This window comes from Macaca fascicularis, chromosome 16, assembly GCF_037993035.2.
Source record: "Macaca fascicularis isolate 582-1 chromosome 16, T2T-MFA8v1.1".
Taxonomy (NCBI): domain Eukaryota; kingdom Metazoa; phylum Chordata; class Mammalia; order Primates; family Cercopithecidae; genus Macaca; species Macaca fascicularis.
In genome coordinates, this window is record NC_088390.1 from 53,185,386 (window position 1) to 53,329,564 (window position 144,179).

At 36.2% G+C, this 144,179-nt stretch overlaps 1 pseudogene; it reads right to left on the minus strand.

Moving 5' to 3' along the window:
• Nucleotides 1-35,019: 35,019 nt before the first annotated feature.
• LOC102119420 (phosphatidylinositol 4-kinase type 2-alpha pseudogene) lies at nucleotides 35,020-36,691 on the minus strand (annotated as a pseudogene).
• Between the last annotated feature and the right edge of the window lie 107,488 nt (nucleotides 36,692-144,179).

Consider the following 144,179-nt stretch of genomic DNA (forward strand, 5'->3'; position numbering starts at 1 on the left):
TGCCTTGAGATTGGACTCTCCAGCATCCAGAACTGCGAGAAATAAATCTTCTTTAAGCCAATGACTCTATATTTCTGTTATAGCAGCTCAAACTGACTAAGACAGTAGGAATAAACATTGGTGGAGCCATTTGAAAGGAAAAGAAATAAAGTAGTATCAAATTTTAAAATGCACATGTCCTTTGACATAGAAACTCCATTGTTAGGAATGCACTATAAAATAATATTGCAAAAAGCTGGCAAAATACATACACGAGGATATTGATATCATTGCTTATGGTGTGATAAAAAACTGAATAGTCTAAATATCTACCAAGATGAAACTAGAAAAACACATTATGAATACATCATAAAAAATGTTTGAGTTGCACGCATCAACCCATTCCACTAAATATATGGTATGTGTGTGTATGTGTGTGTATGTGTGTGTGTGCACGCACACGTGCATGCATGTGTTTGCATGTTTTGTAGGGGAAGTTGTCCATAAGAGTTCCCTCAGGAAACAGATGGCACCTTCAAAATAGGATAATTTGAAGAGTATTCGATAAAAGGACCTTTTCAAGGAGTGAGCACAGTATCTGGACACAAAGAATAGTGCATACTCTGGGGCCAGTTTCTGTGGAGCCCTTTTGATTACTAGGCCTGATGCAAGGCAGCAGGCAGCACTAACCAGAACCCAGACATGGAGAGACTAATGGAGAGATTTGTTCTGAGAGAGTATTCATAGAGAAACACAACCTGCTTCAGGTAAACCAAGAAGGATGGGACTAGAGAAATAAATATTCAGCCCTCTCATCCCTCCACCTTCCTTTCAGAGTTTTCAATTGTTCCAATCTAACTAGAAGCTAGAGGCCAAGGACACCTATTGAGATCAGACTTTCAGGGCAGAGTAAGGATTTGGAGAAAGACACACAGAGAAGATGTCCATGGTAGCATATGTACACATACACATGGACACACATGTGCACACACATTCACACACAAGAAAAAAAGATATCGGCCTGTCTCTCTTAAATGTATCAAAATGTTAACTATGGTCATCTAGTAAAGTGAGATTTGAAATGAATTTTACTTGATTATTTTCATAGTTTGTTTTTGTTATTGCAATGCATATACCTTTTTTAATTTAGAAAAGGCAATAAAGATATTTTCTTTGTAAAAACAACAAAATAAAATTGCTGGTAGTCCACAAGACAAAGATAGTTGAAAGAAGACATAATCCAAAGCTGGGAGCCGTTTTTTCTCAACCCCATTTAAGCCTACTTGATTCTCAGTACCTCATGCAGTCTCTGTCTAGCACTTTGTAGCAAAAGAAACCAAACAAAGGAAAAGCTGAGCATTAAGAAGGACGTTCCTCCAATGCTGCAGAATCAGAAGGGATGAGAATTAAACACTCAAAAGCTATTTCCACTTAACCTCAAGTTGTGAGTCAGAATAAACAGTACATTGGAACTCTGTTTTCTCCAAATGGATAGAGATGATTCACTACCATGATTTGTAGAAAGTTCATGGATCCCTGGACAACACAGGGCTGGTAAGAGGGTCAGGGATAGAAAAATTACATTTGTATTAAAAATGCTCAATATGAGTTGCATCTAAATAAAGGCTGATATAAATTTCAGATTTGTTTTCCAAGAAAAAATGTATTGTATGTGTATGCAGCAACCAGTGATAAAGCAGGGATGTGAAGAGTTTAAATCTCAGCTCAAATACCTACTGATATCCATGACCTTGAAAGTCCATCACATATCTGTAGAACAGTATAACCACCAGCATGAGAAATAGTACAGTCAGATAAGGTGAACACTCTGCAGGAGATGAAGCTTTTGATTTTTTTCAGGTGTTATAAATGAATTGCTAACCTGGTTTTCTTTAACATAATTTTAAGAATATCTTAGAGAGATTCAGTATAGAGTACTTGTAGGTCTCACACACCCTTTTCTCCTTATGTGAGCATGTGTGCTCAGCATTACATAAGGGGAAGGCAGGGCACTATCAAGGTTAGGGTTATGGGAAGGCTTTCTTGTAGAATGATATCTAAGTTGACAATCAAAGAATGTGGCAGTATGGCATACTGGTTTAGCAATTAAAGGATTCTAAAACCATACAGCATAGGGTTGACTGCCTACTCTGAGATATATTATTAGCTTTGTGACTTTGGACTAGTTACTTAGGTTTTCTGTACCACTGTATCTTCTTCCATAAAATAAAAATAATGATATCTGCTAAATGGAGCTATTGAGAGGATTAATAGAGGTAATACACATCAAGTAATCATAACAGTGTCACTATAAGTGTTAGTTATTTTTAAATAGGTGTAAAGTGGAATGAAGCGTCTTTTAAGGAGTGGGAAAAACAGTGTGCGGGAGGGCTCTGAGAAAAGAGAGGGCTTGGAGCTTTTGAAGATCTGAAAGACAGGTCATGGGAAGACCAGATACCTATATGGATAGTAAGTAGGGTTAGCTCAGGGAGGACCTTTTTAGGTTAGGTAAGGGTTTGGAATATTGTCCAAATGGCAGTCGCAAGGCATTAAAAATACTTATCAAGAAAGTTAAAAAAATCAGATTTGAATTGTAAAATGGTCATTTTCACCATAACTGCAAGGCCTGTTTGGACTAAGTCTGTGGGGATTTGAGTGAGGACCCCTGTAATGACGTTTTTGTGATAGCCCGGGCTAGACCTCGTGATAGGTTGGACTATGGTATGGTAGATGAGACGGATATTAGTAGAAATATCTTGTTCAGCTTACTAAAATCAATTAAATCAATGTCTTGTTTTTTGTTTTTTTTTTTAGTTTTCTTTTTAAAATTAAAAAAAATTTACTCATCTTATCCTTAAACTATAACTGAATTTATAGATCTGCCTGGAATTGTATTCATAAATTCCACCACTCCACATAGTTAAGTCACCTAGAATATGAAAACCAACCTTACACTTCCCCACCATATCACAATCCAACTTTCATGTCACATTATGTTATAAGGCCATTGATGGCTGTAACTATTATGTATTTCTCTAACTCCCGTAGTCAGTACAGTGCCTATACAGCTTCCCTTTTCCCCCAAACAATCAAAATTTGCTGGTGTGTTCATTTTCTATTGCTGCTATAACAAATCACCATAACTTAGTGATTCAAAACAAAAAATAATTATTATCTTACAGTTAGAAGGTCAGAGGTCCAAAATGGGTCTGTAGCATTTATGGAGGTTGTAAGGGAGAATCTTTTATCTTGTCTCTCCAGCCCCTATAGGCTGCCTGCACTGCTTGGCTCCAGGCCACATCATTCCAAACTCCGCTTCCATTATCACATGTCTGAATCTGACCCTCTTGCTTCTATCTTAGAAGAACCCTTGTGTAATTACAATGGACCTGTCTGGATGATCCAAGATAATCTTCCCCCTCAAGATCTTTAACTAAATCACATCTGCAAAGTCCTGGTTGCAATGCAAGGTAACATGTCATAGATTTTAGCGTTTAGCACACGGTCATGTAGGGCAGGAAGTGTTATTCTAACTCCCTCAGGAGGAATTAGCATTGAAGCAGAACTTACCAGAGTAACTCTGATAAATAATCTGCCTTTAGTATTAGAATATTATCACACTATAAATTATCAAAAATATTTACTAAGTGAATTAATTTAATAAATCCTACCTCATTAACTTGCATTAAATTCTATTGATATGAATATCACTCACTTTGTTCGATAATTCATGTAGCTACCCTTGTTTTTTGTTTCTAAATTCAGGTCCTTATTTTATATCTCATTTATATAATCTCTGCCTCTATCCTGACCACTGCACATATCCATCCCAAATCCTTTCTAAGAACGTCTAAATGCTCATTAAATTGAGATCTTTCTTGTTTTTTCTTATTTTTCTTCCCGAAGGACTAAAACACTTTTTTGCCTATTTAATAAATAAATACTACCTTTTCCCAAATGTTTTTGAAACAAAATACCTGCCTGACTGTCTTTCTGCCTAACATTTGCTTACAATCTTCCCATCACATGCTGTGTGCATCTGCCAGAATTGCTAATTTTCATCTTCATTTTCTGCTTAGCAGAAATTTATTTTTTAAAAACCGCAACATTTAAAAGATGTTGTTTAATTTAATTTTCTATCTCATGACTGTCCACCAAGCTGCCTTTTTTTTTTTTTTATATGGAGTCTCACTCTGTCACCCAAGCTGGAGTGCAATGGGGTGGTCTCGGCTCACTGCAACTTCCACCTCCCGGGTTCAAGCTATTCTCCTGTCTCAGCCTCTCAAGTAGCTGGGACAGACTACAAGTGCATGCCACTATGCTTGACTAATTTTTGTATTTTTAGCAGAGACGGGGTTTCACTATATTGGCCTGGCTGGTCTCAAACTCCTGACCTTGTGATCTGCCCGCCTCGGCCTCCCAAAGTGCTGGGATTACAGATGTGAGCCACTGCACCTGGCCCAAGCTGCCTTTCAAAGGGTAAGCTGCATGCTTATTGTTGTCATAAAAGCTGTTAAAATTTTCAGAATAACTTCTGGAGCACTTTCATGACACCAGCTAATTGCTGGCATTAACATCTGGCCTGTTTCCACCCTGAACAGCAGCATGTGTACTGATGAAAGGCGGATCTCTAGAGCTAAAATGTATGGCTCTAACATCCAGCCCCACATTACTAACTTCTGTGTGCTGGTGGGTTTTATGGTAACACAAATTTGGTTAAGTCAACACATGTAAAGAACACATTGGCCCTGGTTAATCAAAGCATTGAAATAGTAATGTTATTTTTGGTACACCCTATGGTGATGCTTGTACCCATTGCTTTAATTTCTACCAATGTACTTGGGTTTACCTGGAAGTGACTGAAATTGATCCCATGAGTGTAGTAGTTGTTTGTAGGTGTCATGTTCTTCACATGTCACCTTTCTAACCACCTGCGAAGGCTGTCCTCACATTTTGTAATGCTTTTCGTATTAGCTGACAGTATTTACTGCAAATCACTCAATCATAGAAACACGATATAAAAAAATACATCTACACAACTCATCATTAATATTTTTCTTACTCTTATTGCTATGAACTATTTTTATTGCCTATGATAGAGCCAGGCCTTGTAATAAGAGCTTCATGTATCTTGTTTAGTCAAAATGTATTTAATCATAACGTCTAATGTATGTTTATCACCAGCTTCCGAAGATTTGTTATTAGTGCTTCTCACTACGGGTCTTTTAACTATTTTCAATTTAAGGCTAAGGAATGGCTTTCAATCTGGCTTGCTTCGGCAACTTTTGTTATCAAAACATTTTTCCGGAGTCAGCATTTATGAATTACTTTTCACTGTGTTCAGTGATCAAGAGCCTTTTAAATAGAACAGTTGGCATAATCATTTTAGTAAAAGGCACATTTCTGGGTAATAAGTGACCCTAAAACATTTGCAAGTTAAAGAGACTCTCATGCAGGAAGAGACAATCTAATGCAGTTTTTTAATACAATCAAGGAGAAACTGTTCTATATTATTGCAGCCTGGATGTCCTCAGGCCTCCTCAATGTAGGGCTGAAAAATGTGGCTGCTGAGAGACAAATGTTGCCTTCACCTATCTATAAACACCAGTTCCCTACAAGGTTTCTCGTCATCCCCTTTTTGTTCAAATCCCTACTCACAGCCCCTTGAGGGTCATCTTGGCAAGTGCATTTTTAACTCCTCTGAACAATCTTCCCATGAGAACAGCAGGAAGATCTTGTAAATTCTGCTATCTGTAGATTCTGCTAAGCTCTGCCTTGCTATTAGCTATGGCCATTTTACTAGGCAGCATGGACCCTTCTAGTAGGTGTTTTAACTCCCCACGGAGCACCCTTGACTTTGCTAGATATTCACAAAGTACTTCTTCTTTGGGGACTGTATTATTTTCCCAGGGCTGCCATAATAAAGCCCTATGTACTAGGTGCCTTAATAAAACAGAAACATATTCTCTTATAGTTCTGGAGACTAGAAATCTGAAATGCGAGTGTTGGCAGGATTGTGCTCTCTCTGAGTAGTCCAGGAAGAATCATTCCACATGTCTTCCTAGCTTTTCACCATTGCTGGCAATCTTAGGCATCCCTTGCTTGTAGAAGGACATGTCACTGCAATGTTCACCTTCATTGCCACTGTTTATTGCCACTTCATTGCCACTGTATATGCCATTCACCTTCCTTCCTCTGTTTATGCATCTAGATCCAAATCTCCTTCTTTTTTTTCTCTTGTTTTTTTTTTTTTTTTTTTCTTTTTTTTGACTGAGTCTTGCTCTGTCACCCAGGCTGGAGTGCAGTGGCACAATCTCTGCTTACTGCAAGCCAAACCTCCTTTTAAAGACACCAGTCATTGAATTAGGGTCCACCCTAACCCAGTGACTTAATCTTAACTTGACTATATCAGCAACACTGTACTTAAAAAATATTACATTCCAATTACTGATGCTTCGTAATTATAGTAATCTTTTTTAGGGACAAAATTGAACCCAATACAGAAACCAGGAAATCTTAAATAAGTATTTCTTGAGAGCTTACTATGTGCCTGGCAGTCTTAGCTCTCCAACTGGGCATTGTCACTGCCACTCCTATTCCTGTCTACCTCTCTCCCTACCAAGCACCACAGCCCCTCTGCCATCTTCTTGGGGAGCAGCTAGACCACTAGTACATGGGTGCCTTTCAGATTCCGGGGATACATGGGGTCAACAGGAAAAGTACAAAACTATGTCTCTCTCTCTTTTGTAATCGGTTCAGTAAAGAAAGTAGAGAAGCAGTGCTGTTTGTGCCTAAGAATCTTACAGAATCTTTCATCACCTAGCTACTTCCTTTCTTACCTCTAGTCTTCATTCACTCGAGGGCGTAAATGTGATTGAATGGGTGGGACCCGGGGCAAGGACAAAGTTAAATGAAACACTTAGGATATATTCAGGGATGAAAACAAATAAAAAGGCAGCAACAAAAAAGCATTCTCTGACCCTGCGGTTTTAAAACTGGCTTGAAATTGTTTTCCCAGTGTCTTCTCTTGGGAAAGAGTCTCAGGCTCTCTTTTCAATGGACTCTTCCTGTGCTGTGCCTGTATTCAGTTTGTACTCACTATTTCTGTAGTTAGTAACCTTCAGCCTTCTGGACAATCAGCTTCACCTCAGACTATCAGCACTATCTCTCCTGTGAGACGGCCCAGTGGATTTCAATATTGAGCAAATGCCTAATACCATATTTTGAAACTGCAAGCCCCAATGAAGACAGCACTCAATTTTAACATAACAGCTTCTAAAAAAGGACTGAAAATGGTAATGATTATTGAGAGCTAACTGCTTGCTAGATGCTAGAATTAGTTATATATGTACATTATCTGATTAGATCCTCATGAATATATATAAATATATATATATAGAGAGAGAGAGAGAGAGTTCTTATGTCCAATGCACAGCTTAGGAAACTGATGTTAACTTCCATGAAAATCTGATATAACTTACATGGAAAAAGGCTAGATAGGCCTAGCGCTCACGCCTGTAATCCCAGCAATTTGGGAGGCCGAGGCAGGTGGATCACGAGGTCAGGAGATCGAGACCATTCTGACTAACACAGTAAAAACCTGTGTCTACTAAAAATACAAAAAATTAGCCAGACGTGGTGGCAAGCACCTCTAGTCCCAGCTGCTTGGGAGGCTGAGGCAGGAGAATCACTTGAACCCAGGAGGGGTTCAGTGAGCTGAGACCTCGCCTCTGTACTCCAGCCTGGGCGACAGAGCGAGACTCCATCACAAAAAAAAAAAAAAAAAAAAAAAAAAAAAGTTAGATAAATGTCCAAGGTCACATAGCTAGATTACTGACCTATCTTACTGGTTCTTAACACGTTTTGCATTTTGCTTTCATCATTATCATTCAAGTAACACAGTCTATAGGGTGCTTAAAACTTTATACTATAAATACCTTGTAAGATATTTATTTTTAAAGTTGATTAACAACTACTAAATAAAATATACCTTTGATTCCTTAAGGTGCTATATGTGGAAATGAACCAGATGTGGAAACTTGTGCTGGCGAACAGCAAGAGTTCTATATTCATGTTTACTGCTGAATTTAAAGGCACATCATCCTAGAATGTGTCGCTTTCATAATCAGCAGTTGAATTGTTTTACACACAAATTGCATCTCCCAATGTAATGTATACATTGTTATCCTCACAACTAAGGTTCATGCTCTGTTGACTTCTCCATCTGGAGATGTACGCAAATAGTTTTTACATGCACACATAGATTTTCCAAACTCAGATGCAATTTATTGGTATTAGCATGTATTTTCATCCTCCAATATGCTGAAAGAGACAATTAATGCTGGATAGTTTGTAAAAAGAGAATTAGATGGAGATTCAGAACTAGAAATGCCTCTGTGGGTTAATGTATTTCCTCATTCTGCCTCTTCTTTTTTCCTTTTTAATTTTTGGAAAATGGTCAAATAAGGCTAAAGCATAACACTGGGCAGCTTTATTTGTTTGACATAATTACTAATTTGTTAGCAATCTCTTATTTATGAGGTACTTTTTTCTCTATTTTCTTTTTTCTTTTGTTTTTTCCCATTTTGAAGTAACATCATTTATCTTAGGCAGCATCTAAAAGAAAGTGCATGCCCTCAGTTTCCAAACTGATGACCCTCCCCACCAGTTAAGCAGCTCTGCCTTCAACAACTACATCATGATGTGACAATGATTCATAGCAGTTCTTTTGAATAGTTTTTATTATAATGCATTCATTCAACACTCAACTACACCTTCAGCACTGGGCATTGATTATGTGTCAAGCACTCTGGCAAATATTAGGTGATATTTAGGTGATTCAAAATCATTCAGACCTGTGGAGTTTCCAGTTCTTACTGTGTAACTGAGACTTGAACTCTATGAGAATAGAGATAGTCCTAAGTTTGAGATTAATTACAGGGCAAGAGATACATGTTTGTCTCAAATAATATGAGTATTTGACAGTGGACAAGCCATTCCCCTTGGTCCTTTGGGACCCATTTTCTTCATTTGTAAAATAAGATTGAGACTTGATCTCAGAAGCTCCTTCTAAATCTGGCATTATGTGATTCAAATGAATCAATAGTTCATACAATTTCACCAATCTGTTTATGTTTTTAACTTCCTATGTAAAGTTTTTTTTAAAAGTAACAAAACACAGTCAAATTACTGGTTATTCGGAAAATTTTAGTTACTACCAATGATTACAAAAAGTGAAACCAGCAGTTACCAATAATAGTACATTCCAGAGAAGGTTAGTCAACAATTCAGTCTTTTTCCTTCACCCCCTGTTTTGTAATTTTATGAGAAATAAAATTTAATAAGAAATATTTATAATAAAATAACAGAATACTTTTTTTTGGCTGTACTAATATCTCTGTCTGGCCCTCAAGTTTGTGTAGTGGTTTTTAATTTTTTTTTTTCTGCATTTCTCTAGAAGTCCATGGCATCCTTTCAGGTTCTGCCTTTGGGTGAAAAGAGTAGAAGGAAAAACATAAGCTGTCAGATCATAGAGTGAATGAGATCTTCCCACCAGATTCGAGGGAGATCTGGAATACAGGGTTATGTGAGTAATAAACGCAATACTGAGAGATAATCAAGATTAATTCCATGACTACTATCTGGGCATCTTTATGAAAAGACCATTTAACAGTCCGGGATGAGAAAATTGACAGGAAATATCTTGGGAAAAAAGATTCTTCTTGAGCTCATTTGAACACTTACTGATTTTGGCTGTCTGAGTTGATCAGGAGTCAGGGAAGCACCATTTACTCAACAGTGACTTCTAGGAAAATGACTCACAATGAAAATAAATGAAGGTCTGTGTTCAGGCCAAGAGAAACAGTTGCTCAGTTGGAAAGTCCGTCAGGTAGAATATGTGCCTGCTCACCTCAGAATTCTCTGCTCTCATCATCATGTATTTAATTATATGATAACAGAGGGTATGTTGTTGCATACCCAGCTTTGGTACAACTTTGTAATTTTTAAACCTTCCCTTAACTAGGAAAACTCTTCCCGCTTTTGGTGAGTACTCTTTTCTCAATTTTCTGAAATGTTACTGCTTTGTATTTCCATTTTATTTTATGTTGTTGTGTTTTGTTCCCATTTTGTCTTAAAGACAGGGTCTTGCTCTGTTGCCCAGGCTGTAATGCGGTGGTGTGATCTCAGCTCACAGCAGACTCAACCTCATAGGCTCAAGTTATCCTGCCATCTCAGCTTCCCAAGTAGCTGGAACTGCAGGCATGCACCACCATGTCTCGCAACATTTCTTTTAATTTTCATAGAGACAGGGTCTCACTATGTTGCCTAGGCTGGTCTCAAACTCCTGGCCTCAACTGAACCTCTCACCTCTTCCTGTCAAAGTGCTGTGATTAAAGGTGTGAGCCACTGTACCAGGACTATTTTTATTGTTTTTAACTTGCCCTTCCTTTGCCATCATCCATGAACAAAATATAAGTGTAAAGTATATATAGACAGGCATTCTCTTTAAGAAAGGTAAATAATAGTCATGGAGGATGTTTTGAGGGATGCAGAGGGACAGATTACTCCTTAGAAACTATTCTTTTGGCTTTTCCTTCTGGCAAAAAGAAAATGCTGCCACATTTTTATATCAATCCAGATGTTTTAGAACTGCCATTAGATATTGATAAGAGTACTGTCTCTCTCTGTTTGCGTATGTGTGTGTGTGTGTATGTGTGCGCGTGTGTGTGTCTTGACCTAAGAAACTCTGTATCTATAAGAAACATTTTTCAGTTCCTATAAATGGTTGAATACAAATCATTCCTCTTAAGAATTAAAATAAAATAAAATAAAGAATAACACACTGCCCATAGTATTTGACGATACTTAAAATCATTCCCTCTCCAAACCACTTTTACTAGGCTTCATCCTCCACCACTCCATTGAAGCTTTCTTTTAAAAGGTGCAAAAGTCTCTTTTCTATCCTCAGCCTGCTACACTTCTTTGCAACATTTGAAATTGATGATGACTTCCTTCTTCTTTAAGCACTCTTCCCTCAAGTTCTAAAAGTTGATCCCTTCCATGCTTCCTCTTATCTGTCAGGAAGTTTCTTATTCTCTCGCTTTCCCTTTCTACAACCACACCATTTAACGAATTTTTGTGGCAGATGGAGCATTGTCAAGAAAATTGCATGGTCATAACATCAACTCAAGAATTTCAGAAGGATAAGTCAGTATTTATATAAGCAAAGTTTTTAACGATAGTGAATAAACAACTCTGAACTCTTCACCAAAATGTAATTACATTTCATGGTAAAAATCTAATTGTATTCTACAATATATTCTAAAGCTTCAGAAGAATTGAAGATTCCTCATGACTCTGCCCCTAGACCTGTTTTCTTCTCACTCTATATTATCTCCTCAATTAACATCATGGATTCAACTAGAAGTTCTCTGATTTTGATTCAAAAATCTGGAGATTTTTTTCTTAACTTTAAATTCTCTGTATTTCATGGACTCATTTTAGGTATTTTTATTTTTATCTATTAACTTATAAATGTATGTATTTATTTACTTCTGAGACAGGGTCTCACTGTATCACCCAGTGGCATGACCATGGCTCACCGCAGCCCCCACCTCCTGGGCTCAAGTGATCTTCCCATGTCAGCCTTCCAAGCAATTAAGACTAAAAGTGCATGCCACCATGCCTAACTAATAATGTCTTGTTTGTAGTGACATAGTCTCACTATGTTGCCCAGGCTGGTCTTAAATTCCTAAGTTCAAGCAATCCTCTTGCCTGGGCCTCCTAAAGTGCTGAGACTACAAGTGTGAGGAACTGTGTCCAGCCTCAGGTGCTCATTTTAAAATACTGGTTGACTTTCCTCTAATATCTGGAACAAGACAAGGGTGTCCACTTTCACCAGTTATTCAACATAGTACTAGAAGTCCTAGTTAATGCAGTCAGATAAGAGAAAGCAATAAAGGACATCCAGATTGGAAAGGAAGAAGTCAAATTATCCTTGTTTGCAGATGGTATGACCTAATATTTGGAAAAACCTAAAAACTCCACCATGAAACTATTAGAATTGATAAACACATTCAGGAAAGTTGCAGTATACAAAATCAACCTGTAAAAATCGGTGGCATTCCTATACTCCAACACTGAACAATCTGAAAAACAAATAAAAAATAGTAATCCTGTTTACAGTAGTTACAAGTGAAATTAGATACCCAGGGATTAACTTAACTAAGGAAGTAAAAGCTCTTTACAATGAAAACTATAAAACATTAATGAAAGAAATTAAAGAGGACACAAAAAAGTAGACTAATATTCCATGTTAACTAATTGGAAGAATCAATATTGTTAAGATGTCCATACTACCCAATGCAATCTACAAATCAAATGCATGCCTATCAAAATACCAGTAATATTCCTCACAAAAATAGAAGAAAAAAAAAAAAAAACCTTAAAATGTGTATGGAACTGCAAAAGACTCGGAATAGCCAAAGCTATCCTGAGCCAAAAGAACAAAACTGAAGGAATCACATTACCTGACTTCAAATTATGCTACGGAGCTATAGTAATCAAAACAGCATGGTCCTGGCATAAAAGTAGACACATAGCCCAATGGAATGGAATAGAGAACCTAAAAACAAATCCATATACCTACAGTGACTTTTTTTTTTTTTGACCAAGGTACCAAGAACATACTTTAGGAAAAACACAGTCTCTTCAATAAATGGTGCCAAAAAAACTGGATATGTATATGCAACAGAATGAAGCTAGACCCCTATCTCTTGCCATACACACAAAAACATCAAATCAAAATGGATTAAAGACTTAATTCTAAGACCTCACACTATAAAACTACCATAAGAAAATGTTGAGGAAGCTCTCCAGCACACTGATCTGGGCAAAAATTTCTTAAGTAATACGTCACAGGCAACCAAAGCAAAAATTTACAAATGTGATCACATGAAGTTAAAAAAAACTTCTGTACAACAAAGAAAACAATCAACAAAGTGAAGAGATGACTTACAGAATGGGAGAAAATATTTTCAAACTACGCATCTGTATTAGTTCATTTTCACATTGTTATGAAGTAATACCTAAGACTGAGTAATTTACAAAGAAAGAAGTTTAATTGATTCACAGTTTTAAAGGGCTCAGGAGGCCTCAGAAAAACTTGCAATCATGGTAGAAGGGGAAGCAAACATATCCTTCTTCACGTGGTGGCAGGACAGAGAAAAATGAGAGAAGTGCAAAGAAAAGGGGATGAAAAGCTTCTCACAAAACCATCAGGTATCACGAGACCTCATTCACTATTATGAAAACAGCACAAGGAACTGCCCTCATGATTCAATCACCTCTCACAAGATCTCTCCCCCAACATGCGGGGATTACAATTTGGATTACAATTCAAGATGAGATTTTCGTGAGGACAAAGAGCCAGACTATATTCTTTCACCCCCGGCCCCTCCTAGATCTCATGCCCTCCCATTTCAAAACTCAATCATGCCCTTTTAACAGTTCCCCAAAGTCTTAATGTATTCCAGCATTAACCCAAAAATCCAAGTTCAAAGTCTCATGTGAGGCAAAGCAAGTCTCTTCTGCCTATGAGCCTGTAAAATCAAAAGCAAGTCAGTTACTTCCTAGATATTACTTCCTAGATACAATAGGGATACAGGCATTAGGTAAGTACATCCAATCCAGATTCGAGAAATTGGCCAAAACAAAGGGGTAACAGGCCCCATGTAAGTCCAAAATCAATACAGTAGTCATTAAACCTTAAAGTTGCACAATGATCTCACATCCAGGTCACGCTGATGCGAGAGGTAGGCCCTGATGGCTTGGGCAGCTCCACCCCAGCTCTCATGGCTATCTTTGAGTGTCTGTGACTTTTCCAGGTGCACGGTACAAACTGTCAGCAGATCTACTGCTCTGAGGTCTGGAGGACTATGGTCCTCTTCTCACAGCTCCACTAGGCAGTGCCCCAGTGGGGACCCTGTGTGGGGGCTGTGACCCCACATTTTCTTTCTGCACTGCCTTAGCAGAGGTCCTCCATGAAGGCACTGCCCCTGCAGCTGACTTCTGCGTGGACATCCAGGCATTTCCATACATCCTCTAAAATCTAGACGGAGTTTCCCAAACCTCAATTCTTATATTCTGTGCACCCGTAGGGCCAATGCCACATGGAAGCTGTCAAGGCTAGGGGCTTGCAGCTTCTGAAACAACATCCTGAGCTACACCTTGGCCCCTTTTAGCAATGGCTAGAGCAGCAGAGACCAGACTGCCCGGGAAACTATTTTTCTCTCCTAGGCCTCTGGGCCTGTGATGGGAGAGAATGCTGTGGAGGTCTCTGACATGCCCTGGAGACATTTTCCCATTGTCTTGGTGATTAACATTTGGCTCCTTGTTAAGTATGCAAATGTCTGTGGCTGACTTGAATTTCTCCCCAGAAAATGACTTTTTCTTTTCTGTGGCATTATCAGGCTTCATATTTTCTAAGATTTTATGGTTTGCATCTTCTAAACACTTTGCTGCTTAGAATTTTCTTCTGCCAGATACCCCAAAGCATCTCGCTCAAGTTCAAAGTTCCACAAATCTCTAGGGCAGGAACAAAAAGCCACCAGTCTCTTTGCTAAAGCATAGCAAAAGTCACCTTTGCTCCAGGTCTCAACAAATTCCTCATCTCCGTCTAAGGCCACCTTGGCCTAGATTTCATTGTCCATTTCACTATGAGGATTTTGGTCAAAGTCATTCAATAAGTCTCTAGGAAGTTCCAAACTTTCCCACATTCTCCTGTCTTCTGAGCCCTCCAAGTCTCTAGGAAGTTCCAAAATTTCGCACATTTTCCCGTCTTTTTCTAAATCCTCTAAACTGTTCCAAAGTTGCTTCCACGTTTTGGGGTATCCTTATATCAGCACCCCACTCTACCAGTAACAACTTACTGTATTAGTTCATTCTCATGCTGCTATGAAGAAATATCCGAGACTAGGTGATTAATAAAGGAAAGAGGTTTTATTGACTCACAGTTCTGCAGGACAGGGAGGCCTCGGAAATCTTACAATCATCATGGAAGGGGAAGCAAACAGGTCCTTCTTCACATGGCAGTAAGAAGGAGATGAATGAGAGAAGTGCAGAGCAAAGTGGGGATAAACCCCTCACAAAACCATCAGATCTCATGAGAACTCACTATTACAAGAACTGCACAGGTGATTCAATCACCTCCCACAAGGTCCCTCCCTCAACATGTGGGGATTAGAATTCGGATTACAATTCAAGAAGAGATTTGAGTAGGGGCACAGGGCCGGAAAAATGGATAGATGTGATTATATCAAGTTAAAAAAATTCTGCACAGCAAAGGAAACAATTAACAAAATGAAGAGACAACTCACAGAATGGGAAAAATATTTTCAAACTACTACCATCTTACAGGGGGTTAAGAACCAGCACAAACTCTACAGGAAAAATTTTAAAGGTCTGGTTAAAAGGTAGGCAAAAGTGCCAGGCTTCATGGCTTATGCCCGTATTTCCAGCACTTTGGGAGGCCAAAATAGGCAGATCACTTGAGGTCAAAAGTTTGAGAGCAAGGCAGGCAGATCACTTGAGGCCAAAAGTTTGAGACAAGCCTGGCCAACATGGAGAAACCCTGTCTCTACTAAAGATACAAAAGGTAGCTGGACATGGTGGTACAAGTCTAACCCCAGCTACTCTGGAGGCTGAGGCACAAGAATCTCTTGAACCCAGGAGGCGGAGGTTGCAGTGAGCCGAGATCATGCTACTGCACTCCAGCCTGGGTAATAGAGTGAGAGTCAGATTCTGTCTCAAGAAAATAAAAAGTAGGTGAAATATTTGAGTAGCCCTTTCTTAAAAAATATATAATTGGCAAACAGGTATTTGAAAAGGTGCTCAACATAATTGATCATCACAGATATGCAAATCAAGACCACAATGAGATATTGTCTTACTCCAGTTAAAATGGCTTTTATTCAAAAGACAGGCAATAGCAAATGTGGAAAGGGAATCTATGTACGCTGTTGATGGAAATGTAAATCAACTATGAAGAACAAGTTGAAGGTTTCTCAAAACACGAAAAATTGAGCTACCATATGATTCAGCAATCCTACTGCTGGGTATATGCCCCAAATAAAGGAAGTCATTATATTGAAGAGATTTGCACTGCCATGTTTATTGCAGCACTATTCACAACAGCCAAGATTTGGAAGCAGTCTTAGTGTCCATCAACAGATAACTGGCTAAAGAAAATGTGGTACCTTCAGTACCATAAGACAGAGTGAGAAATAAATAAAAAAAAGTTTAAACTGAACATGTGCTACTTCTACACAATGAAGTACTATTTAGCCATAAAAAATAATGAAATACTACCATTTACAACAATATAGATGCAACCGGAGGTCATTATGTTAAGTGCAGTAAGTCAGGTACTGAAAGACAAACTTATGCTTTCACTTATTTATGAGAGCTAAAAATTAAAACAATTGTACTCATGGAGATAGAGAGTAGAAAGATAGTCATCAGAGACTGGGAAGAGTAGTGGGGAAGTTGAGGGGAGGTGTAAATGGTTAATGAGTACAAAGGAAAAAGAAATAATAAGTAATACTTAGTAGTTGATGGGGCAACAGGGTGATTACAGTCAATAATTATTTAATTGTACATTTAAAAATAACCAAAAGAGTATAATTAGATGATTTGTAACACAAATGATAAATGCTTGGTGGAATGGATATCTAGTTTTCCATGATGTGATTATTACACTTTACACACCTATACCAAAATATCTCGTGTACCTCATAAATATTTGTACCTATTACATATCCACAAAAATTAAAAATAAAAATTGAATTAGAATAAAATCAACTAAAATACTTGCTGTGTTCCATTTTCACTGCATCCACATCAACATCTATTATTTTTTTATTTTTGTATTATGGCCATTCTTGCAGGAGTAAGGTGGTATCACATTGTGGTTTTGATTTGCATTTCCCTGGTCATTAGTAATGTTGAGCATTTTTTCATATGATTGTTGGCCACTTGCATATCTTCTTCTGAAAACTGTCTATTCATATCCTTAGCCCACTATTTGATTGGGTTATTTGTCTTTTTCTTGCTAATTTGTTCGTGTTCCTTGTAGATTCTGGACATTAGTTCTTTGGTGAATGTATAGATTGTGAAGATTTTCTCCCCCTCTGCGGGTTGTCTGTTTACTCTTCTGACTATTCCTTTTGCCGTGCAAAAGCTCTTTCTTTTAATTAAGTCCCACCTATTTATTGTTGTTTTTGTTGCATTTGCTCTTGGGTTCTTGGTCATGAAATCTTCGCCTAAGCCAATGTCTAGAAAGATTTTTCTGATGTTAACTGCTAGAATTTTTATAGTTTCAAGTCATAGATTTAACTCCATGATCCATTTTGAGTTGATTTTTTATAAGGCAAGAGATGAGGATATAGTTTCGTTCTCCTATATATGGCTTGCTAATTATCCCAGCACCATTTGTTGAATAGGGTGTCCTTTCCCTACTTTATGTTTTTGTTTGCCTTGTCAAAGATAAGTTGGTTGTAAGTGTTTGAGTTTAATTCTGGGTTCTCTATTCTATTCGATTGGTGTGTATGCTGTGCTGCCTCCAGATTTGTTCTTTTTCCTTATTCTTGCTTTGGCTATGCTGGCTCTTTTTTGGTTTCATAAGAATTTTAGGATTTTGTTTTCTAGTTCTGTGAAGAATGATGCTGGTATTTTGATGGGAATTGCCTTGAATTTGTAGATCGCTTTGGTAGTATGGTCAGTTTTGAACACTTCTACACTGTTGTTGGGAATGTAAACTAGTACAACCTGTATGAAATCAGTGTGGAAATTCCTTAAAGAACTAAAAGTAGAACTACCATTTGATCCAGTAATCCCACTACTGGGTATCTACGCAGAGCAAAATAAGTCATTATATGAAAATGATACTTACACATGCATGTTTATAACAGCATAATTCACAATTGCAGAAATATGGAACCAGCCCAAATGCCCATCAATCAACAAGTGGATAAAGAAATTGTGGCATATATATATATATATATAATTACTCAGCAATAAAAGGAACTTGGATGGGATTGGAGACTATTATTCTATGTGAAGCAACTCGGGAATGGAAAACCAAACATTGTATGTTCTCACTTATAAGTGGGAGCTAAGCTGTCAGGATGCAAAGGAATAAGAATGGATTTTGGGGACTCTGGGAGAAAGAGTGGGAAGGGGGTGAGAGATAAAAGGCTACAAATTAGGTTCAGTGTATACTACTTGGGTGATGGGTACACTGAAATCTCACAAATCACCACAAAAGAAATTATTCATGTAACCAAATATCTCCTGTTCCTCAAAAACCTATGGAAATAAACATTTTAAAAAGTTATGCACAATTGATAAATAAAAGAAAAATAAAATACTTGCTGTGTATGTGATGAGTATGAGTACATGACTGTTTCATTAGTAGAACAGAATCCCTCTGTAGAAAATGAATCTATATTACTTCTTAGGTTTATGTAATGAATGCAAGAGATGATACCTCTAATACACAAAGAACAATGTCAGACACCTGCCATTAGTATGTCACTAACAGTATTCATGATTAATTAATTCTGGACTGGTTATTTTCTAGGTTCTTCATACGTAGTCAGCCATCTTCTTAGAAACAATTGGAAATAAGCGGAGAATGCTTTTATTTTATTCCACTTTAAGTGCCCTTATTTTCCTAGGGAGTCCATCACCAGAAATAGCCTTAGCTACACTCGAAAATACTCTTGGGAGCCTAGTATATATAAAACAAGTCTCTGGTCTGTAACTCCTCCCCTAGTGCCCTTTGTTTGCCCTCTGTTTCTATCAAGCCCTTGTTACTAAATGTCTCACACCAGTTTACAAATTATTAGGTCTTGTCATCTCGTAATTTATGGAGCAGACGGAATTTTTATCTTCCCCAAAATAGGGCCCAGTTGGGACCTCTGGTCGATTCATTACTGATCAAAACAGTGTTGAACACTCTTTTTACCTGACTTTTATATGACAATTACGCTCTTCAATCGTTCTCGATCTTAGTATAATTCCTATTTTATTTAAGGTCATCCGGCTTATTTACAATTCCTTGCATTCATCTTTCCCAAATTTTACTGAACAAAATACTTGAGTATACTTTATAGACACATATATACTTATTTACTATAATAAATATTATCCTGCTATTATTATACTCACCCAATTTCATCCAACAGATACCCTTTCCATTTTCCTTGTTTGACCCTTTCCTCCCAATTACATGGTTTTGAAATATTTGCTTTCGTTGCAGATTCCAATGCCCTATCATGACCTAAATGTCATTGTAACATCAACTTCTTTCTCAAGCCATTTTCTGAGAGCAAATCCTCATCATCTCTTTTCTTGATTTGTGAAATAATGGCTGGAATGTTTCTCACAATTCCTTTTTCTCCTGTCATTTATAAAGTTACCAGAGTTACCACTCTCTAATATGAAGATAATTTATATGTAATTATGTAATGGGTATTGAGAGGCTTTTCTTAGATCTTGATTACCTGCAGAAAAGTATCAGATTTGCAAGGTTTCCAAAAGCCTCCACAATCTTCCTAACTATAGTTACAGCCACATCTAACCCTACATCTTTTTGTAGTAACTGTTTTATTCATATTCCATACTTCTACCAATTCTATTCCCTCTGCTTAGGCTATTCTTTACAAGTTCTCAGTTATCCTTCAAGGTCTAGTTCAAAGATGATTTTTTTTTTCCTTATGTTGTTCTGCATGATTAAAACAGAGCAGAATTCATATTTTTCTTACATTTCCTCAGGTAGCCCCACACCTATGTCTCTATTATGGCAATTTTGTATAGAAAGGCAAGTAAATAAAGGGCTTCCTAAACAGATTGCGAGAAACTTAATTGTTGCACCCTCCAGAGTGCCTAGTGTAGTGTTATGTCTATAGAAGTACACAGTAAATATCTGCAGAATTCATTAAATGAAATTACTTGCATCATGCTCTTTTAAGTCATACAAATAATTAATCCACATTACACCGACTTATTCTTTATCTTCCTAGGGATTTCCTAGTTGTGTAATAAGGCAAGGTAAATTCTATATTCCTTGTTCTTGGGGTTGTTTCTCATACTCATTAGTGAATCTAGAAGCATGAACTCCCTTTCTTATTCTCATTTATAAAATGGGGATATATTGGTACCTACCTGATAGGGTTATTGTAAAGATTCATTAAGTCAACATCTGTAAAATACATTGTCTGGCACACAGTACACCATATGTATTAGATATCATTGCTTATACATGTTACAATCTAAATATAAAATACTTGGTAACAACATCAAAGTTAGTTTTCTAACTTACTTATTAGATAAGAGTATACTAACTGAGATTAACAGATCAATATTAGCTATTTCATGGGACAGCAATGTAAATACTGAAACATAGATTAAACTGTAACTTTTTGAAAAACCTCACAATGCAAAATATATATTGAAAATAATAATAATAGACGTACCAGGAATTTTATATGTGCCTTCTCATTGCCCTGAAAACAAACCATAATAAAAATGTCATTATTGTATCAATTTCTGCAAATGAGTAGAGTAAATAATTGATCCAGCATCATACAGCTTGTAAATTGAGAAAGGATATTGAATCTTGATCCAACAGGCTCAACAAGGTATTTATTTAACCATGAGTGATGTATTTCCATAGAGTGCTCTGACTTTGAAAATGTCTTTGCTCTTACTATTCACTCTCTGTAGTATATTTTCTTCTGCTCACCACGTATCAACATAATACTTATTTGAAGGCCACAGTAAATGAGACTCAGTGTACGAAACCTCCTGTAGTCCTCTACAAAAGTAACTTTTTCCATCTCAGAAATTAAATACTAGTTTACCTTTACCTTTTAGAGCACTTATAATTTTCAACCTTAGGTTATTATTATTAATACATGTATTTTTTCTTGTCCATCTAATCTCTTAGATTGCTTGAGAAAAAAAGTCTATATTCTGTGAAGTCTAAAATACCTAAAAATACTTAGCACAGTTCATTGCACACAGTAAGTGTATAACTTTGAGGTTTTGTTTTTGTTTCTCATGTCCATTTTATTAAGACACGTGCCTAATATCAATTTTCTTAGTTTATTGGGGAGGCAAAGGGAGTGTCCTGAGCAGTTGTTTTCATTATATAGCTGTGTACATATAGATCTGATCAGAAGGCTAAATGTTTTTGAAGGCAGTTAAACACTAAACAGTTTTTGGACTAATCCCATTTTCTTTTGATGTGCATGACTATCCTAATGCTAGTGCTAAGAAATAAAATTTGGTTTCCAGAAATTTTGGTTCCAGCAAATTGAGAATTTACTGTTGTGGATGCTACTAGGAAATGAGTTTTAATTCCTGGTGGAAACGATGCAATTTTTCTATTTTAGAGTTGTATAAATTCTAAATACACATTGAAAGGCAATCATTAAGTGTTAAATTATTTTATCATTGGCCTGATTTTCTGGACCAACACTTCTTAAACACACAACATTAAACCAACAAATTGAATTAGCAAACTCAAAAAGTATCAATGGTCCCCTAGAGTTGTACCCTATATCCACTGATTTCTTCTGAACTTATAACTCGTAAAGTTTAAATAATCTGTTTGACAGTTTTCTTCAGCAATTCAAATAACTTTCAAAGTTCCCGAGTATAACAGATCTGTAAAGAGCACTTTCTATATGCCCAAACACATTTCTTCTTGATGGCTGCAAACTAGGAACCCGTTTTCAGGAGTGGTTGCTTAAAAATGGAAACACAATGCTCACAAATCTCTCATGGTATTGGCTGTTCAAATGTGCTTTAGTTAGAAGTCTTTTAAGCTACATATTTCTTATAAGATAATACCCTGCTTTTAAAATTAGGGAAAAGTTCTTGCAGAATTCTTAATTAATAACTCCACTTCTACAGTTTAAGCAAAACACCAAAAAACAATTTCACTCCAGATATGACATCATTGTACAACCCTCTGATTTGTCTCTTTGTGCTACTCATTGTAGTCATTTCATGTTCTATTGTAACATTTTTTTTATCTGTAAAAATGTTGGTCTTAAACCAAATGTCTTGAGCTAACAGATATACACTTTAATGAAGGAGCATCTAGACTTGTTTAAAACGCGAAAATAGTATAATAAATCGTTCCTACTAATTATAGCACCATCAATTATTATTATTATTATTACTTTTTTTTTTTTTTTTTTTTTTGAGACGGAGTCTCACTCTGTCGCCCGGACTGGAGTGCAGTGGCGCGATCTCGGCTCACTGCAAGCTCCGCCTCCCGGGTTCACGCCATTCTTCTGCCTCAGCCTCCCGAGTAGCTGGGACTACAGGCACCCGCCACCTCACCCGGCTAGTTTTTTGTATTTTTTTAGTGGAGACGGGGTTTCACCGTGTTAGCCAGGATGGTCTCGATCGCCTGACCTCGTGACCGCCCGTCTCGGCCTCCCAAAGTGCTGGGATTACAGGCTTCACCCAACGCGCCCGGCCCATCAATTATTTAATCACTGATGTTGTAAACATTGTGATATGCTTACATATAAAAGAATTAATGTATTTCAGTTGGTAAACTCTTTATGGTAAATTATAATCCTTTCAATCAGTATAATTACTAATTGTGCAAATTAATCTAGAATCTGAAAATAGAAGACAAAGTGCAAATTTAGTCTGGGGCGGTTTTATGATACCATCTTCCACATGGAAAAGCTCCTATTCTATGGAACTGTATGTAGGCAGTTTTGCCAGCAGTTTCATATTGTACCATACAGCGTTGTCAACATTTCAGATATTCTTGGTTATTTTAAAGGTAATAACTAGAATGCACAAAACCCTAACGGGCAAGCAAATCTTGTAAAAATGCTATTTGTAATGTAATATAAATTCAGTGCATTAGTAATAATAATTGAGAAAGTTTTCTTTCATTTTTAATTGCTATCTGCTCATCATTATTATCATGACCCAAGAATAAATGAAGTCTGCTGTGTATTATTTTCAGCCGAAAATGGTAGTAAAGAGACAAATTCAAGAAGCTTAACTTAATATAAGTGAATAGAATTTCATGCATACAAAGGCATAAATGCAGCCAAAATCACAGATAGAGATGAGATATATTTTTTGAGAAGCTTACTGAGCTATTTGATTGAAAATAAGAGTTGTTTTAGAAGAGGTTTCTTTTCAATAACTTCCTTAATTTTTCAGTTTTGGATTGCAGAAACCATTTATCTATTTTTTGTCATGCTTCCTATCTTTCATAGGTACTAATTCAGTTACTTTAAGGTTAGAAAAAATTTAGTTAATTTAATAACTTTTGATCAGTGTGGTACGTTTTCTTTCTAAAGTTCTTTACATTCTTTAGCAGAAATCAAGATGAATCAAAGGTTAATACTTTTCAGGACTTGAGATTTGGAACACATCAGTGTGCAAATAACTGATATATTGATGTGTCTGTCTAAGTTAAAACCAGGAAAGATTTATATAGGAACACTAACCATGCATCAATTAATTACTAAATTTAAGTATAAATTTTTAACCTCTGATTATTTTATAAAGTATATTTGAATTAGCTTTAATTAATTGCAGCCACTAACAAATCTATTCAAGAAGTTGATTTACAGCTTTTAGGCTTAACAATGTAGTTACAATAAAAACTAAATGAGTGATAAATCAAGTTTATGTTTCCCAAATTCAATTGTTACGAACACTGAGATGTTCTATTTGTCTCCTTACCATGCAAACATATGCTTTTTCCTTCTCATTAAATTCAGTGGGTTGAAAGTATATATTCATATATCATATTCCTGAAGTCTGAAGTTACCCCTTAACCAGTCAGTTTCCTGTAATCTCAGCTCTTCCACTTAGCCAAACCTGCTGTTACAGTCATCCCTGGCCTCTAATCACTTGGGCTCTTCTTAGTCTATTAGAATATGGAACCTATCTGACTTTATTTCCCTCCCAGGCCATCCTGGACCAATCTCATGGTTAATCATCTCAGTGACTTTCTCCCTACTACTTTCCATCTATTCAGTCCCCTTCACCTTCTGCTGATGACCTCTCCTCGGCAGTGCCAAAATGTTGACCAATCTAATCATCTCACTTCTCCCTGGGCTGAGAAGTGCTGCTGGAAAAACCTCATGTTCTCTTTAATTATATCTATTATACATTTACGATAGCAGCTCTGCTTAAGCACTGAAGCAACTCAGCAATTTTTCTGTTTGACCTTTCTTTCTCAGCCCCCTTCCTTATCCACGTAGCAGCTGTTTTAAACTTTCAAAACTAACTTCGAATCTTCAACCGTATCTTCAACCCAGGTAAGTCTCTCTCACAGCACACAATATAATCTATTTTCCTGAGACAATAATGGTCAGCCAAGACGGACTTTTTAGAACCTATAGGACTTTCATTACAAGCAGTGAAACTTAATGTATGGAATTTAAAAATATATGCAGGAGCTTAGTGTAATCCCAGGATGGAATGTTGACTGACAAAATGATCTAACTATACTACAAATTTATGAAACAATCTCACTGAAGGAGGTGGAGGGAAAAGGTGCTGACCTAAATAGCTTTGTAAATCGGAGGAGTCTAAAAGGCCAGAAACAAAAGAAACTGTACGTAGACACTGTAATATACTTGATAAAATAGCTTGCCATAGATTTACATAAGTCTGTTACTGCTATACATATATATAGAATATGAACAATTAATCAAATTAATGATAGATTGCAGGAGATACGCATCTCACTATTTGAGTGGAAGGTTACAGATAAGAGAGAGAAGGGTAGAATGAACTATGAGGTAATGTATTGCAGATTGAGATATCACTGTGAGCTTATGTCTAGCTTAATCTAGATATAGAGGGTTACATAGAAATTAAATATACATATGTGTGTATACAAATACATACACATGCATACAAGTGTATATATACGCACACATATAAGTATATATATACACATGCATACACATATATACAAACACACACACACATATACATATATCAAGGACACATATATTCTTCACTCCATTTTCCTCTGAGTTTTGATATGAGTAAAACTTTCCTAGGAAGAACAATAGGAGGAGCATATTCTAGACAGAAAGAACTAATATTATTGAATATTGACATCATAATTTTCCTTTATTCACCTCCCATCATCTCATCAAACTGCCATAATCTAATTTCTAGAAACACTGTTCTAATAAGCATTTTCTTTCAACGATCACTTATTATTTAGTCATTACCAGATTTCATGAATTATTGTTGGTCCTAAATCTACCTAACCTCTTAACTTCATTTGGCAGTACTGATTATCCCTGTGTGTAAATCCTAGTTTATCCATTGTTAACAATTTTGCTTATTTTTCTTTGCTGTAAATAAGAATGTTTACAAAATTTTGAGCATATATTCTCCTTGAAAAATAATATCTCATTGTCTGGACTTGAAAAATCACCCACTTTCTTATCATTTCCTATTTAGGTGGACAAAGTTCTTATGGTGAGAGAGGGTTTTCTAATTTTTCCAAATTTAGGGAGACTTTTTCTTTAATCAACAAATTATCAAATATATTAAATAAAATCAGAATGTCAAGTTATAAAAGAGCTGGTGTAACTTTGTTATAGTGTGATAATTTTAATATGAGCAGAAATCATATATTTGAATTATCAGATTTTTATTGGCATTGGCTAACATAATTTGGAAGAATTAGTATATCAAATAAGGTGTAGAGGGATGCTATCCCACTCTCAACAATGTCATAACAGCACTCATTTAACTTCATAAAAAAGAAGGTCCATTTGCCCTCTCTTTACAACTATCTAACAAGATGAGCCCGATATTAAGTTCTCTATTTTGCTCTTTTGTAGACTAGAAATTATTGCACAGAAATATGGCATACTTTCTCTGTATCCCTGAACTAATCAATGCAAATAATTTTCTCAATGACCGTAGGCTGATGGGATTACATACTTACTTTCTTTGCCATAAGTGTGTCCTGTACTCTTTCTGGAATGATAAAACCTGAAACCCTTAATCTCCATTAGATTATTCCTACTCTTCCTCACCATCACTAGACACGATGGGAAAAGAAAGGCTGTTACCAGTGCTTTCATTTTAATTCTATCTGGTGAGTTGTTATCCTTTGTGTAGTGTCTATTTGGTTGGAATAAAAACAATATGTTGATTTTTCCTTCTAAATTAAGAAAACAGTCTTTAGGGAGATAAATATTTCTATCTATCCTTCTATTCATTTTTTTTGCATACCTCTCCTGATTATTTTATCTTTTCTCCTAATATTAAATATAATGTCTTCTTTCATTTTGTTATATAGCACTTGCAAACTCAATATGTCTAAACCATATATTTTATTTCTATTCTTCCCACCCCAGCAAAACAAAACTGAACCATACAAAACACTCTTTTGTCTCATCTCTTCCTATTACATCTAATTGCTACACCATGTTGAGCAAATTTGTTGCTTTGATATAAGATCTGTTTAAGGACAGGGTATGGTACTGAGTCGCCACTTAGCAAACATGACCCTTCTGGGTTTATGGGTGTAATAAGTGAAAACAGACACTGAGTATCACAGAGAATATTATATAAGCCTTGAAAGGCACTTAATGTCTCGGGAATAGGAGGTGCAATGTTTTAAATATAGTTCACAGGAGTAAGTTTTTCTTTTCTTTTCTTTCTTTTTTTTTTTTTTTTTTTTAGAGACAGGGTCCCACTATGTTGACCAGGCTGGTCTGGAACTTCAGGACTCAAGCGATGCTCTCATCTCAGCCTCCCAAAGTACTGGAATTATGGGCATGAGCCACCATGCCTGGCCCACAGGAGTAAGTTATAACAAAAATCTATACATTTCCAATTCTCTGCACATTGCTACATCATTGACAATCATGACTCATTCAAAACCATCTCCTATTACTATAGTATCCTGTGTAGTACTGTGGTACCTCGATTATCATTTTGATTATTCTTGCCTTCTCTAAGTGATCTTCCAGTGCCTTGTAATAAAGTGGGTTAAGTCTATATCCCTATCCCCATTAACTCTGAGCTTGAGCTAAACAATATAATAAATAGTAGCAGATATTATATGAACAGAGTCTCCACATGTGTGTGCATAGTTTGTGCTGACTTCTTGGATATCTACCACCTCTGAGGAGAATAGCATGACTGGGTAACTGCTAGTCCAAGGAAAATGAAGATGCATTGAAAAACCCTGAATCCAACTCAGCTTGCAGCTCAACCCCACTACCTCATAAGCCTGAAGCAGAAATGCCCCAGATAAACTGCAAATCTGTGGACATTATATGTGTGTGTATATATATATGCTATATTACTTTATTTTTCTGAAAGTTTTACATAATTGGGGGAAAAATGATTGATACTATTGATGCTATGATATATATTGATAATATACTATGCTATATTATATATATATATAACATATATGAGCTACATTATTACTTTTCTGAATTTTTCACATAACTCTCAAACTTTATTCAATGTTTAATTCTAATTGAAATTTTTCTGTTTACCATGCATATACAGGAAATTGAGCAAAGCTAAAGTGTCCAGATACAATTTTCATAAAGTGAACATATCCATGTAGCTCTGTAATTGAAATTTAACATAAGAACATGAGGGAAAATAAGTCTGTATGTGCACGATTCTTAAAGATTCTCAAGTTTCTTAAGGTCTGAGCCTGGAAATGAACAGATTGTCATTTCTAACATGTTTTAACCTTTCTGTTAATTTCAGGGGTACATGTGGCGGTTTGTTATATAGGTAAATTGCCTGTCGTGGAGGTTTTGTGTACAGATTATTTCATCACCCAGGTAATTAGCATAGTACCCAATAGGTAATTTTTCAATATTCAGTTTCCTTCCATCCTTCACCCTCAAGTAGGCTCCAGTGTCTATGGTTGGCTTCTGCTGTATTTGGTTTTTTGCTCTTGTGTTAGTTCACTTAGGATAATGTCCTGTGGCTCCATCCATGTTGCTGCAAAGGTCATGATCACTTCATTTTTTACGGTTGTGTAGTATTCCATGGTCTTATATGCACTCTATTTTCTTTATCTAGTCTACCATTGATGGGCATTTAGGTTGATTCCATGTCTTTGTTATTGTGAATAGTGCTGTGATTAAAATACATGTGCATGTGATCATAGCAAAGCAATATATATGCCTCTGTGTATATACCCAATTATGAGATTTCTGGGTCGAATGGGAGTTCTGTTTTAAGTTCTTTGAGAAATCACCAAACTGCTTTCCACAGTGGCTGAACTAATTTCCATTTCCACCAGCAGTATATAAACATTCTTTTTCTCAGCAATCCTCCAGTATATGTTATTTTTGACATTTTAATAACATTCATTCTGAATGACGTAGTTTTGATTTCCATTTCTCTAAAAATTAGTGATGTTGAGAAGTTTTTCATAAGTTATTGGTGCATGAAAAAATAAAGACATAAAAAAATGATTGATACTATGTATAGAAAATAACTTTGGGTGTGCAGATAAGCAGTTGGGACTGATTGGAAGAAAACAGACTAGTCTGTATGTCTTTTGAAAAGTGTCCATTCTTGTCTTTTGCCCACTATTTAATAGGATTTTTGTTATTGTTGTTAATTTGTTTAAATTTTTTTTAGATTCTGAATATTAGGCCTTTGTTAGATGTACAGGTTGCAAATATTTTCTGCCATTCTGTAGGCTATTTACTCTGTTGATAGTTGATTTTGCTGTGGAGAAGCTCTTTAGTTTAATTAGTCCCACTTGTTTTTGTTGCAATTGCATCTGGCATCTTTGTCATGAAATATTTGCCAAGACTTGTGTCCAGAATGGTATTTTCCTAGGTTTTCTTCAAGGGTTTTTATCCTCTTCTATTTTACATTTAACTCTTTAATTCAGCTTGAGTTGATTTTTGTATATGATGTAAGGAAGGGGCCCAGTTTCAATCTTCTGCATATGACAAGCCAGTTATGCTGGCACCATTTACTGAATAGGGAGTCGTTTCCCCATTGCATGTTTTTGTTGACTTTGTTGAAGATAAGATGGTTGTGTATATGCAGTTGTTTTTGTTTTTGTTTTTCTGGTCTTTCTAATCTGTTGCATTTGTCTACATGTCAGTTTTTGTACCAGTACCATCCATGTTGTTTTGGTTATTATAGCCTTGTAGTATAGTTTGAAGTCAAGTCATGTATTGCCTCCAAGGTTTTTTTTGTTTGTTTGTTTGTTTTTGCTTAGGATTGCTTTGGCTATTTAGGCTCTTTTTTGGTTCCATATAAGTTTTAGAATTTTTTTTTCTAATTCTGTGAAGAATGTCATTGGTAGTTTGTTAGAAATAGCATTGAAATTGCTTTGGACAGTATGACCATTTTAGCAATATTGATTCTTCCTATCCATGAACATAGAATGTTTTTTCCGTTTGTCTATATCATCTCTGATTTCTTTCAGCAATGTTTTGTAATTCTCATTGTAGAGATCTTTCACCTCCCCAGTTAACTGTATTCCTAGGTATTTTATTTTTGTTGTGGCTATTGTGAGTGGGATTGCGTTCTTGATTTGGTATTCAGCTTGGATGTTGTTAGTGTATAGAAATGCTACTGATTTTTGTGCATTTACTTTGTATCCTGAAACCTTGCTGAAGTTGTTTATCAGATCTAGGCTTTTGGGCAGAGACTATGGAGTTTTCTAGGTATAAAATCATGTTACCTGCAAACAGGCATAATTTGACTTCCTCTCTTCCTATTTGGATACCTTTTATTTTTTGGTCCTACCTGATTGCTCTGGCTAGAACTTCCAGTACTATGTTAAATAGGAGTGATAACAGTGGACATCCCTGCTTTGTTTGGGTTGTCAAGGGGAATGCTTCCCGCTTTAGCCTATTCATACGATTGGCTGTGGGTTTGTCGTAGATGGCTCTCATTAATTTTAGGCATATTCCTTCAATGCCTAGTTTGTTGAGGGGTTTTAACACAAAGGGATGTTGAATTTCATCAAAGCCCTTTTCTGCATCTATTGATTTGATCAAGATTTTTTGTTTGTTTTTTTCTTCAGTCAGTTCTGTTTATGTGATGAGTCACAGTTATTGGTTTGCATACATTGTACCAACATTCCATAATAATATTTTGTCAATGTGAACCAAAAGCCTCTCTTCAAAATGAATGATTTAACACATGAATGAATGAACAAAAGAAACAAACAAAAAACTTCCATGTTCTGTGTGATGGTTAATACTGAGTGTCAACTTGATTGGACTGAAGGATACAAAGTATTGATCCTGGGTGTGTCTGTGAGGGTGTTGCCAAAAAAGATTCACATGAGTCAGTGAGCTGGGGAAGGCAGATCCACCCTTAATCTGGTGGTCACAATCTAATCAGCTGCCAGCGAATATAAAGCAGGCAGAAAAATGTGAAAAAGAGAGGTCAGCCTTGCCTCCCAGTTGGCATCTTTCTCCCATTCTGGATGCTTCCTGCCGTCAAACGTCAGGCTCCAAGTTCTTCCGTTCTGGGACTTGGACAGGCTCTCCTTGCTCCTCAGCTTGCAGATAGCCTATTATGGGACCTTGTGATCATGTAAGCTAATACTTAATAAACTTCCCTTCATTATATATGTGTGTGTGTGTGTGTGTGTGTGTGTGTGTATACATATACATACAAATATCTCCTATTAGTTTTGTCTCTCTAAGAGAACCCTGACTAATACATTCTGTAATGTATTAGGTTTGTTCTTATAAACATGTGCGTGTAGCCCTCTCCCAAGGTGTGCATACTCCCTATGCCAACTTTCGATATGGTCATTAAGGTCAATGGTCACAGAAAATCCTCTCAGTGGATGGAGCATAAAGCAAAGAGAAAAGTAAATTAGACAAAGACATGCCTGTTAGCATAATTAAGGTCTATTAATGAAATATCTTCAACCCAGGGTAGAAGATAATCACAATAAATGGCCAGTACAATTTGATTGCCAGCGACTCCACTATAGCTTCCTCTTTCGATTTTCCAAATATTTAAATATTCAGAGTTCTTGTCATAATAAGTTGACCCTGCCCACAACAATTGTGTGTGTGTGTATGGTGAGGGGGAATGGGTGTGTGTGTGGTGACAGGGGATGGGGTGTGTGTGTGGTGACAGGGGATGGGGTGTGTGTGGGGTGGGGGAGAGAGTGTTTGTGTTTTGGTATGGTGCAGAAAGATATTGTATTTCCTTCCAAAACAACAATTTATTATTAATTAAGTCCTTATCATGTATCAGAAACCATGTTAAATTGGAAATAAAATGATAGAAGAGATGCCATATCTAGTCTTGGCATGGTGGCTCATGCCTGTAATCCCAGCACTTTGAGACACTGAGGTAGGAGGACTGTTTAAGATCGAAAGTTTGAGATCAACCTGTGCAAAATTGCAAGGCCCCATCTCTAAAAAAGAATAAATAAATAAAATTAAAAGATTACCCAGGTTTGGTGGTACATCTATAGTCTTAGCTACTTGGGAAGCTGAAGTGGAAGGATCACTTGATCCCAGGTTTTTTGGTCTGTAGTGAGATATAATTGTGCCACTGCACTCTAGCCTGGACAGCAGAGTGAGACTTTGTCTCAAAACAAAAAAGGATGCAAATTTTGAGAGAAGTAAAGGAGCAATTGAAGATGACATGTGCAGCTTTTCCTGATATCTCTTTGAACTCCTCATCAAATTCCTTCTCTTATAAGCAACATTCTAGAATCACTAGATTTAAGAAGTGTTTTGTTTTTTCTTTAGTAGTGCTTTAATCTTCCATGAATATCATTTTCTTCATCCTCTGCTATGTGTATCAGTGGAAGAGGGTTGAAACTCATGAAACTTGGTAGTGTACTACTCAGAGTGCTTAAATAACGCTTGGTTACCAATATTCTTGGTGATGAAGTATGCTGGAGACTGATAACTTGATTATGTAGCAGATCAGTTCTAAGTGGCTACTGTTCTTTATTTGTATACTCAAGATCTGCTCATTTACTCCCTTTGTGTTCATCTGTGGGTGGAAACCAGCTGCAGGAGTTAGGGAGCAGTGGGTATGTGGGTCACACACTACTACCTTGTTTGTTGCATCAAAGACCTGGGCAAGCTCAGGCAGATAAAGGCCTGGAACTCCTGTTATACCTGTTGGTGAGAGCAGCAGGTCATGCACTAGCAAAAAGAAAGGGAACTGTAACTCATTTGCTACCATCTTGTGGAGTCAAATAAATAAAGGCATGTTTACTAATAGCTTAGCAAGAAAGTGAAAGGATAGAGTAATACCACTCATTGTGGCTGATATAAAATGGTTGGCATCCCTGCACATTGGTGTGGTCAGTTTGGGTTTAAGAGGCAGAGGTCACACAGAACCTTGTGGGAAGACTGTATAATAGGTCTCATCTGAGTTCTATAGGTAAATAAAGAGGGTGGCCTTGGAAACCCTGATCATAGTACTGAATACTTCGCTTGATGAAACCACTCTGAATGTGTTTATGATGTGTTCATAACTCTCTTCATAAATCTTGCTAATAAGTAAGGTACTGCATTGTAGCTGGTGTCCCTGGACTGAGCCTGACTCTGTGTTCCCACCCAAATCTCATCTCAAATTGTAATCCCAACATGTAGGGGAAGGGGCTTGATTAGAGGTGACTGGATCACGGGGACGATTTTCCCCGTGCAGTTCTCCTGATAGTGAGAGGGTTCTCACTAGATCTGATGGTTTTAAAATAGAGTTTCCCCTGCACTCTTTCTCTCTCCTGCCACTATGTGAAGAAGACCCTTGCTTTACCGTCCAACATGACTGTAAGTTTCCTGAGGTTTCCCCAGCCAAGCAGAACTGTGAGTTAATTAAACCTCTTTTCTCTTTATAAATTACCTGGTCTCAGATAGTATCTTTATAGCAGTGTGAAAATGGACTAATACATACATGCTGTCAGCTTTCCATTTTCTTGATTGTTTTCTTTCCATTCCAGGATAATCATTATTAAAAATTTCTTTTTTTTTTTGTTTCAGAATTGGATTTGTTATTCATATGTTTTCATTGATTTAAACATATTTTGTGCAATTTCTACACAACAACACAGAGGGCAGTAGCACTCTCACAGTCCAACCTCCATTCCCTGATGCTGGGGGCAGGACCTATATAACTGGCAGAGGTACTATGCCATTCCATGAAGTGCCACCCAGAAGCCTTCTGTGGCACTCTGGACCACTGGCTTTTCCAGAGTCCACATTCAATGCAACATGAGCACAGGCTTCTAAGAAGAATGGAAACAAGCCAAGAAAAGACACCCCACATTCTTTTGCCTGCAAGGCCCAGGGCCCAATTTCTTACATAGGGCCCAAGTTCCTTCTGATCACAGAGTTGGTCTTGATTAAGACAAGGTGCAGATCTGGCATGGAGGATGTGGCCAGGTAAGGCAGCCAGGTTCCCTGTTAGATCCCCAGGCTCTCCTGAGCACTAAGTGGGGATCATTACCAACAGGTTTGTGTAAAGATGTCTACAGAGAGCTATGTGCACCTGGATTCCCCTGGCTCCTATAGTCAGGGCACAGATATTCTTTCAAACATTGTTCCCAAGGCCAGGGTCTAAGTCAGCTGCATGGGATTGTCAAAGCTGAGGAAGGCAGGTGAACTGTGCCTTTGTCCACAGGGCATGGACAGAAACTCTTCTTGTCTGCTGGGTGGCACTCATGGAATGGCCATCTCTCTGCCAGTCATCTCAGTAATCACAGATGACAAGCAGACTCCTGGTGGCTGGACTGGAAGGAGACCAGCCTGGACCAGCTGACACATCTCTGTTCCAAAGCTGGGTAAGCAGAATATACACAGCCCTGGTCCTCACTCCCTTTCTTTGGTTGTTCTTCAAACCTTCAAGATAGATTCTTTTTAAGTTGGTTAACCAATCTCAAGGTGCCAGAACTGTTAAGTGTTCAGTAGCACAGGACATACGAACACAGCTGCGCCTCATCCCCAGATGGCACCCTTTTTACTTCCTCCTCAGGCCGTTCTTTGCTTTGGTGTAGAAAGGACTCAAACACCTGGCAAGGGGGATTGGGTAGCAGGGGAAAAACTTACAAGGAAGCAAGAAGATGTGCACTGGGCTGGGCGGGAACTGGGGGACAGTTTGAAGACTTCTCTCCTTTGGGACCTGTCTTTCTTAAGAAGCCATGAAGACACTGGCCTGAGACAAGTCAGGGAGTAAAGGGAAACTGCCAATTAGGAGGTAGAATACAAGTCTCGTTACTTCCACCAATCAGCAGTGGTAGCATAGAAATAAATCCAATAACTAATATCCTATCCTCTTGTAAACCAAGACTCACCCCAGAACCCTCACAGACACCCACTCAGAAGATAAACTCAACTCCTAAGTCAAAAGAGTTGGGTGAAAGCAATTAAAATAAAAGGAACACATTGGCTGGTTGGGACCAAGGACTCAGGAAACAAAGCTGGTAAGTTCACCCATAGAGCACTTACAGCTCCCAGCATACACTTAAGCCATGTGGATCACTTTTTAATAAGAGTCAACTTCTTATTAAAATATAAATGCTAAGACTAGCTCTTCCTGCCTTTGCTTGAGAGACAGACACGCTGCAGCATGGCAGGGAGCAGAGAGGTTCCCCGGGATTGTGCGCAGAACTGCTGGGAGGTGTAGAGCAAAAACCTCCCTCCTGGGAGAACTGTTTGGAGGTTTGCAGCCACCCTACAGCACTGGTGGGAGACGAGGAAGAAGGCTTGGCAAAAACCCAAAGGAAAGGTGTGGCTTCTGTCTGTTCCAGCACTGTGAGCCATCCAGTTGCCCTCTAGCACAGTCTTGGCTCCTGGGAGTAAGCAACAGCAAGGCAGCTGAGTGTCTGGGTCTATGCTAATTCAGGCCTGGATTAAAGGTTTCTGGCATGAGGGGATCTGGGGCTCTGCTACAAGGATTGGATTTCTTGTTTGTTTGCTTTTTCTGATGCAGAATAGGGAATTACAATAGAGCAAGGTGTCAGGGAAGGAAGGGACTGTCCAATCCTGCCACCAGCAGATGCTGGAAGGGAGATGCTCCTTCCCAGGCCTCCCTGGCATTAAGAAGGTCCGAGGGGCACTCACTCTTCCTGACTGTGCTTCTCCTTGTGGGTAGGAGAGATCCCAGGGCGGTGGCAAGCAGAAAGGGAGGGATCTTAAAGGTGCTGCTCTCCACTGGCTTCTCTAGCTTTTCCTGCACCCCACTGCCCAGGTTTCCTCCCACAAGTCTCAGACAGTGCCTCGTTTGACTGCCTCTGACTTTTGAAGCTCTGAAAGCTCTGTGTGTAGGACTCGCTAGAAAGCCGCTGGTGGGAATGGGCCATCTCATCTCAACAACCTTAGGTGGCATCTGGACAAGGTGCAGGGGACTCTGGTCTTTCAAGACCTGAGTCAGATTTAGGATCAGACCCAGCATGACAGTAATCTGCTTATCAAACTGGTCTTTGTCAAAACTAGAATTTTTTTTTTTTGAGATAAGGTCTCGCTCTATTGCCCAGGCTAGAGTGCAGTTGCCTGATCTTGGCTCACTGTAACCTCCACTTCCTGGGCTCAGGCAATCCTCCCTCCTCAGCCTCCCAAGTAGCTGGGATTACAGGCATGAATCATGATACCGGGATAATTTTTACTTTTGGTTTGTTTGTTTGTTTTTGTAGAGACAGGGTTTCCCCATTTGCCCAGGTTCGTCTCCAACTCCTGAGCTCAAATGATCTGCTTCTCGAAGTGCTAGGATTACAGGCATGAGCTACCACACCCAACCCAGGAGCTTTCCTGAATAGTTCACATGGGTCCTCTTCCAAGTCCTTGAAGTTAGGGTTGGATCTCTTTGGAATGATCAGATCTTTGAATTCCTAAGAGAAGGGGACTTTTGTCTGGGACAGCCAGGCCCAGTGCAAAGGATATTCCCTTCAGGAGTCAGGGTGCTTTGGAGGGAAGGCCAGCCCATTGTCTATGGCAGCCACCTTGATAACAGGCTCCTTCACAACCACCCAGTCTGTGTGCTGAGAGCCAGAGCTATCCTTTGGACAGTCACATTTACCAGTTGTCATTGCCTCTGTCAGTGTCGCAGATGATGTGATCCAGCACCACCAGTGGCTGGAACTGCAGTAGTAGTTGCTGTTTGATATTCTCAGGGAGCGGTTCTGCTTCAATACGCCACAGCCAATAGTCTGCATCTTTGTAGCCTTCAACAAAGAGCTGGAAAGAGCCAACCTTTGGTGGGTTGCCCGATGGGGTTAAACCACTGCCCAACGTTTGACACTTTCTCTAGCACAAGCTGCTTGCCCCTGGACATCACTTTGTCAATGGCACTATAGTTGAATGTCTTACTGGCCAGGTATACCACCTTTGTGAGGAGTACAATCTTGCATTCTAGTTTTCGGTCCACCAGGTCACCCTCTGCCTCTGAGAGATAACCCTGGCTGAGGACAAGGTATGCACCACGGCCAAAACAGCAAGGACGGCACAGCTTCTGCAACCACTTGGTCCACTTAGGATTAAGTTGCCCATAGGGGCTCTTCATTCTTGGGTTTGAAGACAACAGTGATCTTTTATTTACTGGCAAAAAAAAAAAAAAAAAAAAAAAAAAAAAGCAAAATGCATATATTCATATTGTTAAGTCTTCAGAATTATTTTCTTATCCAAAGCGGCTAGCAAGAGGCCTCAGTTACTGGTCTTCTCTGTCTCTGCTCCCCTGGAACTCCAACCTCTGAACAACAAAGAAGCAATAGCAACAGGCTCACAACTCATGAGTTCATTGTAACCCTCCAGACACCTGTGAGGGTCCTTGACAAGTAGCTTCTGCTGGGGCCCTGGTAGATGGGGCTTGGGAAAGATGCCGCGCTTAATGGCCAGTTCTGCCTGCCACACCGCAGCCTCGAACTCAAGGTCCTCCAAGAATTCATTCAGCTCCTGGTGGGCCTGAGCATTGTGCGCTGCCTTGGCAAACCCTGGACCTGCGCCACCATGGTTTGGAAATGGAAAAATTCTTCCTGCAGAAATACTGCTCATGTTTTTGGCCACTGATGACATTATTTTTTTCTTGCAACAATCCATTTTGTACTACAGTACCACGTTAAAACAAAATGAGTCCACATGTACACAGGTATAACACATCCTTTATGACATTAATATAACATTTATCCTGTTGTTGTTCGTAAATTCAAAAATTCTCTGAAGGCTTTTAAGCTATTTTAAGTTCCCTGTTATTAATGCTGTGTCCCTATTTTCTTCTCCAGTGGTTTTCTGTAATAAAGATATTATTTTTTTCAATTGGATGAAATTAATTTCCCTCCAGTAACTTTTTAATTTAAGTTTTTTGGGTTAGAAAATACTAATTTTTATTGTTAACAATTGCATTTTAGGTTGAAAAACAATTACTAAGTAAGAAGACCTAAAAGATTGTTAGGGAGAAGATGAAAAACGTATCTTATTAAGAAATAAACGAAATTACAAATAGTCATTTCAGTACTAACAATATCAAGTACAAAGTATTCTTATTCATCAATGAAAACAAATTTAAAAATTCTCATGATGGTACTTTAGCATAATCAGTTATTGTTTCTCTTTCAGCATAATGAATGGTTAAACAAACTTCACAAATTCAAAGTTCTATTTTCCCCATTGTTTTAAATAATGCCATTACTCTGTACGTAAAATTATTTTGGAATTTTAAATAAATCCTAGAAGAATATGCAATAATAGTCCAAAAGACACCCAAGTTTAATTAACGTGGGGAAAATTTGATATGTAAGCAAACCCAATATGTACATAAAACTAATAGTTTTCAAAATGTGCTGTATTGAAACTTCAACAGAATGCATTTTTTAAACTTTCATTAAAGATCCATGTGTTCATAGTATGAAGCATTTTTATTTCAGTAGGCACAACCACTAGGTATTTTTTGTTTCCTCCAGTATTTTTATTTTCTTTGGACACTAATGCTATTTACCAGAGTCTTTTAAAACACCAAGAAAGTGGAGAAAATTTAGTACGCATACACATAGAATTTTATAAAATTGGTTAAAAAGCTTGAAAAGCTTTAGGTTAAAATGCTTTCTGTATGAAGCTATGCAGTGTATCATATAGACTCTGTGCTATTGATCTTTGTTGTTAAATACTGTAGCATAGATGGTTTCCTTCAGCTCTACAGAAATTCATGAAGACTGTGAAGCAGTGTTGTACCACACCTCCAGCTCTCCATCTACCTCTTCCCTATTAAAAGACAAAAACACGCTGACATTTTATTCATGACTAGACCATTATACTAAACACTTTTTGTACATATAACTTAAATCAGATACCTAATAATGAAAACAATACATTATTTTCTATCTCTTTATGTCAGTTTCTAGTGGAGAAGATGTCACTCTAAGGAGAAGTCTGAACTTAGATTACGAGAGCATCTCTGCTAAGCCAGGATGGTATGTCTAAAGCATTTGATGAGGAGTATAACAGGGCTTGCTCATATCAAAAGTGCAATTCAGAAATAAAATGCTTTCTTTTTCTACGTATCTTTAGGACTGTTTGGATTGTGGAAAGAAAATAGATAAAGGTTTAAGAAAGGAGACATCGTGATGGTTTGGCAACAAAAACCATAGAAAGACCGACAACTTTAATATAACAAAATATTCCATCAATTAGTATACACTTTTTGCAGATGAATACAAATTATTTGTGAATGAATTGAAAAGAAGCAAGCTGCGTGTGTGTAACTATTGCAGTTCTAGACTCTTACTTTGATAACTGACAACTATTTTTCACCATGGTGAGATTAGGAATCTACTGTGATGCTTGAATATCTTAATTGGTATAAAAGGGATTGCCAAGCTTTTCAAAATTTCTTTGAGAAATGCTTTTTTTTTTTTTGTAGAAAAAATGATTCTTCAATCTTCTTCTTGGCTTCATCCATATAAGATGCAAAATAAGTATAGTGAATATGAAGCTTTTTCAGAACCTGGCAAGAAAATAAAATGTCACCTACCCTTTCTAGGGTAAATTAAAACGGACTCAGAACTCCTGATCATCAATGTAATCAACAGTGTCAATCTCTGTGGAAACCTTCCCTTTCCCTAAGTTCACATGAGAAACCTAGAATCACCAGGTTCGAAAAACTTGGGGGAGAAATGTCTGTTTTTTATCCATGATGGGAATTCGCTCTACCATTACTATTACCAGGAGATGACTTTCGCTTTCTTTTTTTTTTTTATTTTATTATTTTTTAATTTATTTATTATTATTATTATACTTTAAGTTCTAGGGTACATGTGCATAACGTGCAGGTTTGTTACATATATATACTTGTGCCATGTTGCTGTGCTGCACCCATCAACTCGTCAGCACCCATCAACTCGTCATTTACATCAGGTATAACTCCCAATGCAATCCCTTGCCCCTCCCCCCTCCCCATGATAGGCCCCGGTGTGTGATGTTCCCCTTCCCGAGTCCAAGTGATCTCATTGTTCAGTTCCCACCTATGAGTGAGAACATGTGGTGTTTGGTTTTCTGTTCTTGTGATAGTTTGCTAAGAATGATGGCATGGGCAAGGACTTCATGTCTAAAACACCAAAAGCAACAGCAGCAAAAGCCAAAATTGACAAATGGGATCTCATTAAACTAAAGAGCTTCTGCACAGCAAAAGAAACTACCATCAGAGTGAACAGGCAACCTACAGAATGGGAGAAAATTTTTGCAATCTACTCATCTGACAAAGGGCTAATATCCAGAACCTATAAAGAACTCAAACAAATTTACAAGAAAAAAACAAACAACCCCATCAAAAAGTGAGCAAAGGATATGAACAGACATTTCTCAAAAGAAGACATTCATACAGCCAACAGACACATGAAAAAATGCTCATCATCACTGGCCATCAGAGAAATGCAAATCAAAACCACAATGAGATACCATCTCACACCAGTTAGAATGGCAATCATTAAAAAGTCAGGAAACAACAGGTGCTGGAGAGGATGTGGAGAAATAGGAACACTTTTACACTGTTGGTGGGATTGTAAACTAGTTCAACCATTACAGAAAACAGTATGGCGATTCCTTAAGGATCTAGAACTAGATGTACCATATGACCCAGCCATCCCATTACTGGGTATATACCCAAAGGATTATAAATTATGCTGCTATAAAGACACATGCACACGTATGTTTATTGCGGCACTATTCACAATAGCAAAGACTTGGAATCAACCCAAATGTCCATCAGTGACAGATTGGATTAAGAAAATGTGGCACATATACACCATGGAATACTATGCAGCCATAAAAAAGGATGAGTTTGTGTCCTTTGTAGGGACATGGATGCAGCTGGACTTTCACTTTCTAATGAAACACAACACTTTCCAGAGGCTCAGAGATGTCTTTCATGGAATCATTCTCCACTCAGATTCTGATTTTTTACATTGAGATATAAGGAATCTCATGAAACCTCAAGTCCACAGCATTAGTGTTCAGCCTTCTCAAGCAGGCCACAGGCATCGCTTGATCCATCTGTAAATTGTGAGCAATCTGTTTACAGTTCTTCATCAGTTTCAGAAACTCATAAACTAAAATTCCCTTTCATCATTAAGTTAGGTTTTTTTTTTTTTAAATTTATTTCATCTTCATATATTTGCATTTCCTCTGATGTTTGAGTTCTCCTTAAAGATCCTCTAGATCTTGCTTAAAGCTAATGGATCTTGACTGCCATATATACCCTGGATGGAACATGTGCTCAAGTACTTCAAAACTTCTGTTTATAGCCTTGAAACTTACAAATTGTCAGAAAACACCTTCAGCAAAGGAAACCAGGTCCCACACCTCTGAAACTTAGCTGTCTTATCTGTAAGGGTCTGTGTAATAGTGAAGAAAATCATCCTGTGTGGTGAAAACAAGACATAAGTTAAGAGACCTGATAATTACACTGTCTTATAAGTATTGTAAAATCCACAGGATGTATACCAGGAAAAATGAAACATGTTTAATGCAGACAAGATAACTGCTATTGCTCTTTCATTTTTTTCAGTTTTAATGCAATATATTATTATTGATGTAAACCTGAGTTAATTACAAATCAGCTAGATTTGTCTTCTAAGATTGTAGCACCCGATTTCTCTGAATAACATACAAGCTGTCTTATTAAATGTAAATGAATTGTTTGTTCATGATATGAAATTATTACAGAGTATTTTTGTTTCGATGCATATCAATAGAGGTTTTTATAGAGTTGCTATGCAGAGGTTGAACAATTACACAGATGTTCTGCAATCAGAGTGGCAAAGACTATGCATTATGGAAATGTCTGTTTTCCTTTTCCTGTTTTTCCACCTCTTTCTCCTTTATTTATTTATACTCCTCATTATCTCTTTAGCCCTCCTTCTAAACTGGTATTACTGACTACCTTCAACAAACTAAATTATCTGATGGAAAAGACAATATAAAGAAGACATGCTAACAAACAATCCATCACTTTAACACAAATATACAAGTGCAACTAAGTGCTAAAGTTAAAGTAACTATAGCATGCTATGATAAATCCATTGCAGTATCCATTTCAAGCTATTCGTTGTAAAAAAAAAAAAAAACAGGCACACACAAACACACAAAACAACTAATTTTTATATTAAGGCAAATGTTTATATAATATCAGATTAATATAATTTGAAATACTAAGAGGAATGTAATGACAACTTTAGTCTTTCTATTTGATCCGTCTACCCTGTCAGTGTACTTTGATGTTGAGAGAATTGTGTTAAGAAATACTTGGGAAACATTGATGTAAGATTTTCTAAAAGATAAGGTTAGAATTCTATGAGAGGCATTCAGTCTTATTAGGGACATGAAAAAGCACAGGATAATTGTGTAACAGGCACAGAGTCAAGAAGCATAGAGAAAATGGGCAAAAAGAAATAGAAAACATAGTTTGATATAGATGTGCAAATAAATATGTGCAATTAAATACTGGTACATAAATGAAGGTAAGATAAATAAAAACCATGGCACCTGACGAGTAATGGCCAAAATTCAAGTTGACAATCTATCTAAAAAGAACCATCAAAAATAAGAAAATAAATATAAATCCTTCCATCTCACCATTGAAGAGATCCTGATCATAACTCCCACTTCAATCAGAGCAGTGAGAGCATTACTGTAAGAATCAACTCCATGGGCATTTTGGCACCATGATACTAAAAAAGTATTAACGCCAGAGTAGTAGGAGGAAATAATTAAAGCTTTGCTTTCAACATCCTGTTTGCTCTCTGAATTCTCTCATGATAACTTCCTTCTTTGGGATATCATTCTCTATTTATTCAAAAAGTCAAAGTGGAGTGGATAAAACTAGATATATTCTCAGCCTTAAGAGGAAACCATTTTACTTTCTTTCATTTTTCTCTTAATATGCTTCCTTTAGTTTTAACTTTCTTTGCTTTTGTCCCTCCTCCCTGACCAAAAAACAAACTTGAAGTATGGGTCGTAAAGACAAAGAATCAAGTATACTTTGGGTAAATCTTCAGACAGGTTCACTTAAGTTTTTGTGATGCATATTTTGCCTTATTTAGCTCACTGGGAGACAATATTGGGGTTATACCAAAGCCTCAGCTAGTATTAGTCTGTTCTCACATTGCTGTAAAGGAATGCCTGAGACTGGGTAAATTATAAGAAAAGAGGTTTAATTGGCCCATGGTTCTGCAGGCTGTACAGGAAACATAGTGGCTGCTGCTTCTGGGGAAGCCTTGGGAAACTTACAGTCATGATAGAAGGTGAAGGAGAAGCAGCCATGTCTTACATGGCTGGAGCAGTAGCAAGAGAGAGAGGGGAGAGGTGTTATACACTTTCAAACAACCAGATCTCAGGATAACTCACTCACTCACTATCGTGAGAACAAAACTGAGGGCATGGTGCTAACTCATTCGTGAGAACTCCAGCCCCATCATCCAATCACCTTCCACCAGGCCCCACCTCCAACTTTTGGGATTACAATTAAACCTGAGATTTGGGGGGGGGACACATTTCCAAACCATATTATTCCACCCTGGGACCTTCCAAATTTTATGTCCTCCTCACATTTCAAAACATAATCATGCTTTCCCAATAGTCTCCCAAAGTTTTAACTCATTTCAACATTAACTCAAAAGTCCAAAGTCCAAAGTCTCATCTGAGACAGCACAAGTCCCTTCCACCTATGAGCCTGTAAAATCAAAAGCAAGTTAGTTATTCCCAAGATATACGGGGGGTATAGGCATTGGGTAAATACTCCCATTCTGAAAGGGATAAATAGCCCAAAGGAAAGAGGCTACAGCCCCGTGCAAGTCTAAAACCCAGCAGGGAAGTTATTCAATCTTAAAGCTCCAAAATAATCTCCCTTGACTCTTTGTCTCACATACAGGGCACACTAGTGCAAGGGGTGGACTCCCAAATCCAAAGGCAGCTCTGCCTTTGTGGCTCTCCAGGTTTCAGCCCCTGCAATTGCTCTCAATGGCTGGGGTTGAGTTCATGCAGCTATTCCAGGTGCAAGGTGCAAGCTGCTGCTGTATCTACTATTCCAGGGTCTGGAATATGGTGGCCTTCTTCTCGTAGCTCCACTAGGAAGTGCCCCAGTGGAGACTCTGTGTAGGGGCTCTAATCTCACCTTCTTCCTTTGCTCTGCCCTAGTATAGGTTCTCCATGAGGGCTCCCTCCTTCATCAAACTTCTTCCTGGACAGCCAGGCTTTTCCAAACATTCTCTGAAATCTAGGCAGAGGATCCCAAGCCTCAACTCTTGTACTTTGTGTACCTGCAGGCCTTATCCACATGAAAGCTGCCAAGACGTATGACTTACACTCTCTGAAGCAGTAGCATGAGCTATATATGGTTCCCTTTGAGCTACAACTGGATCTGGAGCAGCTGGGATATGGGGAGCAGTGTCCTGAGGTGTGTAGAGCAGCAGGCCCTAGGCATGGCCCATGAAACCATACTTTCCACCTAGGCCTTTAGGCCTGTGATGGGAGAGGGTGCAAGGAACTTCTCTAAAATGCCATCTGGGCCTTTTTTTCATTGTCTTTGCTATTAGTGCTTACCTTCCTTTTAGTTATGCAAATTTCTGCAGCTTGCTTGAATTCCTTCCAAGAAAATAGGCTTTTCTTTACTATCATATACCCAGGCTGAGATTTTTTTAATGTAAGTTCCCGTTTAAGGTCATTTCTTTGTTCACACACATGAGCATTTGCTGTTAGAAGCAGTGGGGCTGAATCTTGAATGTTTTGCTGCGGAGAAATTTTCTCTACCATGTACCTAAATCATCATTCTCAAGTTCAATGTTCCACAGACCTGACGGGCAGAGGCACAATCTAACCCAGCTCTATGCTAAAGCATAGTAAAGGTGACCAAATCAGCCATTTCTGTAACCACTTCCATTTTTCTTTCATCACTTTCCTTTTTCTGTCCATAAATAATCTTCTACTATGTAGCTTCAGGGTAGCCTCTCTGAACCTCTTCTGGTTCAGAGGCTGCCTGATTTACCAAATGTTCTTTGCTCAGCTAAACTCAGTTAAATTAGATTTGTCTAAGGCTTTTCTTTTAACAAGAATTACAGCTAGTATAGTCAAAAAAAAAAAAAAACAAAACAAAAAAAACAAAAAACCAGCATTGGTCTTTCTTTCGTGTTGTTTAAGAGAAAAAGGAACACAATCAGGTATTTTAACCCCTAGTACAGAGAATTCAGGTCACCAGATTAAATGCCCCTTACTGGAAACATTTTCTCATATTTCTAGAGGTTTCTGTCATTTATTTTATTTTGTTTATCCTCAGTGGCTTTTCCAGTTTTAAATGAAGAACCAAATACATAGTGAGGGAGAAGATTTTGAAGGTGTTATGCTTTGTATTTATAAGAAATGTATTGTAGAATCAACATCTCCCACTTTCAAATCAACTGTGTTAGAATTAAGGATTTCAAGGCCCTATGAGCTTTACCTAGATGGCTTGCACAGTTTGCTTTCAGTTCTTCAGTACTTACTGTAGCAAATTATTTAAAGTTCTACCAAATCAATTGCATTTTTATTCTAAATAGGGCTGCATATCAAATGTAAAGAACTGTTTTCTCATCTCTGACTTGTGTAGTCTCTCTTACTAATGATTTCACTATAAATAACCATCTGACTGGCTTTTTAACCCAAGCTATTTGAAAGTCTTTCCATATGTCCTGTGAACTATGACTATGCTTCTTAATCATTTTAAGGACTATTTACTTCCTGGAGTTATCTATGCTTTAAATCTGGGAAGCTCATTCCTTAATCCTCTTGACCATTTGCTATCCAAATCTGATGGTCTCCTATAGAACTCCCGTCTCTATCAAAACCACAATGATGCTTTTTAAAATACCGTAATTATGCTTTCGGTACTCTAGTCTCTGTTCCTCCTCACCAGGTGTTTCAGTTCTTATGCAACTAACTCTATGCCAGCTATTTTTCTGTGTATTTCCCCTTCCTTCTCCTATATTACTATAAGAAATCTTGGTCTATTTCAGGGATTCCTAAACTGATGCACATTAGAATCACCTGGAATGAACTTGTGAAACAAACTTGCTTGGGACTCATCCAAGACATATTTAATCTGAGATGAGGCAAGATTAAGCAACGGTAAATTCAAAAGCTTTCCCATGTGGGAGGGGTGGAGGTGGGGGTGAGGAGGATTTGGAATGCACAGATATGATGGAGAATCACCGCTTGATAACTGCTTCCACTCTCATCTGCTTACTTTTATATTTATCACCTGAGGTCCAAGGAAATCTTAGGAAAAAAATTAAAATGTCTGATCTTTGTAAAATCTATAACAGCATGAGACATTAAAAGTGTGATTCATGATAGAATTAAGGATTTCAGTGATATTTAAATTGAAATAGAGTAATAGTGAAATATATGTCTAATATGTAGATTCAGTTTTGTTTTATGTTACATGAATAAGTTACAGAGCACAAAATGGATATTATACTAAGGTGTCTAATTAAAAAGAGCTGCATGCAAATTTTAAAAATCTTTAAGGAAGTATAAAAATTATAATAAATTATTTTGTGTATCTACAAACTAGAGCAAGGTCAGGGCTTTGGGATTAGATGCTACAAAGTTGTTGTGAACCAATTAAAGGCCGGGAAAATTCTTCTCTTTTTATTCTCCTTAGCCAAAAAGGAATCTTGAATCTGCTTTGTCAAAGAAAGCATTTCCTGGATGATTCTTCTATTCAGTGTCTTTCTGAGAAGGTCTTTGCCTGCATCCGCATTTTATTAAAAGTGATTGACTGAGCAAAGATGGAAAAGAGGCACATTTTAAGGATGTTTCATATTAGGCAGAGATAAAGTTCTATGTTTCCTTAAAATTGGGAAACTAGGCTTGGAAATAGAAATCAGATTCAAATATCAAAAGACTAAGCATTACTTTTTAAGAATAATCCTGTTCTCTAATAGGAGGCATAAAATAACAGAAAATCACTAGGTACAAATTTTGGTATACAAATTATATAAAGCTTATTACTAATAAAAAGGAAAGAGTATAGACATACAGGCAATTTCACGAATTGCTTCATATTTGTGGAATCTGAAACTGACTAATAACATGGGCTGTGCCAATGACAGCACCTTTTAATGACTCCCAGAAATTTTAGCTTAATAAATCTGGGATGGAGAGTGGATATGGCTTACAAAATAAAAATAAAAACCCTTTCTGTGATTCTAATGTAAAACAAGAGTTGAGAACCTCAGGGCTCAAAGAATATAATGTAAGAAATAATATTGAATATTTGTGTTTTAAGCTTAGAGGGCAAAATACCTGGTTTTATCTTACATGTGTCTTATAATTTCAGTACTGTTTTCTGGTACCTGTTTGGAGACTATTTTTACAATGTATCTCTCATGATTCTCAAAATAATCACACATTGAAATAACAATTATCTAGGCCATCACCATGCCACCTTATTCTTAAAATAACCTAATTAGGATGCGTTATAATGACTATTATTCAATTAGGTAACTTTCCCAAGGTCACTCAATTACCATGAGAACAGAGTCTGGTGGTTTTTAGAGTCAGCATGTAAAAACTTTAAAACAATATTTATACTAAGAAACTATCTTTACATCAGAAGTCAACCACTAAAAGCAATATTGGGTATTTGCATTTCATTGTCCTTATAAGCACTTTAAATTCAATGTATTCATATCAGAATTAATGTAATATTTTCATAACCCTACTTTTCCTATTGACTTTATTCCATTGAAATTGGTTAATGACATGTACACACATTAACACCTCAACTAAAAATCATAGAATCATCTTCAGCTTAGTATTCTTCAACACCTCTTTCCCAATATCAAATAATATGTCAGAACCTTCCCAGTGTGGTTAATAAATATGCTTTGATCATCGCTGACTCTCAACCATCACTGAATTTGCCTTTGTTCCAGCCTTTAAACACCAAGACCATGTTGTTGTTGTTGTTTTTTTAACTACATGACAATTCATTTTATTTCTTTGTTAAGCCTCTTAGGGTTGTGAGAACTAAATAATTAATATACATAAAGGGCTAAGAATGAGTCCATATGCTAAATAAATGTAAGCTATTATTTCATTAAAGGGATTTCATATAAATATAAGAAGTTGAAGGATATGTGAGGAAGTTAGAAAAGTTTTTCCTTATTGCCTGGGAGAGTACACTCTACTAGGAAGCTGAATCTTTTGTGGTTTGTTTCCTCTAGTTCTGGTTACAGTTACTGAAGGTCTGATTCTGTGAAGTGCTGTGCTCGTGGAAATGTTCCCCGTCACCTCTGGCTTCTTACCATAGTTAAGTATTTAAGCCTCATCTCCCCCTGTTGGGAATGGGCCCCCCAAAATATGGCCATAAACTGGCCCCAAACCTGGCCATAAACAAAATCTCTGCAGCACTGTGACATGTTCATGATGGCCATAACACCCACACTGGAAGGTTGTAGGTTTACTAGAATGAGGCAAGTAACACTTGGTCCACCTAGGACGGAAAACCACTTAAAGGTGTTCTTAAATCACAAACAATAGCATGAGCCATCTGTGCCTTAAGGACATGCTCCTGCTGCAGATAACTAGCCCAACCCATCCCTTTATTTCAGCCCATCCCTTGGTTTCCCATAAGGGATACTTTTTGTTAATCTAATATCTATAGAAACAATGCTAATGACTGGCTTGCTGTTAATAAATATGTGGGTAAATCTTTGTTCGAGGCTCTCAGTGCTGAAGGCTGTGAGACCCCTGACTTCCCACTTCACACCTCTATATTTCAGTGCGTGTGTCTTTAATTCTTCTAGTGCCACTGGGTTAGGGTCTCCCCGACCGAGCTGGTCTCAGCATCCCCTCACAATTCTTGGAGCTGTTTCTGCCCCTCTTCATTATTTTTTCTCTGTCTGTATACGTCAAAACATAATTTCCCTCTTCTCTTATCTAGAAACTGCCCTTTATATTTGGGGCTAGTGTCTTATATTTGGGAATACATAATCTATTTCAGTGAGCCTTGTTCCTCCCTTATGCTTCAATTCTTACCCCAGATTATTCCCATTATTCCCACTCCACTCTACAAAAGAAATGGCAAGGCATTTTCATGCTGATTGATTTTTACAGGTGGCTATGGAAGACATAAAGATCATAATATCATCAGCAGCATGATCAAAGTAAGTTAATACATATTAAGCATTTACTGAATGTCCAGCAATGTCCTTAGTATTTATTGAAAAACATCACACTCAAGCCTCATAAGAATATTAAAATATGGGCAGGCTTGTTGGCTCATTTTATAGTTCAAGAAACTGAAGCTCCACAATGTTAATTTACCTAAACCCACACATATAAGATGATAGAATGGATGGCTAACCAGAGCACAGAACTAGCAAAAATCAGGATCTATTTGAGGTTGAAGGGCATCTCCTGGAGAGCAGTGGTTAGAGATTCAAATGAATGGACCAGATGTTTTATTTTAGCCTTAACTAGATGATAATGCACTTAAGAGCACAGATGTGACTTTTGCCTATAGTGATCAGAGATGAAGTGAGTAGGGGATAGTAGTGAGCAGTAGTGCTGAGTTCAGTGAGTTGTACAGTGAATGCACCATGTCGGTAGGGCTGCAGCAACTCAATTTTATTTCAAAAAGCGACGTCTTCTGTCTTCTAATTTTCTAAAAGAGAGCTAGAAGTTCAGATGCACTTTTAAATCTAAAAATGTTAAAAATAGGAAACTGATTTAAACATTTAAGATCAGTTAGATTAAAACTACAGAGATTCATAGATAGGCCTGACTCACTCACTTGTCAGCACATAACTTCTGGTGTAGACAGAAATAGAAAATGTAGAATGGGCCCATTTTTCGTTGATGTGAATTCTTGAAAAATAAATTTTTGAGTTAATTTTCTTTATTGGTAGGATCCTCTTGACTTGTTCGTTGATGTATTTTTGCCTTTGTTTTACTTCGTGTGAGCCTATTGCTAACAGAAAAAGTGAAAAATGAACACATTCAAGAGAGATTGAGAGGACGCTGTCATCAGGATTGAGGTGTTAAAAGAATGGTTGCAGTGAGGATTTAACAGTAGCTGTCATTCATTCATATGTTCATTCGACAGAGCTTTATAGAGCACCTGCTGTATTCCGTGTGATAAAAAAGGATGTTTTGATCTTAATCCCTGTCCTCAAGGAGCTTAAAGTTTAATAACTGAGCTCTCTTAATATGAATGATATTTTCATAATATGGTGCTTATAGGATGTTTTAATTAATTCCCCAGACAAAATAATCTGCATTTAACTCCCCAAAATATGGCTTTATCTAATATTTCATCAATACTCTTCTTCATGCTTAGTACAGTATTAGTCACAAATGGGCATTTGATCAATTTTTGTTCAACATTTTGAATATAGATTGTTTTCATGAGCCTTGGCTTTGAAATGTGAGACTTCCCAAAGATATAAAAGGAACTCAGATAGTGCAAAAACCTGGATCTTGAATTGTGTTAGCCTGGAGCTTTGAGATAGTCTAACTCTGAATAAGGTTACTCCTCTGTAAAGTAGGTAAATTGGTGTCTACCTTGGGGCATAGTTTGCATAAATGTATGTAATTAACGGATTGATAAGTTAATATTATAAAGAAAAGGTAATGTTGTCATCATTCATTATCATCATTATAATCTTCATCCTTGTGTGCTCATCATCTACCATTAACAGGACACAGAGAAAACACACTCAAAATAGGATCAGAAACACATAAAACTGTATTTAAATTTAAAAATATACATTACTCCTAATGTATACTGCCAACATTCAGAAGAGAAGTCTAAATTACGCAAAGCTCTTTAAAAGAGGATCTGTGAACCTATTACTCACACTACTTGATATTCTAAAAGTAAATGACCCTTACGGTTGGTCTCTGCTAACTTTAAACCTATGTGTATTTAATAGCTCTCATTGTTCCCCAAGGTTTCTGATGGAAGGTACCAATCACAGACAGACTTTGGCTAAAATTGAGCCAGCTTTGTGCTTCAAGGGTGGGTAGCGGTTGACCTTGGGCATATTTATTGGGGTAATCTTGGTATTAACTTGAGTCTATGGTTATGTATTAGGTACTCTATGGCTGCAGTGTGGAAAGTGACACTTCAGTTACCATTTCTGACCATTGGTGAAGAAAACTAATCAAAAACAAATGAATTTTTTGTTTAAAAAAAGCACTTTTGAATAAGGCCTACTACTAATAGAGAGGGTGAAACATTGTGTGCAATTGTGCAAATCAAAATGAATGAAAATGTAGTACCATTTTGAAAGGCATTTGTCAGGCATTTGGGTTTGGAAATAAAATTGATATGAGAAAGGATGGAGAAATGCAGCAGAACAGCTTTTCAAATAGCTGGCTGCAGTTCCTTATTGCTCTTACCTAAAGTCAGAGGCACCAGGCCAAGTTTTAAAATGACCCTACACTTTTTTTTTCATTTGAGGTGGGCAATTTGTCAAAACTTAATGTATACATGAACCAGGCTCAGCACATGATTTATATGCAAGGATTTTGCATACATTGTATGTTTTTAAACTTTTAAGTTTATGCTTTTAAGAAGTCGGGTTGGTAGTCAGCATGCTCTAATATAGCAGTCACCAACCATTTTGGCACCAGGGGCTGACCAGTTTTGTGGAAGACCATTTTTTTCCACAGACTGGGGGAGGGTGGGATGGTTTTGAAACGATTCAAGTGCATTACAATTATTGTACACTTTATTTCTATTATTGTTATATTGTAATATATAATGAAATAATTATGCAACTCACCATGGTGTAGAATCAGTGGGAACCCTGGGTTTGTTTTCCTGAATTAGATGGTCCTATCTGGGGTGATGGGAGACAGCGACAGCTGAAGAATGTGCTTATGACTAGTCTACTCCATAACGTCATTCTGGTTGCTGTCACTGCAGAAAACCCTAATTTACAAAGATAGGTTGTTGGAAATGGAAGCAGGCTTTTCAGTGCTTTTCTGGCAATCTCAGAATATTGCACCTTTTCTTTAGTCCAGAATGCATGGATATTTGAAGTTGTCACAAACATATTTTTAAAGCCACCATCATTTGTGATCTCATGCAGGTGATCCTCTTCTAGCATGGACACAGTTGACTCACCTGCCTTATTCACAAATAGGTCCTGGATCCATTCCTTCCCAATTTGGGGATCTTTTGTGGTTGGGAAGTAATTTGAAAGCTGAGACGGGCGATCATGCACCAGCTGGAAGACAGAAGGCCCTGGCTCAGTCTCTTTCAAAATCTCTGCTAATGTTTGAAACATGTCAGAAATCCCAGTGTTCACTCGTCACCCCTTATAATTTCAGTTTGGCTTTGAATGAAGCCACTTTATCTGCCAACTTGAAAACAGCTGTCATTCTTCCCTGAAGTGATAGTTTGAGTTTGTTAAGCAGGTTGAATATGTCATACAGGTAAGGAAGTTTTGCAATCCATTTTGTGTCACTGGAATGTGAGGCCAGTGGTGACTGTTTTTCTGAAAGAAATCTCTGAGATGTTTCCTGTAACTCAAAAACTCTGACCAGAGATCCACCTTCAGAAAACCATCTCACTTCTGTGCATAAGAGAGGATGTGTTCTGTGTCCATCTCTTCACAGAGCTGCGTGAATGGACATAAGTTAAGGGCATGCACTTTAATGTGTTTGATAATTTTAGTTACATCCTGCAAAATGTTATGACGTTCCAATGACATTTTTCGGCTAGCCAGCATTTCTCTGTGGATGACACAGTGGGTAGACTCCCATCCAGAAGTGACCTTTTGACCTGCGCAGTGAAGCCAAAAAGCCATCCAGTCATGGCAGCTGCTCCATCCGTGCGTATACCAACAAAAAGTGACCAATCAGTTTTCCTTACAAGTAATAATGCAAAGACTTGAATAGTTCTGCAGCTGTGGTGTTGGTTGGCAACAAAAGCAGACTTAACATATACTCATGCACATTTTCCTGAAAAGCATACTGCACAAAAGCAAGCATTGTTGTCTTGTTGTAAAGATTGGTAGACTCATTGACCTGGATTGTGTACCACGGTGACTCATTAATCCTCTCTAACAATTATGGCTCAATATCTTCTGCCATTTCATCAATTAGTTTAGTTATGGTGCTAGCCAAAAGACGTACCATCTTTTGAACTGCAGCCTCTCCTAAAAGTTCATGACAAATATCCTTAGTAGCAGGCAGGATTAACTCTTCACCAGTAGTAGTGGGCGACTTAGCTTTAGCAATGCAGTTAGCCACTAAGAATGATGCTCTCAGTGCAGACGTATTTGATGCTGTGGTGACCTTCAATAATTGCTTTTGTTCTTCGTGTTCACATTTGTTTTCTTTTGAAAAACTCCAAAGGTTTGTTTTTTAATGCAGGATACTTGGTCTCCACGTGGCAAAGCTGTTTTGAAGGTTTCATGGCTTTGGTGGATAGCCTGTTGCCACATATTATACAAGACGGACTTGGAGAATGTGAATCCCTTAATGCAATGAACCCATAATTTAAACAGAACTTTTGGTATTTTCTTTTAAATGCAGCTTTAATTTTGTTGGCTGTCTCGGAGTTTTCTGCTATCTCATCACTGTGTCTTTCCCCCTTTTCAAAGAAGCTATCCAAGGACTTTTGTTTTTTTCTCATTTTGGCTAGGGTTAGCTTGTGAGCTAAACCATAACTGTGACTGAGACAAATGCACAGCATGGGAAAGAGGCACAAGTGGCAGTGGTAAATAAAATAATGGGCGAGCCATGCGTGGACTAAAATATGTGTCAGATTCTGACTTAAACCCTGCTACCAGATGCAGCTGTACAATTGAAGTACATCAACTCACTTGCCACCATAAAGCCTATGACCAGATGCAGCTTGTCACTTGCCACTCATTGATAGGGTTTTGATATGAGTCTACAAGCAATTGATTTATTATGGCCTGTGTGCAGTCAAACCTCTCTGCTAATGTTAATCTATAATTACAGCTGCTCCCCAGCTCACCGCCTCAGCTCCTCCTCAGATCATCAGGCATTAGATTCTCATAAGGAATGCATAACTTAGATTCTTCGCATGTGCCATTCACAGTAGGATTCTCACTCCTATGAAAATCTAATGCCATCACTGATTTGCCAAGAGGCAGAGCTCAGGCCATAATGCAAGTAATGGGCAGCAGTTATAAATATGCATGAAGCTTTGCTCACTTTTTCTGCACTCATTTGCTGCTGTGCAGCCTGATCTCTAACAGGCCACAGACCTGTACCGGTCCACAGCCTAAGAGTTAGGAAACCCTATCTAATAAATTTTAAAAATGTATTTTTGGCCAGGCGCAGTGGTTCACCCTGTAATCCCAGCATGTTGGGAGGCCGAGGTGGGCAGATCACAAGATCAGGAGTTCAAGACCAGCCTGGTCAACATGGTGAAACCCCGTCTCTACTCAAAATAGAAAAATTAGCCAGGCGTGGTGGCATGTGCCTGTAGCCCCAGCTACTCGGGAGGCCAAGGCAGGAGAATCACTTGAACTCAGGAGGCGGACGTTGCAGTAAGCCAAGATCACACCATTGCACCCTGGATTGGGCTACAGAGAGAGACTACGTCTCAAAAAAAAAAAAAATTATTGTTAAAAAGTGTTAAATATATAGGGGTTTATAAGAAGAAAAAGTAAATAAAGATATGTTTCATGTTGGCTAATAGTTTCTTAAACCCACTGATAATATAGAAATGTAAAAATTAGTAACAGAAATGTGTATTATGATAATTGTCTGTTTATACCTGCACTAGTTGGACCATTTTACAAACTTAAGTAGACCTCCCCTGTTTTTATTTTAAATACTTAACATTACCATTTAAGAATTTTATCAGTCAAATAGCTGCATGCAAGTTCATGTTGAATTCAGTAATTGTGCGTGTACTAAGTAAAACGTATAAGAAACAAAATAGCTTTCATAATTTTTAAACCTTTTTTTTATTAGAGAGAAGGTGTCTTAGTAGTTATTTACTTTTCAAGATGTACTACTGTAAGTCACAGTGATGAAAAGAAACAAGGCTCTGTAGTCCCAGCTACTCGGGAGGCTGAGGCAGGAGAATGGCGTGAACCCGGGAGGCGGAGCTTGCAATGAGCTGAGATCCGGCCACTGCACTCCAGCCTGGGCGACAGAGCAAGACTCCGTCTCAAAAAAAAAAAAAAAAAAAAAAAAAAAAAGAAAAGAAACAAGGCTCTATAAAAAGCATTAAGGGGGGATCAATTCTCTGCCAGAACATCTTGGATGCTGGCTAGTTCACTATGTCAATAAAAATATAACTACATCTCAAAGGATTTTCTTTTGTTACCATGGTCCACAAATGTATGTGAAAGGCTTACACAGAGACCAGAAAACATGCCTGCTGTGTTTCTGTATTACCAATCTGTGAGCTCTATAAATGCTTTTTACTTTAATTACTGTAGAACAATAGGCAGTGTTGGGCTTAAGTTTAACTTCTACAAGTGTGATTTTCATTGTTATTTTGACCTTGAAATGTCCATTATGCCATGTGGACATAGATTTGAGAGAATGAGGACTTTACAGCTCTAGGGTGCCTAATCTTTAAACCTTCTCTCTTCATCCTTTTTATTGCTGTTGTAAATTCACATTCCATGGCTATAACTGATTTCACAGCATTTGAAAAGAGAAAAGTGCTCATATGAGATGCCAGTTTGATTCTCCCCCAATCTGGGCTGGGGATAATAAGACTTGTTTAAATACACGTTGAGAGACCCTAAGAGGTATAAGCAACAGTAATGGAAAAAGCTGTTTTGAGTTTATACCAATAGCTAAATTTTGTTCTGTCAGACTTTTAAGAGAAACTCGGCCATTGAATTCACTGACACAGACTCACAGAAAAAGAAAGGGAGCACCATGAGAGGGTTAGATATGTAGTCAAGAGACTACATGAGAAACTGTGTGTGTACAGCATATCTTGAATAAATTACCATATCCCAGAATCTCATTTTATTTCTCAGATGTAAAATGAGGAATGACTATTCTGACTACCCAGTTCATCTCAGGTTTGTAGAAAGCATCAACTTTTTAAAAAAATTCAAACTAGATTTATTATTGCTGATCTTCAAATACTACCTGTGTTTCTGTTGTCAGAATTATGCCTCAGGGAAAATACCTTCACAAATTTTGTGGGATGATAAAAATTCCCTCTTGTTGATTAAAATATAATTATGATAGTTCTAGTATATATTAATCCCAGAAAAAATTGATAATTGAACTCAATATTCTCTCTGCCTCTCTCTTTCCCTCTCTTTCACTCTCTTCTTACCTTTCTCTCTTTCTTACTTTGTTAATAAAATTTTGCTAAGTTCTTGACTCACCAGATTTTTAACACGATGTTAGAAGAACGTGAAATTAGAAAATTTGCGTATTGACCATTTATGACACACCAGGATAACATCTAAACATTTGCAAGAAAAATCTCTTTTAATTTTGAATGGAACTTTTATGCAAGGTACTATTATTAGTTCAATTTTCCTGGTGAGAAAGCTGAGGTTTAAAGAGGTTGTGTAATTCGTGCAAAGTTATACAGCTTATGTATACAGCAGATTTTTAAAATATATAATTGGGCTAAGAGATGCACAGTATGAGAAAACCCCTAAATTTTACTTTAGTCTATAGCGTTTTTAAGTTTATATTCATTTGAGGTAAGGTACTTGAGTAAGAGGGCAAAACAGAACAAGTCAATGCATAATGCATCATTACTTAAAAAATTAAGGGATATAATCTATATTAGATTGAAATTTCAGTTGTTGAAGACTGCAATAAACAAGAATATGCGTAAGTTAAACAGTACAGAAATTGATAGGCAACATTTCTCAAATGCAAATATTTGAAACTTGATTTATTAATACAAACATAAACATATTGTACAAATAGTATTATTGCAGTAAAAATGTATTTAGTTTCCTTAATTATTTTTATAAGTTTATACTTCTATCAAATATAGTAATTACACAAACTGAAAAAATTAAAAATTCGAGTGTCAGAAAGATATGATTTAAAAAGTAAATGTTAAAAATACAAAAATAGTATGAGTGCTTAAAATGTTAAAATACAAAAATTAATAGGTAAAAATTATGTTCCTTTTCCTTCTTATCACATAACTAAAACAAAATGTTAATAATTTAATGTTTATTATGCCAAAGCATCAAATATACACATTGAAATATTTTATATATATAATTATTTTTACAAACAGTGAGCTACGGTATAACATATCTCTAATTTTAAATGAAAACAATCATAGATATTTTTCCTTTTCAGTGCATATGAACACAGATTATTCTTTTTCATAGTTCATAGTGTTTCAGGAAATGGTTGTGTTAAAATCAATTTAACTATTCTTGCATTGATAGCTATTTAGGTAGTTTATAATGCTATAATGGACATCCTTGAACATGTTTTACTCTGTAATCTTTGCCAAAGAAATGGATTTGTGCATTCAAAAATAAATAAATAAATAACAGGTACACAACATAGACCTTGAAAATCTTTGTCTGATTTATATCTATTAGTATTGTTGGAGAATATCATGTTCCCCACGTATTTTATTAATGCTAAGTGTAAATCATTTTGTATTTTGCAGTTCTATGCGCTACAAATGCTATCCCATTGTTTTAGTTTGAACTTTTCTATTCACCGTGGACTTTATGAACTTATATTCATTCTTCAGAGTCATTTGTATTCTTTTCTCAAGAACTTCCTTTCTGTAACTTTAATCTACTTTTCTCTTTGTTTATTTGCATTTTTCTTATTTATATGGGATATTTTAATATGGGAAATATTGACCTTTGTTTGTTTTTATAATTTTATCCTATTGGACCTTTAGTCTTGTGTTACTTACTTTGTGTGTACAAATTATATTGAATTTATATATATATATTTTTTCTGTTCACACTTGATAATTTTTAAATGATTTTTTTTCTTGTCATAAAAACTAAACCTTCCGTATTTCTAGATAATGAAGACCAACTTTTCTATTTATCTTCCATACTTTTATAATTTTATATATTTATATTTTGATGTTGAATACATTTGTATTTTTGTATATCAAACCTCTCTAAATAAATACCCAGCTGACCCTGTTACATTTATTGAAGGCTCTATTTAAAATATTGAAATTATTATTTTACTATATACTTTTTATATATGTGGATCTATACGCACATACACACATATGTATGGTAAGTTTATTTGACCGATATAGGTATACATGTACCTTTTTCTTATTTATTTTTATTTAGTTTTGAGACAGAGCCTTTCTCTGTCACCCAAGCTGGAGTACAGTGGCACAATCTTGGCTCACTACAACCTTTGCCTTTGGGGTTAAAGCAATTCTCCTGCCTCAGCCTCCCCAGTAGCCTGGATTACAGGCACCTGCCACCAAACCAAGCTAATTTTTGTATTTTTAGTAGAGATGAGTTTTCCCCATGTTGACCAGGCTGGTCTCAAACTCCTGATCTCAAGCGATGTGCCTGCCTTGGCATTCCAAAGTGCTGGAATTACAAGCATGAGCCACCATGCCCAGCCTTTTCCTGTATTAAAAAAATATATTTTTTTACACCATTGTATCTACTACAAATCTCACTACAAAATTTTACTTTTCTTTTCCCAAAATAGTTCAGCAAACTTACACCATTACTATTCTAAATGACATCGGCTTAACAAATATAAATTCTTGTTTAAAATGTTGTCTTGTTTTGTTTTGTTTTGTTTTGCTACAGGATAATTTAATTCATAAATAAATTTGAGAGAATACTGACTCTTTCCATTCAATAATATGAAAAAGAGTTTCCCTATTTCTGTTCATGTTTAGTCGAAATTATTTTTCTTAATTTTTATACTGCTGTACAATATAGGCTTCTTTTGTTTAGTTTAGCATTTGCACATGGAAAAGAATTACTTTGAAATACTTATCTTGTAACTGGACATTTTTCAAATTGTTTTATTATTTTTAAAAAATGTTTGTTCTCCTGGGATACCATTATATACTTTTATGCTATTTTAATAATACATAATATTTCCTTTTTCAATATTTATAATTTTTATTACTTAATCCTTATTATATTGAATAGATTCTTCAAACATTGGTGAATATTGCTAAACAATATTATGTTTCTTGGTTAAATAAAATTTTATTTTATTTTTGTTTTATATTTCTTTAATTTCTAGCAAATTCAGTAGTAATTTCTGAATTATGATCTTATATTTTTCTTTTAAATGTATTAACACAGTAAATCAAAGTAATAGATTATCAAATTTCAAACTATCTTCCATTTCTAAATAAATTCTAGCTTAATACTGGCATATTGTTATGTGTGTGTGTGTGTGTATGTGTGTGTGTGTGTATCTCTCTCTGCATTTTTTGCCTATGTTATTATTCAAATATTACAATGTATAATTAAACTCCATTACCTTCATAAATTTTCCAGGTCATAATTTTCTTACTTTAAAATGAGCATTGTACTGCCATTGCAGAATACATTTTAAATGTTCTACCTTTATTGATGCTATGAAATATTTTAGCACAACAGAAAATATTAGCCCTTGAATATTTTATATCCCATTCTTCTTAAGTGAATTTCTAGTCACTTTTCTCTCTACTTTATTTATTTATTTATTTGTTTGTTTATATTATCCTTTAAGTTCTAGGGTACACGTGCACAACGTGCAGGTTTGTTACACAGGTATACATGTGCTATGTTGGTTTGCTGTACCCATTAACTCGTCATTTACATTAGGTGTTTCTCTTAATGCTATCCCTCCCCCTGCCCCCCACCCCATGATAGGCCCCAGTGTGTAATGTCCCCCGCCTTATTTCCAAGTATTCTCATTGTACAATTCCCACCTATGAGTGAGAACAGGCGGTGTTTGATTTTCTGTCCTTGTGATAGTTTGCTCAGAATGATGGTTTCCAGCTTCATCCATGTCCCTGCAAAGGACATGAACTCATCCTTTTTTATGGCTGCATAGTATTCTATGGTGTATATGTGCCAAATTTTCTTAATCCAGTCTGTCATTGATGGATGTTTGGGTTGGTTTCAAGTCACTGCTATTGTGAACAGTGCCACAATAAACATACGTGTGCATGTGTCTTTATAGTAGAATGGTTTATAATCCTTTGGGTACATATGCAGTAATGGAATTGCTGGGTCAAATGCTATTTCTAGTTCTAGATCCTTGAGGAATTGCCACATTGTCTTCCACAATGATTGAACTAGTTTACACTCCCAACAACAGTGTAAAAGCATTCCTATTTCTCCACATCCTCTCCAGCATCTGTTGCTTCATGACATTTTAATGATCACCATTCTAACTGGTGTGAGATGGTATCTCATTGTGGTTTTTATTTGCATTTATCTGATGACCAGTGATGATGAGCATTTTTTCATGTGTCTGTTGGCTGCATAAATGCCTTCTTTTGAGAAGTGTCTGTTCAGATCCTTTGCCCACTTTTTGATGTGTTGTTTTATTCTTGTAAATTTGTTTAAATTCTTTGTAGATTCTGGATATTAGCCCTTTGTCAGATAGGTAGATTGCAAACATTTTCTCCCATTCTTTAGGTTGCCTGTTCACTCTGATTGTAGTTTCCTTTGACATGCAGAAGCTCTTTAGTTTAACTAGATACCATTTGTCTATTTTGGTTTTTGTTGCTATTGAATCCTCCAGAACTCATTTTATGAGGCCAGCACCATCCTAATACCAAAGCCTGACTGAGACACAACAAAATAAGATAATTTTACATGAATATCCGTGATGAACATCGATGCGAAAATCCTCAATAAAATACTGGCAAACTGAATCCAGCAGCACATCAAAAAGCTCATCCACCATGATCAAGTCGGCTTCATCCCTGGGATGCAAGGTTGGTTCAACATATGCAAATCAGTAAGCATAATCCATCACATAAACAGAACTAACAATGAAACCACATGATTATCTCAATAGATGAAGAAAAGACCTTTGACAAAATTCAACAGCACTTCATGTGAAAATCTCTCAATACACTAGGTATTGATGGAACGTATCTCAAAATAATAAGAGCTATTTATGGCAAACCCACAGCCAGTATCATACTGAATGGGCAAAAACTGGAAGCATTCCCTTTGAAAACCAGCACAAGACAGGGATGCCCTCTGTCACCACTCCTATTCAACATAGTGTTGGAAGTTCTGGCCAGGGCAATCAGGCAAGAGAAAGAAATAACAGTTATTCAATTAGGAAAAGAGGAAGTCAAATTGTCCCTTGCTGCAGATGACATGATTGTATATTTAGAAAATCTCGTCGTCTCAGCCCAAAATCTCCTTAAGCTGATAAGCAACATTAGCAAAGTCTTAGGATACAAAATCAATGTGCAAAAATCACAAGCATTCCTGTACACTAATAACAGACAGTGAGCCAAATCATGAGTGAACTCCTATTCACAATTGCTACACAGAGAATAAAATACCTAGGAATCCAACTTACAAGGGATGTGAAGGACCTCTTCAAGGAGAACTACAAACCACTGCTCAATGAAATAAAAGAGGACACAAACAAATGGAAGAACATTTCACGCTCATGGATAGGAAGAATCAATACCGTGAAAATGGCCATACTGCCCAAGGTAATTTATAGATTCAATGCCATCCCCATCAAGCTACCAATGACTTTCTTCACAGAATTGGAAAAAACTACTTTAAAGTTCATATGGAACCAAAAAAGGGCCCACATTGCCAAGACAATCCTAAGCAAAAAGAACAAAGCTGGAGGCATCATGCTACCTGACTTCAAACTATACTACAAGACTACAGTAAAACAAAACAAAACAAAACAAAAACAGCACGGTACTGGTACTAAAACAGAGGCAGAGACCAATGGAACAGAACAGAGGCCTCAAAAATAACACCACACATCTACAACCGTCTGATCTTTGACAAACTTGACAGAAGCAAGAAATAGGGAAAGGATTCCCTATTTAATAAATGGTGCTGGGAAAACTGGCTAGCCATACGTAGAAAGCTGAAACTGAATCCCTTCCTTACACCTTATACAAAAATTAATTCAAGATGGATTAAAGACTTAAATGTTAAACCTAAAACAATAAAAACCCTAGAAAAAAACCTGGTCAATACCATCCAGGACATAGGCATGGGCAAGGATTTCTCTCTACTTTTTAAAGTTCCTTTATGGTTTCTTGGGCTGATATCTGGGGTCTGTTCTACTCTTCTCATCTATTTTTTAAAAGATGATTTTACCTCGACCGTGTTGCTTAAATTTTTATAACCCTATTCATAAGATATATCAACGTGCTTTGTTTTAAATTATGGAAAATCCAATTCAAAATGGCTTAAAGAATAAGAGGTTTATTGTTTTGATGAAATGATTAGGGACTGGCCCAATTTCTCACCTTAATGCTACCCTGTTGTTTGCGTTAACTTCATTAGAGACTCTCTTCCCTTTCAGCAGCCTGAGAGCTCTGTACTCCCAGGCCTTGTGTCACAAAACCAAATACCAGAATATACTAATACCAATACTACAACAGAATACTGGTTGACTTGGGGTCAGTTTAATCAGTCAAACAATATGGATGCTTCATTTTTGGAGATAGGAAGTGATGAAATGGCAAAAAAATTAAATGATCCAAAGAAGTGACCAAAATATAGTATTTATCTTTAAAGTATATTTTGATAGCTGGAAGAGCATGAGGGCTCCCTTTGCTATTATATAACATTTTAATTTAAAAAGTCTTCATACTTTCTTGTCAATTTTGTTTCAACTTGTTATGAAAAATTCTTTTAAAATGGTTGGAAAATTGACATAGTAATTATAGCAATTAAGTGATAAGACCTAGACATCACAATTATAGCTCTGCTGAAATATCTCAGTTCTAGATTCCTACACATAACTACATTAACCATCTCTCACAAGAAACATTTGGGAATTAAATAGGCGTTTCTGAAGCATATGATTAACTAGTTTTGAATATTGCACCCTTTGTAGTATTTAATAAAGAAAGCAAAAATTATAAGTAATTGAGAATTGCTGATTTAGTCGGTTTTTTTAATAACAAAGATCCTGTGAGGTTTTTGATGCTTGTTTCATTCTGAAGCCTTAGAAAATTATAACTAGTAGTAAGAATGATAACAGAATTTCAGACACACTCAAAATCGTATATGATTTGACTATTTATTGGCTTTCCGAATAATATGCGTGTGTGTGTGTTCTATACAAACTGATGATTTATTGCCTTAACAGGTACTGCAGATATAAAGAAATCTACAGATAATAGTAATGCCCTTAAAGTTTGCCTCATATATGGAAGCTTATCAGTATCTCCTTAGAGCTCAGATCATAATTGTTTTTTTCTTTTATTTAAAAATAGGAAGTATAGGGCCAAGGACGGTGGCAGCTTATTTTTATATTTTCAAAAGTATTTCACTATGGTTTCCTTACACTGATTCTGTTTTTAAGGATGTAATTATGTGATCAAATTCTGTTTGGGAATGTCTTAGTCTGAAATTATAGTCAGTGACCATAAAAGTATCCCTCTGTACCATCACTCAGCCCACCCTTCCACCCAGCAAAAGAATGATCCTCATAAGACAATGTTACATTCTAAATCTAATAAGAATATTCAGCCAATTTTTCTGCCAAATAAGTCAGAAAAAATACTGACTTATGAATTCATTCGTAAGATATTTATTGTGAGAAGGTGGTAAACAAGGGACTCTTCAACAACAACAACAAAAAACCCTGAGGCATGCTAAGCAAAGAGCTAGCAGTCTATGGTGAAGAGCATGCATGCTGGACACTAATAAGTGGTGTGCAACAAGTAAAATGTGTGGTGGATCAGATTAGCTATACTTTTGCTCTTGCTAGTACCTTCAAGTGCAAAACATTTATCCTAAGAAGTTTTCAGGGGGTGGTGTTGGATGTTAGGGTTAGACAATGAATCAGATTAGATCAATCAATGTCTTCATTCACTTAGCCTCACAGACTAATTTAAGTCAGACTAATTAGAGCCCCTAGTGGGTCATTTACTCGGGTAGCAGGGAACATGGTTTCTTTCTATTGTGGCTAAGCTGATGATTGAATGTAAGGCTGGATCTGCTAGAAACCATATTTTCCACATATAAAAAATTTTCCTGAAAATAAGATGACTCAATGGAAGCAGAACTGAAAGATGAAGAGAAAAGCAGTAATTCTGGGATCCCGATGCCTTTTTAAATACCGGTTTCTGCCATTTCTGAAGGTCACTCCGTGGGTGTTTATTGCGTGTGTTAATATCTCTTTCAGTTTTAATTTGTGTTGAGTTTCTTTTCCTTGCAATCAGAGCCCAACAATTTTATTACTACTTAGAGAAGAGACTTGAAAAAGAAAGAGTAACTCTACAAGAAAGGGTCAAAGGATACTCCATGAACTATATACATTTTAATGTACTTATTTATGCAACAAATATTAATTGAGCGTCTCCTCTGGGCTTGCAATGTTTTGTTAAATACGGAACATGCAAGAGGTAGGATTTGCCTACATCTACTTATAGTTGTGGCAGGAAAAAGTTATCAAGACACATTTTTTAAGTAACATATTCAGACATGAGTCTCGAAGGAAACAAACAAGAAGCTGAGATGGAGTAGAAGCAGGGCAAAACTTTCTAGATAAGGTAATGGAGAACAGCTTCTCAGAAAAGGTGGCATTTACACCCAACCTGAAGGATAAAAAGGGACTGTCCATGTGGAGACTATGGTAAAAAGAGAATGTATGTGAATTCATATGGGGAAGATTTGCAAATGATTATGTCAAACAAGATGCAAGAGATGTTTATTGCAACAGGGTCAAATTGTATGGGATCGTGTTTCTGAAAAAATTGTTTACTGGAGGCCACAGTTCGTTTTCCAGAATGCTGGGCAATTTGCCTCTGCTTGGAGATTTTATGTTAGTTACATTAGAATTTTCTCAGCTTTATCTAAACTAATCTGTTGACACACTTCAATAGGTTCTCATTGTTTATGAGATTAAGATTTTTATGGTGGATAAACGCTGTTTCTGGTGGGGGGTACTTTGATAATCAGAGTCTTGAGGGATTCTATTTAAGATAGACAAATTCGCAGCTGTAAATTTCAAGTGACTGTAATACTCTCCTACCTAGCTTAGCAGCTTAGAGCCATTCCAGGCAAATTTTGGTAAAATGATTTCACGTAGCCATTTCACACTTTACATGATTTCTCTGGTTCACTAGTATTCTGTCCAATTTGTTGCTGACTGCATTGCTTGTGTTCTGCAACAATGGCTGAAGAAAATTATTGGAGAAAGAGAATGACAAAGCAAATTTGATGCATTTGAAGCACATCCTTGGGCAAACATCTACCAACATGTTGTCTCTTACCTGTTTCTGCAGAGTAAGCAAGTTAACTCCTGCCTTGAAATTGTTTTGTGAGAGGTTTACATCTTGACAGCTGCTGATTCATAATGTTAAAACGATCTTCCCATGTTGATTGTAAGATAAATCAGGTACACTCTTTGGTAGCGGTATTGATTCTGCATTAATCATTCAATTCCCTCTACATCAGAGCAACTTTTCTAAATTGTATGAGCCTGTTATTTCTTCCAGAAATATGAGATAGAGATTGCTTATGTAGATATGAATGTAACACTAGTAAATCTAAGCTATCTATAAATTACAAATGTAATGCATAACATATTGTTATTTTTGTTGGTTGGTTTTTTGTTTGTTTGTTTGTTTTACTCTACTCTGATTGGTCTAGTCTTTAAAATGCTAGAAAATGTGTTTGTTGCGTTACAACGCATCACACATTACTAAATACCTGCAACTCTCAGTTGATTCTCCAAGTTAATGATGTATATGGAGGTGAAAAGATTCTCTTTCAGCTGTTTTGTTTTCACACACTGTTGTTTCTTTAGAGTTTCCAACATCATCGAGAAGCATAAACCCAGAATTTTATTATAAATTTGACATTTATCAAAGTAAAAAGAGGAAAACTATAGAATACATTTGCATTCAACAAGTAAACTATCTCTTAATATAAAGTGCCATTTTTTTGAAGGACCAACATTTAATATTATATTCCTTTGTGGAAGGGGGAATGCCTTGTTATTTTTACCCTATTTGTTTACTCTAATATTATAACTAAAGCAATATAGGCTAATTTGGCATAATATTTGAAAATAAACAAAGTGCAAGAAATAACTTATTAGGGTGTGCAACATGACTAAGGAATGTTTCTTTTTCTGTAAAAACTAAAACAAGCAAAATATACTACAAAAACCATTGTTTTTCTGAGACTATCAGAAAGTTCTAGATGCAAATAAACTATGATCTAAACTCTAGAAAGTTGAGTCTTTTTTCAAGTGAGAATCTAGCTATATCTTTGATAGGATGATCAGAGCATGAATAATTTGCCACTAATGGGAATAGAAACAAACAAGCTGAAATGATAAAATACTTTGAAAAGCCTCATCTTGGCTTATATGATTAATTAGAATTCCATGGAATTTCATACATAAAACAATTCTGGACCCATTCACTGATTCTTCCATCAGTCTTCACCAGTTGCATTGGGGTAATATTACATAGGCTGGGATGCAGAACAGGAAAGCTAAGAAAGATATCTCCAGGTTTTCATGGCCTCCTACAACTACAAAGAAACTGCCTTTCTGAAGATGTGGACAGAGCTGGATTCCTGAGATAATAAATGCAAGGCACACTGAAATAGGCACACTGAAATTAACCTGGAAAGGTCTAGAGCTAAAACTACTTTTTCCTAGTTTGGAAAGTTTGCAGGAAGCTTTGAGACCAAAGAAAATTTCTCAGAAACTAAAAACCAGCATTTTAAAGACTAGACCAATCAGAGCAAAGTTAAAAAAAAAAAAATCCATTTGCCTTGGTAAAAGGCAGAAAGAGGTATTCCACAATTTGGAAAGCTTATAGCTCATCTGTAAAGCACAAAGGTGTTTCTGGAATATCACAAGTTCTCAGAGGTGAAGCTTCACAGAACAGAGATACCTGAGCTCGATCTCTAAATATATAAAACGAGTAATGAATTGACAGAAACTAGCCACCCTAATGATGTACGCTACAAATCCCAAGCCTACATCAGTAGAGATCAGATTTAATGAGCTTCCAGTTATAGCAGCCTATTACAAAGTGTCATATTCTGTATTCTAAGTGTAAATATAATTTATTTTTCCTATACTATTACACAAATGATCAATATGTAATAAAATGATAAAACTCATAAAAGGAAAGAGAAAGCGTCTGTGTGAGAAAGAGAGAACAAGGTGAGCAGTAAGTCAACAGAGAATACAGTTGATAGAAGTAGATACAGAGATGCCTCACATATTATAATTATTATAATAATAATAAAACTATAATATTATTTAAAATAACAGTGATAAAAATGCCAAGTAAACTAGTTCAAAACGTGTACCACATATATAAATATATGAAAAATTTTAGCAGAGGCATGAAAACTTTAGTAATTTATAAAGAAAATAAGTTTAATTTACTCACAACTCTGCATTGCTGGGAGGGCCTCAGGAAACCTACAATCATGATGGAAGGCAAAGGGAAGAAAGGTATGGATGGAGTGCAAGCAGGAAAAATGCCAAACACTTATAAAACCATCAGAGCTCATGAAAACTCAGCCACTTTCATGAGAATAGCATGGGGAAAACTGCCCCCACGATTCAATTATCTCCCTGGGGTCCCTCCCATGAAGATACATGGGGGTGATGGGGATTACAATTCAAGATGAGATTTGGGTGGGGACACAGCCAAACCATATCACTAAGCATATACAATAATTACAGAATTTGAATACAGAATAATACAACCTATCAAATAGCAACTAAAAGAAAAAAATATGAAAAAATACAACAGAGTCTAAGGTCTGTGGGAAATCAAATAGTCTGGCATGTATGTAATTGAACCCTCAGAAAGAAAATAAAATGAAACGGAGCACAAACAATGTGGGGAAAAGAAAGGAAGATTAGATTGTTACCGTGTCTGTGTGGAAAAGGAAGACATAAGAAACTCCATTTTGATCTGTACTAAGAAAAATTGTTCTGCTTTGAGATGCTGTTAATCTGTAACTTCAGCCCCAACCTTGTGCTCACAGAAACATGTGCTGTATTGAATCAAGTTTAATGGATTTAGGGCTGTGCAGGATGTGCCTTGTTAACAATATGTTTGCAGGCAGTATGCCTGGTAAAAATCATCGCCATTCTTCACTCTTTAATAACCGGGGACACAATGCACTGTGAAAGCTGCAGGCACCTCTGCCCAAGAAAGCCTGGGTATTGTCCAAAGTTTCCCCCCGATGGAGACAGCCTGAGATACAGCCTCGTAGAAAAGGAAAGACCTTACATCCCCCAGCCCGACACCCGTGAAGGGTCTGTGCTGAGGAGGAGTAGTGAAAGAGGGAGGCCTCTTTGCGGTTGAGATAAGAGAAAGGCTTCTGTCTCCTGCTCGTCCCTGGGAATGGAATGTCTCAGTGTAAAGCCGACCATTCATTCTATTCTGAGATAGGAGAAAACCACCCTGTGGCTGGGAGTGAGATATGCTGGCAGCAATACTGCTCTGTTACTCTTTGCTATACTGAGATGTTTGTGTAAAGTGAAACGTAAATCTAGCTTACGTGCACATCCAGACACAGTACCTTTCTTTGAACTTATTCATGATACAGATTCCTTTGCTCACATGTTTCCCTGCTGACCTTCTCCCCACCATCACCCTGTTGCCCTGCCACACTCCCCTCACCAAGATAGTAAAAATAGTGATCAATAAATACTGAGGGAACTCAGAGACCAGCACCAGTGCAGTTCCTCGCATGCTAAGCGTCGGTCTCCTGGGCCCACTGTTCTTTCTCTATACTTTGTCTCTGTGTCTTATTTCTTTTCTTAGTCTCTCATCTCCACCTGACGAGAAATACCCACAGGTGTGGAAGGGCAGCGCCCCTTCAACACACAGTCCAACAGATAATGGCCATGAACTTTCCAAGTTACTGGAATTAACACTAAGGATAAATTCCCAAGTCATTTTCTTCGTATGAAAGGGATATCAATTATTGCTTCTGGAGAGAAGATTGTAGTAACTTGTTATGTTGTGAATTAATGGTCTTCCAATATCTACATCATTTGATGTGGAACTTTGTGTTCCCCATTCATACCCTGACTCAGATGGTCTTTCAACCTGTTTTGGCTAATAGAACATGGCAGAAATGACTGTGTACAAGTTCTGAGCCTAAGGGTCAAAAGCATTTGCCTGCTTAGCATGCTTTCTTATACCTTTAGACTTCCTTGCACTTACACTGAAGCCTGGCCATCAGAACATGCCAAGGTAGGCTGCTGGAAGGATCTAAGCGACATTCAGAAATAAGATGAAGGAATGAGAACCAAGATGATCCAGTGGATAGCCAGCCATCCCAGAAAGCGAACTGCCTATCTGACTCATAACTCATTAAAGTTTCATGAGGGAGTCAAGCCAAACCAAGAAGCACCTAATCTGCTGACCCTAGAGAATCAAGCACTAAAACGTGGATATTGTTTGAAGATACTAAGTTATTGGATAGTTGATTATTCACAATCCCCATAGAGATAGCCTCAAAATCTTTCTCATTATATTTTACCTCTCATTTTCAGAAGCCATAGCTCACTGGCATAGCTACTTCATATCCCAATTTTAAATTACTAAGGATGCAAATCTTACTGATTTTCTTTTATCCATGAATTAGTTCACATTGATTGAGATGTCCATCTTCTGAAATGTAAGATATGCTGGGTGCAGCACATCAGGTAGTAAATACTACATGGCTGATTTTAAACTGTAGGAAAATTATGTTCCACAGAAGGGCAGATAATCAAGGGAGAAATGTATCCTCAGTTTTTTCAACAATATTATATTAGAACTACCCTCTCACTGTTTTCCTACCAAAAAGTAAAGCTAATAATTTCAAAATTATTTAATAGTTCATATTATTTTAGCACAATGAAAAAGCTAAATAATAAGCAGCTATATTATAATAATATTTAAGTTAAAAATATTTAGTTGCATAGACTGTAATGTAGAAAATGCTACTATATCATTATTTTGTTAAACACAAATTCAAACTGTAATAAGATACTTTGAAAAAGGAATAATAATAACACAGTATCTCCAAATGAATAGAATGTAGATCCTTTCTCATAGGCACTTGCTAGTATTAAATATTTAGCTATTCAAGAAAATGAATTAAAAAATAAAGTAAGCATTGAATTTTAAAATATCAAAAACATAAACCCAACCTAACAGAACTGAATTTGTGGAGAAAATAATGAAGATAAAATATCAGAAGTTATTAAAATGTAAAGTGGTGAGGAGTGAGGGTTCAACAGTGTACAGGAAAATGTATAAATACTTCTAAAACCTGGAACATTGCAAAACAACAGATATGTTTTCAACAACTGTGATATAAAAAGGGGGAAATACAAAGATACTAAAATAGAAATAGGAAAGAAACATAAAGTAAATAGATACTGATGAAGCTATTCAATGGATTATATAGACCTGAAGGTATAAGTTGGCAGAGTGAACATTCCTCTTCTCAATTTGAAAGCAAAAAGAAAGAAAAAGGCAAAAAAAGATTGAAATTTCATCTTCAATGGTATAATAGAAAACACTTGAAAACAAAATCTACACGAAGCATAAAGTGTAGCAAACTGTAGTAAAAGATTGGGGAAAACAAAGAAAGCAGTACGATGAAACATTTAAAGTGATGAAGGGAGCCACAAAGATGGCACTTGTTCAAGGGAGCAGAGATCTCCAAAGTGGGTAGTGCATAAAGAAAGGCAGGGTCCCTCAGTGCTTATGCAGGCCCAATGTGAGTTACCCAACTATGGAGGCTCCTGTTCTCTGTTTGACCCCACAATCAGCCAAGGGAGGTCATGCTGAAGGATAAATGGCCTCAGAGGAAGACCTTTACACATGATATCTGGGCAAATGTGTCACACACGTCACGTAGAAACTTTGTGAGTGGAAAGTGGCGCTGCAGATAGGGTTGCCAGAAAAAAAAGCAGAATTTCCAGTTACATTTGAATTTCAAATTTCAGATTTATACTTGTTTCAATGTAAGTACATTCAAAATATTGCATGAGACATATGCATACAAAAATGCTGTTTGTTGTTTATCTGAAATTCAAATATAACTGGGTTTTGTGTATTTTTATTTGATAAATATGGCAACCCTACATAGAGTTACTCACCTTTGTCAAAGGAAACATTGAGTAACCTGTCTAATACATATGCAGGAACTCCTGCATCAAAAAAGAGTTTGTTTGTGAGCCAGAAAGACTTTTCACTAGGGGGGATATTGTCTTGACTCTTCCTTAATACAATATATTCACAAATACCACTTACTTGGGAAAAATTCATCTTATTTAAAAATAGGCCAGGGGTAGTGGCTCATGCCTGTAATTCCTGCACTTTGGGAGGCCCAGGAGGGAATATAGCTTGAGCCCCGCCCAGGAATTTGAGACCTGCCAGGTCAACATGATGGAACCCTTTTTCTATAAAAAATAAAAGACAAATTAGCCAGGTGTGATGGCACCTGCCTGTAGTCCCAGCTACTCTGGAGGCTGAGATATGAGAATCGCTTGAGTCAAGAGAATGTCGAGGCTGCAGTGAGCCGTGGTCTCACTACTGCACTCCAGCCTGGGTGACAGAGGGAGCTACTTTCTGGAAAAAGAAGGAAAGAAAAGAGAAAGGAACAAACGTGGAATAGTAAAATACACACAGAATAGTAATATACACACAGAAAAAACTTGGCTCTTCACAAAAATACAATTAGAAAAAGTACAAAAGGAACATAAGGACAATGGGAAATAAAGTTTACATAGCAATAAGATTTTACCAGAATGTTGAAAAGCGAGGAATACTTTTCCAACTCATTTAAAGAAGCCATCTCACCAGACAGAAGCATATTAAGAAAAGAAATGGAAAACTGATATGTCTTATAAATATGCGTGAAAAATGTCTAAACAAAATTTTAGTTAATCAAAACCAACAATATGCAAAATGAGTATTACATCATGACAAAATGACATTTATCTCAAAAGTGCAAAGCTGGTTTAGCATACATAAATCAATAATGTGATTCACCTTATTAAGAAGTTAAAAATTGTCATTTAAATAAACACCCACAAAAAGTATTGTCAAAATCCACCATCCATTTCTACTGATATCTTTCCAGTAACTAGGTATAGAGGAGACTTCTTCAATCTGATTGAAGTTTATCTATGAAAAACTTACAGCTGTCATCTTACTTGTAGGTGATAGACTGGATGCTTTGCCCCTAAGAGTTAGAGGAATTCTGGGAATCTCTTTCTACCATTTATTCAGTATTGCACTAAAAGATCTAGTCAGTGCAATAAGGCAAGAACAGAAATAAAATCATATATTGGAAAGGAAGAAGTGAATGAGTTTTTAGTTTTAGTTTTGAATTTTATATGCAGATTGCATAATCATTTATATAAAATTTTAAATAAATGTATAGATCTGTTAACATTTATATCATTATCATGGCAAATTTAATACATCACTCATTTTAATTGATTAAACATAAGACTTATTAATTCAAAAAGATTTACTAAGCACCTACAACGCATTAGATGCTCTTCTAAACATTGTGTCTTTTGAAAAATAGATGATAAAAATTCTTACTCTCTGGGAAGTTACACTCTTTGGGGCTGGGGGAAGGAAGGATGAAAGACAAATTACATATGTAAAAGTAAAATAGAAGAGGATAGAATAAAGTAGACAAGGGGGCTAGATTACGAGGAGTGGAGAGAGTTGTAACTTAGTAGTGTGAATAGAACTTATCCTTCCTGAGCAGACAGAAAGGAGTTTAGGGAAGAGATCTGCATCTACTTGATGGAAGTGTAGCTACCTCCTCTCTGCTGTTGACCTTCAGTTTAAAAGCTGCTGGGCAGGAAACAGGTGGGAGAGAGGTTGAATATTATGTATATGGAATTTCTCCTCCATTATCTTTCAATTTTGGTTTTCATTCACTGGAGATCATTGAGAAGTTGAATTATGATTAAGGTGGGAAAAATTTTGACGCTCAATTTTCATTATGTAAGAATGTGGATATTGCCAGGAGTTTATCGAGTTCCCTCTCTGTGCTCTCTCTCATGTTTACTAACCTCAACAACTGCTGCCAATTTAAAAAAGAAAGAAAGAAAAGCAAAGAATGCTTTTCAGGAGTAAAAAAGTAGTTTATTTTCTAAATCATAAAGACTACCAGGTAAGCATGTAGCCAAGTGAGTTGTTTTGTTTGTTTGCTTATTTCTTTTTCAGGAGGTGATTGAAAAATTAATCATCTGTTCTGTCAAACTGGGCTCGATCCACAAGCATGTCAATCTCGGAAATAACAACAAACCATGCTCTTCAGCCTCACGCCCTAAACAGATCAGCAGTGTTCTTGATAACTGTACCATGATGTTTTTTGTGGAAGTCCAGTGGGGATGACAGAATATTCTTGCTTCCTGAATGGCTCCAGACAGACCAAAGCATCATATTATTATTATTGTTGTTATTATTATTATTATTTTTTTTTGACAAGGAGTCTCTCTCTGTCACCCAGGCTGGAGGGCAGTGATGTGATCACAGCTCCCTGCAACCTCCACCTCCCGGGTTCAAGTCATTCTCCTGCCTCAGCCTACCAAGTAACTGTGATTACAGGTGTGCGCCACCATACCTGGCTGATTTTTGTATTTTTAGTAGAGATGGGGTTTCACCATGATGGCCAGGCTGGTCTCGAACTCCTGACCTCAGGTGATACACTCGTCTCAGCCTCCCAAAATGCTGAGATTACAGGCAGGAGCCAATGTTGCTGACCAGCATCACATTATTTATGTGACCTGTAGCACAGGATAACCAACTCCTTCAGGGACAAAAGAGATATTTTAGGAAAGCAAAACAAAATATTTTCGATATCTGGAATGTATAATACAATAATAAACTTTGCTTTATTGCTCCAGTTCCATAAATCTAAGTTATATTTGATTACCATTCAGCTCAAGTTTAAGCTCCTTTTTGGAGTTTATAAGATTCTACAATAGGGGGTAAAAAATGATTAGAAAGACCAAATTGTGAATAGTGGCGCTTTTGGAGGTTTGAAAATATGTATACTTGGTTTTATTCCTTTCCACATTACTGTGTTATGCAGACTTTCCATAGCAAGTATGTATTACTTTTGTAATGGAAATGTACTTTATTAACATATTTTACATTCACATAATACTCTCATCTTGTTCAAATTATGAATACAAATTTTATCAATCATTTCTATCCAGTCACCTTGAATCGTTGATGACTGTAATTCCTGGCACTTCTGTTTTCTAATATTATTTTAATTGTTTCACAATGCCTGCTAACCACCTTTGACTCCTACTACCTTGCCCTTATTACTGAAAGCGAACACTGTAGATCACTACGTAGACATCACACAGAAGTTGTGTAAGAATGCTGAATCTTGGTTCCCACACCAAAACTGCTAAATTAGTATCTGATTTGAGCAAAATTTCCAGGTGGTTCATGTCCACATTAATGTTTTAGTGGAGGCTGACGATCTGCCTTTCTCAGGAGCTCCCGAGTAGTACTGATGTTGCCTGTGTGTAGATCACAACATCCTCCTGTGGTGTCTCAACTAACCTCTTGCTGTAATTCTTTCCCTGTCCCAAACCATTTCCTACCTTATCACCAATTGTCATATTAAAACATGTATCTGTTAGTAAATATCAAACACGTAAAAACAATTCTGTTGGCCCCATATCCTTCATGATAAAAAAATCTTACCTTCTCTGCATATAATCTAAGGCCCTTCACAAGTTAGCCTCCAAATATCTATCCAGTTATACCTTTAACTGTTCCTCTTCCATGGCTTCTAATCACCAGAAATTTTTAGCTATTCTCGAGTGTGTCTTTGAGCTCTTTCCTATTACATATGATGAACTTCACGTTTAAAATTTCTTTCTTCTTATCTTTTTGATGAGCTCCTATTCATGTCTTAAAACTGTACTTCTGTGAAGGCTTTTGTTACTAATTTCCACCACTGACACTAGTAATCGAATAATTCCTTGTATATTCTCCCATGGTAATCTACATTTGTCTTATGTATCACACATACACACATACATATGTACATACATATATAACACACACATGGGTCTGCATGTATATATACCATGTATATCAGCATATATGTGTGTGTGTATATACTGATATGTATATTTATTGAGTCTGTATCTCTGACAAAGTATGAGCTCATACAAGATATAGACTTAGAAGCCATAGCTATTTTTGTAACTGAATTTGTTATTTGAACAGAAATAACTCATACTAGAAACCTAGCCACTGTTTCTCACCACCTCCTCCTCATGACACATATGCACACGCTTACACACACAATTTTTATTATTTTTAGTGAAAGAAAATGAATTTAATGTCACAAAAATTTTGGTTTCAGGCATTCACACTGCTTGTGTAAATCCACCACTGCGACAAGCATTACAACTCTTTATAAAGGTTTGAGACTTTATAGTTTAAAATCTAGTCTATCTTTGTGAATGTTCTGTGTGGCCTTAAAAAGAATATGTATTTTACTATTGGATGGACAGTTCCATAATTGTCTTTTAGGTTGGTAAAATAATTTGGTTAATAGTGTTACTCATGTTTTCTATAACTTTACTGATTTTCTGTTTGTTCTACCAATTACTAAGTATTAAAATTCTCAGAGATAATTGTAGAGTCTATTTTTTTCAAGAGTTCTTTTAGCTACCATATAAATAGGTGGCTATAAATAAATACTACAGTAATAAAATGCCTCTAATTTCACTGCTCATGCTAGATTTGGTAATTCTCAATTTCAGCACTACAGAATATAAAATATTATAGGGTCTTTGAATCAGCGTAATCACATCACAGCAGTGGTAATATACCTGTGCTGCCAAGGTCCTATGTAAGACCTACATAAGGTCTGATGTGGGATGTAATGGTTAGGATTCATTCAATGAATCAGAACTATTATCATCAATATGAAATAAGAGATTTATTGTGGAGATTACCCCTTATGCAACTGTGCAAACTGGTGAAGAAATTTAGGGAAAGCTGTTTCATCTTTGTCTGATGGAGGGTCTGACGTTTCCAAAGGTCAGGAAAATCAGTCACAGGAAGAAATAAGTACATGAGCCACAGAAGTGTGAGGACAAACTGATTGGTGTGAGAATAAACTCAAAGCCTCATTTGTCTTGATGGTCTCCCCGGCAGATACTGGTGGTGATGAACAGAAGAAGCTAGTACCCTTGAGCATAGTACACCTGAGCTTATCCTATGTTCCTAAAAGTTAAAGGGATATCTTGGAATGTGCGGAGCTAAGGGGACAATTGCTGCACTATCCCTAAAAAGCAAGCCACCAGTGGAGAGCTTATTCTCTGTAAGCTGCAGTAGTGTGGGGTTCCCCACTCTGACCTTCAGTGCGTAAGGGGCTCTGCTGCACTTAGCCATAAAAAGGCTCATGCTAATTTCGCATGAACCAATCATAACCTGGAATCAAATAGAGAAGGAATTTCTAGGAAACAGTTGCAGCTTAGATAAGTTCACTTAGTAGAAGACTACCACTGATGTATAGAGGATAATGGATCTTAAAACAACAAATGTGGAAACAAATTTAAAAAATAAGATTAATGACTCAAATGTATACTAGTGTCAATATTTACTTTTTATTAAAATAAAATTTTGAAAAACTTTTGGAGCTCAAAATTTAGGCATCAATCAATTCATGGAATGCTGTTATTCAATATGGACAATTTGAGTGATTTCACATCAGGTTTTTTTTTTAATGCAGTTACTCCAAAAAGTCATTAATCTGAAATTTCTAAGTCCATTTATTCATAGACTTATCATTCATTCAACTAATCAAGGACCTACCTGAATAAATTACTCTAGCTGTATTTCCAAATATTCTTTCATTAGTGCTTCTTTTACTAGAAAAAAGCCTAGCACAATATCTGGCACCTTGTAATTACTTGGTAATGGAATCTCTTTGAAACTCAATGTAAGGTAATAAATTTAAGATGTGGAACATTAAGCAATCATATTCCTGTGGAATATTCAAAAGTAGAAGCAGTAGACATAGAATTCAAAATGCAAATTTACGTGATTTATATCTTACTTGACCTCAGTTAAAATAACTATTTTGTCAAAGATAGAGGGTTAAAAAACAAACCTAGAAGAATGTCCTTAGTCAGTGTGGAACGTTTGAGAAAGATACAGCAATGACAACAACAGTAAAAAAAACTATCATTTATTAAGAGGGAGATGGACAGAGAGAGTTGGTCAATTTTAACAATCAAAAAAGCTACGAATAGAGCAATTTATCTTAAGATTTTAATATTAATGGCTATCTATTTCAGACAGAGTATTTTTGCAGTTTCGCTTCGAGATTTATGAATTTATGGAATTATCCTTTGACAATTTTAGTCAGAGTTAGGTGTACTGAAGGACAACATTTCAAAAAACATGAAGTTTTATGTTAGTTATTGCTTATTTTCTTCAGATTTCAACTGGGATTCAGAATCCAGATGATTGCCAGCGTGCCTAGAATGCCAATATTATTACTGACAGTGACAATCTCCAGTGAAGAAATATCTCTTTGCATCTTTTTACATGTCCATTAATTTACAGAATAAGTGTGGATTGGGGGCGTATTTTGTTCTAGACCCCACTCAGGTGTTGGATACAAAACGCCAGGTATAGTAGGGCTCCTGTCCTTACGGGGCTTACAATGTAGCAGAAGCATGCAAATTGATCAGTAAGCACTGACTGGTAAGTGTTAAGGTAGACATAGTCATAGCCTATGACATAGAAAAAGATGTCTCTCATCCAGATCGTGGGATCAATAATTATTTTCTAAGTGAAGTCATCATGAAACTGAGATATGAAGTGTCAGCAGGCTGAAGATGGCAACCTCAGACAGAGTATCCAGCACACAGGAAGCATAAACTGTGAAACAATAAGCAGAAGGTGTGGTGAGGTTAAAGGGGCTAAGTAAGTGGTGGTGGTGGTGGTAAGTGGTGGTGGTAGTGGTGGTGGTGGTGGTAAGTGGTGGTGGTAGTGGTGGTGGTGGTGGTGGTGGTGGTGGTGGTGGTGGTGGTAAGTGGTGGTGGTGGTGGTGGTGGTGGTGGTGGTGGTGTCTAGGGCAAGATTCTGAAAACTCCCCTATACTAACACCCGTGGAGCATTTACTGACGTGCAATAATTGTGGATTTAATAAATGCTTTGTGAGGACATGTATCCCTGACTGAGGAGTAATGTGACCAATGAATTGTACACTGTGGCTATTATTCCTGTTTTTCTGTCCCTACCCTTCTCCATGACAGGCACAAAAGCTTTAAAAGCATCTAAAATGATATAATGGGAAGAGAAGATATAATTACTGTCCTGAAGGGCCTTTAATCCAGTCTGGAAGAGAAAGCGTATACGAAAATTACTTGAAGACAAGAAGACTAGAGCAGAGGTAAAAGTGATGTTGATAGTGGCATTGGTTCTCTATAAGCCCCAAAGCGTTTTCTAACAAAATGTCTCCTGGAGACATTTTCCAGCAGTAAAGGACAGTGGCCCCTTATTTTTTTACCCTCTACAATCTTAGGGACATAAAACCATGTGGCAATTAGTCTATTTTTCAAGATAAGTTAAAGATGATGTTCATGGTAAGGAACTGAATGTAAATCACACAAGGATTACTCTGTCGACATGTCACCCTCTGCTTTTATTTCACTACCGGCATGGAGGCATGGACTTAATGTTATTTATTAAAGGCTTCTCAAGTGCAGTAGGGCATATATTCATTGGCCTGAGGGGTGGGCTACATTTCTCCAAGAAAGTAAAGTAATGATCATCAAATAGGGTTGCTTTAAATGGGCCAGGCTTGTAAATACTTTTACACAGCTGAGTGTTTAGAGGCTGCAAGGCATTTGTAAGTTGGAAGCAAACTTCATGAAGTAGAGACTTGGAAATTCTATCACTTCAAGCTGCATTATGCATTGAAGAGGCCCCAAATAAAAATCTTGGAAAGAAGTTACTAAGAATTTATAAACTAAAAATCCGGTGAGAAATTACAGGCTTCTTGGCAATGTTAACTTTATCTTTTGCTGAGAAACACTGCATTGAGTTTAAATTTGGGGCACCTACAAAAAGCAAATAACAGCCACAAAAAAATAAAACCTAAAAACTATCTCCCTCCCCTGCCTCTTGTTTGTATTTTACCCCAGTGTGAAGGGTACTGGTTAAAAGATAAAAACCAAGACCTTAGTTTATTTATGCATAAAGTTAAATGAGAATGAAATAAGACAAAGCAGGTGAAAACTCTAAAATGATACCCAGAATAGGAGATTGTGTCGTAGGTTAGAAGTATTTTGAGCAAACCTTCCATCCTGTTCCCTCACCTCCACAGAAGTATACTTCCCCGTCTTTGACCTGGAGAGAAGTCAACAGAGTTTTAGTAGACAGGATGAGAATAGAGGATTGATAGATACTTGCATTCTTGGCCTGTGCCAAAGCCAGCTAACACTGAAGGATAAGTTTTCAGAGATTTTGCAAGCCAGTTGTCAAATCAGCCATATTAAAAAATCAATAAAAATAAAAACAAAGGTAATACCTATTCAAAACATACCACTTCCTAACTATTTTACTACCACTTACTAGTCTACTCTTAAGGTTACTTACATTTATTAAACCTATATTAGTGTATATTGGGCTCCTGCATATCTCTTCCTAGTTCTGCCTTTGGACGATGATAAACTTGCATTATCAAGATGAAAATCATTTTAAGTGATATGACAGACATACAAATAATTTGAAACAAGTTATACCTAAGGTAGCAGCAGAAAAAAGCAACATCAAAAGACCTGCTGATAATTGGCACTTGGCTAGTGTCTAGGAACTTGGATTCCAGGAAAGTTCTCACCATTTCTAGAAATTGAGACTAGTGACTCACTGTGCCTGAACTGTACAATGTGGTTTATGCTGAACACCAGCTTTCCTTCTGGGAAGTTGGAATTTTGGTACTTGCTAGGCGGACGTTATGTGCATGAATTGCCTCCAATAAAAACCCTGGCACTGAGTCTCAAATAAGCTTGCCTGGTAGATAACACTTCACATATATTATCACTATTTAATGCTGGATAAATTAAGTTCTGTACATTCTACATGTGACTCCACTGGAAAAGGACCTTGGAACCTTGTGCCTAGCTTCTCTGGATTTCTCTCCTTGCACATTTACCCTTTGCTCAATTTACTTTGTATTTTTTACTTTTTGCTGTAATAAATCTCATACTGATTCTTGCTGACCCTCCTCAGGACTTTTTTGTTATTTTCAATCAAGGACACAATACACTTCTTTTAATATATTTACAGTGTAATGAGTTTATGAGAATCTTGCTATAAATATGCTTAAAGGCTAAACATAAAAATAGGGTGAGTATAGAAACTGACATGCATAATTCATTGGGAAAGGTATTATGCAAGTTCCAAGCTCTAGAGAATGGTTACATAAAATTTTAATGAAGGTTTTGGCAACCCAAAACTCATCTATGCTCTTGAATAGCACAGGGGAATAACACTTTTCTCAAAGGCAGATCTAGGCAGTTAACCCATAAATTGTCAAGAAGATAAGTTCATTAAAGTTCTTTAGACCTGCCCAAAAATTGGACTAAGTTTCCATGTTCCTGTTGTTCCAACTATCTTTTCAATACCTGTGTTGCTTGAAAGAATACAAAAAACATTTCCCAAAGAGGCCAATCAAATGTATTATATTAATATTAGTGCCAAAATTATTATTAATAATAATACAATACAAAGTATCTGACACTGGTTGGATTTTATGTATAAACCATCTAGGCTGAAGGGAACAAATTATGAGTTTTGGGTGATTATTCTTTAAATGGTGCCTAAGAACTTGGCACATGCCGTTAGCAAGCATACGTAAGAGTTAATAGTGCATTAGCAACAAGGCTTACTGGTGAGACTTACGCTTTAACATCCACAACTGAGAAACATAGCTTTTAAATTAATAGAAGACAAAGATTGCATATGGAACTCAGTACACAACTGCTTGAATATTATATGTATAAAATGCATATATATATTTAATACATTTTAAATTTCAAATAAGTATTTTGTTTATTTTCCTATATTTGGATGGGTTTGGAGTTTGAGTGGCAAAGATCTGAAAAGATTCACACCATAAGATTCACACCACTGATGAGTTACTCTAGGCAGAACTTCAGCTGATACAAACATAGGTTGGGTGAGAAACAAGGATATCAAACCAACGGTAAAAGTAAAATAGTACAGTTTCTTTTTTTGCTTTCTCCCCCTTGCTTTTATCCAAAAACTTAATTTTTAAAGCGAAAAGATTTTGATCCTGATATTTTTCTTTGATGTGAATTGGATAGCTGAAGGTTGATTGATTAAGATCACAAACTATGAGATTTTCAGAGATATTGGAAAGAGAGGAAAATGCCTTCATAGGCTAAAAAATGACCTTTTCTTGCATAGTGACTGAAATTCTATTATGTACATAAGAAACCACTGGTTATGTTAAGTGGGGAAAGTTACCAACTTGTTATGTAAGGCATGGTCTACCGTTGTAAAACGTATACATCTGAAGGAAGAGAAGCCTTATAATTCCAAACAATGACTACCTCTGGGGGTTGAGAGTCCATAGTCTTCAGAGTTCAGCAAATTTTAGCAAAGGAACATACATTATTTTATAATCTGAAACAATACATTCCTTATATTCCAAGACACGTGACAGTGTCTGTGTCTACAGCAAATATGCAGATAGACACACCTCGGGCATGCTCACTCCTACCACACTGCTCTTTCTGACTTGTCTTTCTTGTGATTGAAATCAATGAGCTCCTACTGTTCACATCTGACCGCCACTTGTACAACTAATTTTAGCTTTAGACCCTGCTTAACTATATGGCTCTTGTTTTTGACTTTGCTGACCTTTTATAGAAAATGTTTGTTGAAGATTTTAAAACATCTCTGCATTCACCGTACCAATTGACTCTGGAATTATTTGGGGTTAATTACCTGGTCTCCCACACACACTGAAACACATCTTCATTACCCCTTCATTCTCCCGAGTCACGCTTATACAAACACATTTTTTTTTTGTGAATATCCTTGAACTCCTTCTTTCCCAGACTTTAGAATTACTTCTTATTAGGGGCCTATTGGCCCTCTCCTCAGTCCTCAATTTAAACTGGAAGGTCGTTGTCTCCATGCATCCACCTTGATCTCTACTATCTAGTACATGGTAGGTTGTCACTAAATATTAAAATTAAAGAATAAATAAAAGAGTCATTTAGTACTTCAGAGAAGCCCAGGAGAAATATATCTGCCTTCTTGGGTTAGTACTTTCTTTCACTTGACTAAATGCTTCCAAATTTTTAACTCCTAGTTACTCAGATTTACTGTCTAATGCAGCCCAGGACCACGTCTTTGGGGAAGGCCTGCATCCATCTCAGATAACGTCTTTGGTGTGAATGTTGTTACCACTGCTGAAGGAAAATAATGAAAGTCAGGTTTTGCGTTTACACCTTCCAGTGAAGGAGGCCCAGTCCTAGAAATTCTCCTTTTTAATTTGTGCTTTCCCAAACCTGTTCGTGGATTCCTTATCCCCTGCTATTATGTAAAAATCATCAATAGCAGGGTAAATCTTGATATCAGTTTGGATTTTATCAAAGTATTACCCTTATGATTTGAGGATATAGGACCCCAAATAACTATGATAGATTTACTGATGAGGATGGAAATAGTAGCTTTCTGATCATCTGAAAATTATATCGTATATGTTGGTTTCCAGGAGGCCAAAATATTATTTAGAGTTCAACATATCTATTAGTCCTCTAATAAGCTACAAATGTTAAATAAGTAGACAGAGAAACCAAGTTATTTCAAGTACTATATTTTATTAACTGTTCACTGAAGAATACACTGAGCAGTCAAATACGTGTAATCAAAAAGCAGGAAACTCTCTTTTAATTTTCCTGTAGAGGGTTATAAAGAGTAAGATAATTGCTCTAAATTACAGAAGCAGGCTGTGTTTCGTTTGCTTTGCTTTATTCTTCTGTTGAAATCAAACCATGTCTTTGGAACCTCAGCAATTTTCAACAAAAAACTTAAATATATGATGTTGAGCAAGTGTCTAAGTGGGATGGAGACTGCACAAAGGGCAGCTTTTCCCAAAAACTGTGGAAGACAAGGTTTTTTTTTTGTAATAAATTTCAGTTCAATTCTTGTTCCCTACAGATTGATGGAAGTATAGCATATTCAACTGTATTGTTGTCTTTTGCTTTGAACCTGAGACTCTATTCTTGGTCTTTCTGAAATAATATTATCTGTATGTGCTCCCAAAAGTTATTGACATTTCGGCCTGCCTGTGTCAGTCATGGTCAAACTGAACCCAGAACTCATTTGTAAATGATGTGTCAAAAAGCAATATGCATTTTTATGGAATATTGTTTTTTAAGGGCATGCCTGCCATCAAAAGAAGCAGAAACAGTTCTTAGAATTGCACAAATGCAATATGTTTTTATCAAAATGTGAATGTTTTGGCACTATTCTGGAACAAATTGGGTTATAAAATATCAGTATACTACACATTATAAAATTAATATTTAAAATATGTATGCTTAATTAAGACAATTGAAGCATAAGGAAGGTCATGCTGCAGATTTCTGGTAAGAGAAATTAAACTGACATGTCAGATTTGGTGACAGATTACTCATCGTTCCAATCACATATACATTATTTTGGCAGTTTACTCTCTTGTGTACCACTGGGCATTTTTTCTTCTTAATGGTAGTTTGGAGGCAGTGCTCTTTGCACTAACAAAGTATATTGAAATGAAAACACTGACTACTACAAAGCAAACAAATGTCTAATGGCCAAGGGATCCTGACTAGGGCAAAGCTGACAGTTCAATTATCCAAACAGGTTACAAATGGTTGCATTGAAGACGAATACCTGTGGATTTTGCTCTCTGAGTACTGCTCAATAAGATTGAAAATATGTCAAAGATAAGATGTCTTCTCTCCAAATAACTATGTATTTGTGAAATGTGATAAAGACGTATGTAGTGTGTGTATGTGTAAGTCTGTGTGTGTGCATGTGTTTAAACAATTAAGAGGATCCAGAGTTTGGGACATTTTTAAAAGGCAAAGTTAGTAAGAGCAGATTACTAAAATTTTAAATTCTAAAAAAAAAAGAAAAGAAAATCAGGGCGGTGCTCAGCGTCTCACGCCTGTAATTCCAGCACTTTGGGAGGCCGAGGTAGGCAGATCAAAAGGTCAGGGGTTCACGACCAGCCTGGCCAATATGGTGAAACCCTGTCTCTACTAAAAATACAAAAATTAGCTGGGCATGGTGGCACGTGCCTGTAATCCCAGCCACTTGGGAGGCTGAGGCAAAAGAATCGCTTGAGCCCAGGAGGTGGAGGTTGCAGTGAGCCGAGATCAAGCCACTGCACTCCAGCCTGGGTGACAGAGCAAGACTTCACCTCAAAAAAAAAAAAAAAATCAGTTTATCTTTCACCTCTATGACATTGCAACAAAAGTATTATCACTGTGAATACCCTAAAGTATTACAACATTCAGATGAACCTTTAGAATTACCACATATAAATTATTCTCTGTCTAGTATCTAGTGTAAGTTGGGTATACAGTGATGCTATTTTTCCATAACTAGAAATCTACCAATGACTTTTAAGCTGATCACTATCCATAATATCTTATTAACAAAATACATTATTTTACTATTTGAAATGCTATTTTGCTAAAAATAAAAAGCAGAGCAAATGAAATATGTGAAGTCCTTCTCTTGTTTTTTTCTGCAATTTTGTTGTTGTTGTTTGAGTTGGAGTCAGACTCCATCTTAAAAAATCATTATGTAAGTCAAAACAGAAGAAAACTACTGCTTCTTTCCTGTCTTGTAAGTATGTGGGATGCTTAAATTAAATACGTAGAACTTATAGAGCTTCAATTAAATGAGGAAACCACCATGGCGTTATAGCAACAGCACACATTTTGGAGCAAAGTTATCTTGAGATCCAAACAGTAGTGCAGTCTTGGGCAACTTATTTAATATTGCTAAACTTAATTTTATCTGTCTTTAATGTAACACTGAAAACATCGGCATTACTCAGTCCGTAGGAATAAATAAAGAATGCTCATAAATGACTGGGCGCAATGAGAAAACATCATAGGTAATTTGTTGATGTTAGCTTTTATCATAGTGAATCATTCAGAGAGACATATAGTTGCCCGCTTAGGGTCTGAGGAACATGAACTCCTTATCTTCTTTTTTTAAATTATCAATTCCATTCATTCAACAGACACTTATAGAACAACCACCCTGTCAGATGCTGACTGATACCTGTGTATAACAATGCATAAAAAGGCAGAGTTAAAAAGGATCACAATCTACTGAGAGATACAGACAAACAAAAGAATATTTCAATCAAGGTAGAGGTAAAAAGCAGATGCTAAGAGAGCAGTGATGACAGAGGCACAAAATCTGGATTGGAACATTCACTAAAGACCTCCTGGTGACGATGGTAGAGTACAGCCTTTGAAGTGAGTAAGGGTATTCAGGCAAAAGTGCTGGGACAATAAGTGAGATGTGAAAACATTTGCTAACTCATTTGCATTTGGGGAGGAAACCATAAAAATATGCTTCCTAGGGATACACCTGCAGACATCTAGTGTAGTAAAGGAACAATGGATTATTATAGACACTCAAAGCTGAATTGGAAAATACGTGGACAACATTTTAAAATTCTATAAATTCTTTTGTGTCTATTTCTCTACATAGGGTTCTTTATACATTCTACTTGCCTAATCTAAGCCATATCCATTCAGAACAGCAAAATAGTATTATGGCTTGAGTATCCCCTATTCCAAATGCTTGGGACCAGAAGGATTTCATATTTCAGACTTTTTCAGATTTTGGAATGTTTGCACATAACATAATGAGATATCTTGGGGATGGGACCCAAGGCTAAACACAAAATTCATGTATGTTTCATATATACCATTATATGTAGAGCGTGAAAGTAAAGCAATGTTTTTAATGATTTGGGGCAAGAAACAAAGTTTTGACTATAACCTATTTCATGAGGTCAGTTGTGTAATTTTCAGTTTGTGATCTCATATTGGCACTTAAAAAGTGTCAGATTTGGGGGACATTTTTGATTTTCAGATGAGGGATATCAATCTGTATTGCATTTTATGGTAAAGACTGTCAGGAATAAACCAACAGATTAACAACATAATACCTAAGCAAAGAGAAGCCATTACACCATTCTTGTATAGACAAAGGAGTTTTTTTAAACGATGCTCTTGTTTATCCCAGCTTTATTGAGTTATAGTTGACAAATAAAAATTATATCTATTTAAGGGGTATCAAATGAATGCTTTGATGTATGTACACATTGTAAGAAGTTCAGCACAGTCAAGCTAATTAGCATATCCATTATGTCCTAAAGTTTCCATTTTTGCTCTGTGTGTGATGAGAACATTTAAGATCTACTCTTAGGAAATTTCAAGTATACAATACATTATGATTAACTATGGTCATGATACTGTACATTAGAACTTATTTATCTTATAACTAAAGGTTTGTACTCTTTGATCAATATTCACTCCACCCCCCAGGCCCTGCTAACCATTCTACTCTTTGTTACCATGAGTCTGATGTTTTTTAGATTCCAAATATAGGAGAGGTTATGCAGCATTTATCTTTTAGTGTCTGATTTAATTTTGCTTAGCATAATGTCCTCCAGGTTCATCTGTGTTGTTGCAAATGGGAGAGTTTCCTTCTTTATTAAGACTGAATATTATTCCATCATACACACACACACACACACACACATATATAGTGTATATGTGTATATATATTGTATATATATTACATACACACCCTACATTTTCTTTATCATTTGTTGGTGAAAACTAAGGTTGGGCTCATACTTTGGCTATTGTGAATCATGCTGTAGTAAATATGGGAATTGGATAAGTCTCAATAGAAAGATACTGCTTTCAATTTGTTTGTATAAATCCACAAGTGGGATCACTGGATACCACGGGTAGTTATATTTTTAAATTTTTGAGGAACCTCCAAACTCTTTTCTATAATGGCTATGACAATTTACCTTCCCACCAACAGTGTAAAATGGTTCCCTTTTCTTTACATCCTTGCCAAAATTTATCCATCGTCTTTTTGATAATAGTCATTTTTACAGGTGTGAGGTGATATCTCATTGTGGTTTTGACGTGCATTTCCCTGATGATTAGTGATGTTGAGCATCTTTTCATATATATGACCATTTCTATGTCTTCTTTGAAAAATGTTCAGGTTCTTTGTTAATTTTGTAATCAAGTTTTTTTGTTATTTAATTGCATGCATTCTTTATATATTTTGGATATTAACCACTTATCAGATATGCTCTGCAAATATTTTTCCAGTATGTAGATTGCCTTTTTATTTTGATTGTTTCCTTTGATGTGCAGAAGCATTTTAGTTTGAGGTAGTCTCACTTGCTTATTTGTGCTTTTGTTGCCTGTGCTTTTGGTGTCAACTTCAATAAATCATTGCCAAATTCAATGTCAGCGAGTCTTTCCCCTGTGTTTTCTTCCAGGAGTTTTATGATTTTAGATTATTTTTTGTTATAGCTAGTTGCTTTTATTTTCTTTTACTGTTTCAATCATGCAGGCATGTGGATATTGGCACTAAAAAGCAGTTTTATACATATCTGTATATACTGTAACCTTAAGCCTTATAAAAGGATAATTTTATATATATATATATGTCTTGCCTATAAAACATGAAATAAATGTATTAGTATGTGGCATTGACTATGTATAACGTGTCAGGCAAATAACTAACCACACTATATTTTAATTTTCAATTTTATAACTATGGTTTATAATTTTAAGCCATATTTCAAGATCGGAAACATTAAAATGCTATCTCAATTTTAAGACTGTAAACATTAAAACCCAAAGAGGATGAAATACTTGTCTAAAGTCATGCAGTTTCTTAGAGACAAGCTCAGTTTCCAACGCAGCTTTATAATTCTGAAGCTCATGTCTTTTTCGACTACTTCAAGATCTAAGAGCAACTAACTGTAAACAAAAATAAACAAATTGAAAACTAACATTAAATTTTAATTAACTTTTATGTGATTACTTTTAAATAAAAATAGACACCAAATAATACTACCGTAGTATTTAGAACTCATGGGAACATACCTCTCTTGGTTTAGTTCTTAGTTTGATAATAACTTCAGTGACTAATATGTGTATAAATTAAAGTTATACCTAGCCCTTTCCTCCATACTTTTCTGTGCTTTCCATATACAAATTTATTCTTTCTGTTTGTCATTCTGTGAAAGCTTTCATTTTTCCTTAAAGCCACAATATTATTATTACATTAGTCCTATCGTGGTATGATTAATAAATCTGCATCAAAACAAAATAAAATATCACCCATCATACCTGTTATAACATTTTGTAATCTATTGCAAAATAACAGATGAAACATCTAAGAAGCTTGTTCACTGTGTCTTTGTTTTGTAATTCACAGATTTAAACAATAGTTCCATTTAGCAAGACTTGTAGTGATCTCAAAGTGACAGTTAATAGGTAGTGAAATCATGAGAAAACATTGAATTGATGTTCCTCAGATATTATCTGGTGCTATAATTACATGGATGAGTTTCCTGTAGTCTCTCTTCACCATTTAAAAGTCATTTATAGACTTACATTATTAGCTTATAAGCACATTAAGACCTATCCCATGCTCATTTTAGTTATATAAATGTAATACTTTATTAAAAATACTAAGAATCATTTTGAAGAATGAATTCATTTTAAGCAAGAGTTCATATTTAATTCATTAATATCACTCCTACTTCCACTCAAAATGCTTAAATAAGTCCATTACATTACTTTTTATAGTAATGAAAAAGTCACAAAGGAAGTATAATTTAATTTGAATGCTGTAGAGACTAAATTTGTTTGCATTTCTAAATTGCTAAAGTTTAGTTCCTGAATTTTGCCCTTGTCATCCTTTCTCATATCCAATACATCCTTCTTTGCCTTCTGTGACTTGATGAGACTGGAGGAACTGTCATAATTTTAGAAGGGTTCCCAAATTTCAATAAGAAAATTATGAGTGGGAGTAGAGAAGTGTAGACGAAATGGAAGGCTGGAATTGCAAAAGTCTATAATAAGCCTGTATAAAGGAGGTTTGTTGTTTTGTTTTGTTTTGTTTTGAGACGGAGTCTTGCTCTGTCGCCCAGGCTGGAGTGCAGTGGCCAGATCTCAGCTCACTGCAAGCTCCGCCTCCCGGGTTCACGCCATTCTCCTGCCTCAGCCTCCCGAGTAGCTGGGACTACAGGCGCCCGCCACCTCGCCCGGCTAGTTTTTTGTATTTTTTTTAGTAGAGACAGGGTTTCACCATGTTAGCCAGGATGCTCTCCATCTCCTGACCTCGTGATCCGCCCGTCTCAGCCTCCCAAAGTGCTGGGATTACAGGCTTGAGCCACCGCGCCCGGCCAGGAGGCTTTGTTTTTAAAACAGAGTCACCCTCTATAGCTCCAGTGAAAAAATATTCCAGACTGGAACCTCCAGGTAGAAAGGATGTCCCTGACTTTGTTTCGAAATGTTACCATCCTACCTGAGTCTCTGCATTACTTCCAATCCCTAGGTCCATAATGCTTTTTAAAATTCTGGCTCCAGTGCAAGCAAAAACTTTTTTCCTTGGATTCTCTTATCATAGAGGCTGACATTTACATGAAGGATTTTTGTAAAGATGAAAGTTAGAAACATGGCAGCCAATTAAACACAATCCATTTGCTCATGGTTCAGATGCTAAACATCTCAGTACAGAAATACGAACTCACACAGAATAAATTCCCCAGACTTCTGTGGTCCTCCTGTAACTTGCGGTTTGTACTCTAAGAAACGTGAGTATGAAATCCTCTAATATCTTCCATGGTCACAATTTATCATGAAAAGTGCACTGGATTTAGACAATTTAGTTCTGATTTTGTCTTATAAACTGATCTTATAGTGCAACTTTGGCAAAGTCACTTAACTTCCCTGAATGCAATTCTTCTCTTAAAAATAGCAAAATTAAATGTATTCCGTGTAGGATTGCCATTACTTTCAAATGAGAGGCATTATGAAAATAAAGCTCAATAAATGTTTGTTTAAAGAGCAAAAAGCCATGACCCACACTCAAGAAACATTTCCTTGATTTCTTCTCTTCAATTTTGTCCATACAGCAGACTCTATTAACACTGTACTAGAGAAACTGACCTTCCAGGATAAAACATGCCTCAGAACTCTCCAGAATTCTTCCAATTAGCTTCTGATCCTTACAACATTTATATTTTACAGTTTCTTTCTATGCCTATGCTAAAACACATTCTTTAAGGCATAATTAAAATTAAAGTTTTTATTGCCTTAGTTATTATCTCAGTTCTTCTCTGGAGCATTTTATGATTACATATACAAGAGAATCCTGTTTCTCTCAGTCAGCTATTTACATACAGTATACCATCTTTCAATATTCAGGACATTATAAAAATCAATTAGATTATTCACTTACTGATTATAATTCAGATAATTATACTGTATTGGGAGACATTTTCGACTCAGTGAATTATCACTTATGTATTATAGAAACAGTACTTTCTTAGCCCTAAATATATGTTTTTCAAATTGTCATAGAGTCCTCTAGAGAAACAATATGAACTTTTCTATAGTTATCAACAAATATTGCCTTAAATTTCATAGGCTTTGCTAACCCTGCTATATTCCAATGATAATCTACTTCCATTTAACTATTTAACTGCCTATTTTTCAGCTACAACAGAACTTTGCATCCCTTGGACAATCATTAAGATTCACCTGATCAAGGAGATAAACTATTTTTTTAACAAATGCCTAACAGTCCCATGTCTGCTGACATCAACTACTAAAGTCCTATGAAGACTTTAATCTCCCTACATCCTATTGTTCAGACACCTCTATACATCATCCCCTTTGAAGTTATGTGAGTTTGCATTTATCTTCAGGCATATAGAAAAGTTCTAGAGCATTGTTGTGTAATATATAGTATTTTAGGATTAAGCAGATAATCAGTAGGGCTAGACTATACATTGTGAGGTAGGAAGTGGTAAGATTATATCAGTGATATAAGCTGAGGTCATAACATAAAAATTCCTGCTAAGAGTTTGGACATTTTTTCTCAGGGCAATGGGAAATTATCAGAGTTTTAACCATAGAAGAGATATAATTATATCTGAGTTTTAGTGAAGCAGCTCTGACTGCTCTATGGGAGATTTTTAGAGGGGCACCATGCATTTGGAGCACCATTTGACCTAGATCAGCAGCCCTTCTCACCCAATTCCCCCTGTGCACAGATCCTGGCGCAGGGTGTTCCTCTCAGGTCTGTTCCCAGGAAGACGTCCAGGCATCTGGAGCAACCACTCTCCTAGATTAAGAGTTTAGGCTTCCCTCCATCCTATGCAGAAAGCTTGGGGCTAAAAAGGTTTTTCAGTTCCATCTGTAGACACTTTGGTGCTTGGTGGCTGCCCACTCAATTCTTCTTTGGCACTGGTGCTTGTGTGTGCTGTTGGTGGATCTGTAGGTACACCTACCCAAACTGGCCCCGCCCATCATGGCCTCCATGCCCCTAGAACTGAGCAGGGAGCTCAGATCACTGTGCATTCCACAAATCATTCTATAGCCTGATGCAGCAGAGAGCTTCTGTCAGTAAACAGGATCAGGAATATACCCAACTGTATTGGTCACAGCCAGCTCTTACCTATAAGCAGTATCTATTGACTTGTAGGTCAAATGGAACAACCCAATATAAAGTCTGCTGAAAGAAATGCATAAGGCTTTAAAAGCAAAACCAAAGACACTACCCAGCATTCTCTAAAATCACACCTCCTAGGGAGGGCATAAAGGGAAAGAGAAAAAAATAATATTACAGGGAAGAAAAACAAAAAATCCTACATGCACAAAACCAATTATAGAAAGCAAAAGTGCTAGCATCTCCAGAAGGGAAGGAACCAACACAAAAATGCTGTCACCATGAAAAAATTGAATGTAGTGACACAACCAAAGAATCATACTCTTAAGCAATGGTCCCTGACCAAAATGGAAACTGAGAAATGACAGACAAAAAATTTAAAGCATTTTATTGAAAGGAAACTCAAAGAGATCCATGACAAGGCTGAAAATCAACACAACCCAGGAAATGAAAGAAGAGATAAAAATTTAAAAAAAAATCAGATTCAGGAATTAAACTCACTTAAGGAATTTCGAAACACAATTGAAAGCTTTATCAATAGACTGGAAAAAGGAAAAGAAATAATTTCAGAACTTGAAGACTCATTTTTTGAACTAATTCAACCAGACAAAAATAAAGAAAAAATAATTTTATAAAATGAACACTTTTTTTTGAGAAATATAGAGTTATGTAAAGATACCAAACCTATGAATTATTTGCATTCCTGAGCGAGGAGAAAAAGTCAACAACCTGGAACATAGATTTAAAGAAATAATTCAAGAAAATTTAATCTTGCTAAAGATAAATAGATGATAGATGGATAGATAGATAGACAGATAGATGATAGATGATAGGTAGATAGATACAAGAAATCCAGAGAACACCTGCAATATGCTATACAAGGCAAATATGCCAAAGGTATTTAGTCACCAGGCTGTGCAAGATCAATGCTAAAGAAAAAAAAATTAAAGGCAGCTAGACAGACACGTCAGATAACATTAAAAGGTTAACAGTGGACATATAAGCATAAACCTTACAAGTCAAAAGAGATTGGGGGCCTATTTTCAGCATTCTTAAATACAAGAAATTCTAACTAAGAATTTCATATTTTGTCAAACTAAACTGCATAAGCAAAAGGGAAATAAACCCTTTTCCAGACAAGCAAGCACTAAGGAAAATCATTACAACTAGACCAGCCTAATAAGAAATCCTTATGGGAGTTCTAAACATGAAAATAAAAGAATGATACATGCTACCACAAAACACACTTAAGTACTCAGCCCACAGACACTATAAAGCAGCCACGCAATAGAAACTACAAAGAAACCAGCTAACAATTTCATGATAGGATCAAAATCTCACATATCAATATTAACTTTGAATCCAAATGGTCTAAATGCCCCCATTTAAAAGGTACAAAGGGGCCAGGCACAGTGGCTCACACCTGTAATCCCAGTATGTTGGGAAGCTGAGGCAGGCAGATCACCTGAGGTCAGGAGTTTGAGACCAGCCTGGCCAACATGCCAAAATCCCCTCTCTTCTAAAAATACAAAAATTAGCTGAGTATGGTGGTGGGCTCCTGTAATCCCAGCTACTCGGGAGGCTGAGGCAGGAGAATCACTTGAACCTGGGAGGCTAAGTTTGCAGTGACCCGAGATTGGGCCACTGCACTCTAGCCTGGGTAACAGAGCGAGATTCTGTCTCAAAAAATAAAAAATTAAATAAATAAATGTACAAAGTGGAAAGTTGGAATATAAAAAATACCCATCCGTCTGCTACCTTTAAAGGATGCATTTCACACATAATAACACCCATAGGCTCAAAGTAAAGGGTTTTAGAAAGATATACTATGCAAACAGAAAATGGAAAAAGAGCAGGGGTTGCTATTCTTTTATCAGATAAAACAGACTTTAACCTAACAACAGTTAAAAAGAACAAAGGAGAACATTACATAATGATAAAAGTTTCACTCAAAAGGAAGACTCAATAAAATATAAAGGCACCCAAAATTGGAGCATTCTGATTCATAAAACCAGTACTTCTAGTTCTACAAAAGGATTTAGACAGACACACAATAATAATAGGAGAGTTCAATATCCCATTGACAGCATTAGACACATCATCAAGGCAGTAAACTAACAAAGAAATTCTGGACTGAAACTCAACACATGACCAATTTGACCTAATAGATATCTACAGAATACTTTACAGGTAAACCACAGAATATTCATCTTAACTACACATGAAATGTACTCCAAGATTAACCACAATCTTGGTTCCAATGCAAGTTTCAATAAATTCAAACAAATCGAAATCTTGTAAACCACATACTCATATCACAATGGAATAAAAATATAAATCAATACCAAGAAGGTCTCTCAAAACTACTCAATTACATGGAAATTAAGCAACTTGTTTCTGAATAATTTTAGGTAAAAACAAAATTAAGGCAAAAAATTTAAAAAAGTTTGGACTAAATAAAAACAGAGACAAAACGTACCTAAATCACTGAGATGCAACAAAAGCAGTATTAAGAGAAAAGTTTATGTCCTTCAATGCCTACCACAAAAAGTTAGAATGCTCTCAAATTAATAATCAAATAGCACACCTAGAGAAACCAGAAAAACAAGAGCAAATTAACATCAAAGCTACGAGAAAAAAATTAAATAACTAGAGTCAGATTGGAACCAAGAAATTGAAATGCGACCATCCATAAATGAATGAATCAACAAAACCAAAAGATGAACTACTTGAAAGAATAAATAAGATTGATAGACTGCCACCAAGATTAACAGAGAAAAAAATAGAAGATCCAAATAAGCACAATCAAAAATGACAAAAGTGACGTTACAACTAATCCCACAGAAATAGAAAAGATTCTCAGAGACTATTATGAACACCTCTATGTACATAAATTACAAAATCTAGAAGAAATGAGTTAATTTTAAAAATACACAATATCTCAAGAATGAATCAGGAAGATATTGAAACCATGAACAGATCAATATCAAGTTCTGAATTTGAATCAGTAACAAAAAGCCTACCAGCTAAAAAAAGCCTTGGGCCAGATGAGTTTATAGCTAAATCTGCCAGCTGTACAAAGAAAGGCTGATACCAATTCTACTGAAACTAGTCCAAAAAAATCAAAGAGCAGGGATTCCTTCCTAACTCGTTCTATGAAGCCAGTAGCACTCTGATACCAAAACTTGGCAAAGCTACAATGAAAAAAGAAAACTACAGACCTATATCCCTGATGAACATAGATTTAAAAAATCCTCAACAAAATGCCAGCAAAACAAATCCAACAGCACATCAAAAAGTTAATTCACCATGATCAAGAGGCTTCATTCCTGGAATACAAGGTTAGTTCAACATATACAAATCAATAAATTGGATTCATCACATTAACAGTATTAAAAACAAAAATCATATGATCATCTCAATACATGCAGAAAAAGCTTTAAATGAAGTCCAACATCCTTACATGATGACAACCCTCAATAAACTAGCTGTCAAAGAACCATACATCAAATTAATAACAGCCTTCTATGACAGACTCACAGCCAACATCACACTGAATTGGCAAATGCTGGAAGCATTTCCCTGAAAACTGGCACAAGACAAGAATGCCCATTCTCACCACTCTTATGCAACATAGTACTGGAAATGTTAGCCACAACAATCAGACAAGAAAAAGTAATAACAGTCATCCAGATAGGAATAGTAGTTGAACTATCTCTCATCATGGACAGTGTGATTCTATATCTAGAAATCCCTAAAGGCTCTTGGAACTGATAAACAACATCAGTAAAGTTTCAGGCTACAAGATCAATGTATAAAAATCAGTAGCATTTCTATGCACCAGTAATGTTCAAGCTGAGAGTCAAATCAATAACACAATCCCATTTTCACCATTTATAGTAGATACACACACAAAAACACAATACTTAGGAATACAGCTAACATGGTAGATGAAAGATTTATACAATGAGAATTACAAAACCCTGCTGAAAGAAAACAGAAATATCACAAACAAATGGAAAAATATTCCATGCTCATGGATAGGAAGAAACAATATTGTTAAAATGTCCCTACTGCTGCCCAACGCAATTTACACGTTCAATCTTATTGCTATCAAACTACCAAAGTCATTTGTTACAGAACTAGAGACAATTATTATAAAATTCATATGGAACCACAAAAAGCCAAAAAGTACCTGCATAGCCAAAGCAATCTTTTTTTTTTTTTTTTTTTTTTTTTTTTTTTGAGATGAAGTTTTGCTCTTGTCCTCCAGGCTGGAGTGCAATGGCACGATCTTGGCTCACTGCAACATCCACCTCCTGGGTTCAAGCGATTCTCCTGCCTCAGCCTCCCAAGTAGCTGGGATTACAGGTGCATACCATCACACCCAGCTAATTTTTTTTTTTTCAAGTACAGACGGGTTTTCACCATGTTGGCCAGACTGGTCTCGAATTCCTGACCTCAGGTGATCCGCCCGCTTCAGTCTCCCAAAGTGCTGGGATTACAGGCATGAGCCACCATGCCCAGAGAGCAAAAGCGATCTTTAGTGAAAAGAACAAAGCCGGAGACAGCACATTACCTGATTTCAAGCTATATTATAAGGCTACAGTAACCAAAACATCAATATACTGACACAAAAACAGACACATAAATAATGGAACAGAATAGAAACCCCAGAAATAAAGCTCACGATTACAGTCATGTGATCTTCAACAAAGTCAACAAAAATAAGCAATGAAGAAAGAACTCCGTATTCAAAAAATGGTGCTGGGATAACTGGATAGTCACGTGCAGAAGAGGGAAAATGAACACCTACCTTTCACCACATACAAAAATTAACTCAAAAAGGATTAAGCATTTAAATGTAAGGCCTAAAATCATAAGAATCACTGAAGAAAAACCATGAAACACTACTCCAGACATTAATCTTCAGAAATAATTTTTGACTAAGTCCCCAAAAGCAATTACAACAAAAACAAAAATTGGTAAGTGGGATCTAATTAAAGAGTTTCTACACAGCAAAATAAACTATCAACTGAGTAAATAGACAACCTACAGAATGAGAGGAAATATTTGCAAATTACACATCTGACAAAGGTCTAATATGCAAAATCTATACAGAATTTACACAATTGAAAAAGCAAAAATTAAATAGCCCCATTAAAAATGGGCAAAAACATGAACAGACCCTTCTCAAGAGAAGACGTATAAGTAGCCAACAAACATATAAAAAAATGTTCCACAGCACTAATTCTCAGAGAAATACATTTTAAAACCACAGTGAGATACCATTTCACATCATTCAGAATGGCTATTACTAAAAACTCAACAAACAACAGATGCTGGTGAGGCTGCAGAGAAAGAGAACATTTATACACTGTTGGCAGGAATGTAAATTAGTTTAGCCACTGTGGAAAATAGTTGAAGATTTCTCAAAGAACTTAAAACACAACTGCTATTTGATCCAGCAGTTCCATTATCAGGTATATATACCCAAAAGAAAACAAATTATTCAATCAAAAGACAAATGCATTTGCATGTTCATTGTAGCAGTATTTGCAATAGCAAAGACATGGATTCAACCTAGGTGCCCATCAGTGGTGGAATGAATAAAGAAAATGTTACATGACTGGGCGCGGTGGCTCACACCTGTAATCCCAGCACTTTGGGAGGCCGAGGCAGGCAGATCACAAGGTCAGGAGTTCGAGACCAGCCTGGCCAAGATGGTGAAACCGCGTCTCTACTAAAAATAAAAAATTAGCCGGGCATGGTGGCACACACCTGTAGTACCAGCTACTCGGGAAGCTGAGGCAGGAGAATCCCTTGAACCCGGGAGGCGGAGGTTGCAGTGAGCCGAGATCGCGCCACTGCACTCTAGCCTGGGCGACAGATGGAGACTCCATCTCAAAAAAAAAAAAAGACAAAAGAAAATGTTACATATATACACCATAGAATACTAACCAGTCATGAAAAAGAACAAAATCATGTCCTTTCAGTCACATCAATGTAGCTGGAGGCCATGATTCTAAGCGAACTAATGCAGGAACAGAAAACCAAACACTCCATGTTCTCACTTATAAGTGGGAGCTCAACATTGGGTACTCATGGACGTAAAGATGGGAAAATAGAAATTGGGGAGTACTAGAGGGAAGAAGGAAGGAAGGGGGCAAGGGCTGAAAAGTATTGGGTACTGCGCTCCGTACCTGCGTGATGGGATCGGTTGTACCCCAAACCTCAGTATCATGTAATATAGCAAGGTAAAAAACTTTCACATTTACCCCCTGAATCTGAAATAGAAGTTTAAAAAAGAAGATAAAAACAAAAGGACCAGATTATTCATTGACCACTAGTATTAGAGTTAAAGAAATGGTGAATCAAAAATGGTTGCTAGGCTACCCACCTGTGCAAACTTCCTGAAGAAAACAAAACCCTGAGGTGTCCCAGTTGGAACCCTGGGGAACACTTGTTATTTCTTAGGTTCGGAATGCCTAGCTTTTTCTATGCCTTCTGTATAAACCATCCTTACTCTTTATGTTGTGATCAAGCATCACTTTTCCTAGGATGCCTCCCTAGAGTCCTTCATGCTACAGAGACCATGGGGATAACTCCACAATTGCATTAATCAAAACGCGTTGTAATGGTTAGCTTAGTCATCTTTATTCAATATGAACTTGCAAGTTGCTTGGGGAAAGGGACTGAATCTCTCATCTCTGTGTCTCTGATGCATTGCATAACGCAAGATATAGGGTATCCAATAAAGATTAGTTTAAAGGTGAGAGGAAGGAATATTATTAAGTGGGTAATTTTCTATAGTAAAAATAAACAACAAAAACAAAATCGCACTGTCTTAAATCCACTTTGTAGTCCTAGGCAGGCTGTCAAGCTATTCTGGGCAACTGTCCTGAGTATCTCTCTTTCAATTGGTGAATAAATAACAAGACTGCTCTCATCATGTGGACCCATCACGTTCTGAATTCAAGGAAATTCAATTAGCAGTTGGAGGAAGAAAGCATGGGAGAAGCAAACCAGACACCCCCTGATCTGAAAGTACAATATATCACTGCTACCCACAATTCATTGCAAGAACTAGACACTTCTTAGAGCAAAACTGCTTGGAAAATGTAAAAAAAAAAAAAAAAATCGTGAATTATGTTGAGCACTAACAGTCTCTAATACAGAAGGATATAAAAAGGAAAAGAAGGAGCAAGAGAGAGAGAAACTAAGTAATTGAATACGACTAGAGTACAGAAAATAAGAGTAAGTCATAACATTCAGAGAGGAAGGTCCAGTTACATAATATGTAACTGGTGAACTAATAACCATTGTGGCAAGTGTGCTAACATCAGAATCAAGATCATGCACTGTAAAGTGAGCATATATGGTGACAAAACAACTTTTTATATCACTATATGTGTAGTAGGCTAAAATGTGAATGTATTCATGGCTTTACATATTTCTGCAAATATTTCCTTTCTTAAACATGCTATTTCATGCATAATAAGTTTGAGTTATATTGCTTGAGTTTTCCTTCTCATTCAGGGAAAGGTTGAAGATTAAGAACTCAGAACAGACAATATTTTTGGTGACATAATATCAGATTATTTATTATTCAGAAATATAATGTTGGTGTATGCAGAGCAGACATTAATGTATGTATGCTTAAAACTCATAACCTAATCTTCTTTTTGCAGTTACTTACTGCAGTACGGTACCTAGAATTTATGGTATGAATTTTATAAGGCTATGAACCTCAGTTTCAGGAGGTATCCTTACTGTGCAAAATATTCCACTAGTTATCCAGTTGTATTTATGTGTTTCAACAGATTTGTTTTGTGTATTTATTTTAAAAATAAAATTAGGTTTTCTTGCTTGATTTTTTACAGCAAAATTAGCATATTCATAACATTGAAGGTATAATGTTCTTATTATTGAAACTCCTGCCTCTAGAATTGCACTTTAGTAAATATGTATTAATGTGTATTCATGAAACTGTAACAGACAGTGACATCGCATAATCTGAAACCACCCAAGATATGAATGGGTGAGTATGTTAAAGGGAAAATGTAGATCTAAAATCTAACTCAAGCATTTCAAGATCATTCTGCTACTTAAGAGGTTTAGGTAATTGACATGGAGTAGCTCATTAAAACCATTTTTCAAATTTTTAATTAATTTCCTGATTCTCAATTTCATCATTTTATTTACTATACAGATTGTTTTGAGGAAAATTTAAACGTTTATAGAGAGATGCTTTAAAAAACTATTGAATAATATTGTATAATAATTAAAACTAGTCTGTCTCTATAGCCAAATTCTTCCAAATTGTGACTACACAGGAAGCAATTCATAGCATCATGTAAAAAGTAAGTTGAAAACTAACATATCTGTTTATAATATTTCTTTCAGGTGGTAGATGGGGAACAGGATTCTAGGCATTAGAGTAGAAGTAACACATTCTTATGCTCCTAGAATAACTTGCATTATTGTGACTTAACTAGATAAAATTTTGTGTGGAGTACTGACATCTCATTTGTAAGTAAAATTGGTCTATAATGTTACTTTTTTATTATATATGTCTTCTTTCTATATAAAATTATGTTAATTGGATAAAGTAGTATGTTGGATAATATTCCTTCTATTTTTATCCTTTGGAACAATTGTGTAAGATGTGGGTTATCAGATTCCTCAGGCTTTGGATAAAATTCTCTATAAAACAATTTGTGCCTGATGCTTGTGTGTGTGTGTGAAGGGGCAAGTTGTGCTAAATTTTAGTTTATTTATTTAATTCCTTTAATTATTATAGGGATTTTTTGGTTTTCCTTTTCTTCTTGAGTCAAGTTTGCAAGTTAGTTATCTTTCTAAGGTATTACCCATTTTATTTAGGTGGGTCTGTGTGCTATTAATTCTAATAAAATTTTTATGTGTCCTTGAATTGAATGGAATGTATATATAGATATAAAAAGAGATTTAAACATACATATAAATATAAGCTTTAATTGTTGAATATGAGTCTATATATTTACAAAATCAAATTATTATTGATTATTACAATTTATGTTAATTTCTGAGGGACGGATGTTTAAATCCCTGTCTCTGACTATAGATTTATAAAAATCTATTTGTAATTTTGTCTTTGTTTTTAGTTTTGAGTTTTAACTGTTAAAGACTAGATCTCAATTGTGATATTCTTCCGGTAAGTAGTTTATTTTATAATTATGTCCCTAATAAGAATATTTCATCCTTAATTATGTCTTTATAGATGTATTTGGATAGCACAGCAGCTAACTTTGGTTAGCATTTGCCCAATGTATCTTTTCTTATTCATTATTTTTAAAGTTTTTGAGTCATTATATATTTTGAGTTACTATATTTACAAATATTTTAGAATTGATTAATTTATATCCCATTGAGACTATTTGTTTTTCAATGTGTAGCCTTACTCCATGTATATTTATTGATTACTGACATACTCAGTTTTCAGAAGTATTTAATATTATGACTACCAGTTGCTACTCTTTTCCTAGTGGTTTTGTTTTTGCTTTTACTGAACCATGCCCCATTGCCCTTTATTCTTGTTACTGGTTTAGATATTATACATTCTAATGCTTTTATGTTTGAAGGTTATGTTTAAATTTTAATTCACATAGATAATAAAGCAGAAAATTAGTCATCCTCATCAGCGGTCCCCAAACATTTTGGCACGAGGGTCCTGTTTTGTGGAAGACAGTTTTTCCACAGACCTGGGAGTGCAGCTGAGATGCAAGAGATGGTTTTGGGGTGAAACTGTTCCACCGCAGATCATCAGGCACTAATTAGATTCTCACAAGGAGTGTACAACATAGAACCCTCGCATGCACAGTTCATAATAGGGTTCACTCTCCTATGAGAATCTAATGCTGCCTCTGGTCTGGCAGGAGGCAGAGCTCAGGGGTTATGCTCACTGGCCTGCCACTTACCTCCTGCTGTGTGACTCGGTTTCTAACAGGTCAGAATGGATACTAGTCCACAACCTGGGGGTGTGGCACCCCTGATCTATGTGATACCAAATGATAAATAGATCTTAGCTCTAATTCTGATTTCCTTGCTCCACTTTCTACATGATTTTTTATCTGTTGTTTTATATATGTCTTGACTTTATAAGTTGCTCCTATTTCGTATTATTCATGTCTAGTACATATTTTGAATTACACACGTATTTACCGATTTATTTGCACAAGTCTAATTTTGAAATATAATTATTTTGACACTTCTCTCCAATCTTCTGAGTTCAGAATATTTGTAACTTAAAAAAATTGTTTAGAAGTTCTTTCAGAAATAATCATTGACTATTAAAATCTGTCATTCTCTATATGAAAATATATTTATTCCCCTTTCAGTCTTAAGTAATAATTAAACCAATTTTCATATGTTAGCCTCACCTTTTTAATACACTGAAAATGTCATTCTGCTGTCCTGGCTCTAGAACAGACTAGTTATGTCCAATTTGTCTGTCCTCAGTCTAGTTACACAAAACATATTTCTTTTCTGGTGGATTTTTTGAGATTAATATATGTTAACCTTATAATTAAGAAAGGATTATAAAAATATAGTAGTAACATATTTATAAAGAAAACATACGAAGGCCATATTTACATTCTGATATCTGGACTTGAGTTTGCTCTATTAGTGTGATTCGTTGGGTGAACCTGTGAAACAACTTCCTTTGCATCATATTTTTAGAGAGTATTTATTGATTGACTCCTTAGGTCCTGGCAGTCTGTGAGTTTCTATGAGAGCAAAGTTTTAAGACATGAAATCTGCACTTAAGGAATCATTTATACTGACTTACAGATAATTGATAGTTATTCCTATTCCAGAGTAGGCATGAAAAACCAAGGTTAAGTTTCCCAAGTTCTGAGGACTTCATTGTATGTAGTGAATTTCAGATATGGCAAAGATTTCCTCCTCAGTTATGCCTCATTTGAGCCATCATTTCTCCTTTCCATCCTCAATATTATCACTTCATTGATGTATAAATTATCTATTACTACCATACTGCTGTGTAACTAACTGCCAAGAAATTTAGTGGCTGAAAGCAAACATCATTTATTATTTATTACATGTCTATGGATTGGCAGGAAGTTCCCCTAGTTTTGGCTGGGCTCCTTCACGCTTCTGTGGTCAGTTGAGTCTTGAAGGTGGCTCTGCTGATACTGGCTGAGTTTTCTCATATGCGTGTGGTTGGCTGGCTGTGGGCTGTCTTTGTTTTTCTCCATGTATCTTTCTCACATTTCTCCTGTAGGCTATTCTGTACATGTTTTCACGGAAATGGAGAGAGTACCAGAATGAAAACAGAAATATGCAAGTAACTTTCAAACTTCTTCTTGTGTTAAATTTGCTAATAACCCATTGGGTAAATAGTGGAGAACAAGCTTCCAGTTAGTACAGGAGCATACTATCAAAAGGCAAGGATATGGGTAGATGGGTAAAATTAAGGTCATTTTTGGAATTCATCACCAAACTTGTTTACTGGAGTTTTTATACCTTCACAACCTATCTTTATAAACTCAATATGGTAGTGGCTAATCTCTTGCCAATCGCCTTTCAAAAAGGTAGTAATGCTGAAATTTGGTTTTGAATCCAGGTCCTTCTGATTCAAACTGTCATATTCTTTTCAACAATTCTTCATCTTTTGAAAATGTGGTGTGCATGTTATTTGTGTTTTTGTTTCCATTTTTTAAGCCAGTAAGATTCTTGTGATTATAATGAAACTTAAATATCAGTCACAAGCATAAATCAATAATATTTCTAAGCATAAATTCTACAAAAATATTTATTGGTTTTGCTTTAGTTTCTGTTTTTTGTTTTTGTTTTTTGTTTTTTGTTTTTTTTCTGCAGGGCAGTATACTAATAGCACTTCTCTTGTAGCATTCTGGTTCATTGTTTTGTCTGCTATCTCACATTGGAACAGCAGGTGGTATGGGTCAAGTATTTTTCACTTTGCATCTTACTCTGCATAATGTAAGAACTTTTAGACAGCTTTTTTATCTTTATGTGTATCAATAAAAATTTACAGAAAGAGTTCATACCTTCACATTAGAAAAAATGGATGGAAGTTAATTCTTCTTCACGTTTTTATATTTATTTACATAGTAAACATGGCTTGAAAATATAAATAAAGCTTACTGCTTAGAAGGTCATGGCCAGATGAGATCTACTATTAAAGCAGTTATTCTTCTGTACTGCTTCCAGCATAGCTTGCATTTTAGATAAAAATAACCTTCTTATTTTATTGCAAAGAGTCATTGTTGCTTGTGTTTAGTTATTTGAAGCTTATCAACTCATGCCTGAACTACTATAAGTGTCCCAGAAGTAGCTCTCCCTCATGCCCTTGCCCATATCCCCACCTCCCAGGTACATACAACCTTTAGTCTATATCCTCTCTCTTCAATCCTTCATATTACGCAAGAAATATTATTTATAAACTTTTATTTTTCTCTTATTTTATCTAGTCCATAACTCACCTAAAATACCCACAGGCTCATTTGTAAGCTGACAAATGCTCTCCATGTACATTGATTGCAACATTAAGTAAAATTCATTTTCATCCTCTACCTTAGACCACGAATTGCCTTTCTATAAACTTGGTGCCACCATTGTCTCATTTATCTAAGCCAAAATCATATCTAATCTCTCTCTTGACCTCCCCTTCCTATCTCATCAATATTTATACCTTATACATTTTATACCTTAATCTCTTACATCACCACATCTTCATTATAACTACTCTTCGCTATTTTAGTCCCTCATTGGCTCCCTGTTGATAAATTATAATATTCATTTGCCTAGTTTCCTGACTTTTCATCTTAACTAGCTTATATGCATCCTTCCCAGGCTGCCAGAATTTCTTTGTAAAATGCACAACTCATCATTTGGCTTCCATTTTCAGTGGTTCTTACAAACCACTAAAATCTAACCCCTTAATATTTTAACAATGTTGATAGTCCCTCCATATCTTTGCATCTTTGTCTTTTATAACTTTCACTTTCTCCTGTATTAGCTCTAGGACTGCTGTAAGAAATACCATAACCTGTGTAACTTAAACAACAGGATTTGTTATTGTTGTTGTTGTTGTTGTTGTTGTTTCACAGTTCTGGAGGCTGGATATCTGAAATCAAGGTGTCTGCAGGTTTTTCCCCCTCCCTGCTGAGTCCTGTGGAGGAGAATTTTTTCCATGACTTTCTCCTAACTTCTGGTGATTTACCAACAATCTTTGGTGTTCTTTGACTTGTAAAGGCAGCACGACAATCTGCCTTCATCTCCATATGGCATTCTCTCTGTGAGTATGTCTGTGTGCAAAATTCCTTTTGAATAAGGACACCAGTCATGTTGGATTAGGCTCCACCCATATAATCTCATTTGTACTTGGTTATCTCTGGAAAGAACATGTCTCCAGATCAAAGCACATTCTGAAGTAATTGGGTCAGTTAGAAGTCTAATGTATGTTTTCAGGAGGACACAATTCAACCTGCAACACCTCTTGTGTTTTTGCCCTAATGTGATGGTGATATGGTTTGACTGTGTCTGCATCCAAATCTCGAATTGTAGCTCCCATAATTCCCACGTGTCATGGGAAGGAACCAGTGGGATGTCATTGAATCATGGGGGCAGGTCTTTCTCGTGCTGTTCTCGTGGATACTGAATAAGTCTCACAAGATTTGATGGTTTTATAAATGGGAGTTCCCCTGCACATGCTCTCTTGCCTGCCGTCATGTAAGACGTGACTTGGCTCCTCCTTTGCCTTCTGCCCTGAGTGTGAGGCTCCCCCAGTTATGTGGAGCTGTGAGTCAATTAAACCTCTTTCCTTGATAAATAATCCAGTCTCAGTTGTCTTTATTAGCAGGATGAGAACAGACTAATACAGATGGATTACTTGTTCTGAAATATGTCATACACTCTCACACCTTAATTTACTTTTACATGCTATTCTTTCTACATAAATCTATTTTTCACTTAAGGTGAGATTTTAAATTCTACTATCAAGCTTAATTATCACCACCTATTATAAGATTCCATCTAAAACAACAACAAAATATTTCTACTCTCTATACTTTTAAAGAAGTGCCTATATGATTGTATATTACATTGAAATTGCTTTTTATACATCCCACAAATGAATGTGAGCCCTGTTAGTATAGGGCCTGTGTTATCCTTATTTTTGTATACAGAGTCTAGCACAGTATTAAGTAATACATCATATCCTAAATGTATATTTTAGATGAATTAAAGAATGAATGTGTGGATGAACTGCTACCAGTGAAATTTTGTCACAAGAATCTACCTAAAACAGTTAACTCTAAATTTTTTGCAGGAGGATGTTCAGGTTCCTTAATATAATTCCAATTACACTATAAAATATGGTGGATTAAGCTCCAGTACTTTCCCAAATTAATTGCCTAGTTGTGCCATTACCATTTTACTACTCCTTGACCTAGTTACATACTTTTTCAAACCATTCTGCATGTTCTGTATTCAGCAGACAAATACAATGTTTGCTGTGCAAAGTAAAGGAACATAGAATTCTCTTCTTTGGTAGTACAGTAATGGGTTCTCTCTGCGCCTGTTCCATCTCCATACCCATTTTCCAAAACTCACATTATTCTTCACTCCAAGCACCTTTAAGTATGTTCTCCATTTTGCCCTTTCATTCTACAAAAGATTCTCATTTAACTCTAAGCAAAACTATACCTTGGCAAGAGCTGTCTCATTTCTCAATCCCAGTACCATCTTCCATCCACTTTTCTTTTTGGAATTCACATCTTTTTATGATTACTAAGTGGTTATTTTCTCCTCCCATAGGAAATTGAAAGCCTACGGAGGCCAGGTACCATTATTAATAGACAAATATTTTTGCCTTCATCTAGCTTATGTTGTACAAGGCAGACATAAAAGTAAACAATAAGCCCCAAAAATAAAATAAAAAACATGAGATTTTAGAAAGTGATGGGTGATTTAAGGCCGGGCGCGGTGGCTCAAGCCTGTAATCCCAGCACTTTGGGAGGCCGAGACGGGCGGATCACGAGGTCAGGAGATCGAGACCATCCTGGCTAATACCGTGAAACCCCGTCTCTACTAAAAATACAAAAAACTAGCCGGGCGAGGTGGCGGGCGCCTGTGGTCCCAGCTACTCAGGAGGCTGAGGCAGGAGAATGGCGGGAACCCGGGAGGCGGAGCTTGCAATGAGCTGAGGTCCGGCCACTGCACTCCAGCCTGGGTGACAGAGTGAAACTCCGTCTCAAAAAAAAAAAAAAAAAAAAAAAAAGAAAGTGATGGGTGATTTAAAAATAAATAGAAAAATAAATCACAGTAAGGGAGATAAGAGTAACTGAAATATAAACTGTGGTTAAAATGGAGCTTGTTGGGAAGATGATACTTAAGGAAAGATGTGCATGTGAGGAAGTATCTGTCAATGAAAAGAGTCAAACTCTGTAAAATATTTCAAAGAGACTCATTCTGAGTCCAATATGAGTGACCATGGCCCAGACACAGCCCTCAGGAGGTCCTGAGAACATGTACCCAAGGTGGTCAGTAGCAGGGAGACATGAGATGTCAATACATTTAAGAAATACATTAAGAAATACATTGGTTTGGTTCAGAAAGGTGGGACAACTCAAAGCAGGGACTTCCAGGCTATAAGTAAATTTAAACATTTTCTGGTTGACAATTGGTTGAGTTATCTGAAGACCTGGGATCAATGGAAAGGAACATTCAGGTTAAGATAAAGGATTTTAGAGACCAAGTTTTATTGTGCAGAGGAATCTCTCAGATAGCTGACTTCAGAGGGAGCAGGCTGTACATTTTTTCTTATGGGACCTAAAAGGGTGCCTGGATCTTGGTTGAGTATCTCTTGGATCTGGAAATGAAATTAAGAAAAACAAAAGGGGAAGGGAATTCTCTATAGAATGTGGATTTTTCCCACAAGAGACTTTGCAGGGCAATTTCAATATATGACAAGGAAATATATTTTGGGGTTAAATATTTTTTTCCTTGTCTCATAATGTTATGCCAGAGTCAGATTGAAAAGTAAGTCACAATATAGTAGAGTCAAATAAAACCCATCTGATGAGAATTTATGGCTTGTAGAACATGAATCCCTAGACCCTTTAGGTAGAAATTCAGGCAAGATAAAAATTCAGAGCTTCGTCCTCATATCAAACATGTGTGAGGAGACTTCTAAGAAAAGGGGACAGTCTCCTAATTGAGGAGAATGCCTGGTATGTTTGAGGGATAGAAAGGAGCCCTGTGGATGGAAATAAGAGAAGAGGTGGGTGGGAAGAAGTAGAAAATGGCAACCAAACATAGCTTACAGATCATGTGTGACACTGAAAATCATATGTGTAATGCCATGCCTAACTACATAATCATCACTTTCTATTTCTTTGCCTTGTTATGTTGTCTTGAGAGCACATATTACTATCTATATTTGTTCAATTTATTTGATTGTTAAAGGTCTCTAATTTTACTCTCCTTCTAGAATGGAAGATCCTTGGGACCAAGACCTTTACTCATACATAGATTGGTGCCTTGGACATAGTAATGTTCCAGTATATTTGTTGAAACATTAATGTTGCTTGGTATCTTCTTACATTTGCTAACTGCCACTTCCCTAGTTAGATCTGTTTTTCCAGGCATTGATATTTGTACTCAAAATATATGTGCTGATTTGAACTACAACAATGGGAAATGAAAACAGCATAGTATCCTAGTAGGGATGTACTCCAAATTTGTCAGCACAAAAGCTTTTGCTGTGTTTATTTATTTATCTATCTACAATCTATATGCCTGGATACACTGCAGCTACTCATTGGCAAGGATAAACCTCTGGCCATGCTTATAATACACACAAACAAATAATTAACAAGCTGTTCTTAGTTTCTATAAAGATGTAAAGTTAAGACCAATACTCTATTGTCCATATCCTCAGAAATTGGAGCTCTATTCTGCTTAGAAATATCTTCTTAAGGAGAAAAATCAGAAAGAAAGAAGAAAGAAAGAAAGAAAGAAAGAAAGAAAGAAAGAAAGAAAGAAAGAAAGAAAGAAAGAAAGAAAGAAAGAGAAAGAAAGAAAGAAAGAAAGAAAGAAAGAAAGAAAGAAAGAAAGAAAGAAAGAAAGAAAGAAAGAAAGAAAGAAGGAAGGAAGGAAGGAAGGAAGGAAGGAAGGAAGGAAGGAAGGAAGGAAGGAAGGAAGGAAGGAGAAAAGAAAAGAAAGAAAGAGAGGAAGAAGAAGGAGGAGGAGGAGGAAGAGGAGGAGGAAAAGAAGAAGAAGAAAGGAAGGAAGGAAGAAGAAGGAGGAGGAGGAGAAGGAGAAGGAGGAAGAAGAAGAAGAAGGAGAGGAAGAAGAAGAAGAAGAAATGGAAGGAAGGAAGAAGGAAGGAAGGAGGGCAAGCAAGCAGGCAGGCAGAAACTAGCCCTCTTTAATATTTGTAGATTTTGTAGATTTGTACATTGTAGTATTTATGGATAAATTATTTGTTTATTATATGACTAAATAATAAAATAATGTTGCATAAAATTAAAAATAAGCAGAATCATCCACATATGTTGCTTATGTCATATTTCAATTATTTTCTTTTTTTTTGTTTTATTTAATTTATTTACTTATAATTATTATTTTTTAGATGGGGTCTTGCTGAGTACAGTGGCCATTTATAGAAATAATCATGGCACACTACAGTCTCTGACTCCTGGACTCAAACAATCTCTCTGCCTTGGGTTCACAAAGTGCTGGGATTGCAGACATCTAATTTTCATACCATACATCCCAGCTTGTGAGTATCACATGAACAATAGGTAGGACAGAAATAAGGCCAATCAAGAACTATATGCTCAACCCAGAAATCCAGCAGAGACAACTTTTGTAATGCTACCATTGCTTCAGGATGTTAAAGAAGAGTACATCTTATTATGGGACTTTCGGAAGATAATATCTATTGGAAATAACTCAAATGGAACTCTACGGAAAAAAAGATATAGCAACATTTTAAAATTGAACATACAGAATTAATTAGAGATAGTCCATTCAATTATTTCTGTAAATAAATTATTCAAAGAGAAATATAATGGATACTAACATAACTTGAGAAGTAGCAAGGCATAGGATTTAATTTCATGAACACAAAAGCAACACTGTGACTCAAACACTAGCAATGCTGCTTCAAAAATCTGTGACTTTGGGCCAGTTACTTTAATTTCTCTGTACTTCAATTTCTTTACATTTAAAATGATGGTAAAAATAGTACCTCTCTCACGGGGTTGGAATTAACACATAAAATGCTTAGAATACTACCTAGTAGATAATAAGTACTATCTAAGTTTTAACTATTTTGAATAGATGTAATAAATATGTGCCAAGATGTACTCAGTATATCATTCAATTCTCATACAAACAATGCAAAATAGTATCACCATTTATATCTTTAAAAGTTAGGAAACTGAGGCTCAACAAACTTACTAGCTCTGCCCGAATCCACACATGTAGTAGATTCTGAAGCCAATGTTTGAAAGAAGCTCATCACATTTGAAAACTTATATGTAAAACTCTTTCACGTCACTTTCAAGGTAATTATAGGTCAATAATTGCTAATATCTAATTTAATGGTACTTTGTAGGTTCTTACGTCAAGCCCACATAAGCTTTTCTTTTCTTGATCTTTTCCTTAATTTTTGATATTGGCCTTATTTTCTGTGTGATGCTTCTTTGGATTCCTGTTTGCTCTTCCATAAATTCAGATTCCCTCCCTTTCCCCCACCCCGCATTTATTTTCATAATAAATTTACTTTGTTGTATATATGTCCATTGTTTGGAAAGAACTAATAACTGCCTCTTGGGAATTCCTCACTTTTCAAAAAAGAGAACATTTTTGGTAAGAGAATATGTAATATTTTTCTCATAAACAAACAAATGAACAATATGGTCCTTTTTTTCTTCTCCTTTATCTGTAGCCACTGTTAAGAGCAAAGTATATTATTCAAAGAGGCTTTAGTGATTGTCTCACCTGATGGGCACACAATGGGGATACATGATGATACAGAAGGCAGACATTCTACCTCAAAACATTCTATTATGTGTGGATTATAGGTAGCTGGTTCCCAACATTCAGATAATTGGAACATCAAAATGTTTAAATGGATTTTGAAGAATAGCTGATTCATTTAAATGTAGCACAAATTATTTGAAAATGAGAAATTATCTACTTCTTAAAATGAAAACGAGAAATGTACCCGTGCATGCTTTTAATTCTAACATTTAAATGACATTGTAGCGTGATTTTTCTGAATGTAATGCTGAATTTTTATTTTATGTTGTTTATTCACTAAAATAGTTAAGCACTTAAAATATTTTAGTCACACATAAAACAAATTTAAGCTTCATTACATCTGGTAATATGTTGCAAAATAAAAGTTTTTTTGTAGAATATGTTTGGCAATAAATTATAAAAACTTAATAAAATAAAGATATTATAAATTGCATGTGACATAATACATTGGATAATAAATTATTAAAGCTTTCAAGTAAATTTCACAATGATCAATTATAACTTGGAAAAAAATTAGAAATTTAGAGGTGTTCCAAAAATTTGGAATATGAAAGGATAAGCATAGCATTCCAAGTGCTGAAAATCTCATAAACAAAAATTTAAATTTGGTAACGTGTCTGATACATGCTGTGATATGGTATAATGCCCATGGTGATCAATAGATATAGTTTATGATAATGTCCTACGAGATGAAACTTATTTGTTACCTTTCCCTTTTTCTATGTGTTACAGATGGGACTCCTGCTTCGTTTGCTTAAATTACTGCAGCGATGATAAATTTTTGGCGTGAGGATCCAAACAGGGCCCCCCCTTTTTAAAAGAAACCATGTTGGTATGTAATTTCATGTTTGCCTTTATGAATTTTAATTGATACTTTTCCTAATGTAACCTCTTCCATGAAAGCAAGCTCTTATTATTGATGATCCTTAGACATATATATCTGACATATAGTCAAAGCATATATTATAGGGCATATATATTATAGAGCACACTTTATAGATATACACAATACTATAGAGCATACTTTATATATATACACAATATTGTATATATATACAATATATATATCTACTATATATTATATATATAGACACACACAGAGTACAGTAAAGTTTTGCTGAAGTAGGTTGAATTAGCAAAGACATAACTAATATGAAGAACCCCACAAAAAAAGTCAAGGAAGCATCGGAAAAGAGTGTTCTTGGCAAAAGAAACATACGTTTAAAGGCTTTAAGTCTTGGAGGACTGGAGAAATAAGAATATGGCAATGGTGACTGAAACGGAATGCAGTTGGAAGAATTAGAGTAGATGGGCTCAGAAAGGTGCAGAGCACAGGTTCTATAAGACATTGTAGGATAAAGTAAGAGTCTGGATTATAGTCAAAGAGTAGGGAAACATTATTAGGTTGTGTTCAGAAAAAGAATTATGTGATATAATGTGCATATTTAAAGGTAACTTTGTGTAGAGTGTTCTATTGTGTAGAGAATAGACTGTTAGGAGTAAAAGTAGAAAGTTTTGCCCAGTGACAGACACTGGTGGCCCAGACAAGGGTAGAGACAGAGTTGGATTTTGGAGCTACAGAGACTGTGCTTGCTGATAAATTAGAAAGAGGGATAATTTATTCTATTTTATAGAAAAAAGAGTTGCTTGATTCTAAAAAAAAGGGGGAGGTGGGGGAGAAGGAAGAGGTGTGGGAGGAGTAGACACAGAGAACAAGAAGAATCTAATAAAAACTATCTAGTCATTTGGCCTGAGTAACTGGGTGACTATCTGAGGAATTCCACCAAAGGGCAAGAAATGGCTGACTGATACATGGTTTGGACACATGTAAATCACAAGTATTATTTTGGGCATGTAATTGAGATTGTCAACTAGATGATTATACTTGAGTTTGAAATATGATGTTGATTATGAAGATTATCTTAAGTATCTGCAAAAACATTTTGTATTATTGATAGTATATTAGATACAGATCACTTAAGTAACATAGTTATGATTTCAATTATTAATTAAAATAATCATAATTCAAACCCCAGGTTGACTCTCAAGGTAAGTTTGGTTGGTTTGTACCACTCTTCACTATGCCTAACCAGCAATGAAGGATCCAACATATATTCAGATAGCAGTAACTTAAGATAGAGTGTGACCAATAAAAATTATAACTGAGAGGAAAGACCTTTTTTCGGCTGGTGGAATGCATGAAGTCATTCTAGGAGAAATAGTTGGTGGGTTGAAGAGGTGAGTTTCAATAGGTAAAGTTGATGGCAAAGACAGAATGTGGGGATGGGCAAGGAAAAGGAGAAGGAGGAATGTTGATGCTAGATACTGGCTATTATGGTAAAGAAATTACATTTTCTTCTGAAAAGAAAAAGCTCTGTAAGTTTTTGAGTAGGGTTAGATGACTGGCCATATGAAAGTATTAATAATGTGCAGCATATGTCCCTCTTATAGAAAACCATTAAAGGTCTAACCAAATGGACCAAAATTCACCTATTTTACATGTAATAAACCTGAAACTATGATGAAAGTTTATACTCACAAAAGATTATATAAATAGCTAATGGTTAATCTAGAATTAGAACTCACGTGTCATGGTGTATCGATTAAATATTTCTTGTATTCCTGGAGTGTAGTGACTATTCACAGGCACGGTCATTATAGCACTCTGCAGCCTCAAACTTCTGGTCTCAAGTAATCCTCTCACCTCAGCCTCCAGAGGAGCAGTGATTACAGGTGTGCACCACTGTACCCAGCTATGGCATGGATTATTCATCAATGTCAAATTCTATTAGGAAGGATCCTCCCTTTCTACCTTATGTGGAATATTTAACTTGATTACTATTAATATGTGAAAGTTTTATGTTATACTCATGTATTAGTTTGTTCCCACACTGCTATAAAGAAATACCTAAGACTTGTTAATTCATAAAGGAAAGAGGTTTAATTGACCCGCAAAAACAGGGAAACTGCCTTATAAAACGATAAGATCTTGTGATAACTCACTATGATGAAAACAGCATAGGGGGAACCACCCCTGTGATCCAATCACTGCCCCCTTGGTTCCTCCCTCCACACTTGGGTATTATGGGGATTACAATTCAAGATAAGATTTGCATGGGGACATAGAGCCAAACCATGTCATTCTATCCCTGGCCCCTCCCAGATCTCACATCCTCACATTTATAAACACAATCATGCCTTCTCAACAGTCCCCCAAAGTCTTAACTCATTCTGGCATTAATCCAAAAATCCGTAGTTCAAAGTCACATCTGAGACAAGGCAAATCCCTTCTGCCTATGAACCTGTAAAATTAAAAGCAAGTTAGATACTTTCTAGATACAATGGGGCACAGGCATTGGGTAAACGCTCCTATTTCAAAAAAGAGTAATTGGCCAAAACAAAGAGGCCATAGGCCCCATGCAAACCCCAAATCCAGTGAGGCAGTCATTAAATCTTAAAGCTCCTAATTAATCTCCTTTGATTCCATGTCTCACATCCAAATCATGCTGATGCAAGAGGTGGGCCCCCATGGTCTTGGGCACCTCTGCTCCTATGGCTCTGTAAAGTACAGCCCCCTTCCCAGCTGTTTTCATGGGCTGGTGTTGAGTGTCTGCGGCTTTTCCAGGTGTGTGGTACAGGCTGTTGGTGGATCTAGCATTCTGGGATCTGGTGGAGGTTTCCTAACGTCAGTTCTTGACTTCTGTGCACCTGCAGGCCCAACACCACATGTAAGTTGCCAAGGCTTGAGGCTTGCACCTTCTGAAGCCATGGCCTAAGCTATACACTGGCACCTTTTAGCCATGGCTGGGCCACAAGGTGCCAAATCCAGAGGGCACACAGAGCAGCACTGGGGCCCAGCCCAGGAAACCATTTTCCCACCTAACCCTCTGGTTCTGTGATGGGAGGGGTTGCCATCAAGATCTCTGAGATATCCTGGAGACATTTTCCCATTGTCTTGGTGATTAACATTTCTCTCCTTGTTACTTATGCAAATCCCTGTGCTGGCTTGATTTTCTCTCCAGAAAATGGGTTTTTCTTTTCTATCATATCATCAGGCTGCAAATTTTCCAAACCTTTATGCTCTGCTTCCCTTTTGAATATAGTTCCAATTTCAGATCATTTCCCTCAAGTTCTAAGATCCACAGATCTCTAGGGCAGGGGCAAAATGCCACCAGTCTCTTTGCTAAAGCATAGCAAGAGTGGCCTTTGCTCCAACTCCCAAAAAGTTCCTCATCTCCCTCTGAGACCACCACATCCTGTACCTTATTGTCCATATCACTGTCAGGATTTTGGTCAAAGCCGTTCAACAAGGACCTAGGAAGCTCCAAATTTTTGCACATCTTCCTGTCTTCTTCTGAGCCCTCCAAATTGTTGCAACCTCTGCCTGTTATCCCGTTCCAAAGTTGCTTCCACATTTTTGGGTATCTTTATAGTGGTAACCCACTCTACAGCTACCAATTTATGGTATTAGTCCATTCTCACACTGCTTAAAGAAATACTCGAGACTGGGTAATTTATAAAGGAAAGAGGTTCAAATTACTCACAGTTTCACATGGCTGGGGAGGCCTCAGGAAGGAGAAGCAATGCATGCATTTCATGGTGGCAGGAAAGAGACAGCGAACAAAAGCATGGAAAACTGCCTTATAAAACCATTGGATCTCATGGGCACTCACTCAATATCATGGAAACAGCATATGGGAAACTGCCCCCATGTTCCAATCACTTCCCACCTTGACCCCTCCCTTGACACGTGAGGATTATGAAGATTACAATTCAAGATGAGATTCATGTGGGGACACAGAAACAAACCGTATCAATCCCCATTATGAAATCTAATAATATTATTTATCAACAGATTTTAATCTAATAAAAGATATTTATTGTTAAAAGATAATTATTAATGTTGTATATTATATACAAAAAATGTTGGTTTGTTACTAGAAACGTCACTTCAAAAGAGTAAGGAGAATGAATTACTAATCTGACTTGGACTAAAATTCCACATATCTTTGTCATAGCATTTAAACAATGTATGATATTTATTTGCCCATCTTGGAGATGATACTTTTATATCTGCATTCCCTACACCTAGTTTAATACTTGATATATTATCTGAAAAAGTACTATAAATCATTTGGATTATCCAAAAATACATCATTATCATTATCATCACCAGCACCACTATTATCATTGCTATGTTGTGACTTGTCTGAAGCTTGTCTCTTTCATTTGTTTTATTTGAAAGTGACTGAAACCCAAAATTAATCAGTCTACCCAAAATAAAGATTTATGATGAACACACTGGGACACATCTGAATGACCCAAGGCAATGACCCAAGGGACCTAGATGGGCATTAGCTTCTTAATATGATCCGAGTATCCAGAGTTCTCAGAAAGACACAAATTTGTCCAGCTCAAATGGAGTATCTAGCCACAAACAAATTTTATCTGCTAAGGGTCATGGACATGTTTTGATATGAAATGCCTATTACCATAACCATTCAAATAACTGAAGTTTGGAGATTAGTCAATTTGATGAGTTGTCAATTCGAACAAAATTAAGTGTTGAAAGCCACTTTCTAAGTAATCAATTTTCCAGCTGATTAATATGTAAAAATTTCCAACTGTTAAATATGTAAAATTCACCAAATACACTAGCTATCAAAAACGTTTCCAACAGGTTTGATGGGTCAGGTAACAGCTTTAACAAGGATGTATACATTTCATCACTCCTGACACATAATTTAATATATAAACACACAGACACATCTATACGTATATATGTATCTTCATAAATATTAACTTTCTGACAATTTTAAATATAAACTGAACCTAATTAATATTATAGTTAGTTCCCAAAGATAACACATTATACCTGACATACTTTAAACTTGGAAAGTTAAAAAAATCAAAAAACCTCTAAAAAATATCTAAAGTAGCTGAAAGAATCACATTATTTATTCAATACTGGAAGTTTGGTTTTTAACAAGAAGCAATTGGAAACATTGACTTGTTAGCTGTTAAAAGAGATTCAATATCAAAGAATAAAAGTGTCCAAGTAGGGAAGCAAGGTATGGATGCCCTGGAGGGATAACTATAATGGACTCCATGATAGAAATGGACTAGAAAGTCACCGGAGCAACCACATCACATAATAAATTGTTGCAACTAATTTCTAAATAAAACAAGTGAAGTGTAAAATGCTACCCAAAATTTCCACATGAATCCTAAAGCCCTGAAAACTATAAAAGTAAAATAAAGTGTAGTTGAGTTTGGTTTTTTAATTATATGAACCCAAAAATTTCCCACATAAAATAATGATGCTTTGGTTACAGAACATACCATTTGCATGTTTAAAGAAATATATACACATATTTAGAATTTTAATATAAATACTTGGGTTGTAATGATCATAGTTACACTTCAGTAGTGGCAACCTAAATTGTATATTCCTTTTAAGCTCTTAAAATGTTCTATTAAAGCATTTAAATTATTGTGTTAATTTGTTAAAATCATAACCAAATTTCACAAATGTGTTAAATTGGTCATTTAGCAACATATTCATCAGAAAGACTGGTTTTTGGCAGAATTACTATGTGGCAAACTGAATTTCAGTAATTTGGTTTGGTAAATTTATCTTCAGCAAATTGGTTTGATTTCATGCATGGTTGGCGGATAATGTTTATTCTTATGGATGTCTCCTACACAAAGATCTCAAATCACGCCAGTGGTAGAATACAAACAAATGATACTCTTCATATCCTTATCTCTAGTTTAGCAGATAGCCTTTCTCTTTTTTGTGGTAGAAGAATCATTGACGTGCCAGTAAGCTAAAAATGTCATGCTCCCTGGTGGGACTGCTAAAGGAGTTCAAACAAATTGAGCATTTAAATAATGCCTTTGGGGCACCTTTATTTATTTCCTCTGCTGTCAATTCAGTTTTTAGCTTCACGCCCATTATGATTCAAGTACTAACTCTGCCAGAAGGCTTGCCATCACATGGAAATAACCATGGCCTTTGTTAAATCCCTTTGCTTCTGTAGCTTGCTTCAAAACTTGGCAGAACAGAAGAGGAAGCTGCAAGCTGCTGATGCTGGTGTTCTCACACTGCTGCCATCAGTCACTCTACGTCTGGTTCTTCAGTGCCCAGTTCTCTAGGATCTGGGGTCAATTCTAGATCCTGCTATGGGCTCAGATCTTACTGGGGAAAATGTCTGACAACATTTTCTTTTTGGCAGATGCATTATCTGAACACTCCCTGCCAAAACCTCTGCTGTGAGCAATGCAAAACTTGGCCAGCCTTGAGAAGGGTTGGCCAAGTTCCAACCGTTGGAATAACCCACATGTTCCACCTACTGTGCCATTTGGACTGCTGCCAAATGCAACATCATCTGCCAAGAGCAATGTATGCCTCTGTGCCTCCCAGCGGACTGCCTCCAGGAATCAGGACACCATTTTCTTCCTCTATATTTGCATGCTCTCCATCCTGTGGTCCCCATTCAGCCCCAACTGTGCCATGCCCCACAGGACCATATTCTGCATCATATATGTCCCTTCCAACGCTACCTAGACTGCAGGGTGAACCCACAGATCCAGCTCTAGCTGCTCTTTAAGTCCATAGGGATCCATATCTTGTGAATCTTGACCACCAGGAATGGGAGGGCATTATCTCACCCCTAATATGCCATACCCCTCTCCAGGGCCACATCCTGTTCCTCCTCCTCCCCAAGCACCAGGGCCAGCACCACCTGTTCCACAAGTCCACTGTTTTTCCAGGAGCCTGAAGATTACCCCCACCATATTCTGACCATACAGAAGCATATCCTACACCAGGACTCTATCTTATTCCCAATCTTTTCCAAGGGCCCCCAGGGCCTTCTAGAGTTCCCCCGATGCCTGGTGGCCCTCATTCTTACTTTAGGTTAACAATAGATGAAGACATGATCTTTGCTTTTTTAAGTAGATGTATGTAAGCACAAATGCATATATAAAAATTTCTGGCTTCACTTTTCTTAAAGGGTATTCCAGAAAGAACAACCCTTGTACCTCTCAGAGAAGATACCTGTCTCTTATACTTAGATATGTAGTACATTAGATGGATATAATCAGATAATGTAGAAGTAAATAATTCAAATGTGATTTTTATTTAGTTTTCATGGAAAGTTATACATGATTAAGTATTGAATAGCTCTTTTATACAAATTGTGTAAATTATAACACTATGCACAAATCTAAACTGATGTGGATTATTGTTACAAACTGAAACTTTATTGGCAAATTATTACAAGTATTTTTGCATAATTACCCCCAATAAATAAACTTTAAACACACATTATAGTCTTAACCAAATGATGCCTTTCAACATTTTGAGCTGCTTTATTTATAGGATAAACAAACCTGTTTCTCTTGAGGTTATATTTTGGGTACATATTTAATGTTGTCAGTAATTTTTGTCAGATGTTGAGTCCATTAGCCAGCCAGTGTTCATTTTTTATCCTTGATCATTCAGTAAAATCTTTTTTTTTTAATTTGTTTTATTTTTAGCCATATGGGTCATACAGCACTCAAATCTGCCATTTAAGGAAATTAACTTCTTTTCTTTTTAATCCAGGCCAACATGTCTGTAAATTATATTCTTGGAAAATTAATGATCTCTTTGTATTGCTTTGGAGTAGATTAGGAAATGTTCAGATTGCTTTGGGAAGAATTCAAGTAAGGAAATAATTCTCTCTTTTGTTTTAAACCTCACACTATATAAACTGTAGGAAATGGTTTCTTGGAAGAAGTAATTTTCATGCCCACAAAACCTGAGGTATTTATTCTGCCTAGACTATTCCCTGTAGTCCCTCTCCTCCCCAGTTCTTTAGAAGAAGCATTTCTCTTGATTCCTCTCTGATACAGAAAACTGGCACATTCTAGGGGTCTATCATAAAAGCATATAGCAATTATGTCTAGAGAGCCTTAAGTCATATGGACATGACTGTTCTCTTTGTACAAATGTGAATCAAAATATGCATCTATCTCTCAGAGTCTGGTTAAGCTGTGTCATTTTATCTTACATAGTTTCCTAGATCTGCTCACAAAGTGCTTATGGTTAACAGTTCAGTTCTATATTTGGTGACAGGTAAATAAATAGACTTGAATGCTGTCTTTGAAAAAAAAAAAAGTCCTCTAGCTTTTGCACTGAAAATAGTAACAAATTGTAGATCTTTGCAACTGAGTTTAAAACTTTAAAATGGCGGTGCAAGGTGTCTACCTAGGTTTAACATTAAGGCAGGTGCTTAATACAACTTCAGAAAATCATAAAGGCAATGATGCATATTTCAATGCTGCACATAAAATCCATATTTGGTCCTTACAGATGACCTTAAGAAGGGGGGCGCCTTTTGTGTGTGAATGTGTACGTGTGTGTCCATGTATGTGCATATGCATACAGGCATGCATGTGTGTAGGCAAGTGATTGTGTTTTTAAGTTACAGATATGATATTTGGTCATCCAAAGTAAAAATAACAAAGTCAGAGGTCACCCAAAATTTGAGAAAACAGCATTCTTTTAAAATGAGGCCACCATTCACTGACTCAGCTGATCTAGAAATTAATTTATTAAACTAAATTAGTATTTGTACATGCTCTTATGGACACCGAAACTGCAACAGTGAACAAAATAGACGGAAATCAAGTCTTAACAAGCTTGCATTAGAGTGGGAAAAATTATAATGCAGAAAAAAACTAATTAAAATGTATAGCATGTCAAGTGGTGTTAAGAGCCAAGAAAAGAACTATGCAGGCCAGTGGATAGGTGGTACCCAGTTGGGTAGGGATGTGTGTGTCTGTGTGTGTGTGTGTGTACAGTTGTGGCTATGTGATCAGTGTTAGCCTTACTCAGAAAGTAAGACCTGGAAGACTTGAGAACTTCAAACATGGAGAGTTCATGGAGAAAAGTACTCCAGGGAAAAGGAAGAGTAAGTACAAATGCTCTAAAACAGGGGCTTGTCTGACATATTCCAGGAAGGGTAATGAGGTCAGTGCAGTTGGAGGGTAAGGGGAATATCAGATGAGATCAGGGAGATGAGTAGGGGCCAGATTGTATAGGAGCTTGAAGTCCTTATAAGGAATCCACTGTAGGAATCATCATAAGGACTTGCAGGCCTCTTTGACAATTTTCTCTCCTTCATCCCTGACATTCAATAAATCAATAAATTCTATAGATGTACTCCAGGAATGTCCACATAATTCCTTTGCTTCTCTGGCTTTCTACCATCACTGCACTAGATCAGCTTTCATCATTACTTGGTTGGACAATTTCAGTAGCCGTCATGCTGGGCAACCTGATTTTTCTGTCCTCCCCGTTGGCACTAGAGAAGTCTTCCTTAATCCATTTAAAACCACAAATCTCATCACATGAAAACTTAAAGACATTTTCATTGCAACACTATAAGCCCGAAGGCTAACATGGTATTCACAAACATAGTGGACAACCTTGTCTTAACTTTTCAGTTTTATCCCCAGTTGGTACATTCACCTTCAACCTCTCTATACCTACAACAATCCACTTATACTTAATTTGAATTAGATAATACCAGGCCTCAGTACTTTTGATCTCAAATAGTATTTTGCACTTCATTGTATTTCTTAGTAATCTTTAGGCATTGGACTCCATGTGTTGTCTGTGTTACAAATATGTTTTCTACATGTGGCTTTATGCTGCATATTCAACCTAATAGACTATTTCTGGGTATCTATGGAGGGCAAGAATGGTGAGATCACCAGGATACTCCTATTAGAACCATTAAACTGCTTGATAATATAGAATAATGAATGCGCACCTGTGATGACAGCAAATTTATAGGTAAATAACATATTTAAGAGTATGGGCCCTGGAGTCAGATTATTTGATATTGGGAAAGAGACTTAAATTCCTTTGTGTAAACTGAAATTAATAACAATGCCAAACTGGTTGGGTTATTACAAAGATTATCACAGTCCCTGTCACATCACATATTCTCAATAAATATTTGCTACAGTAGTCTTCCCTTATCCACAGGGAATACACTCCAAATCCCCTAGTGGATGCCTGAAACCATGGATAATACCAAACTTCGTGTGTAGTGTACTCCAATTTCTTTTCCTTCTTTACTTTAATGGAAAGAAGATCCGTTCTTATGATAGATCTTAGCAACCTCATCATACATTTTATTCCTTTCCTTATTAAATCAAGAACTTTATTGTTTTCACTTAAAGGAAGCATCTTACAGCTTCCCTTTGGCATGTCTGAATTACCTGCATTACTATTCTTGTCCTTTGAGATCACTATTGAGTAAAATAAGGGTTACTTGAACACAAGCACTGCAATACCATGAAAGTCGGTATGATAAGGCAGATGGCTACTAAGTGACCAACAGGCAGGTAGCATATACAGCTCAGATATTCTGGACAAACGGATGATTTACATCCAGGGTGGAACAGAGTGTGAGATTTCCTCAAACTACTCAGAATGGCACACAATTTAAAACTAGTAAGTTGTTTATTTCCGGAATTTTTTTTTAATGGAGTCTCACTCTGTCACCAGACTGGAATGCAGTGGTGCAATCTCAGCTCACTGCAATCTCCGCCTCTGGGGTTCAAGTGATTCTCCTGCCTCAGCCTCCCAGAATTTTTTGTTTTATATTTTCAGATCATAGTTGAACACGGGTAACAAACCACAGAAGGCAAAACAGGAGATAAATGAGGACTAATGGATACTGAATATTAGAAGCCAGGTTTACCATTAAGAATGTAGGGAATGAATTCACCCTGCTAAGATAGAGTCTTGTGAAGGCAAAACATATGGGGTCAAGTGAAAAGTGTTAGATGGTTCAGAGAAAGATGAATACTGTTTCTGTAATGAGAGACTCCCAGAATAGGTTTAGGCACAACATTGATTCACTTGATACACCCATGAGTTTATAAACTATTTGGGCAGTTTCAGGGCTTCTGGGCACCCAATTCAGAGGTGGCCATAGCATACTAAAGCGGGAACCGCATACCTGCCACATGAGATCCATTTTTGATATACTGGGAGAGTTCTTACTACTTAGAAACAAAGTTAGTCAAAGAAGAGAATTTATCTTGTGGGTTTAAAACCATAAAATGACATTTTGCACTATTTTATAATTCAATTCTATTCCAGTGTTTGTGCAGTCAAGATAATTACTTGCTATTATATATATTCCTGGAGCCTATTTCAAGGAATGATATATAATAGGACTCAATAAGTTTTTGCTCAATGAATTAGTGCTGAATCTTCACTTCCTCTTGGCAATCAATATTTTAATTACATTGGTGGCAGTTATGGTTAATTCATGAAGCACTAATGGGAAGCAAGCACATTCCACAGGAAGAAAATATAGAACAGAATGCAACAAATAGCACTATGGATACCATTAGGTAAATATATTAGTCTCTCTTCCCACCTTGCCCCATGGCCTGTGTAGTATAATCTAAACCCCATATGGCATATAACAGCAGTGCTAAACACCTTCTGTTAGTGTCATTTCTATTCATTTTACAAATCTTTTAGTAGTTGTTGAAGCTCAAAATCGTGTTGATAACTTTGACTCTCTATTAACCTTCCCTGTTACTTTAATCAACTTATCGCGTTAAAGTTATGAGTTAAAGTAACAATGATAAAGGAGGAAGTTCATGTTCTCAATGTGCTCAAGTTTTGCTGTGAGGAGAGACAAGTAAGCAGAAAATATAAATGCTTGAGAAATACATAGAGAACTCTGTAGATATAGGATATGAAACCTGGACTGGATCTTAAAGGATGAACCAGGCCAAATTACCTTCATAATACATCCTTCTGAAATATTTGGTGTCAATACTTTTTCCTGGCAATCTGTTTCAGATATTATTTTAAGACATGTTTTATTTATTGCTTTAATTATCTTCACAGATATATTACACCTCATGACACCTTTATGCTGCACTCCATGTTGTATGAAAATGGCATGAAGATGTGACAGGTGGAATAACCATCCATCTGGGTTTGATGGGAAAGTCCTGATCTACACCTGTTATCCAGTTTAATTAATAAGAATATCCTTTCCATTCACATAGTATTATGACTTAAGCAATAAATTATATGGTCACCCAAAAAAAGACCAACCAAGATGGTCTTAATGTTTTCTTAAGCTTGAACTTGACTAAGTTATAGACAGGCTTTACCCTGCCTCTTGGTCCCTGACTTCTCTCTTATCACTGACTCCCACCCTTAACTATAGCACCTTAGCCTAACCACAGCAGTTTCTCCCCTCTGTTTTCTTAGAACACTTATCATTGTAAATTCTGTCTCTGCCACTTTGAGATGTACATCTTTTGAAGGTTTTTTTGACAGTTTTACAAGCCAGTAGTGTCTTTCTCAAGGAAGCAGGAGCCAACCTGTTGAAATATAATTATCAAGGAAGATAGTACCTGTATTAGTCCATTATTACATTGCTATAAGGAATTACCTGAGACTGGATAATTTATGAAGAAAAGAGATTTAATTGACTTACAGTTCTGCAGGCTGTACACAAAACATGGCTGAGGTGGCCGCAGAAAACTTACAATCATGGCAGAAGGCAAAAGGAAGCAGGCACATCTTCACATGGCAGGGCAGGAGAGAGAGAGTGAAGTGGGAAGTGCTACACACTTTTAAACAACCAAATCTCTCATGAGAACTCACTCACTATCATGAAAACAGTAAAGAGGAAGTACGCATGCATCATTCAATCACTTCTCATCAGGGCCCCTCCTCTAACACTGGGGATTGCAATTCCACGTGAGATTTGGGTGTGGACACACAGCCAAATCATATCAGCATCTTGATGACCCAGTCTTTGTGGGAGGGTAGGTGTTAATTTCTTTTCAGTGGCCACTTCATTCCAAGTTGTAAAACTACCTCCTGTCATGAAGATATGAGAAAGTTGACTTTTCCTTGGGCAAACCCAAAATAATGGCCTAAGGTCCCTCCCACCCCAGCTCTTAAAATACCGCCTTCCTTTTGTTCCAGTGGAGTTCAGTTCTAGTCTCTCTTTTTTATAGCAATAGCCTTGAGTAAAATCTCCCTGGCTTGTTCCACTTTGTCCAGTGCACTTTTTGCTCTGATGAGACGATGTTATGTGAATGTGGAGGTAAAAATCAAAGTGAAAATTCTGGCATGTTCCATGAACTCCAGATTCATGTATCCAACTCTCCACTGAATATCTTCTTTTGGATATCTGAGAGGCTTCTCAAACTTAGCATATCTGATATATCACTCTGGAAGTTCACTAATCCATCCACTGCTATCACCAGATGCACAGAAGCAGTCCCCACTGACTGATTCCTTATGTCAATGAATGAAAATTTTATTGTTATGGTTGTTCAGGCAATAATTCTTGAAGTCATCCTTAACTTCTGTCCTTTTTCTCTTACATCTGATCTGCCAGAAAATCTCCCTGGGTTTAAACACAAAATATATCCAAGATATATTTTTCACCACATGAACACCCACCACCCTAGTTCAAGTCACCATTTTCTCTTATTTGGGCTATTAAAAAATTTATTCTTAACTTTATAACTTGCTTATAAACTTGATCTCCTCCCTCCACCACTCCCTATATAAAAATTGTCCAACAACAGAGTTCTTCTTAAATTTTATTTTAACCAACAACAGAATTATCCTTAAACGGAATCTTCTGTTCAAAACTTGTTTTGGCTTCCAATGTCAATCAGATTAAAAGTCAGAAACCTTCTAATGTCTCTATGGTAGATTGTATGATACAAACTGAAGCTTGGGGTACAATAATTCAAAGATGCAGCTTAAGATCTTTATTAAGACCTCAAAAAAACTAAAAAAGCTGCCTAATTTCCCTTTTTAGTATCATTATTGCTTTCAGGGGCTTGAAAGCTACAGCATTTTATGAAGTTGTTTCAATTCTCATCATTTTCTCATTTTAGTATTGGATAGTTCATTTTCTGCACAGTTTTGTTTCAATCCTCTAAAGAAGGGCATAGTTTTGTATATAGAAGATTGTACTGATTTTTTGTGTAATAGAGAAAATGCTTCATCATAGTCCATCTCATTCTTGATGCAAAGCACTTCTTCATTTTACATTGTCAGCTGACATACTCTCATGCCTCCACTGTGGCATGTTTGATTAAAATAAAGTCCTATTAAATGGTATTGCAATTATTTTTTTTTATTTATTTATTTTTGAGATGGAATCTCACTCTTGACACCCAGGATGGAGTGCATTGGCATGATCTCAGCTCACTGCAACCTCCGCCTTCCAGGTTCAAGCAATTCTCCTGCCTCAGCTCCCCGAGTAGCTGGGATTACAGGTGTGCGCCACCACACCCGGCTGATTTTTGTATTTTTGAAAGAGACGGGCTTTCACCATGTTAGCAGGATGGTCTCGAACTCCTGACCTCAGGTGATATGCCCACCTCAGCCTCCCAAAGTGCTGTGATTACAGGCATGAGCCACCGTACCCAGCCTGGTATTCCAGCTTTAATCACCCTCCAAGTCCCTCTTTCTCCACCTTCTCAACTCTATCACTTATGTCTAGAATAAAGACTTTCGAGCTGGAAAATGCGGGAGCTGAAGCTCTTCTCTGACTAATCACTGTGGATAAATGCTGGCAAGAGGCCTCTAACACTTCATGCAACTTGACTTTAAACAATAAAGACTAAATAGTGATTATAGGAAAGGTAGCAAGCAAACATTGTTCCTTTTCTTTATCTGGTACACCATAGACTCTTTAAACATAGCTCTATAGTTACTAGAGGAAATGGCACTAGTAACTTATATGTAGTTGGCTCAAGGGTTGAATGTATTTTTTTAAATAATAAAGGTTAAAATTAAACAAGTCATAAAGTTTACCAGAAGCTTTACTAACAGATTAATAACAGGTATTGTTAACAGGAATAAATGTGCTTGACAGATAATTATTTTTAGTGAAAAAGAAAAAGAAAATGAAAATATTCTGATTGAACTTGATAGTGAAAAGTCAATATCTTCAAAGCAGGTTGTTATAGTTTGCTCCTGAGCTGTGTCTTCCCCTCCTTTTCAGATATATCAATAAAAGTGAGATGAAGTACTGGAATGTCAATTCAGGAACGTCTTCTCAAGAATGACTGAGGTGTTTTGTGGGTAAGATCAAACTATGCAGGAAACAGAGTCCAGCAGGACAAACATGATCATTATAAAGCTGTCTTAAAACAGTACTTACATGAAGGAAAGGGCAATTTTGAGAATAGCATGCTGTCTAGTACACAGATTTACCTCCCAACATGTGCACATACGGAGATTGTAGTGGGAAAGGGAAGAGTGATGAATAAAGCATTGAGCTTCAAAGGTCAAATAAGTAGCATCACCAGTCATTAGTTAAGGTTATTCTGTCTCCTGGATATTAACTAACTTGGCATTGTCAACTTTCCATTTTTGCTTACTAGTGTAAGAGTGCTGAATATGAAACCGCATAGAGAGGTTTTCTTAGAAAACCAGAAATGGACTCTTCGTGTCTTAATGCTTGAAACTTACATTTTTAAAATCTGAGTTCCTTACTCAAGAAAGGATCCACAGACCTCTCAATAATTATCAAGGAACTGAAACTCATAAGATAATCTTAGCCAGACAATGAGACACTAGGTCTCTCATTCATCACAATTGCTTCCTTACCTCTCCTTATTTTTATTTTTCTAACTGATTGCCTGCTTCTTGTAGGCCACCTCCTCTTCCTTAGTCCCTCTCTGTGTTCCTGTTTTCCCACACATAGTTGTATTTCTTCTTTGCTCTTAAACCCCTAGTTTTAGTCAGTCAGGGAGATGGATATGAGACTGTTCTTTCGCATCTCAGCTGCAGCACCTGATTAAACCCTTCTTCAGGGGCAACATTTGTTGTGTCAGTGATTGGCTTTTTCACAACAAGCAGCAGGCGCTTGGTCAAACCTAAAATTTTTGTCACAAATAAGCCCTAATCTCTCCGGCTTCTATGGTTTTTGTTGAAAAGTATGCTCTTAGCCTGTCAGGGTTCTCTCTTTAGGTGACCTGCCCTTTCTCTCTAGATGCCTTAAATAGTTTTTCTTTCATGTTGACTTTGGGGAATCTGATGACTATATGTCTTGGGGTTTGTTGTCTTGTATAGTAACTCACAGGAGTTATCTGCATTTCTTAAGTTTGAATGTTGTTTTCTGTAGAGAGGCTGAAGAAATTTTCATGGACAATACCCTCAAATAAGTTTTCTAAGTTGCTTGCTTTTTCTACTTCTCCCTCAGGGATACAAATAAGTCTTAGATTTGGTCTCTTTACATAATCCCATATTTCTCAGTCATTTTATCCATTCTTTTTTTCTTTGTTTTTCTCTGAGTTGACTCAAAAAAAGTAGTCTTTGTGCTCTGAGATTCTTTTCTCAGCTTGATTTATTCTGATGATAATACTTGCAATTGTATTGTGAAATTCTTCTACTGAGATTTTCAGCTCTATCAGTTCAGTTTGGTTTCTTCTTGAAATGGCTATTTTATCTTTTATCTCTTGTATCATTTTATTGGAGTTTTTAGATTATTTGGATTGGGGTTCAATGTTGTTCTGAATCGCAATACTCTGTTCCACTCAGATTCAGAATTTTATGCCTGTCATTTCAGCCATTTCAGTCTAGTTAAAAAACTTTTCTGAGGTAATAGTTCAGTCATTTGCATGTAAATTCTTACATGCTGACTTTTTGAGTCGTCAGAGTTCTTGCTCTGTTTCTTTCTCATCTAGGTTGACTGATGTTCCTTGAATCTTTGAAGTTGTTATCCTTTGGATTAGGCTTTTTGCTTCTATATTTTTTCATTCCCTTAAGGGTTTGATTGTGGCATGAGGTAGTTTCACTAAACTCCCTTCATTTCTGGAATACTTCAAGGAGCCAATGCTCAGCTCGTCACTCGGGCTAAATACCACAGACCTCTAGGGGTTTAGTAGTAGGCCCCTGGATTTGTTTTCTTGCCACTTGAAACATGCTACACTAGAGGAGTCGAAGTGTTCCCCACTTCTGGCCACGACATTACAATTGGGTGTGCTGGCCAGTGGTTCATCAGTGCAGTGGCAGCAAGATTTGTGCAAAGGTGCATGTGCCAGCAGGAGTATTGGGAATGTGGGGTCCACACATGTAAATAGAGGTGAATCACCGGCTGGGGCAGGATGACAGCAGGGCATGGCAGGGTGTTCATGCATTGGCAACGGCTACGGCAGTGTCTATGTGTGTGTGCTTATGTTGGTGGTGGTGGGACAATGGGGTGCACAAATGTGTTGCTGGTGGGAGAAGGGAAGCCATCCTAACTCATTCTATGAAGTCAGTATCACCCTGATACCAAAGATAAGAGGGATACAATAAAAAGGAAAACTATAGACTGATATCCCTGATGAACATGGATGCAAAAATCCTTAACAAAATCCTAGCAAAGTGAATCCAACAGCACCTTAAAATGATAATATAACAACAATAAGTGGGTTTTACTCCAGGGATAAAGGAATGGTTCAATATATGCAAATAAATAAACATGATTCCTCTCATAAACAGAATTAAATGCAAAAATGACATAATAATCTCAATAGAGGAAGAAAAAACATCTCATAAAATGTAACATCCCCTTCATGATAAAAGCTCTCAACATATCAGGCATAGAACAAAATATCTTTAAAAATAATAAAATGCATATGACATATATGACAAACATATCCAACATCATACTAAATGATGAAAAGTTGTTGAGAGTAACCCCTCTAAGAACTGAAACAAAACAAGAATGCCCACTTTTACCACTTCTAGTCATCAAAGTACTGAAAGTCCTAGGCAGAGAAGTTAGGCAAGAGAAAGAAATAAAGGACATCTTAATTAAAAAAGAGGAAGTACAACTACCTCTTTTTTGCTGATGATATCGTTTTATACATGTATAAACCCTAAAGACACTTCCAACACAACTTAGATTTGTTAAATAAATTCAGTCAAGTTTTGGAATACAAAATCAATATACAAAATCAAGTGTCACGTCTTTACACCAATAACAATCAAGCTGAGAAACAAATCAAGAAAGAAATTCCTTTTATAATAACTACAAGAAAAACCTAGGAATATATTTAACCAAGGTGAAACATCTTTACAAGATGTTTCTTCTTGAAATGGCTATTTTATGTTTTATCTTTTGTATCATTTTATTGGATTTTTTAGATTGTTTGGATTGGAGTTCAATGTTCTTCTGAATCTCAGTACTCTTCGTTCCTATTCAGAACTACACTATAAAACATAAAAGAAATCATAGAAATCAATTGCTATTAATCAAAATAGCAACATCACTCTTCATAGAACTAGAAAAAGTAAACCTAAAATTTATATAAAACAAGAAAAGAGCCTGAATAGCCAAATCAATCCTGAGCAAAATGAACAAAGCTGGAGGAATTACATTCCCTTACTCAAAGTATACTACAAGACTATAGTAAAAACATTGGCATAAAAGTGCTGGTATAAAAATGGACACACAGATCACTGAAACAAAATAGAGAATCCAAAAATAAAGCCATGCATCTCCAGCCAGCTGATCTTTGGTAAAGCCAACAAAAACCATATACTGGGGGAAAGGATACACTTTTCGACAAATGGTGTTGGGAAAATTGGACTGCCATATGCGGAAGAATGAAACTGGACCCCTATCTCTCTTATACAAAAATCAGTTCAGAAATAATTAAATATTGAAATGTAAGACCTGAAAGTATAAAAATACTAGAAGAAAACTTAGGTTAAACTATTCTGGACATTGACCTAGGCAAATAACTTATGACTAAGAATTTAAAAACACAAGCAACAAAATCAAAAATTGGCAAATGGGAGTTACTTAAATTACAGAACTTTGGTACACTAAAGAAATAATCAACAGAGTGAACAAAGAACCACCAGAATGGAAAAAAACATATTTTCAAACTCTGCATATGACAGGGGACTGATATCCAGAATTTACAAGAACAACACGACAACAACAAAATAACCCCATTAAAGTAGACAAAGGACGTGAATAGATATTTTTTAAATAAGACATACAAATGACCAACAAACATGTGAAAAAGTCCTCAACATCACTAATTATCAGAGAAATTCAAGTTAAAACCACAATGAGATATTATTTTACACTAGTCAGAATGGCTATTACTAAAAAGTCAAGAAATAACAGATGTTGGTGAGAATGTGGAGAAAATGAAATGCTTATACACTGTTGGTGGGAATGTAAATTATTATAACCTTTATGGAAAACAGCATGAAGATTTCCCAATAAACTGAAATATGGAACTACCATTTGATCCAACAATCCCACTACTGCGTGTATACCCAAAGGAAAAGAAATCTTTATATCAAAAAGATACCTGCACTTGTATGTTTATTACAACACTGTTCATAATAGCAAAAATAAGAAATCGACCTAAGTGTCCATCAATGGGTGACTGGATAAAGAAAGTGTATATATGTGTGTGTGTGTGTGTATGTGTGTGTGTGTGTGTGTATGTGTAGATATGGGAATACTACTCTGCAATAAAAAATGAAATAATGTCCTTTGCAATAACATGGATGAATCTGGAGGCTAATATATTAAGTGAAACATCTCAGAAACAGACAAATACCACATGATCTCACGTAAAAGTTGAAGCTACATAATGTGAACATATGGACATAGAGTGCGATATAATAGTTATTGGAGATCCCAAAGGATGGAAGGAGATGATGGATGATAAATTACTTTGTGGCTCTAATATACACTATTTTGGAAATGGTTATACTAAAAGCCCAGACTTCACCACTACAACATATTTCTATGTAACAAAGTCTCCTTAAATGTATACAAATTAAAAAACAAAAAAACCTTGAAACCATTATGCTACATAAAAGAAGCCATCATAAAAGACTGTAAATTGTTTGATTGCTTTTGTGTAAAATGTTTTGAATAGGCAAACCTGTAAAGACTGAAAGCAGATTAGTAATTACTTTGGCCTGGGTCCGGGAAAAGAGATTGGGGAGAAAAGTAATGACAGATAATGATTTTCTTTCTGGGGTGTTGATAGTTTTCTAAAGTCAGATTTTTGTGACATTTGCACAACTAAATGAGTACACTTATAAAACATAAAACACTTTAAATAAGTGTTTTTTATGTTATGTAAAGTTTATCTCAATAGAGTTTAAATGGTAGAGCTAGAATATAAACCCAATCTGTAGTCCTGAAATTGTGACTAATACACTCATCAATCTTTTTCTACTCACATATGGGAATTGTCACCATTAGTTGGTCACTATAAACTGCAAAAAACACAGTTTCCATATCTTCTCTTACATCTTGACTTCATCTAAATGGTATAGTTTGTCCAGTGTTCTACCAATCAAATCAAACTCTTCTCAGATTCACAATAGGAAACCCCACTGTCTCATTTTCTTTTGTGGAGACAACATCCTTTATCTTTGCGAAAGGAAACTTCTTCACTTAAGTTCCTTGGTTTACTCTCTTCTATCATTTTTTTTTTTAAAACAAAAAAACCTTTGCTCCATTATTGGATCTTCTCTAGAAATTCTTTTTCTTTCTATTGATTGTTTTCTTGCCCAAAATATTCTCAGGTGACCTTTATGCTTCAAAGAAAAACACAACAAATCAAGAATCATTTCTGTGCCCTTCCTTTCCTCCTCAACTATCACCTCATATTTTGTTGTATGGCTGATAAATTTCTTGTAAGAGGTCACTTGATATTTCCATTTCTCCAACTTCTACCTAGGCAAAACCCAAAATGTGTCATTACAATGTGGCTTTCACCCTTATTGCTTACCTATTCTGTAATTTTACCCTCTAGTTATTATTTTTCATTAATTTTTACTGAGATAAAATGTACATATATAATTTATCATCCTTACCATTTAAAAATGTACACTTCAATAGTTCTAATACATTTATATCATTTTTTTTCTTTTACCCCTTCAACCCTCCTCTAATTACTTTCTAATGGCAAAATCCAATAGACTTCCTAGACTCCAAAACCGGATGCAAAGTAGTCTTACAATGATACACATTTAGGCCTCGGTACCAAAATCCAAAGTCTACCACTCTCTGAATCTAAATTTTATTATTTTAATTGGTATAGAAAACAGTATTGAAAATATTGTTGTGTGTTAGAAACACTCATCAACCTTACAAAGTATTCAACATACACTGAAACATGTTTAACAATTTGAGTTAACACTTGTGAATCTCACAGAATGAAGAAACAAATTTCACCTAACTTAATATTTAAGTTATATTGATGTTGGCTTAAATAGAAAAACATATAAGATGAAGGAAATAATGCTATTTGAGGAAAAAGAAAATGATTTCTATAGGTTTCACTTATTTCAGCCTTTAATATGGTATATGATAAAGGATCTTTAACATACTAAATTACAGTATCAATTTAAGTTATAATAATAATTATTTTCCATTTCTTATTACAATCAAATTCTGGTTATCTTATTTTCACTTGAGCAAAGCATGGCTACTGTTCTTATGGGTTATTTGCATAAGTTTAAATATACTTGGATAGAGAGAAATTTCAGAGGTCTTACTATATTTTTCTAACAGTATAACGTCAAGGCTTTTAAAATTAATTTATACTAAAATATTGCATGAAGTCATTATCAAGTGGGAATAATTACTTCTAAAACTCAGTGATTCAGCAGAGGCTGTGGATGACATTTTAACAACTATATGCAAGGTTAATTTTTTAAAATATCCTACCCAGTATCCCCATTTGCATTCTTTATGAGATTAGAGATGTTTTGCTGGAGGTTAGAGGGTGAAGAAATGAGCTAAGGAGAAATCACAGTAAATTTAAGCTTCCTTTAGTTTGATCGTTGGTATCAACTCACTACTGGGGCAGTACTTTTTAAAATAATGGAAGGAGAATTTCATGCTCAATATAATTTCTTATACTCATTTCAAGTTAAGAGCCTGTTGTAAGAATAATTCTGGCACCTATAATCTTGACCTCCTGGTGTTAGTCCTGTGAACACATAGAAAAGGGTACTTTGCAGATATAATTAACTAATTACTTGACTTTAAAATTCAAATATTATCCTGGATTATTCATACGGGCTTAATATAAACATATGAATCCTTAAAAGATTTTACTTGGCTGGTAGCAGAAGGGAAATTGGACATTTGAAGGATAGAGATTCCAATTTTATCCCTATGTTTGTTTGCTTGAAAAATGAAAGGAGCCTCATTCCCACAATTTCAAGGAATTGGATTTTTTTCAATAACCTGAGTGATCATGAAAACAGAGTCTTCCCTATGACCTCCAGAGAGGGGGCCAGCCCATCCAACACCTTGATTTAGTTCTACAAGAGCTTGCACAGAGGTTCCAACTGTACTTACACTTCTAACAAATAGAAGTATGAAGTAACAAATGAATCTTGTTTTAAGCCACTAAGGTTGTGATAATTTGTTATGGTACCAATAGAAAAGCAACAGAGAGCCTTACCAATAATTTCATAATGATTTGACTAGCTTTGATGTGTTTGGCATTGGACGCATTTGACACTGAAAATGACAGAATGCAAGATTTGTAACTTGCAATCTGTTCATGAATTCATACATATGCTACCTTTCAGAGAGAGCTGAAAGACACCATTGCTGGAGTAAGTATTTTTTGTGTTTTATATCCCTGCATATGACAAAAAAAGTAATATGTCTTAGCTGAATATATAGCATGGTGTTATACTTATGCATAAAATATAAAACCAAACTATCTTTGATTGGAATATACTTGTGAATCCAGTCTCTCAATGGATAGCCTTTATGCTTCTCCTGAGAATGAACAAATTAAACTTAGTCTTCAATGTGTTGATTCTGCACATGTAGCCAATATAAAACAGCTGAGGTGAAAATAATTCTTCTACCCAGAAGTGATAGGGAAAGAATGTGAATGGTTTCGATTGTTTTTCAGTGTGATAAGCCCTAGTTATGTAACAGAAATATAGTCTTTGTCACTCTTTAAAAGATCATGTACTGTAGTTGAATCTTAATGGAAAATTCAGTGATGGTTTAAAAAGCTGTATAGCTACATTTTAGCTATAGTTTAATACCACTTTGTCAGAAGATTTCAGGATCGAAGTCAAAGGGAGAATTCAACCACAATTTTTACACTGTGAAAACTTAGTACCTGTCACACAGAAAAGTATATAACTATCTTGAACCTGCAGTAAAAATTGAGAGATTCAGGATCAAGGGAATTGAACGCAGGTAATCTATTCTCAGGAACACCTTATTCTATTTACTCATCCCCAATGACATCAATATAGCATTATACATTCAAATTATATTCTTTCATTCAGTAAAAATTTAGCTAGTACCTACTATGACAAAGAGCTCTGCCAGACAGTGGGGAAATAGTTAAATATTTGGAAAGGTTATGAGCACCACTCTTAAAAATAATTCTCTGTAGAAGGAAAGACATGCACAATATTAATTGAAATATAATGTGACATATGTTAAAATACAGGCAAGTATTAGATAACTGAGTAACAAAATAAAAGTTCTTAATATAATGTCTTGGGGAAAGGAAGTCTTCACAGATGAAGAATGCTTAGAGGATTTTTAAAGACAAGAAGAAATAGACAAAAAGTGCACAATTTCATACATGTATTTTAAGAAAGTATTTGGAGAAATAATGAACATGTTAGACTTTAATCAGACCATGAAAATACTTCCATTTTCTGCATACAATGGATTTTGGACCATATAGGCAGTGAAAATGTATAAATCAAAGGAATATAAGGCAAAATCTGTATTATAGAAATATAATGCTGACTGAATTTGGGGAAATGCAAGGATCCAAGAACAGCATTCCATTAGTTATTGTTGAGTGTGAAGTGATAATGGAATCATAAAATAAAAGGGTCCATTCAGAAAATGGTAATCAGCATGGAGGTGAAGACTTACACAGGCTCTGCCTTAACAAGGGTCAGTCACATGAGAAAGAAAGAGTAAACATTAAAGTACAAACTCAAGAACTTAGCTTTGAGAGAAGTATTTGTTCAGGAGAAGAAAAGAGGAAAAAAGAAATAATGCAACTATATGGATAAAGGAAATAAAAAATGTGTAGAACATTAAAAATGCAATGACTTGGAGGCGTGGTAGAGTGAATTTCGGAGTAGACAGCAAAGGGTAGGTCTTCACAGAGCTATTTCCTTTTAACATCAAAGAGAATGAAGATGGGGATAAATATCAGATATGGGATACATCATTAAAAATGCTTCATAGAACATACTGAGGGACTATGTTATAATAATTAACAGTCTATGTTCTACTACACAGATCTAAATGCCTATATTGTCTGATAGTAGAAGTGCTCAATTAACAGTTTATAGTTATTGTTAAAGTTAGCATCAGAGTGTTGAACAGAAAAAGAGATCTAAATAAAGGTAAATGGCCACTGGTGATGCCAATAAGCATGAATATAGGTTTACTCTTGTATTTTTTATTCTAAGGAAAATTGAAACCACAGAGTAAACTGTAATAAAGATATATTCCCATGTATGATGTAAATAACATTCTGGGAGGCATTTTATAGCAAACATTCTACCAAAAGTGTTTCCAAGGTAGTGACCATTTTCCCGATGAGAAAATAATGGTTGATGGTCTAATTTTAAAGTAACTGTTGTAGCAGTGGGTTTTGTTCTGATCTCCTAATGTTTTTTCTAATGAAATCTATGCATGTCTTAGTATGAAATATGGAATTGCATAAGCATGAGAATTAGAGTATCATTTATCATCTCAATTTCTATAAGTAAAATGTATCTTGTCAATTTCTGTGCCTGGTATTTCTATTATTTCTTGAACCACACAAATAATACTAGCAAAGTACCCCTTGAGAAAATCTAGATGATGGAGTAGACATTTCTATGATCTACTGGTCTAGAGGCAAAGATTTCAATACTATGTCAGAGGCTTTCAAGTATACTACAACCAGTCTGCTTACCTCTCAGTTGGCCTTGCTATTGAATACATAGAATAAAAACATGTGGACTAGTAACAATCATGTTTCTTCCGCTTGTAAAGTTGAAAATCAACTTTGTTCATGGTTTTTAGCATGTATTTATTATTTTATAAAATTTAAAAATTCTTTTGGTGGTGAAACACAACACTCTGACACTCAAATAGTTGACAGGCAGAAATCTTTGTTACTCTGTGTTCCAAACAAGAGAAGACTGCCACCAAGGGTCACACAGGTGATAGCACCCGAGGTTGGGATAACAGCAAGTTGTTATTGCGAGAGGCAATTCATGTATGGCAAGTGAGGAGAAGTTATCTAGGTTTCCCAAGATTCCCGTAAAATGAATAATGAGTAATTTCACAGACTCCAGGGCATAGGGCCTATCCTGTGGTACCTGGCCTTAGGGTAGTCAAGCTTGGTGCATAGTGGCCCCAGAATGCAAGAACCCAACAAAGAAAGTGCAACCAAATTTAAACAGTTGCTTAAGAAGGGGAATGAACCAGTCTCTAGCCAAAGCCTCAAATTCGGTCAAGGCGGCATTAAATAACAAATAATAATTATTATATAATTATTAAAGAATTAAAATTATTATATAATTATTAAAGAATTATATAAATTATTATATAATTATTTAATTATATAAAATTATATAATTATATAAAATTATTATATAATTGTTAAAAATTATATAAAATTAAAGCTATCTATTGAATATTCACAATAAGCTATGAAATGGGCACTATTGCTAATTTTGTGTTATAGTTATAAAAATAAGGTGCAGAGAGAATATGTAAATTACTCAGGGGTCACAGGAGTTGTAACTGACAGGGGTTAAGTTCAAAGCTTAATTATCTAGTGTCATATTTAATATACACTCTAGTGTGTAGATCTAAATGGAGCCCTCCTTGCTTCTGAGCTTCTAAGTCATCTTCCTCACTTGTGAATGTATTCTACAACCTGCCAAATCTTCAGGACCAGTACCAAGCTAAAACAGGAAGCAAAACTGAAGCAATCTTGTCTCCATATCCTGGGAAAATAGATTCAATAAAAAATCTGCATTTAATTGTATTTGCACTGTATCAACTTGCCCAGCTCTGATCATTACATTTTATTTTAGCCTGTAGTTCTGCATTTTTCACCCAGCTGACCTGTTTAATAGTGGGATGTTACAAAACAGGAATGAGCATAGTGTTATGGAATAGCATTGTAGGTTACAGTTAATTCCTCTTGTTAGGGGCCATGACTATTCACAAGAAGGTACCTTGGAGGAGTTACAGTAAGTTGAAAATGATTAAAAGATCCTCAGCTTTGGAAACAGAGTGCTCAAAGACAGACAAATAAAAGTCACTGATGTATTCAGAGAAAAGTTAACAAATAGGTCTGGTTATATGTCATACATTTGGGGTAGGGACAGTAGAAGAAACTTGACAGGCATATGGAAATGTTACACCATTGAAGACTTCATACCATGCCAAGGAATTTCAACTGTACACAGTTTTTGTTTTTTGTTGTTGTTGCTTGTTTTTTTGCACATTGTATTTTATACATTTAATTATACTTTAAAGCAAGCAGCAATAGAGTCACTTTTACACATTAGAAGTACTGCTCTGTCTATAATGCAAATGAGACACTGGGGTAGAGAGGGAGTAGAAGAAAAACCAATTGAGAGGCAGAGAAAAATGAAAACCTATATCGCACCAGTGGAAATGAAGAACAGGGCAAAGATTGACAGAAGGGGCCGGGCACGGTGGCTCAAGCCTGTAATCCCAGCACTTTGGGAGGCTGAGACGGGCGGATCACGAGGTCAGGAGATTGAGACCATCCTGGTTAACACGGTGAAACCTCGTCTCTACTAAAAAAAATACAAAAAACTAGCCGGGCGAGGTGGCGGGCGCCTGTAGTCCCAGCTACTCGGGAGGCTGAGGCAGGAGAATGGCGTAAACCCGGGAGGCGGAGCTTGCAGTGAGCTGAGATCCGGCCACTGCACTCCAGCCTGGGCGACAGAGCGAGACTCCGTCTCAAAAAAAAAAAAAAAAAAAAAAAAAAAAGATTGACAGAAGGAATAAAATCGGCTTTTAATGGAGAAACACAGTACAGCCTAAGACAAAAGATCAACTTGTTGGGGAACATCTGTGTTCATTAGAAGCCACATCAATTCTGATAACTGAAGGCAGATCTGCCTGGGTCACATTATGACGTGTGTGTTTTCTCTGTTATGAAATGTAGAGTTGTAGGTCTTCTAGCAACTGGTATACCTGGTTTGAATATCCATGTGTTCTTGAACTGTATCGCTGCAGTATGTATCCCCTGAGAACAAAAGGTTTGTGAGTGCAGTTGAAGTTAATATTTGAAAATATAAGTTATATTTACATCGAAATCACATTTTAGTGCAGCAGAATAAACTGAAATGTTTCTGCTACTCTTAGCAATAATGCTATATTTAGTCTTCATTTTGGAATTTTAAAGAGAAAAATATATTGTTAGCAAAAAGAAATTAAGTAGCTCTTGTCTGATATGTTCTTGGCAGTTTATTATTTTTTAATTCAAATTTTATTCTATGTTTGAAGATACTATGAACAACAGAAAGAAATGTAGAAAGATGTAGAGAGATTCAATATCCTTCTTCTCATTAGAAATTCCTTACTGATAAGATGGCTTTTCCATCAAAAATTATCATCATAAAAAGAGATGTAATAGAATCACTTTCTCTTTTCTTTTCCAAAAGTATTTCTGCTGTTCTTTCATGAAGCACTTCTCTGAGCCAAACCTTACAGCTGAAGATTGCATTTGTAGCCATTTGATATCTTAGCATCATGGGTCACTTAACTTATTACGCTGAGCTGTTTAATATTTACAATGGGCGTATTCAACATGGAAGAACCTATACTTTCCAGAAAAAAAAATGAGATTTCAGGTGTTGAGGCATGTGAAATAGGAGGAGAAGGATAAGGGAGAGACTACCACCAGTAGTCTTCTGATGATGAAGTCTTGAAGGTATTTGAGCTATACTTCCAGATGAAGTTTGTCTAACATTGGCCAGGTGCCTAGACTACACCATTAGTGCAGCAACTGTTTTAACTCACATTTGTTGAATTATTCTTAATTGTAATATTACCCTTTATAACTGCTGACGTCTTTTTCTTAAAACTCTATTTATCTGATTTAATATTGTAATATATTTTCTGGTTTAATTTTGTTTACATTTGCTATCCTGTCTATACGTCCTATTTTTGTTTAAGAATCCTATAAATGTGTGTCCAAGAAGTAACTCCTGCAAGTTGCATGTAGCTAGAATTTTAAAAGTCCAATTTAAGAGACTGTATTGCCACAAACTTACTCAGTTATCGTTTATTGCTGTTAATATGTTTAGATAAATAGATTTTTCTATTTTTTTTTTTGCTTTTTTTTAGTAGAATTTTCTGTACCCTCTGCTGTTTTCTACATGCTTTAAGTGAAAAATTGGTTATTATTTTACAGACAATATTGAATTAAATTTACAAATATATTTCAGTATTTTTTTAATTGTACTATCTTTTTGTTTGCACCAGACTTCTGTACTGTTGACTTTTCTTAATGTGGAAGCACCTCCTTTATTATTTATTTCAAGAAAGTCTGTGGGTGATAAACTCCCACTGGATTTTGCAGGTCTAATTGATTTTTTCCCTTACTTCCTCTTAAGTCTTGACTGATACGTTGACTATATAATGCCATAATGATGGTTATTTTCAATCAACATTCTGAAGCTACTAGTCTGTTCTTTTCTTGCTTATACTGTTGTTAATGAGAAGTCTGCTATTTGTCATCATCTATATATACAAAATTTGTCTTTTTACTTGCTAGTTCTTCAGATTTTATGTCTTTAGCCTTGATGTTCCATAGATTGTACTATAATGTGTATAGTTATAAATCTATTTTGATTTGTCTACTTGGCACTCAGTAAAACATGCCTGTTTTAATCTGTTGACTATTGTCTTTCTTATGTTCTGGAAAATTCTAAGTCATTATCACTTCTAATATTACTTCTCTTCCATTCTCTCTAGTATCTTCTTACTGAATGCCTAGTGAATAAATATTGGAGGCTGCTATTGAATTCTCTATAGCTTTGAACAACTTATCTTTTGAAGTATTCTGGTTGCATTATGGGTGAATTGCTCAGTACTGCTTTCCAGTCTCAGTGACTTCTAATAGATTCTGCTTATATATCAATTTTTTAAAAAAATTTTTGTTTGCTGATTAATCAGTATTCTTTATTAGTTTTGTTAATGCTATTCCTTCATATATGCCTTCAAGAAATTGAATATTCTTTTAAAATTTTTTTAGAAAGTTATTTTTGTCAGCTGCCTTTTGAATATGATTGTTTCTTGCTGTTTTATTAAGTTCTGATTTGCAGGATCATCTTAAATGGGATTTTTCTCCTCTTTCTCTCTCTGTATTATGCTAACTTACACTCATATTTCTCTTTCTGTTGGTTATGAAGTAAACTTTACACGAGCCATCAAGGTTGCTATAATAACACCTGGTCTCATAGAGTCAGCTCAGGGACCTCATTGAGAGGTAGAATGAAAACATTGTGAATCCAGTCACAGAGCCATCATGCAGCTGAGCTTAGGCTCTGGCTGGTGAGGTTATGGGGCTATGCCTTCTTCCTGGTGTCTCCTCAGAAAACAGCCTCATATAATATAAGCTATCATGTCAGCTGATGAATATCATTTGCACTTGTATTTTAGCCATCTTTTACCAGTTGGAGAGCTCTCATATATTCCTGACTTTAAAATGTGAGTTTGACTCTTGTCTCCTGTGTATAAGCACTAGTTATTCTCATATCCTTAAAAACAAAAAGAAAGAAAACTGCCTTCATGTGCCTACAGCTTTGAGGCCAAGTAGCCTTCCACTTTTAACACATTTTACTTCCATACCTTCTGCCCTATTTCCTCAAGATACAAATGAGAGGAAATAAGTCTCGAATTATTGGTGTTATTTTTTACTTCCAAACATCTAAGTTGAGGATTCTGGAACTCTTGTGTTATTATATCTAAAATAACTCTGTTATTTCTTGTATCAATAGACATTCCTAGATTTGGGCTCATGTCTTTTTATGCAAGCAAATGTCTCTTGACCTATTTCTGGCTCTTCTGACTATAATAAAGGATAGCGAGTGACTTCATTATATCTGAACTTTATATTTGGCCTGATGATTCCCAGCACAAAAACTCCTGAACTCTCTCTCTCTCTCTCTCTCTCTCTCTCTCTCTCACACACACACACACACACACACACACAGAGAGAGTTGACAATGAAAGAAAATAAATGTGAAAAAATAGAGGATTGTGGGATGGCTGAGGTCGAATAAGGAACGGTCATAACCATATGCTGTTTTGTTGTTGGCTGTGGCTCTGTGTGTGTGTCTTTTACTTGATAGCAATGCATACTTCCAGAAGTAACATTTCCTTTAATCAGGTCCAATACCTTGGAAGAGAGCCCATCAGAGAATAGTCGATGATTGAATTCCCACAGCTTTCAAAATACTATTTTTTCCCTCGCTGAGCTGTCAGCTGTCAAAGGCAGAAACTGTAGATTGCTAATGCATGGCTATAGTCTAAGTGGTAGGACATATTCCTTAGTCTTGAGGAAATTGAAAAAGAAATCCCAAGTTGCCCATAGCGTGCAGTGGTTTCATGTTCAAAAATCAAGAGGAATTTCCAAGTGGAAAATTTATAGCTGATAGAACGTTAGTAGAGTGACAGAAGATCATATGGAAAAACTATAAACAAATCTCAAGTGAAGGCCTAACCCAAGCCTATAGATTTTATATCTTGGGCTAAGGGGTCCAGGAGCATATTTCAAAGTTAACAAAAGGATACATAAAACCGTTTCTGTGGCAGCACAGGCTTCCTTTCCCAGGTCTATTTAAAGTGCTCTATTTCTGAAGGAAAGTAAAGGTCAATATTTAATTTCTCTCTCTCTCTCTCTCTCTCTCTCTCTCTCTCTCTCTCTCTCTGTCTTTATCTCCCTCTGTGTGTGTGTGTGCTTTAGTTTTGTTTTGTTTTAACTTTATATCAATTTTTTTGGATTTTTTCTTGGTTCCCCAAACTTTTTTCAATGTATTTGATTATTAAGTACTTTCCAGTTTATAGCAAAATTGAGCAGAATTTGTAGAGACTGCTCATATGCCCTCTGCCCCCAATATCCACAGCCTCCTTCACTATCAACATCCCATACAGCAGTGGAATATTTGTTACAATCAATGAACCTATATTGACATATCATTATCACTCAAAATCCATAGTTGACATTAGGGATGGCACTTGTACATTTCGTGGTTTTTGACAAATGTTTAATGACATATCCACAATTATAGTATCATACCAAATAATTTTACTGCTCTAGAAATCCTCTGAATTCTTCCTTTTCATCCATACCTGCCATCACCAATGCCTGACAACTATTGATCTTTTTACTGTCTCCACAGTTTTGCCTTTTCCAGAATGTTAAATAATTGGAATTATACAGTATATTGTCTTTTTGGATTAACTTATTTTACTTAGTAATATGCATTTGATATTCCTTCATATATTTTCATGGCTTAATAGTTCATTTTCTTTTAGCCCTGAATAATATTTTGTTGTCTGGATGTACTTGTCTATTTATTTATCCACAGTTTGTTTGTTCACCTACTGAAAGACGTCTTGGCTGATTCCAAATGTTGGCAATTATGAAAAAGCTGCCACAAACACTCATATGCGGGTTTTTGTGCGGACATATGTTTTCAGCGTTTTTGGGTAGATATCAAGGGCTTGAATGCTGGATCATATAATAAGAGTTTAGCTTTGTGAGAAACTGCCAAATGCTTTTCAAAACTGACAGTACCATTTTGCATTCCCACCGGTAACGAATGAGACTTCTTGTTGCTCCACATTCTTGCCAGTATTTGTTGTTGTCAGTGTTTTAGACTTGGGCTGTTGTATTAGGTGGTAGTAGTATGTCATTGTTGTTTTAATTTTCAATTATCTAAAGACATATGATGTTGAACATATTTTCATATGCTTATTTGCCATCTCTATGTTTTTCTTTGGTAAGGCACCTGTTCAGGTCTTTTGCATATTTTTAAATAAGGTTGTTAAATTTCTTATTGTTGAGTTTTAAAGATTATTTGTATATTTTATATAACAATCCTTTATCAGATATGTCTTTTCTAAATATTTTCTTCCAGTTTATGGCTTGTCTTATTTTTTTCACAGTGTCTTTTGCAGAGCAGATGTTTCTAATTGTAATGAAGCCCATATTATCAATTATTTCTTTCATGGATTGTACTTTGGTGTTGTATATAAAATATCATCACCATAATCAAGGGCCAAATCCCTTTTCTTCTGTTATCTTATGGAGTTTCATAGATTATCATTTTACATGTAAGTCTACTATTCATTTTGAGTTAATTTTTATGAAAGGTACACAGTCTATGTCCAGATTGTTTTTGCATACACGTGTCCAGTTGTTCCAGCACTATTTGTTGAAAGGACTATCTTTTATTCCTCATATTGCATTTGAACTTTCATCAAAGATTACCTGATTATATTTATGTA